The sequence below is a fragment of the Salvelinus alpinus genome, chromosome 27 (genome assembly GCF_045679555.1).
Source record: "Salvelinus alpinus chromosome 27, SLU_Salpinus.1, whole genome shotgun sequence".
NCBI lineage: Eukaryota > Metazoa > Chordata > Actinopteri > Salmoniformes > Salmonidae > Salvelinus > Salvelinus alpinus.
The window spans coordinates 30,795,339-30,909,819 of NC_092112.1; the positions used below are offsets into that span (position 1 = coordinate 30,795,339).

Below are 114,481 nucleotides of genomic sequence, written 5' to 3' on the forward strand. Positions count from 1 at the left end.
TATACACTGTATAATGATGATAGCTCTTGAGAAATACAATTTAAATTGACATTGACACTGAAATTGGCCGTGACTAGTCTTACACACTGATGATGCACAAGGAAGGGAAAGTGATTGAGTGAAGGTTAGGAGAATGGAGGAGTCAAGATGGGAGTCAAATCTCTTAGTAAATGGGGGCTGGGGAGGGGATGTAGACTTTTTCCCCTTATTTTCCTATAAAATCAGTAGGCCTATAAGCAACAATAGGACACATTAAAAACAAGACAATGCATTAAAACCAAACTCTTTTAATACTACCGTAGAATCATGTCAACTACTTTTACATGGCTACCATGAATATTTGTACAAAAATGCAGTAAAAATAGTATTGATTAATATATACAGATATGTATTCTTAGTGTAGGCAGGCAGGTTGTACATGTAGAATGACAAGTACATTGAAGGTGTTGCACAAGTTTTACAGAATACAGATATTGGTTCCCCCCATCACTGATACTACTTCCCAATCCAACAGACTCTCAGAAGAAAACAGAGAATAATATGATAAAAAAAAATAATGAAAAAAAGAAATCTGTAAAATACAAATATCTGGACATTTTGAGTCACATACAGGTACATATTGACAACATGCAGAATTCTTACTGTGTTTATGTTTAAGGATATGACTGCAGGACAAGCTTATAGGGCAGATTCAACAGACCAGGGGTCTAGGCGAAAAACACCAACATCTAGAAACAAAGTCATTGCATGTATACAAGTCACCTCATTTTGGGTTGTAATGGTGGCTGTAGTACATCATTCGGAGAGGGGCATGTTATTGTGTTGTTGGTAACCATCAGATAAATGCAGTGAGGGAAGAGTGTCTTAAAACCAGCATGTACGAAACAAAACAAGGACGAAGGACTACTGTTACCCAAACCATTTGAAAGAAATAAATATTACATGAATCAAACCTGGTGTTTTTAGAAATAGATAGGGACCACATTCAATTTCATTTGATGTCTGTGACTTTCAAAAAAGATAGTGGCTCATTATTACCAACAACATTTGATCTGCTTTAAATGTCAATTATAAGCAGATGGGAAAATATTGCAGGTAGAAGAAAAGGGCATTTAACGCAACCTACTGGAGCTTGGTGAAGTAAACCATATTATCAATCAGCACACTTTGAACTGGGTCATCAAATCAGACCATTGGATTTATCATCATCATCAGAGATCGGGATTGAAATGACAGACAGTGTGAGGTTACAGTCTGAGTGGCTAGAGTGTAGAAAAGCACCAGGGTGGAATCAGTGTGTCAAAAAAATGTAGAATCTCAGTGTTGGTGTAGTGTCTAAAACAGGAAGGACCAAAAGTGATCACAACGCCAGTTCTCCACAAACAGACAGGGCATTTTAAATGCATTTTGTACATAGCTTGTTCTAAGTCCTATAAGTTATTCAGGCATACCAAGACACTCATTGAACCAACACAGGAAAAACTCAACAAAACACACAAAGGGAAACAAAAATGATTGTGTGAGTGAGTGTCATTCCCCTTGACCATTTTCACAGAAACTGTGTAATAGCACTTGGAACATTTTGTGTAACATAATAAGTTGTTTTCTTTTCATCCTCACAAGATCGTTGTGATGCATTTTCTTATTCCTTATGAGTTTGAATAAATGTTTCTTTCTCGCTCTCTACAGAAGCACACAAACACTGCAAGGACTGCAAGGAAACCCCATGCCTGAACCACTGTTCTCAAACAACACAATATCTCTATAAAAATGTAACCATGCACTTTATAGACTGTCTTCACGTGATGACATCTGATTGGCTATCCATTTTTTCCCTATGAGGAAAAGGTGGCTATAAGGCCATTCTGTTTATTTTCTTAGTTCACTTTTTTCCCCTCTTTCTTTAAAACAGACTGTCAGGGACAAGACATAGACACAGAAAAATTCACATTGAGGAAAAATCAGAGAAATATCATTGTACATAATGTTTTCACTTGAAGGCGCATGGCTTGTAACAGGTTTAAACATTGTTTTCTGTGAAGAACACCGATAGCCAGAACAACCAGGGAGGAGAGAGAGAAGTTAGAGAAGAGAGAGAGGTCACATTGACAGTTACATACAGCAAACGGAGCAAAGTAAATACACAAACTGTATCAGACCAGTGCATGCATTGGCAAGATAAAAAAATCCCATGGTCGACAAACAGCACTGACAACATGAGGAACAACCTCTGACAACTTTAAGTATTAAGTATTTATAATATTCCTTAGGGTTACTTCAATTCATGCAGCGCCAGTCCCTCACCACCTCAGTGGCTAACATGCCCTGATGAGAGAAGTGCTATTCATCATTAGTGCTTGTGGTACATACGCAGTGGTGCGAGAGCAAAGCTAACACACGTCCAGCAAACAGTCCATAAAGGCGACCTATGGGCTTCTTTAAACTGGCATGCACCACAACCGCTAAGAGCTCAAAGCAAGGTGCTGCCCCATCACTGCTAACTGTGTGACATTACATCAACAGAATCATAAAGAGAGGAACCAATCACTGAGGGCATGGTGGCTGCAACTAGAAAAGTGAAAATGATAGTGGACGGAAACAAACTCTGTGATCATACATGTAGCACATCAACGGCTGTATGTCGGCGAGGACGAGGAACAGAGATCACTCCCCCTCTGGCCCAGGCGGACAGCCTTAAGGCGGGAAGGCTGAACATGGGGAATGTTCCTGTGAGAGATGGGGGGGGTCAAATTCTCCTTCCTCCACACGAGGATGTTACGGCAGGAAGTGGCAGGGGTACAGAGTTCAGTTGGACACAGGAAGGTCAGGGCGCCGGGTCTGGATGATTTTTGGTTTGGGGCAATTCTTTGGTTCCTCTTCCTCCTCCTCTGTGTCGCTATCGCACACGTGGACTACGACGCTGGGGGTGGACTCTGTTCCCGCATGCAGCTCAAACTTCTCTCCTGTATACAGAGTGAGTGAGTGAGAAGAGAGCGAGAGAAACAGAGACAGAAGGTAAGTACAAGGCAGACGTTTCAAAATTCAAAGCAGCAGATCTCAGAACATTTTTCTACAGTAGAATACATGACCTCAAGAGGGAGCCCTCGTTCAGTATGACGAGGCAAACTCTAGGATTTTCTACTCATGAATTGGGGGCATTTCAGTGAGCAGAAGCTGAATATACAGAGTCTTTGTAATTATCTGGTTATAAGGACCTGGCCAGTCACCGAAAGGTTGCTAGATCGAATCCCCGAGCTGACATGTTAAAAATCTGTCATTCTGCCCCTGAACAAAGCAGTTAACCCACTGTTCCTAGACTGTCATTGTAAATAAGAATTTGTCCTTAACTGACTTGCCTGGTTAAATTAATTTAAAAAATCTCCCTCTGGCTGCACTTTTTCCATCTAACAGCAGCAGTCACTGGTTTATCAATTCAACACAAATATCCATAAACCTTTTGCTTAATGTTGATGTCCAAATATCATGTCAATCATTAATGTTAGATGGAAAGATGGAGAAGTGGATATACCTCGAAGTTCTGTGACATATTAGGAATGTCTATGTATCTGAGGTATAGCAGCGGCATCCCTTGGGCCAAGAGGTCTGATTCTAGTACAGTAATGTTGGCCAAATCAATCAATACAAGTGTGCTTGTCTGTGTGTGTGCACCCAATAAAACTTGAAAAAGGGGGAGGCTTGCATGCCGAAGAACACCATCCCAACCGTGAAGCACGTGGGTGGCAGCATCATGTTGTGAGTGTGCTTTGCTGTAGGAGGGAATGGTGCACTTCACAAAACAGATGTCATCATGAGGCAGGAAAATTATGTGGATATATTGAAGCAACATCTCAAGACATCAGTCAGGAAGTTAAAGCTTGGTTGCAAATGGGTCTTCCAAATGGACAATGACCCCAAGCATACTTCCAAAGTTGTGGCAAAATGGCTTAAGGACAACAAAGTCAAGGTATTGTAGTGGCTATCACAAAGCCCTGATCTCAATCCTATAGAAAATTTGTTGGCAGAACTGAAAAAGTGTGTGCGAGCAAGGAGGCCTACAAACCTGACACCAGCTCTGTCAGGAGGAATGGGCCAAAATTCACCCAACTTATTGTGGGAAGCTTGTGGAAGGCTACCCGAAACGTTTGACCCAAGTTAAACAATTTAAAGGCAATGCTACCAAATACTAATTCAGTGTATGTAAACTTCTGACCCACGGTGAATGTGATGAAAGAAATAAAAGCTGAAAGAAATCATTCTCTCTACTATTATTCTGACATTTCACATTCTTAAAATAAAGTGGTGATCCTAACTGACCTAAGACAGGGAATGACAGCAATCTGTAAGTCATTGAGAGAGGACATCAGTTCTGTGTGAATCTATGATAACAATGATGGATGAATCAGACTCTCAAGGGACAATCAAGGTAGAACAACATGGTTGTGGACGGAATTGCAGAATCTCCACATGATGGAGACTGATGGACCACAGGAAGTTTGAGGTGGAGCGTGCCCACAGGACTGTAAAACCCACCACCGGCCCAGGTGATAGGCCCAGGTCGATAGTGGTCAAGTTCCTGATGTTCAAGGACAAGGTAACTGTTCTGGAAAGAGCCAAGAACTTGAGAGGAAGTATATCTATCTTACTCAATGAGGACTATCCTGAAGCTGTGCGCCAGAAGAGGAAAGAACTGATCCCAGCCATGAAAGCTGCCAGAGCGCGTGGGGTCATTGCTTACATCCGCTATGACAGGCTCATTGTCCACCCTCCTTCCCAGAAGCCCGGAGGGGATGAGAGAGCCAAGCCTATGGGTTCGTAGCTTCAACCCCGCAGCACACACACATACACACACACACCAATTGATTAATGGACAACTGAATGTATATTTTTTTCCTCTTGCTTTGTCTGCTCTTTTCAGTATTATGTCTCTCTGATAAGCTAACCAGGAAAGGGCTGAAAATAGCCCATATTTAATATACAGTGCCTTGCAAAAGTATTCACATTCACCCCCCTTGGCGTTTTTCCTATTTTGTTGCATTACAACATGCAATTTAAATTGATTTTTATTTGGATTTCATGTAATGGACCTACACAAACTAGTGAAATGAAAAAAATAACTTGTTTCCAAAAATGCAAAACTGAAAAGTGGTGCATGTATATGTATTCACCCCCTTTGCTATGAAGCCCCTAAATAAGATCTGGTGCAATCAATTACCTTCAGAAGTCACATAATTTGTTAAAGAAAGTCCACCTGTGTGCAATCTAAGTGTCACATGATCTGTCACATGATCTCAGTATATATATATACACATCTGTTCTGAAAGGCCCCAGAGTCTGCAACACTACTAAGCAAGGGGCACCACCAAGCAAGCGGCACTATGAAGACCAAGGAGCTCTCCAAACAGGCCAGGGACAAAGTTGTGGAGAAGTACAGATCAGGGTTTGGTTATAAAAAAATATCCGAAACTTTGAACATCCCACGGAGCACCATTAAATCCATTATTAAAACATTGAAAGAATATGGCACCACAACAAACCTGCCAAGAGAGGGCCGCCCACCAAAACTCACTGACCAGGAAAGGAGGGCATTAATCAGAGGCAACAAAGAGACTAAAAATAACCCTGAAGGAGCTGCAAAGCTCCACAGTGGAGATTGGAGTATCTGTCTATAGGACCACTTTAAGCCGTACACTCCACAGAGCTGGGCTTTACGGAAGAATGTCCAGAAAAAAATAAGCAAACACGTTTGGTGTTCGCCAAAAGGCATGTGGGAGACTTCCCAAACATATGGAAGAAGGTACTCTGGTCAGATGAGACTAAAATGTAGCTTTTTGGCCATCAAGGAAAATATATACCCCAAGAGACTTGCAGCTGTAATTGCTGCAAAAGGTGGCTCTACAAAGTATTGGCTTTGGGGGGGTGAATAGTTATGCACACTCAAGTTTTCAGTTTTTTGTTATTTCTTGTTTGTTTCACAAGAAAAAATATTTTGCATCTTCAAAGTGGTAGGCATGTTGTGTAAATCAAATGATACAAACCCCCCAAAAATCTATTTTAATTCCAGGTTGTAAGAAAATAGGAAAAATGCCAAGCGGGTGAATACTTTCGCAAGCCACTGTAGCCTTAGAAATAAGGTTCATGAAATCAATACCTTGCTAACATCAGATAACATTCATATATTAGCCATTTCTGAGACTCACTTAGATAAATAATTTGATGATACATCAGTAGCAATACAAGGATATAACATCTATAGAAGAGACATAAATTCTTATGGGGGAGGTGTTGCTGTATATATTCAGAGCCATATCCCTGTAATGCTTAGAGAAGATCTTATGTCAAGTGTTATTGAAGTGTTGTGGTTGCAGGTTCACTCGGCACATCTAAAGTAGGGATGCACCGATATGACATTTTTGCCCGATACCGATATCCGATATTTTCCTTGACAAAAAAACCCAGATACTGATAACCGATACTAACATTTTAGCGGCCTTTTAAGCATTCTAGTACAGTTAAATAGTTCACACACACACACACACACACACAGGGACACAGCAAACTAAGGCACTGCATCTCAGTGCAAGAGGCGTCACTACAGTCCCTGGTTCAAATCCAGGCTGTATCACATCTGGCCGTGATTGAGAGTCCCATAGGGCGGCGCACAATTGGCCCAGTGTTGTCCGGGTTTGGCCGGGGTAGGCCGTCATTGTAAATAAGAATTTGTTCTTAACTGACTTGCCGAGTTAAATAAAGGTTACACACACCGCACACACACACACACACACCACACTGACACAAAAGTCATTTTGTTGGCATTTACGTATGACCCCATTACTAGTAAAACATAATCAAAATCTATTTCCTTCATTTACTTGCTGTGCTGTTTTGTTGTTCATTTGTTCAGTCGTTTCATTCTCAACTAGGATTTCATCATACATGTCAAGCAGTGAAGTTTCAGCTCTGTCTGTCCGTGGCCTCTCTTCCTCGGTGCGCACTGTCATTGTGTCCGTTTCCATCTTGTCCAGCTGTGTATGTAACATTTCACATAAACCCTGTTTCTTGTCTGCATCAGAGTAGCAGTCCTTGTACCTAGCATCGAGCATGGTGGCGACACAGTAAAGAGGCTCAGAGAGAGAGAATGCCACCAAATCGCTTGTTCACAGCCTCGAGTACTTTTGTACGTTTTAACCCCACGGTCTGTGTCGACAGTTTTGTTGAACAGGCGTTTCAATGCCATGACAGAGGGTATCACGTCTGCTGCAGAAGCAGTTGATTAGCTTATTTCTCGAGTCAGTTGTTCGAATGGAGCCAGGAGTGTGTTCATGTTTCCAAGTTTCAAACATGTTCTCAAATGCCATTGAAATGGCAGCAGCGGTATGAGAACCAGCACATTCTTGAGCATGCAATACGGCTTTCGTCAGTATGAAATCCTCGTCGACCCACTGTCCTGTCAGACTCAGTATGCTCATGTGGCTGACATCGGCTGGTCCAAATGTCAGTCATGAAGCTAATAGCAGTGACGCCCATAGCTGCTTTGCCCAGCAGCTAGCCAGCTAGCAAACGTCCACCGTCTACCGAATAGCAGCACTTTGGTCCGCAGGTAGTATAACTTTTCATTACATTTCATTACATTTCATTATAGTACAACGGTTTAATTTGTCTAATCTTAGCAATTTCTTCTTAGCTAGCTACATAGCCGTCTTTGTATCAAAGATAATTGCGTAATTATCGTATTTCGTCGTCCTAACGCAGTCTACACTGCTATCTGCCATCTGCCCAGCAGCTAGCCAGCTAGCAAACGTCCACCGTCTACCGAATAGCAGCACTGTAGCAACTATTACACCCAACTGAACGACTTGATTAGTGTAGTGTTAGCTAGCTACATAGTTGTCTTTGCTGTCTTCGTATCCAAGATAATTGTGTAGTTTAGAGTGTGTAGTTTTAGAGTGATTATCTTAATTTACCGAGGCTAGCTAGCCAGCTATCTGTCGTCCTTAACGTAGGAGACACTGCTAGCTAGCCAACAGCTAGCCAACGTCTACCGAATAGAACTTCTGCACTCAACAACCCGGTCGCATTCCGCTTCGCTCCACAGGTAGTATCACATTTTCATTTCATTTCATTACAGTACAACGGTTTGATTTGTTTGATCGTAGCTAGCTACATAGCTAGCTACATAGCCGTCTTTGTATCAAAGATAATTGTGTAGTCTAGAGCGATTTTCTAGGTTAGCTAGCCAGCTATTGTCGTTCTTTTAACGCAACGTAACGTAATCAACACTGCTAGCTAGCCAGCTAGCCCCCGAATAGCAGCACTGTAGATACTATTACACTCAACGGAACGACTTGATTAGTGTAGTGTCAACAACGCAGCCACTGCCAGCTAGCCTACAAAGTCAACAACTGCCGCTAGCCTACAAAGTCAACAACGCAGCCACTGCCAGCTAGCCTACTTCAGCAGTACTGTATCATCTTAATCATTTTAGTCAATAAGATTCTTGCTACGTAAGCTTAACTTTCTGAACATTCGAGACACGTAGTCCACTTGCCACTCCAATCTCCTTTGCATTAGCGTAGTCTCTTCTGTAGCCTGTCAACTATGTGTCTGTCTATCCCTGTTCTCTCCTCTCTGCACAGACCATACAAACGCTCCACACCTCGTGGCATCGGCCAGCCTAATCTGGTGGTCCCAGCGCGCACGACCCACGTGGAGTTCCAGGTCTCCGGTAGCCTCTGGAACTGCCGATCTGCGGCCAACAAGGCAGAGTTCATCTCAGCCTATGCCTCCCTCCAGTCCCTCGACTTCCTGGCACTGACGGAAACATGGATCACCACAGATAACACTGCTACTCCTACTGCTCTCTCTTCGTCCGCCCACGTGTTCTCGCACACCCCGAGAGCTTCTGGTCAGCGGGGTGGTGGCACCGGGATCCTCATCTCTCCCAAGTGGTCATTCTCTCTTTCTCCCCTTACCCATCTGTCTATCGCCTCCTTTGAATTCCATGCTGTCACAGTTACCAGCCCTTTCAAGCTTAACATCCTTATCATTTATCGCCCTCCAGGTTCCCTCGGAGAGTTCATCAATGAGCTCGATGCCTTGATTAGCTCCTTTCCTGAGGACGGCTCACCTCTCACAGTTCTGGGCGACTTTAACCTCCCCACGTCTACCTTTGACTCATTCCTCTCTGCCTCCTTCTTTCCACTCCTCTCCTCTTTTGACCTCACCCTCTCACCTTCCCCCCCTACTCACAAGGCAGGCAATACGCTCGACCTCATCTTTACTAGATGCTGTTCTTCCACTAACCTCATTGCAACTCCCCTCCAAGTCTCCGACCACTACCTTGTATCCTTTTCCCTCTCGCTCTCATCCAACACTTCCCACACTGCCCCTACTCGGATGGTATCGCGCCGTCCCAACCTTCGCTCTCTCTCCCCCGCTACCCTCTCCTCTTCCATCCTATCATCTCTTCCCTCTGCTCAAACCTTCTCCAACCTATCTCCTGATTCTGCCTCCTCAACCCTCCTCTCCTCCCTTTCTGCATCCTTTGACTCTCTATGTCCCCTATCCTCCAGGCCGGCTCGGTCCTCCCCTCCCGCTCCGTGGCTCGACGACTCATTGCGAGCTCACAGAACAGGGCTCCGGGCAGCCGAGCGGAAATGGAGGAAAACTCGCCTCCCTGCGGACCTGGCATCCTTTCACTCCCTCCTCTCTACATTTTCCTCTTCTGTCTCTGCTGCTAAAGCCACTTTCTACCACTCTAAATTCCAAGCATCTGCCTCTAACCCCAGGAAGCTCTTTGCCACCTTCTCCTCCCTCCTGAATCCTCCTCCCCCTCCCCCCCTCCTCCCTCTCTGCAGATGACTTCGTCAACCATTTTGAAAAGAAGGTCGACGACATCCGATCCTCGTTTGCTAAGTCAAACGACACCGCTGGTTCTGCTCACACTGCCCCACCCTGTGCTCTGACCTCTTTCTCCCCTCTCTCTCCAGATGAAATCTCGCGTCTTGTGACGGCCGGCCGCCCAACAACCTGCCCGCTTGACCCTATCCCCTCCTCTCTTCTCCAGACCATTTCCGGAGACCTTCTCCCTTACCTCACCTCGCTCATCAACTCATCCCTGACCGCTGGCTACGTCCCTTCCGTCTTCAAGAGAGCGAGAGTTGCACCCCTTCTGAAAAAACCTACACTCGATCCCTCCGATGTCAACAACTACAGACCAGTATCCCTTCTTTCTTTTCTCTCCAAAACTCTTGAACGTGCCGTCCTTGGCCAGCTCTCCCGCTATCTCTCTCAGAATGACCTTCTTGATCCAAATCAGTCAGGTTTCAAGACTAGTCATTCAACTGAGACTGCTCTTCTCTGTATCACGGAGGCGCTCCGCACTGCTAAAGCTAACTCTCTCTCCTCTGCTCTCATCCTTCTAGACCTATCGGCTGCCTTCGATACTGTGAACCATCAGATCCTCCTCTCCACCCTCTCCGAGTTGGGCATCTCCGGCGCGGCCCACGCTTGGATTGCGTCCTACCTGACAGGTCGCTCCTACCAGGTGGCGTGGCGAGAATCTGTCTCCTCACCACGTGCTCTCACCACTGGTGTCCCCCAGGGCTCTGTTCTAGGCCCTCTCCTATTCTCGCTATACACCAAGTCACTTGGCTCTGTCATAACCTCACATGGTCTCTCCTATCATTGCTATGCAGACGACACACAACTAATCTTCTCCTTTCCCCCTTCTGATGACCAGGTGGCGAATCGCATCTCTGCATGTCTGGCAGACATATCAGTGTGGATGACGGATCACCACCTCAAGCTGAACCTCGGCAAGACGGAGCTGCTCTTCCTCCCGGGGAAGGACTGCCCGTTCCATGATCTCGCCATCACGGTTGACAACTCCATTGTGTCCTCCTCCCAGAGCGCTAAGAACCTTGGCGTGATCCTGGACAACACCCTGTCGTTCTCAACCAACATCAAGGCGGTGGCCCGTTCCTGTAGGTTCATGCTCTACAACATCCGCAGAGTACGACCCTGCCTCACACAGGAAGCGGCGCAGGTCCTAATCCAGGCACTTGTCATCTCCCGTCTGGATTACTGCAACTCGCTGTTGGCTGGGCTCCCTGCCTGTGCCATTAAACCCCTACAACTCATCCAGAACGCCGCAGCCCGTCTGGTGTTCAACCTTCCCAAGTTCTCTCACGTCACCCCGCTCCTCCGCTCTCTCCACTGGCTTCCAGTTGAAGCTCGCATCCGCTACAAGACCATGGTGCTTGCCTACGGAGCTGTGAGGGGAACGGCACCTCAGTACCTCCAGGCTCTGATCAGGCCCTACACCCAAACAAGGGCACTGCGTTCATCCACCTCTGGCCTGCTCGCCTCCCTACCACTGAGGAAGTACAGTTCCCGCTCAGCCCAGTCAAAACTGTTCGCTGCTCTGGCCCCCCAATGGTGGAACAAACTCCCTCACGACGCCAGGACAGCGGAGTCAATCACCACCTTCCGGAGACACCTGAAACCCCACCTCTTTAAGGAATACCTAGGATAGGATAAAGTAATCCTTCTCACTCCCCCCCCCTTAAAAGATTTAGATGCACTATTGTAAAGTGGCCGTTCCACTGGATGTCATAAGGTGAATGCACCAATTTGTAAGTCGCTCTGGATAAGAGCGTCTGCTAAATGACTTAAATGTTAAATGTAAGTAGCTCATGTACGTTTCAACAGTACTGTGTACCTCCGGTAGGGCAACATCTGAAAAATAGTGTGTACCGGGGCTCGACCAGTCGGCGAAAGCCAACATCATCCACGACAGAGGACGGTTGATTGTCAATGGCAATGAATTCCATTATCTTGGCGTTAATGGATTTAGCCTTTTTGTCTCGCTGAAATGTTCTTACTCTTTCAAATGACTGCTTGTCTTGAACTTGTTGAGTTGTTGGAAGTGTGCGCTTAGTACTTTCCATGGCGTCATTACGTCATCTACTTACGTCATAGGGGACCTGAATATTGACTGGTTTTCATCAAGCTGTCCGCTCAAGAGGAAGCTTCTTACTGTAACCAGTGCCTGTAATCTGTTTCAGGTTATTAATCAACCTACTAAGGTGTTTACAAACACTACAGGAACAAGATCATCCACATGTATCGATCACATTTTACTAATACTGTAGAACGTTGTTCTTAAGCTGTATCTGTACCCATTGGATGCAGTGATCACAATATAGTGGCGATATCCAGGAAAGCCAAAGTTCTAACAGCTGGGCCTGAAATAGTGTACAAGAGATCATACTAAATATTTTGCTGTGACTGTTATGTGGATGATGTTAACAATATTTGTTGGTCTGATGTGATTAATGAGGAGCACCAGATACTGCACTTAATGAATTTATGAAATTGCTTCTTCCAATTATTGATAAACATGCACCTGTTAAGAAACTGACAGATAAAACTGTTAAGGCTCCATTTTTTTAATTACATTTTTTATTTCACCTTTATTTAACCAGGTAGGCCAGTTGAGAACAAGTTCTCATTTACAACTGCGACCTGGCCAAGATAAAGCAAAGCAGTGCGACAAAAACAACAACACAGAGTTACACATAAACAAACGTACAGTCAATAACACAATAGAAAAATCTATGTACAGTGTGTGCAAATGTAAAATATTAGGGAGGTAAGGCAATAAATAGAAATAATTACAATTTAGCATTAACACTGGAGTGATAGATGTGCAGATGATGATGTGCAAGTAGAGATACTGGGGTGCAAAAGAGCAAAAAGATAAATAATAACATGGGGATGAGGTAGTTGGGTGTGCTATTTACAGATTGGCTGTGTACAGGTACAGTGATCGTAAGGTAAGCTGCTCTGACAGCTAGAGTTAGAGAGGGAGATTAGAGAGGGAGATATAAGTCTCCAAGCTTCAGTGATTTTTGCAATTCGTTCCAGTCATTGGCAGCAGAGAACTGGAAGGAACCCAAAGAGGTGTTGGCTTTGGGGATGACCAGTGAAATATACCTGCTGGAGCGTGTGCTACGGGTGGGTGTTGCTATGGTGACCAGTGAGCTGAGATAAGGTGGGGCTTTACCTAGCAAGGACTTATAGATGACCTGGAGCCAGTGGGTTTGGCAAAGATTATGTAGCGTTGGCCAGCCAACGAGCGCATACAGGTCGCAGTGGTGGGTAGTATATGGGGCTTTGGTGACAACATGGATGGCACTGTGATAGACTACATCCAGTTTGCTGAGTAGAGTGTTGGAGGCTATTTTGTAAATGACATTGCCGAAGTCAAGGATCGGTAGGATAGTCAGTTTTACGAGGGTATGTTTGGAGGCTTTGAGTGAAGGAGGCTTTGTTGCGAAATAGGAAGCCGATTCTAGATTTAATTTTGTACTAGAGATGCTTAATGTGAGTCTGTAAGGAGAGTTTAGTCTAACCAGACACCTAGGTATTTGTAGTTGTCCACATATTCTAAGTGGGGGGGGGCAAGTTGCTGCAGAGCTGTTGGCCGGGGTAGGGGTAGCCAGGTGGAAAGCATGGCCAGCTGTAGAAAAATGCTTATTGAAATTATCGTAGATTTATCGGTGGTGACAGTGTTTCCTAGCCTCAGTGCAGTGGGCAGCTGGGAGGAGGTGCTCTTATTCTCCATGGACTTTACAGTGTCCCAAAACTTTTGGGAATTAGTGCTACAGGATGCAAATTTCTGTTTGAAAAAGCTATCCTTAGCTTTTCAAACTGATTGTGTATATTGGTTCCTGACTTCCCTGAAAAGTTGCATCGCGGGGGCTATTCGATGCTAATACAGAACGCCACAGGATGTTTTTGTGCTGGTCAAGGGCAGTCAAGTCTGGCGTGAACCAAGGGCTATATCTGTTCTTAGTTCAACATTTTTTGAACAGGGCATGCTTATTTAAGATGGTGAGGAAATAACTTTTAAAGAGCAACCAGGCATCCTCTACTGACGGGATGAGGTCAATATCCTTCCAGGATACCTGGGCCAGGTCGATTAGAAAGGCCTGTTTGCTGAAGTGTTTTAGGGAGCGTTTGACAGTGAGGAGGGGTGGTCGTTTGACCATGGACCCATTACCGACGCAGGCAATGAGGCAGTGATCGCTGAGATCCTGGTTGAAGACAGCAGAGGTGTATTTAGAGAGCAGGTTAGTCAGGATGATATCTAAAAGGGTGCCCATGTTTACGGATTTAGGGTTGTACCTGGTAGGTTCCTTGATAATTGTGTGAGATTGAGGGCATCTAGCTTAGATTGTAGGACGACCGGGGTGTTAAGCATATCCCAGTTTAGGTCACCTAACAGTACGAACTCTGAAGATAGATGGGGAGCAATCAATTCACATATGGTGTCCAGGGCACAGCTGGGGGCTGAGTGCGGTCTATAACAAGCGCAACAGTGAGAGACTTCTTTCTGGAAAGGTGGATTTTTTAAAGTAGAAGCTCGAACTGTTTGGGCACAGACCTGGATAGTATGACTGAACTCTGCAGGCTATCTCTGCAGTAGATTGCAACACCACCCACTGTGGCAGTTCTATCTTGGCGGAAAATGTTGTAGTTGGGGATGGAAATGTCAGAATTTTTGGGGGCCATCCTTAGCCAGGATTCAGACACGGCTAGGACATCAGGGTTGGCAGAGTGTGCTAAAGCAGTGAATAAAACAAACTTAGGGAGGATGCTTCTGATGTTAACATGCATGAAACCAAGGCTTTTACGGTTACAGAAGTCAACAAATAAGAGTGCCTGGGGAAAAGGAGTGGTGCTGGGGGCTGCAGGACCTGGGTTAACCTCTACATCACCAGAGGAACAGAGGAGGAGTAGGATAAGGGTACGGCTAAAGGCTATAAGAACTGGTCGTCTAGTGCGTTTGGAACAGAGTAAAAGAAGCAGATTTCTGGGCGTGGAACAATAGATTCAAGGCATAATGTACAGATAAGGGTATGGTAGGATGTGAGTACAGCGGAGGTAAACCTAGGCATTGAGTGATGATGAGAGAGGTTTTGTCTCTAGAGGCACCAGTTAAGCCAGGTGAGGTCTCCGCATGTGTGGGGGGTGGGACAAAAGGCCTATCTAAGGCATGTTGGGCAGGGCTGGGGGCTCTACAGTGAAATAAGACAATAATAACTAACCAAAACAGCAATAGACAAGGCATGTTGACATTAGGAAGAGGCATGTGTAGCCGAGTGATCATAGGGTCCAATGAGCAGCAACAGGTTAGTCAGGGAGCCGTTCAGTAGTTGCTACTAGGCTAGGCGAGCTGGAGACACGGCGATTCAGACAGCTAGCGGGCCAGGGATAGCAGATGGGCCTTCGGTGATGTCGCAATGAAAAAGCCTGTTGAAACTAGCTCGGACGATTACGTCGGCAGACCAGTCGTGATGGATTGGCGGGGCTCCGTGTCAGCAATAAAGGGTCCAGGCCAATTGGCAAAAGAGGTATTGTAGCCCAAGAATTAGCTGGTAGACCTCTTGGCTAGCCGGGAGATGGGTCTAGCTCAAGGCTAGCTCAACGCTAACTGGTGCTTACAACGGGACATAGGCGTTAGCCAGTAGTAGCCACTCGAATGCAGCTAGGTAGCTGCGATGATCCGGTGTAATGGACCAGGGCTTGCGGCAGGAATCCAGTGATGAGGTAGAGAAAAAGCAGTCCGATATGCTCTGGGTTGATATCGCGCTGTGCAGACTGGCAGGTATTGACCAAGCTGAAGCTGGCTGGTGTCCGAGTTAATGGTGAAGACCGCTAGCAGTGGCTAACTGACTACTAGCTTGCAGCTAGTTAGCTGGCTAGCTTCTGATGGGGGTTCCGATTCTAAAGTATAAAAATATCAGATCCGTACCACATTGGGTGAGGCAGGTTGCAGGTAAGTATATTCAGTTTGTAGATGGAAAGTGAGATTAAAATATATACAAAATATATATGAAAAAAAAAACTGAGGAAAACGACTATGTACACGGGACATACACACGTCCGACTGCTAAGACAAACACACGTCCGACTGCTATGCCATCTTGGAAGAGCCAAGATCCATGGATTGATGAGGAATTGAAAAACAGTATGGTTTAAGAGATGGGGCAAAAGGAGTGGCTAATAAGTCTGGCTGCACATCTGACTGGCTGACTTACTGCAAATTGAGAAATTTTGTGACTAAACTCAACAAAAAGAAAAAGAAACTGTATTATGAAGCCAAGATCAATGATTTAAAGAATGATTGAAAAAAGTACTTTAAATGAAATTATGGGCAGAAAGACAAATTCAACTCCAGGAGTCGAATCAGATTGCCTATTCATCACATAACCATTTGATGTTGGCAATTATTTAATGATTACTTCATTGGCAAAGTGGGCAAACTTAGGCAGGAAATGCCAACAAGGAGCCATGATATTCATGCATTAAAACATTGAAACTTATATGGAAAGCTACTGAGGATGGTGGCTGACTCTATAGCCACTCCTATCTGTCAAATCTTTAATCTGAGCCTAGAGGAAAGTCTTTGTCCTCAGGCCTGGAGGGAAGCCAAAGGAATTCCGCTACCCAAGAGTGGTAAACCGGCCTTAACTGGTTCTAACAGCAGAAGCTTGCTGCCAGCTCTTAGCAACCTTTAAAAAAAAATTGTGTTTGACCAAATACAATGCTATTTCTCTGTAAACAAATTTACAACAGACTTTCAGCATGCTTATAGAGAAGGGTACTCAACATGTACCCTCAACACTGACACAAATGACTGATGATTGGTTGAAAGAAATTGATAATAAGAAGATTGTCAGAGCTGTACTGTTAGACTTCAGTGCAGCCTTTGATATTATTGACCTGTTGTTGAAAAAATGTATGTGTTATGGCTTTTCAACCTCTGCCATATCGTGGATTCAGAGCTATCTATCTAATATAACTCAAAAAGGTTTTCTTTAAATCGGAAGCTTCTCTAATATCCAACATGTAAAGTGTGGTTTACCACAGGGCAGCTCTCTAGGTCCTCTACTCTTTTCTATTTTTACCAATGACCTGCCACTGGCATTAAACAAAGCATGTGTGTCCATGTATGCTGATGATTCAACCATATACACATCAGCAACCACAGCTAATGAAGTCACTGAAACCCTTAACAAAGTGTTACAGTCTGTTTTGGAATGGGTGGCCAGTAATAAACTGGTCCTGAACATCTCTAAAACTAAGAGCATTTTATTTGGTACAAATCATTCCTTAAGTTTTAGGCCTTAGCTGAATCTGGTAATGAATGGTGTGGCTGTTGAACAAGTTGAGGAGACTAAATTATTTGGCGTTACCTTAGATTGTAAAATGGTCAAAAAATATAGATTCAATAGTTGTAAAGATGGGGAGAGATCTGTCCGTAATAAAGAGATGCTCTGCTTTTTTGACACCACACTCCAAAAAGGAAGTTCTGCAGGCTCTAGTTTTGTCTAATCTTGATTATTGTCCAGTTGTGTGGTCCAGTGCTGCAAGGAAAGACCTAGTTAAGCTGCAACTGGCCCAGAACAGAGCGGCACGTCTTGCTCTTCATTGTAATTAGAGGGCTGATATAAATACTATGCATACCAGTTTATCTTGACTAAGAGTTGATGAGAGACTTCTTTTTTATAAGAAACATTAATGTGTTGAAAATCCCAAATTGTTTGCATAGTCAACTTACACACAGCTCTGACACACACACTTACCTCACCAGACATGCCACGAGGGGTCTTTTCACAGTCCCCAAATCCAGAACAAATTCAAGAAAGCGTACAGTATTATATAGAGCCATTATTGCATAGAACTCCGTTCCATCTCAAATTGCTCAAATAAACAGATAAAGCAACACCTCACGGCACAATGCCTCTCCCCTATTTGACCTAGATAGTTTATGTGTATGCATTGATATGTAGGCTACGTGTGCCTTTAAAAAAAAAAATGATGTAGTTCTGCCCTTGAGCTGTTCTTGTCTGTTAATGTTCTGTATTATGAGATGTTTCATGTTTTGTGTGGACCGCAGGAAGACCCCTGCTTTTGCAACAGCTAATGGGGATCTGCCGGGGCGGCAGGTAGCCTAGTTGTTAGAGCGTTGGGCCAGTAACTGAAAGGTTCCTGGTTTCAAATCCCGGAGCTGACAAGGTAAAAATGTGTATTTCTGCCCCTGAACAAGGCAGTTAACTCACTGTTCCCCGGTAGGCCATCATTGTAAATAAGAATTTGTTCTTAACTGACTTGCCTAGTTAACTTCTCTAGGGTAGGGGGCAGCATTTTCACATTTGGATGAAAAGCATACTCAAATTCAACTGCCAACTACTCATCCCCAGAAGATAAGATATGCATATTGTTAGTAGATTTGGATAGAAAACACTCTGAAGTTTCTAAAACCGTTTGAATCATGTCTGTGAGTATAACATAACTTATTTAGCAGGCGAAACCCCGAGGACAAACCATTCAGATGTTTTTTTTTTTGAGGTCACTCTTGGGAAACCATATTTCTAAGTGACCTGCTTGCAGTTCCTACGGCTTCCACTGGATGTCAACAGTCCTGACAAATTGGTTGAGGTTATTCCTTTGTGTAATGAAGAAGTACGGCCATCTTGAACGAGAGTCACTCAACGTGTCCTGTTTGATAGAGGCGCGAGACCAGAAAGCATGCTACAGTTGGTTTTAATCCTGTATTGAACACAGATCATCCCGTCTTCAATTTTATCGATTATTAACGGTAAAAAATACCTAAAGTTGTATTACAAAAGTAGTTTGAATGTTTTGGGCAAAGTTTACAGGTAACCTTTGAGATATTTCGTCACGTTTGAGCAAGTTGGAACCTGTGTTTTTCTGGATCAAACGCGCCAAATAAATGGACATTTTGGATATATATCGACGGAATTAATCGAACAAAAGGACCATTTGTGATGTTTATGGGACATATTGGAGTGCCAACAACAGAAGCTCGTCAAAGGTAAGGCATGAATTATATTTTTATTTCTGCGTTTTGTGTCGCGCCTGCAGGGTTGAAATATGCGTATCTCTCTTTGTTTACAATGGTGCTATCCTCAGAAAATAGCATTGTATGCTTTCGCCGAAAGGTCTATTTGAATTCTGACATGTTGGCTGGATTCACAACCAGTGTAGCTTTAATTTGGTATCTTTCATGTGTGATTTAATGAAATAGTAATTTTATATTTACATTTTCATAGTCATTCATTTTAATTTGGCGCTCTGCATTTTCTCAGGCTTTTTGCCAAGTGAGACAGTAGCGTCCCGTCTAAACTCAGATTTCTTTATATAAATATGAACTTCACAGAACAAAACATACATGTATTGTGTAACATGTCATCTGATGAAGATCATCAAAGGTTAGTGATTCATTTTATCTCTATTTCTGCTTTTTGTTACTGCTCTCTTTGGCTGGAAAAATGGCTGTCTTTTTCTGTGACTTGGCTCATCCCTAACATAATTGTTTGGTGTGCTTTCGTCGTAAAACCTTTTTGAAATCGGACACTTTGGCTGGATTTACAACAAGTGTATCTTTAAAATGGTGTAAAATACTTGTATGTTAAAGGAATTTAAATTATGGGATTTCTGTTGTTTTGAATTTGGCGCCCTGCAGTGTCACTGGCTGTTGACGAGGTGGGACGCTACTGTCCCACATACCCTAGAGAAGTTAAATAAAGGTTAAATGTAAAAATAAAAATAAATTATTCAGAGTATTCACAAAGCATTGTGTTACAAAGTGAGTCTCTCTCTCCATTTCTCCTGAGGGCCTGGACTCCTCAGCCAACCACTGGGTGACGTCAATGCTGCTGCATTCTGACGCGCAGAGAGGGAGAGGAGGGGAGAGCGAGAGAGAAGGAATGCAGAAAATAAAACGAGTGAAAAGGAAATAGAGAACGAATGAGAGGTGCTGAGAGGAAGAGAATGACAGGGGGATAGTAGAGGAGGAGATGTGACACCACACTGCACAAGCCCAGTCCTCAGAACAAGATAAAGTACCTGACTACCATATCAGTATCAGTCAACTATTAGATACAGAGTTTCAAACATCTCCCCACCTAAAAGACCACTGGGAGCGCAACACTCTCCTAGCCATCATCTATCATACTGAGGGACTCAAATAACGACAGCAATACCGCTCTCTATCACATGACACACACACTACCCTATCATGAAGGATGCCTATCTGGCCTAGCATTATCCATGCTATTTCAGGCTCTGCTAATAAATGTCATCCGTGTGTGTGTGTGTGTGTGTGTGTGTGTGTGTGTGTGTGTGTGTGTGTGTGTGTGTGTGTGTGTGTGTGTGTGTGTGTGTGTGTGTGTGTGTGTGTGTGTGTGTGTGTGTGTGTGTGTGTGTGTGTGTGTGTGTGTGTACTGTATACGGTGAGCTCACCATCTCTAAGCCCTTGGTGGTGAATGTCTGTCCCCCACCAACCCACCCAGCCAGCCAGCTCCTATCAAAAGTCATGGCTCATACCATGCAGAGTGCGTGTGTGTGCGGTGGGTAGTGAGGGTGGGAGGACAGATGGACAGACATGATGGTCTCTCTCCTTTGGGTTAAGCGTGGCCTAAGCCCAGGACCACTAACAGACTGCAGCTATTATTACTGCATTCTTTCAAGCCAGGCCAAACACTCCAAATAATTTACTCCCTGAATCACCATTTCTTAAATATACAACATTCCTTAGCAATAGTCTCAAAATAAACAGGTGTGCCAAAGTACAGTACATGGAGCTGCAGTTGCAGACGGATTACCAGGACGTGTACTCAGAGCATGCGCGGACCAACTGGCAAGAGTCTTCACTGACATTTTCAACCTCTCCCTGTCCAACACTGTAATACCTACATGTTTCAAGCAGACCACCATAGTCCCTGTGCCCAAGAAAGCGAAGGTAACCTGCCTAAATGACTACGTTGGTAGCCATGAAGTGCTTTGTCATGGCTCACATCAGCACCATCATCCCGGGTAACCCTAGACCAACTCCAATTCGCATACCGCCCCAACAGATCCACAGAGGACGCAATCTCAATCGTACTACACACTGCCCTTTCCCACCTGAACAAAAGGAACACCTATGTGAGAATGCTGTTCACTGACTACAGCTCAGCGTTAAACACCATAGTGCCCACAAAGCTCCTGACTAAGCTAAGGACCCTGGGACTAAACACCTCCCTCTGCAACTGGATCCTGGACATCCTGACGTGCCGCTCCCAGCTGGTAAGGGTAGGTAACAACATGTCTGCCACGCTGATCCTCAACACTGGGGCCCCTCAGGGGTGCATGCTTAGTCCCCTCATGAATGTGTGGCCAAGCACGACTCCAACACCATCATTAAGTTTGCTGATGACACAACGGTGGTAGGCATGATTACTGACAATGATGAGACAGCCTATAGGGAGGAGGCCAGAGACCTGGCAGTGGTGCCAAGTCAACAACCTCTCCCTCAATGTGAGCAAGACAAAGGAGATGATCGTGGACTACAATGAAAAGGAGGGCCGAACACGCCCCCATTCACATCGACGGGGCTGTAGTGGAGCGGGTCGAGAGTTTCACGTTCCTTGGTGTGCACATCACCAACAAACTATCATGATCCAAACACACCAAGAAAGTCGTGAAGAGGGCACGACAATGCCTTTTCCCCCTTTAGGAGACTGAAATGATTTGGCATGGGTCCCCAGATCCTCAAAAAGTTATACAGTAAGGCGCTACAGAGGGTATACAACATTCCTTAGCAACAGTCTCAAAATAAACAGGTGTGCCACAGTGCCAAAAATGGTCAGAGACTCCAGCCACCCAAGTCATAGACTGTTCTCTCTGCTACCGCACGGCAAACGGTACCGGAGCACCAAGTCTTTGTGTAAAAGGTTCCTTAACAGCTTCTACCCCCAAGCATTGTTGGTTAGGGCTAAGGGCTTACAAGTAAGCATTTCACAGTAAAGTCTACACCTGTTGTGTTCGGCGCATGTAAAAATTACATTTGATTTGATGGAGTGTTTGATACTGGGAGGAATGTGTGCTGCATCCCATGCACTGATGTTCTCTGATCTAGTGTGGAAACATGGAAACGTTTCCTCACTAGTACTGACTTTGCTGATAGCTGCTTTATGGAGGAAAAATAATACTTACTATGACTGTGATATGTGGTTGTCTCACCTAGCCGTCTTTAAGGTGAATGCACTTATTGTAAGTCGCTTTGGATAAGAGCGTCTGCTAAATCACTGAAATGTCAAATTAAATGCTAAAGACCTTATCTATTCTACTGTGTGCTGTATAGTCCAATACGCCCAGCCATGTCTTCACTGTACTACCACAGTACTACAGTATTAGTATTGTACTGTACCACTGTTCCTTCTGCTCTCCAGACCCTGGTATGGTAACAGTACAGCACTACCTGCTGCCACACATGCTTGGCAACCCCCTCACCCATCTAACTGCCCACAGATGTGCCTCAAATATTTCATTAAGTGTTTTTATTTCTCAGGCTTAGTGAGAAAGCGAGTGAGAGGCTGGAAGGCCGGGAACAACAAAATAATTCTCTCCTTAACGAGGCCTTGTGTTGGAGGGAGGCAGCCTGGTGGAGCCGCAGCACTATACTACACTCAGGTAGCCCCTCTCTCTGAAGGCTGGTTTGCATATGGAAACACTGTAGTGGAAAAATACACACACACACCTTGTGTAACTGGCTATTATTGCCATGCTGGAAGAAGGCAATCTGACTGGATCAAGGTTTTTGTGCCCAAATGCCAAGCGCTGAAGTTATAGTCTGTCTCTTGTTGCTAGTTTTAATGGGGATGAGTTGAGACAGTTTAATGCAGCTAGGAAACAACAGAAACAATATAATTTTCACAGTTTAAAGAGTTCAATAAACAACTAATGACTATATGAATGTTCAAATTAAAATCCCCATTCTCTGTTAACTTCATCATTTGTTTGTTAAATGAGCATGAAACATCAGACTGACTGAGTCAACTCTCTCAGGAGTGCTAACCCCAAGGCTTCTCCACTAATACTCTGAAGAATAAAAGCCTGCAATGCTCACACACACACACACACACACACACACACACACACACACACACACACACACACACACACACACACACACACACACACTCACACTCACACACACACACAAATGATGTATGCCAGATAACTATAGTAAGCGCCTGTGATGTTTACAGTTTAAACATAAACAGAGTTTTTAAAATAAAATGTTTCTATACATACTGCACTCTACATTATTGCATTGCAAGTCTAAACAGTGTTTTAAAAGTTTACATTCATATACTGCACTCTATTCCATGACCTAGAATGCATATGCCCAGGCCTTATCATTTAAGAGCTACTTCAGTGTACCAGGAAACATTCACCACCAATGCATCTTTATTTTTAGCCCAATCACATTTATATTTTCTGCACTAGAAGTGTTCTAAACATGTCAGATAACCATTCCCATTAGGCTACAATACCATTTACCCTCTGTTCCAAATTTACTTGCTGCTATTTCTATGATCAGGATAACAGTTCTATCTCTACAGGTGTTGTCACTACTATTCCCTGACCTCATGTCAGTCTCTGACCCCTAAGCTCAGAATCTCTAACTACAGTCGCTGCTCCACTTCTGACTCCAAGTCAGTATATAAACTAATGTCCAGCGATGCAGGGGGAAAAGACCAGCTTGATGCCGCTCTCCTCTGTTCCCATGATTATGCAATATCCTTAAATCGGGGGTCTCCAACCTTTTCTAGCATGAGAGCTACTGTAAAAAAAAATCAACATATCGTAAGCCCCAAAAATTATTATAGCTTTCAAATAGGCCCATTCTTCTCTTCACCCCTACAACTGTTCCCCAGGTCCTTAGTGTACAAGAGAAAGTAGTGCCCCATGCTTCATTTGTTTATGTCTGGAAGAAAACTAACAAATGTAGATTTGTTGTGTAGTCTAGCGAGTGATGAATGTGCGGTCGAATGTGCCGCTCTAGCAATGGTTTGATACTGCTGCTGCTCATTCATTGGAAAGTTTGCAAATAACAAATAATCAGTGGCGACCCGTCATTCAGGGCTCTGCCCCACCTGTTCTGAGCCCCACATTTTTACCATGATTTGCATGTTATTTTGGCATGAATAAACTCAGCAAAAAACGAAACGTCTTTTTCAGGACTCTGCCTTTCAAAGATAATTCGTAAAAATCCTAATAAATTCACAGATCTTCATTGTAAAGGGTTTAAACACTGTTTCCCATGCTTGTTCAATGAACCATAAACAATTAATGAACATGCACCTGTGGAACGGTCATTAAGACACTAACAGCTTACAGACGGTAGGCAATTAAGGTCACAGTTATGAAGACTTAGGAAACTAAAGAGGCCTTTCTACTGACTCTGAAAAACATCAAAAGAAAGATGCCCAGGGTCCCTGCTCATCTGCGTGAACGTGCCTTAGGCATGCTGCAAGGAGGCATGAGGACTGCAGATGTGGCCAGGGCAATAAATTACAATGTCCGTACTGTGAGATGCCTAAGACAGCGCTACAGGGAAACAGGACGGACAGCTGGTTGTCCTCGCAGTGGCAGACCACTTGCAACAACACCTGCACAGGATCGGTACTTCCGAATATCACACCTGCAAGACAGGTACAGGATGGCAACAACTGCCTGAGTTACACCAGGAACGCACAATCCCTCCATCAGTGCTCAGACTGTCCGCACCACGCTGAGAGAGGCTGGACTGAGGGCTTGTAGGTCTGTTGTAAGGCAGGTCCTCACCAGACATCACCTGCAACAATGTCGCCTTTGGGCACAAACCCACCATCGCTGGACCAGACAGGACTGGCAAAAAGTGCTCTTCACTGAAGAGTCGCGGTTTTGTCTCACCAGGGGTGATGGTCGGATTCGCATTTATCGTCGAAGGAAGGAGTGTTACACCGAGGCCTGTACTCTGGAGCGGGATCGATTTGGAAGTGGAGGGTCCGTCATGGTCTGAGGCGGTGTGTCACAGCATCATCGGACTGAGCTTGTTGTCATTGCAGGCAATCTCAACGTTTGCTGAAAATAAACGCAGTTGACAGTGAGAGGACGTTTCTTTTTTTGCTATGTTTACGTGTCACATATCTTAGCTAGCAGTCATCATCATGAATCAAGTCGACAATCTATTGACAAATCCTTTTTAATCCTTGTCATATGAAGAGAAATAATTGAGAGAAATGATAGATAAAACGTATCGGTGCTCATCGGCCATTGGACATAAACATTAAACAACAAGTTGGAAATCGCAAATTCAACAATGAGTGGTTTGGAAGGAATCAGTGACAATGGCTAACTGCAAGCATTGCAAAGCAATCACCAGCCTGCTATTCAGTGGAGTGGCTGTTTGGTCCCAAATCTGGGATTAAGGGGCTCTTTTCCAAGTTTAAAATGATAAACATTCAACATTGGCCATGCTGTCAATAAAGCATGATTTGTGCCACGCTCAAAACAACTGTTAACTCGGAACTGCGAAAACTTAACTTAACTTCAGTGAGTTCAAGACAACTGGTAAGTCAGGAATAAATGAGCTCTGGCTGGGAAAATACGTTTTGAAGAGTCATCCAACTCAGAATTGTAAATTCTGCCTCTTTCTAGAGCTACGACCTGAAGATCAATGACGTCATCATGATTGGTTCTCAATCAGAGGCAGGTGTTAGTCGTTGTCTCTGATTGAGAATCATACTTAGGTAGCCTGGGTTTCACTTTTGGTTTGTGGGTGTTTGTTTCCGTGTTAGTGTTTGTCGCCACACGGTACTGTTTCGGTTTCGTTCGTTTCACGTTTATGGTTTTGTATTTTGTAGTGTTCAGTTTATGTCTGAAAATAAACATTATGGACACTTACCACGCTGCGCATTGGTCCTCCGATCCTTCTCGTTTCTCCTCATCAGAAGAGGAGGACGACAGCCGTTACAATTGTATGCTGCTGCATAAATTATGTAATATGCCAGGGAGATATGCATACTGTAGCTAAGAAAGTAATACTAAGTGTATGTTGTATAGTAAGATGTTAGTAGCCCATGTGCCTCACCCTGATAATTTGGTCTATTTACCCCTCTTAATTTCACCTACTGTTTTGACTTGGTGGTGCACATGTAGCATATAGCCTGGTTTAAAGAAATGTAATCATTGAATATTGTAAGAGCTTTCATTGTCTGCTTATATGCCCCCTTTATTTATTCTACAGTTCTGACTTGGTGTACAGGGAGAACACTGTAAGAACACCCCACGTTCTGAATTCTGTCGCTGTACATTTCAAAAGTGCTAAACAAATGGTTGTATTGACTACGTCCGTCCTAGCTCGCTCATTAATGTCTGAATCAAAATGACGGATTGCCTCTTATTCGCTTGTCGTCCCCTTATGTCATAGTGTGTACATCTCAATTGTCATTAGAAACCACATTTGCTTAAGCAAGTCAGCCATATCAGCTATGTTTTTTTTTTTTAATACAGTAAATGAGCTGAATGAACTGTTTCGCTGCCAGACAAGGCTGATAGCCAGGTGTAGCAGTGGTAAGATGTTGGGACTGCTTTATGTAGGCCCTAACAGTTTGTGGGCACCGTTTGTCACCGTTATAGTGCAATTAATGTATAGTTTAGTGTTGTGTAGTGGCTTTGCTGGCATGCATCCCATTTCTTTCTTTTTTTGCCACACCAAGATAAACATGCTAAAATTGCCACTGCAAATAATATATACAAATTATATACTTACTCATAATATACTAGGTAAGCCTACTTTGCAGCTACAATTTGAATGAGAAGGTTTTGGGGAAAGTATTTCTGTCAACCCACAAGACGGTTATCACAACAACTGGCTACACACGACGGAGTGACAGACAAACGCGCGATACCACACAGACAGACAGCGGCGATATTGCTGGAAATTAATTGGCATATTGTGTTAAGTTAGTCTTTTTAAGTCAATAGTGGCAAACCAGGGGTGGGATAATTCAAGTTGCATTGATTAAATAGTAGCTGGGAGCTTGCAGAGTCTGATACTTGTGAGATTTGTTTATGACAGTTTGCGGTGGAAACATAAAAAATGTGAACTACTCATATGTGGGCTGCGAGCTACTGGTAGAGCTACTGGTAGAGCTACTGGTAGAGCTACTGGTAGCTTGCGATCGACCTTTTGGAGACCCCTGCTTTAAATGAATCACTTATGCAACCCACTCTAGTCCCTGAACAGAGAAAGGATGCAGGCACTTAAGAGACAGTTCATGTGCTGTATACACTTACAGTGATGTAGTAGTGAAAGGGACTGGTAGGGTTTGTGGGTTGCATAAACATTCAGATAAGTGCATCATGCAGTGTTTTCCACCAGATGTATCACTGGGTGCTTGTGAGGGGACATAGTTGGTTGAAAAGAAAATGAAAGTTTCAAGTGGGATATTTTGTTGCTTGTAAAAGTTAGACGCTATACAGAGTGACAGAGGTCACAAAGTGGCTGATGTAGGGTGTTAACCTCCAGCTTTGGCTGTCCTGGGGGTTTAGACCCAGCTAGAGAGAGCCCTCTGCCCCAGAGAGAAGTACCCATTGCCCATGCTGACAGGGCCTGATCTCCACTAACAAGTACACCTACAGATTTGCTTACTCAACTCTAACTTCCTGTGTACACAATGAGCCTGGTTACAGTGATGGATAAGATCAGTTTCACTATCTGTAAAGAGCCTAGTAACAGATGCAGTTAATCTCAAACAGGGACTCAATAAGAATATGAAATGGTGTTCCAGTAAATATGAGAGGAAGTAAGTATATTGCATGTTTTGATAGATACAGGAAGATCATTCTATTAAAATACAACTGAGTCAGAGTCATATGAGTAACCAATCTTAGTTGTAGGCCTACAGTATATCCCGGTTAGTGGGCCTATGCAGTCATGCAGGCTATTCCCTAAGGTATAGGGGATAACCCCAATTTATCAGATCAGGGAGAGGAGGGATAGAGAGGGCGAGAGAGTGAGGATAGAGGGACCGAGAGAGGAAAGATATTGATGGGGGGGGGGGGGGAGAAATAGAGAATTCCCTAGGGGGTTGACAGCTGAGAGTTAGTAATGCCAAACACGGTTGCATAATTTAAATGTTCCTACATCCCACCACCTGGAGCCATTTTAACAGCCACTGCAGCTTAAAATAGAAGAAGAGAGAGATCCTTAAAATAGAAGAGAGAGATACTTAAAATAGAAGAGAGGTTAGCAAGGAACTGCAGGTGCTTACTCCCCCTCTCTCTTTATATCATTGTCTGGGACGAAGGGTGTTTACTATGGGAGTTAACCGTGCGATTGGCAGCTCAAGCTACGTCTAGTTAAAATAAGCAAAATGGCCAGATTCTGTGAAACAGCTGTTCTGATGAGAAATTGAGGCTCTTTCCAGGAAGGGCTTGAGGTGGGCTTGACTCTGGCGGTATGGAATACTGTATAATCCTTGCACATTTAGATACTCACTGAAATGGAGCATTCTCAGAGCGTAGTAGCCTAGCTTTCACAATACTAAGCTTAACTACTGGACACTATATAATCATCATACCAATCTTGGCTTTTTGAGTAGGGTTAGGCCTACTACTGGACAAAAAAAGCACTCTAGTATTAGGCATTTAGTGAGCTATAAAAAAAATGCCAGACAAAAAGATGAATGACATTCCATTTAGATGTAGTATAAACAAGAACAAGACATGATAGCTGACTGATTGACATTTGCATCCGCTGCTTGCTCTGACTAAACCTCTAACTCAAAGACGGCCATCATTACCACACCAGACACAATTGTGGTTGTCACTCTCTCCTGACTGACTGCCTGACACAGTGGCTGAGGTGATTCCAACCTAGAGGAGTGGGGGAGGGATTGATTGTGTTGTTTATCAGATGGTGCGATTTAAAGGGTGTGAGAAATATAAAAATGACTGTTTGTAGCCAGCACTTTCAGCCAGAGGATTTCGAAACGGAAGTCTGAAAAAAGTGATGCTATTCCATCGATTTCCCTCTTCTCTACAAAGAGGAAGGCATCCGATCAGCCAACATCAGTGCAACAGAAAAGAAGCTAAGCTGAGGTAATGTAGTTAACGTTACTTATCTAACTAGCTAGCTAGCGAACTACATTTGTTTATGTTCTATTTTGAGTCCGAACGCATCAACATCTGCAGCGGCATCAACATCAAGCTCAACACCAGGAACTAGTAAGTGTAAGTCACCTTCTAAAATCGTACTAAAATCTACTAAATCTTTCCATGACGAGTAAATAAATATACTGGAGCTAGGCATATACATAGTCCGTGTCTTGTTGTCATAGCTGGTGTGTTTACAAGTAGGCTACAACTTCTACTGTCGTTTTCTCTGTGTAGTGGAGGCTTAGTTGATTGTTCATACAAGGCTTGAAGTCTACATTGGAGAAAATAAGGTATTAGTAAGGAGGGGATGGTGTGTGTGAAGGTTAGCATGCATGATCTATTGATGAGCGTGGAGGGTGGATATTGTACCTTGTTTGAGTGTGTATTGATGGGGACAAAGTAGTAAAATGTTGTCTAATCACTGACTACTGTGTGTCCTTCAGACTAATCCTGCTACTGATGATGACCTTGACACCAGCGTTAGTAGTACAGAGCCTATAGACCCATTGGATGAAGGCTTTCAGCCTGGAATAAGCCTAAACTCAACATCATCTGACGTTGAAACAAGCCAGGACAGCCAAAGGTATTTATGAAAGCACAATACCCTCTTGAGAAAACAAAATCACCAATACACTAAACTATTCTCCTCAAACTTTTTACACCCTTGCAGTCAGTTCTTTGGCAGGGGTGAGGGCTGTTAGTGTACTCTTCCAACATATTTACTGTATTGTTGGCAGTGCTTGTCTACTCAACAGCACAACTGTAGGCACTCATATACAACAATACACAACTGGACTGTCTACAAGTCAAGCCCCCATCAAACTTTTCGCATCGTTACTAACAGTCCATCTCAATGCCCCATTATTAACTCTAACAGAACACATACTGTACCAGTCTACTGTATCTTTTTTGTTTACAGATGAACATGGTTTATTGTATGGTTACACATCCTCATGATCAGTATTGATGTTTTACACATCCTCTTCATGTCTTTCCAGGACACTTGCGGAACATACAAATCTTCTGCAAGAGGTCGAAGCAGTGTCTGGTGAAGAACATCGCCAAAGCCTGCTAAACCAGCTGCCATTACCCTTCACAAGCAGAGGTTCACCAGCTGAAGAACATTCAACTAACACCACATCCATATTCAGTTAGACTCATGTTCTAGTATAATATAGATTAAATGATGCCAGCTGATTCATGATTTCGACTGTCTGAGAAACGCTGCCTGCCTGTCTGTCTCGTCCCGACTCCCGACACGTTCATTACTATGGGACAGCTGGAGATAAAATTTGAATATTGAAACAAGGTTGCAAATGTCGGAGGGACAAACAGCAAGGTTTATACAAATCTCCGCTGTTGAAAACTAAATGTTAGTCTAAAAGATATGTGAGATAATGTCTAGATGCTTTTTACAGTGGAGATCAAGTTTATAAATTGCCTGGCTGGGCTGATGAGACAGTGGCTTGTGCAGTCAGATAGGCATTTTAACGTTATAGATTTAGCTGGTGGTAACTTGTGAAATAGACACCGGCTGGAATGCAGTTTTAACCAATCACCATTCAGAATTAGAACTACCCGTTGTATAATATAGATTATCAGAAACCAATAAAGTGCTGACTTCAACTTCTGGATCAATTCATTGTGATATTCATGAAATATATTTGGATAATCTAGGTTCAATCTTACTGCTAAAACAAATTATGCAGGGAGTTGGTGTATAATTTAAACTTTAATTTGTTGGCAAGTAAACATGTAGATTAGTCTATCAATATAACAAATAAGTAAACATGGCTTGTATTCAAGACAAAGTTTATTTGCTCTGGAGACCGAGGTGAGTTTACACAGCAGTATGCAGGGACTGTTATGTCAATGTATGACATACAGTTGAAGTCAGAAGTTTATATACACCGTAGCCAAATACAGTTAAACTCAGATTTTCACCATGCCTTCCACAAGCTTCCCACAATAAGTGGGTGAATTTTGGCCCATTCCTCCTGACAGAGCTGGTGCAACTGAGTCAGGTTTGTAGGCCTCCTTGCTCACACACGCCTTTTCAGTTCTGCCCACACATTTTCTATAGGCTTGAGGTCAGGGCTTTGTAATGGCCACTCCAATACCTTGACGTTGTTGTCCTTAAGCCATTTTGCCACAACTTTGGAAGTATGCTTGGGGTCATTGTCCATTTGGAAGACCCATTTGCGACCAAGCTTTAACTTCCTGACTGATGTCTTGAGATGTTGCTTCAATATATCCACATCATTTTCCTACCTCATGATTCCATCTATTTTGTCAAGTGCACCAGTCCCTCCTGCAGCAAAGCTCCCCCACAACATGATGCTGCCACCCCCGTGCTTCACAGTTGGGATGGTGTTCTGCGGCTTGCAAGCATCCCCTTTTTCCTCCAAACATAATGATGGTCATTATGGCCAAACAGTTGTATTTTTGTTTCATCAGACCAGAGGACATTTCTCCAAAAAGTACGATCTTTGTCCCCATGTGCAGTTGCAAACCATAGTCTGGCTTTTTTATGGCGGATTTGCAGCAGTGGCTTCTTCCTTGCTGAGCGGCCTTTCAGGTTATGTCGATATAGGACTTGTTTTACCGTGAATATAGATACTTTTGTACCTGTTTCCTCCAGCATCTTCACTAGGTCCTTTGCTGTTGTTCTGGGATTGATCTGCACTTTTCGCACCAAAGTACGTTCATCTCTAGGAGACAGAACGTGTCTCCTTCCTGAGCAGTATGACGGCTGCGTGATCCTATGGTGTTTATACTTACGTACTATTGTTTGTACAGATGAACGTGGTACCTTCAGGCGTTTGGAAATTGCTCCCAAGGATGAACCAGACTTGTGGAGGTCTACAATGGTTTTTCTGAGGTCTTGGCTGATTTCTTTTGATTTTCCAATGACGTCAAGCAAAGAGGCACCTAGTCTGAAGGTAATACATCCACAGGTACACCTCCAATTGACTCAAATTATGTCAATTAGCCTATCAGAAGCTTCTAAAGTCACGACATAATTTTCTGGAATTTTCAAAGCTGTTTAAAGGCACAGTTAACTTAGTGTATGTAAACTTCTGACCCACTGGAATTGTGATACAGTGAATTATAAGTGAAATAATCTGTCTGTAAAGAATTGTTGGAAAAAAATTACTTGTGTCATGCACAAAGTAGATGTCCTAACCGACTTGCCAAAACTATAGTTTGTTAACAAGAAATTTGTGGAGTGGTTGAAAAACCAATTTTAATGACTCCAACCTAAGTGTATGTAAACTTCCGACTTCAACTGTATATACAGTAGAAGATAAATATACTACGAATGCTTATAATACATACCACAGTTCTACAAAGGGAATACTTGCATAGGGTATGTTGGGGTGGTGCAGTGAGGTGTTCAGAGTCACTTTGATACAAGGGGCGATTGTTGTTATAGGACCTTTCGCATCTCCTCTTGAGAGTCATCAACTTCTTTGTATCCAAGCGGTATTGTCTGCGAGAGAAAGACGAAAACACTATTAGACATTCATGGGCAATCGCTGTGTACTGTCTGTTCCTACTGTAGCAGCATGGTGTAGAATATGAGACATCACACTGACACATGTTAGCTAGCTAGCTATTTACATTTACATTTAAGTCATTTAGCAGACGCTCTTATCCAGAGCGACTTACAAGCTATAACACACAGGTATAGTTACTCCAAGACGAATATGAGTAATAAAGCCAAAGTCATTCCTTTACTCTCCACCATAATCATCCAAACATTTATCCAGTTTTGCTCCTAATGAGAGGCACTGAGGCTAGCTAGGCTAGTTAGGTAAATAGCTATAACATTAGACTACAGTACATTTTAAGTATAGCAAAAGCAGCTAGCTGGCTAAACTTGTCTTGTAATGGTACTTACAAGTCCTGTTAAGGCCGACTTAATCACCAAATTGTACTGTACAACACTGCTTTGTGTAAAAAGAGAGGTTATATTTAAGCAATAAGGCCCTGGGAGGTGTGGTATATGGCCTATATACCACGGCTAAGGGCTGTTCCTAAGCAAGACACAACGAGGAGTGCCTGGATACAGCCCTTAGCCGTGGTATATTGGCCATATATCACAAACCCTTGAGGTGCCTTATTGCTATTATAAACTGTTTACCAACGTAATTATAGCAGTAAAAATAACTGTTTTGACATACCCGTGGTATACGGGTCGATCAGCCGATCAGCATTCAGGGCTCGAACCACCCAGTTTATAATACTAGCTAGCTACCGACAGCAAAACAACTTACTTCTTTGTCATTTGCCCTCCTGAGTCCTGGTCCAGCTGGTCTAGGCTACCGCCACTGCTTGCTTGTCTCGCAATTATTTTTCTCGGTCTCAACTCCTCTTCAGTGTATTCCGGCTCAAATAAATAGGGCTGTATGTTCCTATGTAAAAGAACATTTAAAAAAAATCAATGTCCAGTTCTTCTTGGAAAGAGGAATCATCAGAAACAGCCATTGTAGCTAATTCATTAGCAATCTCCGATAGATAGTGCACGGTAACATGTCTCTAGTGAAGCTGTAAACTTGTACCGCCCGTGTTTTGAAAAGCCTGATTTCGAAAGTGGAAACAAGAAAGTAGACCACCCGTCAGGCTGTAGTCTTTACAAAGCAAGGGAAAATGAGTCAATTTAGATATCCTGCAATGTCCTGGCAGTCCAAAGGCTCTATTGAGCAAGGACAACCATATCTAATCGCTGCTATCGTGATCATGCAATCGGCGAAACACAAAGGCCACAATTATTGCTACAAAACGTGACAGCATTTATTTTTTAGATTAGACGTCTCCTAGCACGAAAAAAATAAATAATCCAGCTATAGTGCATAATTATGTCTGAAACACCCTCTCATCAATCAGAATTATGTAGGGAGACTGGAAAAACACACCAAATAGTGTCTGGCGGTGAAGTTTTCCTTTAATGAGAGGACTGTTGATATTCCTCTCATAGCAGAGATGAATAAGCCCGTGGTGTATCGGGTTCAGTAGGCACAGGTCGTCGATGTCTCTCAGCCTCATGCATTATTTATGGTTGACATGGCGACGCGCAGCAGAACCTTTGTGGAGAGAGTGGCACTGCTTTGGCATGCAGCTCTTTCAAGTCGGTGGCATATTACATTTAGCACACTAGCACAGCCCCTCTGATGGCATGAAAAGCAGAGGCAGACTGGAGCAGAGGAGTGATGGCGGATAGGATACATTCTGACTGGAGTGCTGTTCTTTAAATCAAAAGTGATGCCTCGTGTCTTAAACTGGTGAGAGATACTGTATTACAGACAGACAAGTTGATCCATCTCAACCTCATATTTTACTGTGTGTGAAATGCTTTTTAAATCAATACATGTCATAGGAAGCCTCCTGGGCAATATTGCATAGTCTGACAGACAGAGCTAAACATGTCCATGGATCTAAATACATAGTTATTTTAGATGAACTCTCCCCTCTTTTACTATAATGTCACACACAACCTTGTGCGGAATGTCCTTCCTCAGTTTAAATACATATGTAAATAGCTTGTTGCCTGAAATAAATCTTGTGGAACACATTCCCCATGGGAACAGTACTTAATTAGACCAACAGCTGGGGTTGTAGAGAGGTTGACCTGACTGACTCTTGTGAAATGGACGGTTACATCCTGAGCGGTCATCTACTCGGTCGGTCAACATGTGTGGTCCACTACAAACACTAACTGGACATGACACGGTCATAAACGCCAGAACACAACCTTCCCTATACTCTGAAGTGGAAAGATACAGGAGTTAATACTCTTGTTATGATCATAAAGTATTTTTAAGGACTCAAAGGGCTTTACATTGCATGGCAGTAAAACGTATTGATGTCTCTATACGGCATCTGAAGGTCAACTGGGGTCCAGCTCATATAAATTCTCCTTCACTCTCAGTCTTTGTTGTTGTGTCTCTATGCCCTTGTTCTGTACACAGAGGGTTGAATTAGGGCTGATTATAGAACAGACAGTGATTGATGCCAGAAGACGTATTCTATGAATACTAAGACGTTTAAAAAGGTACATGTTCTGGCCGGTGTGACTTGAGACCATCAACCCTTTAAAGAGGCACCCTGTAGTTGCTACATCCATTTTAAGACTTTTAAATTAATGAAATATACCAATTGATTATTGAAGAAAATAACTTATAAATAAATGCCTCAAAACTTAGTTCAACTGTCATACCCCATCAGCTTGTTACTCATGTTACTCATGTTTGTAAACAATGTAAACATAAACAAACACTGTATTTCCTCAAAACATGTGTCCCTCTGCCCTCTAAATCGTGGCATTGAATGGTTCAGCAGACTTTTAGCCCTCCATTACTGGCTACGAGACTATTGTGTAACATTTATTGACAATTTTGATACCTTCTGGAAACAAAGCTCATGTTATAAGGAGGATGGGATCCACCCACATCATTTGGACTCTTGGATCCTTTCACAGCAATTTAAGGCTGCGTTGAAACAATAACTTATCAATGACCCAAGCCCAGCTCATTTAAGCCCTACAAATTGTGTCGCTGAGTTGTCATAATGCTTCAGCAAATGTACATTATTCTACAGGCCTTGGAAGACAATGTAAGTAACCTAATTTTTGTCCCTCTTACTGCCCTGAATGCCTCTGCTGATCCTACAGCTATTGTATGCAAAAATCATATGCCTATGAACCGGAGTTATACTGTTAGCACAGAGGTGGGGTGCCCTAGCAGGAAGTACACTGTGTGCAGCTCACCCAGCACTAACATAAATAACCCAAGCATGTCTACCTCTGCTAAGCTTCCCAGTAATGCAAGAAAAACAATTAAGAATCCCAGAAAAGTGTTAAAAGTAGCTCATGTATGTAGTTTAAGAAACAAGGTTCATGAAATCAATCATTTGCTAGTGTTACAACCTGGCTCAAGATTGTAACAAACAATGGGAAACCACACACTGAATGAAGTGAATTTATTCCATAAATAAAGTAAACACTTTTTTTCAGATGAGGCATGAAGCATAAATTAGGGTTCAACTGCACAAAGCCACAATGAAACAACCAACGGAAGGCATGGAGAGAGGAATCTCTTGCTGAATGGGGAAACAGTGGCTTTATGCCACAGCTGAGCCCCATCAGCACTGACGACCCTCCCAGCTCCACCCACCAATCTCCTGCAGGAAGTAAGCACAGCAAAACCCAGTGGACAGAGCAGGGAGGGGCCGTCACACTAGTAACAGATGACATTCATATTCTGACAATCTCTGAAACTCACTTAGATAATACCTTTGATGATACAGTGGTAGCAATACATGGTTAGAACATCTACAGAAGACAGAAATGCCAAAGGTGGAGGTGTGGCTGTTTATATTCAAAACCACATTCCTGTAAAGCTTAGAGAGGATCTCATGTTAAATACTGTTGAAGTAATATGGCTACAGGTTCATCTGCCTCACCTAAAGCCCATTCTGGTGGGAAGCTGCTATAGACCACCAAGTGTTAACAGTCAGTATCTGGATAACGTGTGAAATGCTTGTCAATGTATGTGATATCAATTGAGAGGTATATTTTATGGGTGATTTAAATATTGACCGGCTTTCATAAGTCTGCCCACTCAAAAGAAAGCTTTAAACTGTAACTAGTGCCTGCAAACAGGTTCAGGTTATCAATCAACCTACCAGGGTAGTTACAAACAACACAGGAATGAAATCATCAACATGTATTGATCACATCTTTACTAATACTGCAGAAATGTGTTTGAAAATAGTAACCAAATCCATCGTATGTAGTGATCACAACATAGTAGCCATATCTAGGAAAATCAAAGTTCCAAAGGCTGGGCCTAATATAGTGCATAAGAGGTCATACAAAGCTTTGTAGCGATTCCTATGTTGTTGATGTAAAGAATATTTGTTGGTCCGTGGTGTGTAATGAGGAGCAACCAGATGCTGCACTTGACACATTTATGAAATTGTTTATCCCAGTTACTAATAAACATGCACCCATTAAGAAAATGACTAAAAACTGTTAAATCCCTGTGGATTGATGAGGAATTTAAAAACTGCATGGTTGAAAGGATGAGGCAAAAGAAATTGCATGTTTCTACCTTTATTTAACAAGGCATGTCAGTTAAGAACAAATTCTTATTTACAATGACGGCCTACCCCGGCCAAACCCTCCCCTAACCCGGACGATGCTGAGCCAATTGTGCGCCGCCCTAATAGGTCTGACTGTACAACTGATTGACAAACGTACTGCAAATTGAGAAGTCATGTGACTAATCTAAATAAAAAGAAGAAACTACACTATGAAACAAAGATAAAGGACATTAAGAATGATAGTAAAAAGCTTTGGAGCACCTTAAATTACATTTTTTGGCAAAAACGCAAACTCTGCTCCATCATTAATTGAATCAGATGGCTCATTCATCACAAAACCCACTGATATTGCCAACTACTTTAATGTTTTTTAGCTCACATTTCTAATACATTTTTTTAAATCAGGAAGTATTCCAAAAGCATGGAAATCCACATATGTGCTGTGGGGATACAAATTATCTTGACAACTATCGCCATATTTCAACAATACCTTGTTTATAAAGGATTCTTGAATACTTAGTTAATGTACAACTTCGTTCCTTTTTATCTGATAATTGTATTCTTAATATAAACCAATCAGGGTTTAGGCCTGGGCATATTATTACCACAGCAACCACGGCTCCCGAGTGGCGAGTGGCGCAGCGGTCAAAGGCACTGTATCTCAGTGCAAGAGGCGTTACTACAGTCCCTGGTTCGATTCCAGGCTGTGTCACATCCGGCCGTGATTGGGAGTCCCATAGGGCGGTGCACATTTGGCCCAGCATCGTCCGGGTTTGGCCGGGGTAGGCTGTCATTGTAAATAAGAATTTGTTCTTAACTGACTTGCCTAGTTAAATAAAGGTTAAATAAATAAACTAAAAACCACGCTAGTTGTTAATGATCTTGTACATGCCTTGGATGCTAAAAAGAGCTGTGATGCCTTGTTTATTGACCTGTCAAAGGCGCTCAACACTGTTGATCATTCTGTTTTGCTGAAGAAATGATAAAGAGTAGGCCTGGGATATACAGCCTGTTTATGCTTTCAGAATTATCTTAGTGACAGAACTCAGGCCATCCTGAATTTCTTGAGATTCAAAAAGGTGTCCCTCCAGGTTCAATTTTGGGTCCATTATTGTTCACTTTGTATATTCATGACATACGAAACACTGTTAATACTTGTAACATTCATCTCTATGCAGATGACACAATTTTGTGCCACCTCAGTGCAGCAGGCCATTCGTGAACTTCAGCATGACTTTGATTCAATTCAGAAATCACTTACAGATCTTAAATGAGTGTTAAATACAAGTAAAACCTAGCCATTGCTGTTCTCTAGGTCATGAAATATTGACCCTGACGACCTGCATATTTGAGCTATAAATGGAGCACAAATTGAGCTTGTTTCTCAATAGAAGTACCTGGGTGTCTGGATTGATGACAAGTTATCCTTCATAACGCATATAGAAAATCTGATCCAAGATTGTTTTTTTTATATCGAAATATAGATCACAACTTAGTATTAAAAATAGGATAAATATTGTTCAAACAATGCTTCTCCCTGTTTTGAATTTTGGTGATATTGTTTACATGCATGCGGCAACCTCTATTTTAAAACCCTTGGACGCAGTCTACCATTCAGCAATACGTTTTATCACAGGGGACAATTTTAGAACTCATCATTATAGCCTGTATAAAAATGTGGGATGGACCTCTCTGTCTGTAAGAAGAGAGCTGCATTCTCTGTTATTTACAGATGAAGTCGGAAGTTTACATACACTTAGTCATTAAAACTTGTTTTTCAACCACTCCACAAATTTCTTGTTAACAAACTATAGTTTTGGCAAGTTGGTTAGGACATCTACTTTGTGCATGACACAAGTAATTTTTCATACACTAAGTGCCTTTAAACAGCTTGAAAAATTCCAGAAAATGAAGTCATGGCTTTTGAAGCTTCTGATAGGCTACTTGACATAATTTGAGTCAACTGGAGGTGTACCTGTGGATGTATTTCAAGGCCGACCTTCAAACTCCGTGCCTCTTTGCTTGACATCATGGGAAAATCAAAAGAAGTCAGCCAAGACCTCAGAAACAAATGTAGACCTCCACAAGTCTGTTTCATTCTTGGGAGCAATTTCCAAACGCCTGACGGTACCACATTCATCTGTACAAAACAATAGTACGCAAGTATAAACACCATGGGACCACGCAGCCGTCATACCACTCAGGAAGGAGACGCGTTCTGTCTCCTAGAGATTAACATAATTTGGTGTGAAATGTGCAAATCAATCCCAGAACAACAGAACCTTGTGAAGATGCTGGAGGAAACAGGTACAAAAGTATCTATATCCACAGTAAAACGAGTCCTATATCGACATAACCTGAAAGGCCACTCAGCAAGGAAGAAGCCACTGCTCCAAAACCGCCATAAAAAATCCAGACTACAGTTTGCAACTACACATGGGGACAAAGATTGTTATGTGTTATATGTAACATCATTAATTAAGATAAGAATCATAAGTTACCAAAGCCGTTCACAGGACTGGATAACACTAGAGTTACCTCCAGTCTCCACAGATTTGGGAAAATCTGCGTTTAGTCCCCCCCCCTAATTTGTGGAACAATCTCCAGAGTTCACTGCAGCTAGATGTGCTGGTGCACTCAGGCAGTTTACATTATTGATTGAGGACCTCTATGTAGTTGAATGTGATTGCTTTTATTAAATGTTTATTTTTGTTTATTGTGCTGAATTAAACTCAGCAAAAAAAGAAACGTCCTCTCGCTCTCAACTGCGTTTTATTTTCAGCAAACTTAACACGTGTAAATATTTGTATGAACATAACAAGATTCAACAACAGACAAACTGAACAAGTTCCACAGACATGTGACTAACAGAATTTGAATAATATGTCCCTGAACAAAGGGGGGGGGGGTCAAAATCAAAAGTAACAGTCAGTATATGGTGTGGCCACCAGCTGCATTAAGTACTGCAGTGCATCTCCTCCTCATGGACTGCACCATATTTGCCAGTTCTTGCTGTGAGATGTTACCCCACTCTTCCACCAAGGCACCTGCAAGTTCCCGGATATGTCTGGGGGGAATGGCCCTAGCCCTCACCCTCCGATCCAACAGGTCCCAGACGTGCTCAATGAGATTGAGATCCGGGCTCTTCGCTGGCCATGGCAGAACACTGACATTCCTGTTTTGCAGGAAATCACGCACAGAACGGGCAGTAAGGCTGGTGGCATTGTCATGCTGGAGGGTCATGTCAGGATGAGCCTGCAGGAAGGGTACCACATGAGGGAGGAGGATGTCTTCCCTGTAACACACAGCGTTGAGATTGCCTGCAATGACAAAAAGCTCAGTCCGATGATGCTGTGACACACCGCCCCAGACCATGACGGACCCTCCACCTCCAAATCGATCCCGCTCCAGAGTACAGGCCTCGGTGTAACGCTCATTCCTTCGACGATAAACGCGAATCTGACCATCACCCCTGGTGAGACAAAACTGCGACTCGCCAGTGAAGAGCACTTTTTGCCAGTCCTGTCTGGTCCAGCGACGGTGGGTTTGTGCCCATAGGCGACTTTGTTGCCGGTGATGTCTGGTGAGGACCTGCCTTACAACAGGTCTACAAGTCCTCAGTCCAGCCTCTCTCAGCCTATTGCGGCCAGTCTCAGCACTGATGGAGGGATTTTGCGTTCCTGGTGTAACTCGGGCAGTTGTTGTTGCCATCCTGTATCTGTCCCGCAGGTGTGATGTTCGGATGTACCGATCCTGTGCAGGTGTTGTTACATGTGGTCTGCCACTATGAGGATGATCAGCTGTCTGTCCTGTCTCCCTGTAGCGCTGTCTTAGGCATCTCACAGTACGGACATTGCAATTTATTGCCCTGGCCACATCTGCAGTCCTCATGCCTCCTTGCAGCATGCCTAAGGCACGCTCACGCAGATGAGCAGGGACCCTGGGAATCTTTCTTTTGGTGTTTCTCAGAGTCAGTAGAAAGGCCTCTTTAGTGTCCTAAGTTTTCATAACTGTGACCTTAATTGCCTACCGTCTGTAAGCTGTTAGTGTCTTAACGACCATTCCACAGGTGCATGTTCATTAATTGTTTATGGTTCATTGAACAAGCATGGGAAACAGTGTTTAAACCCTTTACAATGAAGATCTGTGAAGCTGTTGCGTTTATATTGTTTTATTCTGTTTTTATTGTAATGTGTAGAGGGCTCTCTTGTCAAAGAGATTTTTAATCTCAATGTGATTAAAATAAATAAATAAAAGTAACTCATGCAAGCATTAAAATTCGATAAAAAAAACAGATAAAAATACACCTTATGGACCAGCGGGGACTGTGAAGCAGCACAAACATAGGCACAAACACATGCATACAAATGCACGATAACATACGCAGTATACACACATCTACACATGGATTTTGTACTGTAGATATGTGGTAGTAGAGTAGGGCCTGAGGGCACACACTTAATATGTTGTGAAATCTGTTGTGAATGTATTGTAATGTTTTACAAAATGTCTAACTGCCTTCATTTTGCTGGACCCCACGAAGGGTAGCAGCTAATGGGGATCCATAATAAATGCAAATAAATACAAATGCATGGTTAAAACTATAATTTTGATATCCTGGATGGTCAGTCCTTGTATCCATAGCTCTGTGCATGAGTTTGAGAGTAGTTACATTTCTCCAGCCACATCCCTCAGCTGTTCACCATATCAGTGGTGGAGAGGCGATTTGTTATTGTTTGAACTTCAGATTGCCACTTTAAACAACAATGATTTGACCTGATCCCCTGCTTAACCGAGGGTAGGTGATCTAGGATGTCCAATTACCTGACGCACACGTAGAACTGGATATATTTAAAGAGTGGATACATTTACAGAGTGGATACATTTACAGACAGAGATATGAGAGAGGGAACGAGAGGGAGAATGACAAATAGCTATCAAGCAAGAGAATGGGACACTAGAAAGATCAGACAGAGAATGGGACACTAGAAAGATCAGACAGAGAATGGGACACTAGCAAGATCAGACAGAGAATGGGACACTAGAAAGATCAGACAGAGAATGGGACACTAGAAAGATCAGACAGAGAATGGGACACTAGAAAGATCAGACAGAGAATGGGACACTAGAAAGATCAGACAGAGAATGGGACACTAGAAAGATCAGACAGAGAATGGGACACTAGAAAGATCAGACAGAGAATGGGACATTAGAAAGACCAGACAGAGAATGGGACAATAGAAAGATCAGACAGAGAATGGGACAATAGAAAGATCAGACAGAGAATGGGACAATAGAAAGACCAGACAGAGAATGGGACAATAGAAAGACCAGACAGAGAATGGGACACTAGAAAGATCAGACAGAGAATGGGAGACAGAAATGATTGAGAAAAGGAAACATGGAGAGTAATTGAAAGTTGTGAGAGAAGGATTGAGACTGACAAATTAAAACTGACAGCGAGCGGTCGCTCTGTAAGAAACAGTATGCACTATATAGTGGTATGACTCACCGGGGCCCAGCTTGGCCACCGCATAGAGCAGGTCGTAGTTGATGACGGTCGTGGCCTCGTCTATCTGCTGCCAGCCAATGGGCGGTGAGCCGGGAGGGGAGATGAGGAACTGTTTAGAGGGCTGAGGAGGAGCCAGGTGCAGGTTATCACCGTCTGATACTGGGTTCTGGACCTGAGAGAGCGAGAGAGAGAGAGAGAGAGAGAGAGAGAGAGAGAGAGAGAGAATGCGTTTGAATCCGATGTCTCTTAGTAATAGGCTTGAACAAAAACTTAGTCTAGTGAGGTACAGACCCTCATCATCGCCACCAGGCCTGTCATCTTGACTAATAGCTAATAGGCCTAAATTAGTGCAGATCACACACAGATGAACCTAATGTAGCGCAGGTGTAGAAAGACGGCTGAGCGGAGTCCCCACTTCCGTTTTTCAGGGGAAATGGAGGATAGGTTGAAAATACTGTACCCCTGAAAACTGGCAACATCTGCGTTCTACCAACGGCGTTAAGGGTGCATGTAGATCACCAGAGTGCTGTGAAGTGTGCGCCAGCCTCCAGGCAACACAACGGAACATTTGGTCCTGCAGATAATAGGTCTTCTCTAACAGGAGAATAACTCATGGACTTAATCTCTCTTTCTCTCTGCCTCAGCGGAGTGTTTGTGACCCTCATATCCTTTGGGAAAGGAATTAGACAGGCCTATTGGCTAATGTGGAGCAATCACACGCTGCTGCAAGGAGGACAGCACATGCACACACACACACACAAACACACACACACAATGGAGAGGCTTTTAAAGTTAGTCACACTGCAACGGTCACAAAACCTTTTCCATAAACACAGTTTTTTCCCTGAACTATACACCATAACTAAAGCTAGTGTCTTAAGGTGTCCTTTCCTTCCAGCAATAGGCAACAAAACTATCATAAGGGTAAATCAAAGTCCGTCCTGCCTGTTGTACTGTATAAATACTGACCTGGGCGAAGTAGAGTTTGAGCTTCTTGCCCCTGAAGGGTGTTTCGTGCAGCTCTATCCTGGCGCTTGCGGCTGCTTTGGGGTTGCTGAAGTTGATACGGACACGCCGGAAGCTCTTGAACAGCTGGAACGTCACCCGCTCATCGTAGGACAGGAACATAGCCTCAAACATCTCCTGAACCAAGACAATATAGAGAGACAAAAACAAACCACATGAAATTGTGCATAATATGGTTTCAGGTGGTAAATGCCGAAGCTTGAATAATTCAGATAGACATACAGTAAGCCCTGAGGGAGAAAGAGACAGTCAGCAGTGTCTGGGGTGAGGCTCTATATTTATCACAGCCTCCACCAGTCCCCACAGAATCCAGGTAACAACCTGTTAATCATGCACAGGGGATGCTGCATGTCTCTGTGTTGTTTTATTGGGTGCAGTCTAGATTATGTTTTCTGTTGCCGATTCATTAAACCTGGCCAGAGGAGAGAAGGAGCGAGAGAGAAAAGCGAGAGGGAGCGAGAGAGCGAGGAAAAACATGTGTGTGTGTGTTTGGAATCTATCCACTCACTTAGCATTCATTTCCTGCTGCGGGGTAGAGCTAATGAAAGGTGTCTTATCTGAGCATCATCTCCCAGACCTGCCCTGGGCTCCATAGAGAAAGGAGAGAGAGTAGAAAGGGAGAGAGTAGAAAGAGAGAGGGGAGAAGTGTAGTGCTATGGATACAGCGGAAGGCAGAGTTGGGGGAGAGAGGGACGCAGGGTCGAGGAAAGAGGGGAAATAAAGAGGAAAGTCGTTTCCTCAGACCAGGGGGCCACAGTCAGTTCTGGGAAAATCTCCCACAACCTCTGGGCTCTACAGCCTGATCGCTAACACAACATATCTGTTACTGTAGCTATGTCTGTCCTCTATGACCATACCTCATAACCCCAGGATAGAATTCATAGGTTATAGCCAGACCAGGTTATACACAGAACAAGTGTGCAATAGGGATGATTGTGTCAAACACTAAATTCTGTGAATTAAGACACTCAACCGAAAAGCAAATCTCCCACCTCAGTTAACTCACACGACTGGTACTTTCCCCAAATGAGACGTTTGTTCACAATAACAAGCAGGTCTTAAACACAGCATTAAAGACAGAGCAGAGCATATGGCCTACAGTATTTCCCCTCCCTCCCACATGGTGGTGAGGGGAGATGCTGTTCTAGCAGACTCTAAACGAGCCACCTCATTTAGCCAGTAATGAGTGTGAAGATGAACACTTTTAAAGAGATCATCTGCTGCTTAACTGTCCATCTGAAGAAATATTTGCTGTGAATTGATTAGCAGTGCATGTGTAAAAAAAAAAAAAACTTGAACAGGGATTTCATTTATCTCTCTCTTGTTTAAAGACAGCCACTATATCCACATTAGAAGGATCAGCAATAGTGAGACTGCATGGGAAGTTACAGAGAGCGTGTCCATGTACAGTACAATCATTCAATGGATCTTTTGTTAGTCAGTTAATACATTCCGAGCCAAGGAAGATTTTTAGATTCGGCTGTGCTCCATCAAATAAACAATGTGACCACATAACATTGTTTAAAAGACATCTGTTAAAACTAGTCTGACAGAATAGTTCCAAGATGCCACATCTCACTCCCATCAAAACATCTATTCACAACACTTTGAGTCACTCAGATACAATAGTCGTCTATCAGCACGCCTGACAAAGAGAGCGCATTAGCAGCTCGTTATGTCAGAGCCGGTGACAGATGAAAATATGACTTCCTTGGTGGAGCTGGTCTGTAGAGACAGGCAGTCACTTTCCAAACTAGTAAATGTGTCTCAGAGTTTGTTTCCTGTCAGTGTGTGTGAGATCGGTGGCGTGTAGCAGGCTCCCGATGCCTACTAAGTGTCCTGGGAGCTGACAGCTGGGACTGGTATGTGTCTGTCCTGATTGGGGGGCTGGAAATGAGTGGTGACAGCTCAGTTCAGTTTTCTGTACTCCTCCCCTTCGACAGGTGAGGGGGTGTAAAATAGAGCGGTCTGGTGGAGGAGAACCTGGCTCACTGCAGGTGCCTTGGATCAGCACTTTAACAGTTTCCCTCTGCATTGTCGGAGTAGTGGGAATGAATACAGCAGCAAATGTTGCTGCTTCAACGTTTCACCTCGGTAGCATGTTCTTCTGCCTTTCAATAAGCCAGAGCAGTAGGATGACGTTGCCCCCTAGACACTGATAAGAGGTCACGTTTGCATTCCTCTCCCGAATGGTCTAAGCTCAAGATCGAGGCAAACTGCTCCTAGATCTGTACCTAGAAGCAACTTCTAGCCAGAGTTAAGGCTAAAGCAGACATAATGTCCCTCCCTGTGTTGCGTCCAACTCATGAACATTAGACTGGGTTCCCTCTCTGTACAACAATATTCCAACTCAGGTGATGTATCCATCTCCAAGATTCTAGAGCCTCAGACCCACACCACACAGAGGAGGAAAGTGTTTCAGCAGTTGGATGGAAAGCAGCACCAGCAGGGCAGTGTGTGGATCTGAGCTGGCTTAGCATGGAACCTGTCACACATGAAACCTGATCCACCAATCAGTAACATCACCCTCTGGGTCAGGTTTATGTTCCATCACTAGGGCTTTAGCTTACATAGGCCTAATGGCATTAAAATACCTGGCCTGTTCTACTTTAGTCTGTTCCGCAGAGAAGGCATTGTGAGTGTAATTCGAGAATAGATCACATTCTTTCACAAATATGGACAGCGAGGTGAGGAGTGGAAGAAAAGAGAGGGGGGGTTTCGTTGGAGCTGGAATGGAGGGAACATACTGTAGCGTTCTAAAAATACTCTTTCTCTCCCGCCTGCCGACCGATCAATGCATTACCAAAGAGCTGGTGGGCACATTCCTCCTAGTTAAGCAAATGGCTCAGGCACATTACTGGTGGAATAACGCACGTTGCTCAGGAGGAGAGATTGATAAAAATAGCTTCAGAATTATCATTTTTATCAGAATCTGAGAATCTGAGGTAGTTAGTTAGAGAGGCTGAGGCCCTGATGTCATCTGGACGGGTATGTTTGGGAGTGTTAGTGTGTGTGTGTGTGTGTGTGTGTGTGTGTGTGCGTGCGTGCGTGCGTGCGTGCGTGCGTGCGTGCGTGTGTACAAAGATAGTTGTGATAAGGAAAGTATAACCTCTCTGACATCACTCAGATGGGTCATGAGTGTGTGTGTGGGGTGTGTGTGGGGCTAGGTACTGAATGCTTTCAGGACACGTATCACCCTAATGGTTAGTGAGAGTGTGTCCATAACAAACGTATCAAACACTGCGGAGGCTCGAAGACAAATAATGTCAGAAAAGTGATTAGCAAAGAGGGTGTTAGACTGGAGGGGCAGGGAGGATGTGCAGGCATACAGCTGTTGTTAGAGAGGATGACCAGGAAGGACAGGATGGGAGTGAGTAAGTGATGGTACTTCTTGTTAGTGAGATCCATTACTTGTCTGGAGCTGCTTCCAGGGGCGTAGCTAGGTCCAAGGCAATACAAAATACATTGAGGAAATTACAAATGATCTTGCAGAAGCATTACTGTAGTTAAATTTCAATAATTTTTATATTTCAATAATTACTGTAGTTCAACATCACACATTTTGGTTCCTCTCTAGGTTTCTTCCTAGGTTCTTGCCTTTCTAGGGAGTTTTTCCCAGCCACTGTGCATTCCTTGCTCTTTGGGGTTTTAGGCTGGGTATTTAATATAAGCACTTTGTGACAACTGCTGATGTAAAAAGGGGTTTATAAAATAGATTTGATTGATTGATTTGATTTTCTCCTCCAGTGATAGTGAAGGCTGGCAGTAGCCTGGGGCATATTGAGTTTCACTTTGACTGACTGTTACCATATTTCAAAGCAACGTCCCTGCAATACTGAGACATCCAGGTAGAATGCATTAGATATTCTCTACCGTAGTGTGATGTAACATATTACTTTAAGAGCAGGGAAAAGGAATGAATACGACTGATACAACCTCTAGAAACGCCACAGAATCCAACACATTCTGACTGCAGAACGAGAAAGATATGCACACATACACAAGGTGCAGCAGATTATTCATAGCTATGTTTTCCCCATGCAAACTATATATCACTTTGAGAATGACACAGAGTTGACTCGTTAGCGAGACAGGGGATCCGACTACTTTTCCAAAGCAATGATCTGTCCGAAGGTATCAACTGTTATCTAATGTTCTGACGTAGAACCATTCAAGTGTAGTACGTGGATGACAGCAGGAGGAGAGGAGGAAATGTAATCATCTTGCACAATGCTTTGTGTTTCAGAGCTGATGAGTTGGAAAGTGGTGGTGCTCGTGTGGGGTTATATGTTTAAATCAGGTGATGTGAACGGGTGACAGAACAAGGTCAAACGAGACCTACTGCTACACACAGTGAAGTATGTTAAGAGCAAAGCATGAGGTGCCATTTTGCTAACTGTTGCCACGGGGTTATGCAACATCAGCATATTTCAATAAATCTAGCACAAGTAGCACAACGAACAATAACACTCAACATAAACAAAGATGACCTAGAAAATATTACGCTGGATGAAAAAGACCAGTCCATTGAAACTCATTACCCTTCGACAACATTGACACAAGCCAAAGGCAATAGGAGAATTTCTGGGCTAAAATAATGCACACAGCGGAGGTACGCTGGGAATGCAGAGCAGCTTCCAGTATTTCACCGTTCCGACTCGGAGCTGTCCTGTGTTGTGCTCTCTCTGCACTCAGAATGTTAACAAGAAACAGCTTGTGTTCTGTTCCTACATTGTTTTCACTGGAGATTCCAGACACAGCGTTCCAGAACACTCACACAGCATCCCCAACCAGGAGGGACTGACTGGGTGCAACATTCCACTACAGAGGACAGACAGGAATGACTAGGACATGGCTAATTCATCTTAACTGACCTTCCAAGTGACCTGAGGCTTTAGCTGGGTCAGACTGACTGTACATTGCAGATGAGGAATTGAGCACACTCAGTCTTGCTAGTGATTGAATAAATATGCATAAAGTATGCTACAGATGTAGGATCTTAATTTGACCAACCTGTTGCAGGAGAAGAGGGTGAGAAGATTAAGAACTTGAGTTTCTCTTTGGGGAGACAGTGAGGAGATCTGGCATGAGAAAGAGGGTAGCATTGTGTTCCCAAAGAATTGCCCCAGCTCCTTCTAGGCCCAGGACCGAGAGAAATACACAAAGAAAATGTATTCAGCATTTTCCCTGGAGGGGAAAGGCTTGTGCTTGGTCACCACTAGCATCTGTTTAAGGTACCATCTCAGTGTCTTACTCTTCAGATGAGTCTCAGAGGCCCAGGAGGCATGGAGTCTTCTGTTGTCTCTTCCATCTAACATCAACACAGAAGATATATTGCATAACTAGGACCATGAGTGTTTTTGAAAACCTGATTTGACCAGGAAATTGTCACATGGTCTTGACATAACATATGGGTGAATAGGAGTTGACGATGACTTAACAGAGTAATGTGTGCTATGATGCAGAACTGTCATCGTCGAGGCCTGCTGCTCACACCATGACGATGTGACCAACACAATCCTTCCAAGAACAAGGTGAGGCGACCGTACCATAGCAGTGGTTATGGCAACACGCTAAACACGGGGACACAACACTGGTTGTCAACATACTATAGTGTGTTTGAGAGAAATAATAATATTTCACCTTTATTTAACCAGGTAGGCCAGTTGAGAACAAGTTCTCATTTACAACTGCGACCTGGCCAAGATAAAGCAAAGCAGTGCGACACAAACACCACAGAGTTACACATGGGATAAACAAACGTACAGTCAATAACACAATAGAAAAATCTATATACAGTGTGTGCAAATGTAGTAACATTAGGGAGGTAAGGCAATAAATAGGCCATAGTGGCGAAATAATTACAATTTAGCAATTAAACACTGGAGTGATAGATGTGCAGAAGATGAATGTGCAAGTAGAGATACTGGGGTGCAAAGGAGCAAAAATAAATAAATAACAATATGGGGATGAGGTAGTTGGGTGGGCTATTTACAGATGGGCTGTGTACAGGTGCAATGATCAGTAAGCTGCTCTGACAGCTGATTCTTAAAGTTGGTGAGGGAGATATAAGACTCCAGCTTCAGTGAATCTTGCAATTCGTTCCAGTCATTAGCAGCAGAGAACTGGAAGGAAAGGCGGCCAAAAGAGGAGTTGGCTTTGGGGATGACCAGTGAAATATACCTGCTGTAGCGCGTGCTACGGGTGGGTGCTGCTACGGTGACTGGAGAGCTGAGATAAGGCGGGGCTTTACCTAGCAAAGACTTATAGATGACCTGGAGCCAGTGGGTTTGGCGACAAATATGAAGCGACGGCCAGCCAACGAGCGCATACAGGTCGCAGTGGTGGGTAGTATATGGGGCTTTGGTGACAACATGGATGGCACTGTGATAGACTACATCCAGTTTGCTGAGTAGAGTGTTGGAGGCTATTTTGTAAATGACATCGCCGAAGTCAAGGATCGGTAGGATAGTCAGTTTTACGAGGGTATGTTTGGCAGCATGAGTGAAGGAGGCTTTGTTGCGAAATAGGAAGCCGATTCTAGATTTAATTTTGGATTAGAGATGCTTAATGTGAGTCTGTAAGGAGAGTTTAGTCTAACCAGACACCTAGATATTTGTAGTTGTCCACATAATCTAAGTGGGGGGGGGCAAGATGCTGCAGGGGGTGCAGAGCTGTTGGCCGGGGTAGGGGTAGCCAGGTGGAAAGCATGGCCAGCTGTAGAAAAATGCTTATTGAAATTATCGTAGATTTATCGGTGGTGACAGTGTTTCCTAGCCTCAGTGCAGTGGGCAGCTGGGAGGAGGTGCTCTTATTCTCCATGGACTTTACAGTGTCCCAAAACTTTTGGGAATTAGTGCTACAGGATGCAAATTTCTGTTTGAAAAAGCTAGCCTTAGCTTTCCAAACTGATTGTGTATATTGGTTCCTGACTTCCCTGAAAAGTTGCATATCGCGGGGGCTATTCGATGCTAATGCAGAACGCCACAGGATGTTTTTGTGCTGGTCAAGGGCAGTCAAGTCTGGCGTGAACCAAGGGCTATATCTGTTCTTAGTTCAACATTTTTTGAACAGGGCATGCTTATTTAAGATGGTGAGGAAATAACTTTTAAAGAGCAACCAGGCATCCTCTACTGACGGGATGAGGTCAATATCCTTCCAGGATACCTGGGCCAGGTCGATTAGAAAGGCCTGTTTGCTGAAGTGTTTTAGTGAGGAGGGAGAAGTGTTGACAGTGAGGAGGGGTGGTTGTTTGACCATGGACCCATTACCGACGCAGGCAATGATGCAGTGATCGCTGAGATCCTGGTTGAAGACAGCAGAGGTGTATTTAGAGAGCAGGTTAGTCAGGATGATATCTAAAAGGGTGCCCATGTTTACAGATTTAGGGTTGTACCTGGTAGGTTCCTTGATCATTTGTCTGAGATTGAGGGCATCTAGCGGAGATTGTAGGACGGCCGGGGTGTTAAGCATATCCCAGTTTTAGGTCACCTAACAGTACAAACTCTGAAGATAAATGGGAGGCAGTTAATTCACATATGGTGTCCAGGGAACAGCTGTGGGCTGAGGAGGGTCTATAACAAGCGGCAACAGTGAGAGACTTCTTTCTGGAAAGGTGGATTTTTAAAAGTTCAAGCTCGAACTGTTTGGGCACAGACCTGGATAGGTAGACAGAACTCTGCAGGCTATCTCTGCAGTAGATTGCAACTCCACCCCCTTTGGCAGTTCTATCTTGGTGGAAAATGTTGTAGTTGTAGTTGAATTTTTGGTGGCCTTCCTAAGCCTGGATTCAGACACGGCTAGGACATCAGGGTTGGCGGAGTGTGCTAAAGCAGTGAATAAAACAAACTTAGGGAGGAGGCTTCTGATGTTAACATGCATGAAAGCAAGGCTTTTTCGGTTATATAAGTCAACAAATGATAGCGCCTGGGTAATAGGAGTGGAACTCGGGGCTACAGGGCCTGGGTTAACTTCTACATCACCAGAGGAACAGAGGAGGAGTAGGATAAGGGTACGGCTAAAGGCTATAAGAACTGGTCGTCTAGTGCGTTGGGGACAGAGAATAAAAGGGGCAGATTTCTGGGCGTGGTAGAATAGATTCAGGGCATAATGTACAGACAAGGGTATGGTAGGATGTGAGTACAATGGAGGTAAACCTAGGCGTTGAGTGACGATGAAAGAGGTTTAGTCTCTGGAGGCACCAGTTGAGCCAGGTGAGGTCTCCGCATGTGTGTGGGGTCTGACAAAAGAGCTATCTAAGGCATTTTGAGCGGGACTGAGGGCTCTACAGTAAAATGAAACAATAAGAACTAGCCAAGACAGCAGTAGACAAGGCATATTGACATTAGAGAGAGGCATAAAGCAATCACAGGTGTTGATCTGGAGAGCTAAGACAACAACGAGTAAATGGCGATAAATGGGCAGAGCGGGTCAGTTAGGTACATACAGGACCTGGCTCCGTGTCGACAATAAAGGGTTCAGGCCAATTGGCAAAGGAGGTATTGTAGCCCTAGAATTCGCTGGTATATGGGCCTAGCTCGAGGCTAGCTCAAGGCTAGCTGGTGCTTGCATCGGGACAGAGGCGTTAGCTAACAGTAGCCACTCGTTTACTGCTAGCTAGCTGCGATGAGCCGGTCTAATGATCCAGAGCGGCAGGAGTCCGGTGATGTGGTAGAGAGAAGCAGTCCGATATGCTCTAGGTTGATATTGCGCTGTGCAGACTGGCAGGTGTTGTCCGAGCTAAGGCTGGCTGGTGACCGAGAAAAAGGAGAAGACCGCTAGCCGTGGCTAACAAAGACTAGTAGCTAGTTAGCTGGAAAGCCCCTGATGGAAGTTCCAGTTATAAGGAATAAAAATAGCAGATCCGTACCACATTGGGTGAGGCGGGTTGCAGGAAAGTATATTTAGTTCGTGGATAGAAAGTGAGTTTAAGATATATTCGAAAAAGACCGGCTATTTACACGGGATAAGACACGGGACAAGACAATGACAAACACACACTTCCTACTGCTACGCCAATAGAACACATCCATCATGTAGAGGCTATCAAGATTACTATGCTTACTGGAAACAAGAGGTTTCTAACCTCAAGGGTATTTTCCAGGTCTTTTCCTGGTTAAATAAATAAAAGATCCAACATATACAGCCTGAGAAATGTCACTTCCCATGAAGTAGCAATCAGAGCTTTTAAACATCAACTAGCAACAGGGCCCTGACAATTCTCAGGCTCACAAACAAAGACCTATTTGTACATGAGCACGCACACACACACGCGAGCAGAGGTAGCACAGTCCAGCCTGTTCGTGCGGGCGTCTGATGGATCTAAGTGCCCTTAGATATTAGAGAGCTATAAAGGTGAACAGTGAACATCCTCATAACTGCCATCTGGTGTTTGTAGTAGTCATGCTGTTAAAACTAAATGTCAAGATGGAGGGGCCCATTCTCAAATCTATTAAACTGCGTTCCACAGTTTATGTGCTCCAATTATGGAAATAAATATCCTAATGAAGCAAAGGGCTCCGGATGAGCGTAAAAGCAAACGAGAGGGTGAAAGGAGAGGGGATGGTGGTTCGGTGGTGCTACAGCTATCACGGACAGTCAATGGGAGAGAGAAAAATAATGTGTTGTGTAGGAAGCCTGGGGATAGGCCAAGCAGCAGCCCTGGTTTCTAAACATCCAACTCTCTCTGACGTCTACGAGTAAAGCCCAGTAAAGCATGACATTACCACTGAGTGTTACGTTCAGAGGACACACCAACACCACTGCATTGCTATAGTGAAGCCCACCCCCACCAATGATAACAAGGCATCTATAAATAGGCTATAAATAGGCTAAGTCAGGGGTCTTCAACCTTTTCTTACCAAGACGAACCGGAGACCCAGGGACCCCATCATACATTAGCGAAAAAAATAAATGAACTTGTGATCAGGTGAATGATATCATCAGGTATATCATAAAATGAATAGATTTGGTAGATCGGTTTTCCTTATTTTGACCTCCCCACATTATAATTGGAAGAGGAAATGGAAACTAACAGCCTATTAGCTAGAATGGTAACTCCAAAAACATTTTCGCTAAGAGCATCGGTTTAGTTGGTTAAAACAAGGGTTAGCCATGTGTTGGCAAAAATGAATGTGCAAGTCAAGAAAGCTTACCAACAGTCAGCATCACTTACTGGACTGGTAGCCTATTCACGGCTGCTTTTTCAAAGCCTATGTCAGATACTCTAGTGAGTGTAATTGGCTCCAATGAGTGTAATTTGCTCAACATTAGGAGTTGAGAAGTTGACATCACTGGAAAGATACAGTATATTCTCCTCTTTTTTACTGCAGGTATGTAATAAAAAAATGTGTTTATTCTGTTGTTGCTAGTGATATTCATAAAAACAACGATTAAAAATAAAAGCTATTGTTTTTTATATATTTTGTATTTTTATTTGATTTTTTTTGCGGACGCCCTGCAGTACCCCCACGGAACTCCGGTTGAATATCCCTGGGCTAAGTGAGTGACAAAGGGAAGTGCCACTCAACTGAACATTTCTGTTGACACCTCTCCTTGAGCAACACACAGATATATCTACAGCAAACCAGGAGCACTAAGGACGACAGGACAGACCGCTCCTCATCAGTATGAGAAGCACTCTATCCAATAGGAAAACAACAGCTCTCCACTGGAATAACATTACAAATTAAATGGGGCTGTGTTAGAGGAAGGAACAAAAGTGATCCAAGGTGTTGTGTTTTTTCCACAGCCGCCTTTGAAGGCGATGCGGTATGCGTGTGGATATTTAAGTAATTACAGTGGTAAGCTACCAGAGCCAAACAAGCATGTTTACTGTTCACTTACTGGCATTAACCTCATCAATCCCTTCATAACAGGGGCAGCAGAGGAGAGGAGAACAACTCAACATGAAACCAGACTCACCTTTAGACTCATTCACAGATGAATGTCAACTTTAACAACACAGGCTTTGGCTTTAATCACATACAGACAGACTAGGAGATGAATCAGCCAGAGACTAAAGAAACAGAGGCCAGAATACAGGGTTTTTCTGTTCTCCCTTCCTTTTAGGGGAAGAAACTATAATTCATCTTAAACACATCCAGACTCTAGACTCTCAGATTGCTCTTTTTCATGTTGAACCTTGACCTACAGCCAAAAATAGCTCCTGCGTTGTGTAAGCTCGTGTAAGGAATGGCCATGTTTTAACCAGGGCAGGAAATTTCACATAGTAAGCTTGTGGGGGAGGAAGGATTGTTGATAACATCCCCTATCCATCCATCCAGTCATTTTACTGCAATGTGATTTTCCATCTTAGAGGAGAAATTGAACAAGTCGCCCATTAGAGCTGGCATGGATAGATTTCTCAAAGGTTAATGAATTCTCATTCATTAAATCACCACACGTTATTACAGAACATTGTGATTGGTCAGGCTTTATGGAAATGGAGGTTTTATCTAACCACTGCTCAGTACAACGAGATAGAATATCTAATGTGTAACGATAGTCTAGCTCTTCCTCGGACGAGGAGAGGCGAGAAGGATCGGAGGACCAATGTGCAGCGTGGTAAGTTTCCATGATTTAATAACACGAAAACAAGACACTATACAAAATAACAAACAAACTAACCGTCACAGTCCCGTGTGGCACAAACACTGACACAGGAAACAACCACCCACAAAATCCCAACACAAAACAAGCCACCTATATATGATTCTCAATCAGGGACAACGATTGACAGCTGCCTCTGATTGAGAACCATATTAGGCTGAACACAGAAACAGACAAACTAGACACACAACATAGAATGCCCACCCAGCTCACGTCCTGACCAACACTAAAACAAGCACAACACATAAGAACTCTGGTCAGGACGTTACATAATGTCTGTGCCAGGTTAAGACTGTCCATAGTAACATTCCTAACTTCTCTAATTGAGCCCCTCTTTCTCGGTTCTCTTTCTCCTTACCTTTTAAACACCCAACTAAACAGAGAATCCAGTTATAGAGTGTAGAATTCACACAATGGGACACTAAAGAGATGCAATATGAACAAATGCTGGCATCACAGTTCCTTTATCTATCATTGTGGAAGATCAGAAAGAACAAAACTACAGTATATTCAAAAAGAGCTAGACAGATGTGAATGCTTGAAATCAAAGTGATTCTTCATACACTGGCTGAATAGGAATGATGATGAATGGACTTCTTGGGATCATAGTAATAGTTGTATATAGAGACTCGTACAACGCTGTGTACTACTCCCTTCACAGAACAGCGCAAACTGGCTCTAACCAGAATAGAAGAGTGGGAGGCCCCGGTGCACAACTGAGCACAACTGAGTTTGAGAAACAGACGCCTCACAAGTCCTCAACTGGCAGCTTCATTAAATAGTACCTGGGACTCCAGGATGCTGGCCTTCTAGGCAGAGTTGCAAAGAAAAAGGCATATCTCAGACTGGCCAATAAAAATAAAAGATTAAGATGGGCAAAAGAACACAGACACTGGACAGAGGAAGGTGAGTCCCGGAGTCGTCTCTTCACTGTTGACGTTGAGACTGGTGTTTTGCGGGTACTATTTAATAAAGCTGCCAGTTGAGGACTTGTGAGGCGTCTGTTTCTCAAACTAGACACTCGAATGTACTTATCCTCTTGTTCAGTTGTGCACCGGGGCCTCCCACTCCTCTTTCTATTCTGGTTAGAGCCATTTTGCGCTGTTCTGTCAAGGGAGTAGTACACAGCGTTGTATGAGATCTTCAGTTTCTTGGCAATTTCTCGCATGGAATAGCCTTCATTTCTCAGAACAAGAATAGACCGATGAGTTTCAGAAGAAAGTTCTTTGTTTCTGGCCATTTGGAGCCTGTAAATCGAACCCACAAATGCTGATGCTCCAGATACTCAACTAGTCTAAAGAAAGCCAGTTGTATTGCTTCTTTAATGAGCACAACAGTTTCCAGCTGTGCTAACATAATTGCAAAAGGGTTTTCTAATGATCAATTAGCCTTTTAAAATGATAAACTTAGATTAGCTAACACAATGTGCCATTAGAACACAGGAGTGATGGTTGCTGATAATGGGCCTCTGTATGCCTATGTAGATATTCAATTTTAAATAATCTGCCATTTCCAGCTACAATAGTCATTTACAACATTAACAATGTCTACACTGTATTTCTGATCAATTTGATGCTATTTTAATGGACAAAAAATTAGCTTTCCTTTCAAAAACAAGGACATTTCTAAGTGACCCCAAACTTTTGAATGGTAGTGTATATCCACAACATCGGGAGCAGACTGTCTGTCGGTCTCTGTCCGTCTGTCCGACCAATCACCAAGTCTGAACATTAGCTACTCATTACCCCCTAGCGTCAACCACCTTCACATCACTCCAATCATAACCTCATCTCTTCAGTCTCTCTGCCTCATCTTCTATCAGAGGATAGTCTAGATTTCAGTATCTTCTATATTTTAGATGATTAACCCAGTTGAAGATGGTGGTTGGGAGAGCAGCCAGACCAGAGAAGCCGAGCAGCAGACAGTGATTCATTAAACAAAACATGTGGGTCCAATGTGATTGGAGGAGTAATGATCACTCAGACACTGCCTCCTTTCCTAATCACTGACTATTTTGGGATCAATGGATGCACAGTAGTGTGTGCATGAGTGTGTGTGGGTGTGTGTGTGTCTTACGCAAGTAAATGATGAACATTTGAGAGTGCCAAAAGTAGAAGAAAGCTGCAGCATCTTGCTGTGCAATTCAACACACTTCACCCTAAAAATGAAACTTGTTCCAACACAAATCAAAGTAATGGTAAAAAGGCTCTGACAAAAAATGAACACCAACTGCATACAGTGCATTCAAATAATACCTCAGTGTTAAAATCAATACATCAAAGGTTTGTTGTGCATGTACAGACAGTAATACAATCAGAAACAGACAGTACAGGTTAGCTGGGCAGCTAACCTGTACTAACCTGTACACCTTGTCAACTACACTAGGCATGTGCATTGGCAGCAGGTAGCCTAGTGGTTAGAGCGTTGGACTAGTAACTGAAAGGTTGCTAGATCAAATCCCCGAGCTGACAAGGTAAAAATCTGTCGTTCTGCCCCTGAACAAAGCAGTTCCTAGGCCATCATCGTAAATAAGAATTTGTTCTTAACTTCTTTGGGGTAGGGGGCAGTATTTTCACGTCCGGATGAGAAGCGTGCCCAGAGTAAATGGCCTGCTACTCAGCCATAAAAGCTAGAATGTGCATATTTGGATAGAAAACACTCTGAAGTTTCTAAAACTGTTTGAATGATGTCTGTGAGTATAACAGAACTCATATGGCAGGCAAAAACCTGAGAAAACATCCAACCAGGAAGTGGGAAATCTGAAGTTGGTCGATTTTCAACTCAGCTCCTATTGAAGATACAGTGGGATATTGGTAATGTTGCACTTCCTAAGGCTTCCACTAGATGTCAACAGTCTTTAGAACCTTGTCTGGTGCTTCTACTGTGAAGTGGGGCCGAATGAGAGGGGATTGAGTAAGGTCTACCATGCGCGTTCATGTGAGAGCGAGCTCTGTTCCATCACACTTCTGAAAACAAAGGTATTCTCCGGTTGGAACATTATTGAAGAATTATGTTAAAAACATCCTAAAGATTGATTCAATACATCGTTTGTCATGTTTTTACGGACTGTAATATAACTTTTTTTACTTTTCGTCCGTACTTTCCGCTGGACTTGCCCGCGCGTCGTGAGTTTGGAAAGTGTACTGAAGGCTATAACAACAAGGAGGAATTTGGACATAAATGATGAACATTATCGAACAAAACAAACATTTATTGTGGAACTGGGATTCCTGGGAGTGCATTCTGATGAAGATCATCAAAGGTAAGTGAATGTTTATAATGTTATTTCTGACTTCTGTTGACTGCACAATATGGCGGATATATTTTTGTCTTGATTGGGCTCTGAGTGCCGACCTCAGATTATTGAATGGTTTGCTTTTTCCGTAAAGCTTTTTAAAAATCTGACACAGCGGTTGCATTAAGGAGAAGTGTATCTAAAATTCCATGCATAACACTTGTATTTTCATCAACATTTATAATGAGTATTTCTGTAATATGATGTGGCTCTCTGCAAAATCACTGGATATTTTAGAACTTCTGAACGTAACGTGCCAATGTAAACTCTCAGATTTTTGGATATAAATATGAACTTTACCGAACAAAACATACATGTATTGTGTAACATGAAGTCATATGAGTGTCATCTGATGAAGATCATCAAAGGTTAGTGATTCATTTTATCTATATTTCTGCTTTTTGTGAATCCTCTCTTTGGCTGGAAAAATCTGTGTTATTCTGTGAATAGACACTCACCTAACATAATCGTTTGGTTTGCTTTCGTCGTAAAGCCTTTTTGAAATCGGACATTGTGGCTGGATTTACAACAAGTGTATCTTTAAAATGGTGTAAAATACATGTATGTTTGAGGAATTTTAATTATGGGATTTCTGTTGTTTTGAATTTGGCGCCCTGCAGTTTCACTGGCTGTTGAAGAGATGGGACGCTACCGTCCCACGTACCCTAGAGAAGTTTTAACTGACTTGCCTAGTTAAATAAAGGTTAAATAAATAAATAAAATGGACTGGAGTGACTGACAGGTGACGAGCTAACCTAATGTCTCTCTAATCCCACATCAAACAGAACACAGCCTTTTATCCATCAGCTCATCTGGTCCAGCTGGACTCACAGCCGAGACAGTGTTTACATTGACATGGTGTCGCTTCTAGTCGGCTGATGATGGGACAAAACAATGGTTCTGTACAACACTGTCAGACACAACCTCAGAATAGTCTTACAGTAATTGCAGACTGAAAGCACAAAATGCATGCAGTTGTGTAGAGTTGTTTGAGCAGCATAGACAGACCCACAGAACACATATTCTAGTCCTGTCTTCTAAAGTGTGTGTGAAATGTGTTCTGTGCTGCCTTCTAGGAGTGTGTATGTGTATCTTGTCCTACCTTGACCTCCTGACTGGTGAACACCTCAACGTCCACCACACAGGCGATGAGGACAAAGATATCACAGTCCAGGTTTCGGGAAGGCATTTCCACTTTGCTCCTCTCTGTACCGCTCAAACAGACAAATAACTGCTAGAATCTAGGTCTCGGTCCGGAGCACCTGGCTGTGTGTTTCTGTGTGTGTGTTCACGCCGGTGTGTGTGTGTGTAAGGGGGAGAATGTGTGTGTTGTATTGTGCTCTGAAGAGCACACTCTGTAGTAATCTCTAGCTGTGAGGCAGGCTGGTTGTTAGTCAGAGCTGGCTGACTGGAGAAGTCGAGACTCCGAGAGGAATCAGACCACTAGCCCCCCCGCCCCTCCCCTCGCTCCCTTTTCCAGTTATGACATCACTGCCCCCAGCACACACACACACAATATCAAACGTTGATTTGCATTCCACACCATGCTCGCTAAAATCAAGAGACACGCTCAGACACATTGGCTCTAGGGAAGGATTCAAATAATATTCTGCAGTATGAATATGGAATATTAGCTTCATAAATGCCAGACTGATTCCAGCTGCGCTACATGTGCAGCAGTGGAGGTTCCTCAGAGGAGGAAGTGGAGGACCATCCTCCTCAGTGAACTTCATAAAAATAGTAAACAATTAAAAAAAGTTGTCCTTTTTATAATAAATATATTCACGTCACCAAATAATTGATGAAAATAAACTGTTGCAATGAAGATCTACAGTAGTCTCAGCAGCACTCTGTAGGGTAGCACCATGGTGTAGCTGGAGGACAGCTAGCTTCCGTCCTCCTCTGGGTACATTGACTTCAATGCTCACGGTTCTTCACCTACATAGACTTACACAGTAATTATGACAACTTCCGGAGGACGTCCTCCAACCTGTCAGGGCTCTTGCAGCATGAACTGACATGTTGTCCACCCAATCAAATGATCAGAGAATTAATCTAGTACTGAAAGCATAAGCTACAGCTAGCTAGCACTGCAGTGCATACAATGTGGTGAGTAGTTGACTCAAAGAGAGAGAAAGACAATAGTTGATCTGTTTTTAACAAATTATTCTAAGAGTAAGGAGAAGAGAGAGAGAGAGAGAGCAAGTTTAGTCTACTCAAACACCCAGCTCAAACAGAGAGGGATGCTATGTTAGCTAGCTGGCTATGGCTATCCAACACTGGAACCCTTCCAAGTAAAGGTAAGCTTTTGGTTTTATTAATTTATTGCCACTGGGGCCTGCTAAACTGCTTTCTGACTGTACACTGTACTCCATGATTGTAGCAGATTTACTAATGTGTTAGTTCTAGTAGTTCTGGTTGACTATGACGTGACAACGTGTAGCGGTTAGCGGTCATGATATGAAGGTTTGGCTTGGAAAAGTGTTTCGCCTGGTCACAGACAGCTGATGTGTTGTGCACTGAAGTCCACAAGTGATGGAAAAGGTGAGATGAGGAGAGTATATAGATAGATGCTTGAAGGAACTATATATACACAACGAGTTGTTTTTAAGTGGCTGCTATGTAAGTGAACTGTGTTTGCGTATGACCATGGGTGTATTCATTGCGCCGATTCTGTTGAAAAATGTTTAATTAAATTGAAGCAAACGGAAAGAAATGGGGATAAACATACCTGATATTGTCCAATAGAAATGCTTGTTTGCAACTGTTGGACTAATGATTACACCCTAGTACAGCGAAATGCAGGCAAGAGTGGCAAGGCGGTATTGAATGTGTCACTGTCTGTCACCGGGATTATTCAAAATTCTCTCGACCTGTGCACCTACGTTGTAAACTTTCATTCACAGGCTAGGTTGTAGCAACCTCATGATGGGTATAGGGAAAATGTGAGTATCATGTATTAGCCTAAACCTATCGCTGTTACATTGAGCTGGGTGAATGGAATATGAATGACAGTCATCCAATATGCTGTAATAGAAATAAGGCCATGTTCATTAAAAAAATGATCATCCTCCCTCATCTTAAACAGCACCGACCGCCACTGACGTGCAGCAACAATCATGTAAGCTTGCGAGATCAGGCAGTGTTGGTGAGGCTAATGAAACATATACCAATTAATTTAATATTCTAAAAAGATTGTTAAAATACTAGTATAACCACTCATATTCATATAATAATCATATTAGAATTCATTTCCGCATCCTCATTGCTTATTCTACTGTAGTAAACACTACTTGTGATATATCAAAGGATAAAATGATGATGATTAACCAGTCTGCCTCCTCCTCCTCGTCTTAGAATTTGAGCTACCCGGTGGTGAAACACGGCTATTTGTCCATGGTAAACAACAGAGTTGCCATAGAATACAGCTAACACATTACCTCCATGGAATACAGCTAACACGTTACCTCCATGGAATACAGCTAACACGTTACCTCCATGGAATACAGCTAACACGTTACCTCCATGGAATACAGCTAACACGTTACCTCCATGGAATACAGCTAACACGTTACCTCCATGGAATACAGCTAACACGTTACCTCCATGGAATACAGCTAACACGTTACCTCCATGGAATACAGCTAACACATTACCTCCATGGAATACAGCTATCACGTTACCTCCATGGAATACAGCTAACACGTTACCTCCATGGAATACAGCTAACACATTACCTCCATGGAATACAGCTAACACATTATCTCCATGGAATACACATAGACCGGGATAGTACTCATCTGTATGTGAATACATGCGATGCACAGAACATCAGCCATGCTGAGGCAAGGGACAGGTTATTATATGGCGGTATTGCATGACTGTGTTAAGTCATACACTCACACTAATGCCAACCAGGTACACTGCATAGAGGGTAGCATGTGTTTGCCTCTCTCCACTCCATCTCTCCTCATTTCCTTTCTCTATCTCTTACTCTCTCTTTTGCCCTGTCTCTCCCTCTCTCCCCACTGTCCATTCGGGTGTATTGACGGAACGATCCTGCAGTGCCAATGTAATATTTTATCATGTTGTCCTTCCTTAATGGAAAATCAGCCTCTGTCACCCCGATCGCACGCACGCACGCACGCACACACGCACGCACACACACACACACACACACACACACACACACACACACACACACACACACACACACACACACACACACACACACACACACACACACACGGTTTTCCTTGGTGTCGATAAACAACCCATCTCAGCCTGTCACAAACCAGTGGGGGGGCGACCAGGGGGTAGCTTTAAACACCATTTCATAAACCCACCTGACTCACAACGACCCGTTTGTGTCGTTGAGCTGAAAATAAAAGAGTGTAAGGGCTTCAACACAGCCAGACCACGTCGACAGAGGCTGGGGCTGATTTCACACACCACTACAAGGTCCTTGATAAAACACACACAAAGACAGACTGTCTGCATAAGCGAAGCAGTTTAACAGCCACTTGTCCACATGGCAATAGAGTAGAAATGTGACCAGAGTTAGATGAGAGAGACAGTAACAGCAGAGTCAATCGAATACAGTCCACTCCTGATATCTGAAGCAAGTGAAATGGGATTGATCAACAGAACTGCACTTAAACTGATGTATGTTCACTTATCCGATGTGTACTTATCAGGACTCAACTGTATATAAGGTAAGTTGAAACCAAACAATCAGTTTAAACCAATAAAGCCTCCCACTCGCCACGGTTTTCTATTGTAAACAAAGCCCAGTCAATCCATTTAGCTGCTTATCTTTGGCCACATAAAGCCATCATCACTCCGGCCACAACGGCCTGCCTGCCTGTGGGAAACCCTTGATTAGATAAAGAAGAGTCACAATAGAAGGCCCACCCAGTCTTCTAACCAGTTATTGACAGACATAACCTTAATGGGGAAATGGAAAATCTAGTGTTCAGTGGAACAGCAGCCCAGAGAGAGACCTTTGTACCCAGACTCTGCTGGGAACTGCCTGTTGTCAAAGGAGTCTCTGGACAACACAGACAGACAGAGCTGTTTCTAAGCTCAAGATGAGTGTTTCAACTTTGACATTATAAACAGTGTACAGATGTATATTACATGTGCATGCACTGCACGCAACCACACAGACAAATTACATTTTCAAGTACACAAGTGCATACAGAACAGCTTAGAACTCATTGAAACACACAACCAATGTAAATAGTCTGGGTGGCCATTTGATTAATTGTTATGTCTTATGGCTTATGGCTTGTGGGTAGAAGCTGTTCAGGAGCCTTTTGAACCTAGACTTGGGCTCCAGTACCGCTTGCCGTGCAGTAGCAGAGACAACAGTCTATGACTAGGGGTGACTGGAGTCTTTGACATTTTTTGGGAGTCTTCCTCTGACACCGCCTAGTATATAGGTCCTGGATGGCAGGAAGCTTGGCCCCGGTGATGTACTCGGCCGTACGCACTACCCTCTGTAGCACCTTATGGTCCGATGCCGAGCAGTTGCCATACCAGGCGATGATGCAACCAGTCAGGATGCTCTTCATGGTGCAGCTGTATAACTTTGAGGATGTGGGGACCCATGCCAAATTCAGTCTCCTTAGGGGGAAAAGGTGTTGTTGTGCCTTCATCATGACTGTCTTGGTGTGTTTGGCCCATGATAGTTTGTTGGTGATGTGAACACCATGGAAAGTGAAACTCTCGACCTGCTCCACTACAGCCCTGTCGATGTGGCGGGCCTGTTCGGCCAGCCTTTTCCTGTAGTCCACGATCATCTCCTTTGTCTTGCTCACGTTGAGGGAAAGGTTGTTGTCCTGGCACCACACTGCCAGGTCTCTGACATCTTCCCTATAGGCTGTCTCATCGTTGTCGGTGATCAGGCCTACCACTGTTGTGTCGTCAGCAAACTTAATGATGGTGTTGGAGTCGTGCTTGGCCATGCAGTCATGGGTGAATGAACAGGGAGTACAGTAGGGTACTAAGCACGCACCCCTGAGGGGCCCCAGTGTTGAGGATCAGCGTGGCTGTCACGAACGTCGTCAGGGAAATGACCGGACCAAGGTGCAGCGTGGTGAGCGTACATTTCTTTTTATTATGAATGTCGCCAACAAAAACAAGAAACAACCAAAAAACGAACGTGAAGCTGACTAGGGCTATACAGGCCACTAACACAGACAACTACCCACAACTAAGGTGGCAAAATAGGCTACCTAAGTATGATTCCCAATCAGAGACAACGATAGACAGCTGTACCTGATTGAGAACCATACCCGGCCAAAACATAGAAACAGAAAACATAGAAATAAAGAAACTAGAATGCCCACCCTAGTCACATGGCCAGGGCGTGACAGTGGCAGACATGTTGTTACCTACCTTTACCACCTGAGGGTGGTCTGTCAGGAAGTCCAGGATCCAGTTGCAGAAGGAGGTGTTTAGACCCAGGGTCCGTCGCTTAGTGATGAGCTTTGTAGGCACTATGGTGTTGAATGCGGAGCTGTAGTCAATGAACAGCATTCTCACACACAGTTGAAGTCGGGAGTTTACATACACCTTAACCAAATACATTTAAACTCAGTTTTTCACAATTCCTGACATTTAATCCTAGTGAAAATTCCCTGTCTTAAGTCAGTTAGGATCGCCACTTTATTTTAAGAATGTGAAATGTCAGAATAATAGTAGAGAGAATGATTTCTTTCTGCTTTTATTTCTTTCATCACATTCCCAGTTGGTCAGAAGTCTACATACACTCAATTAGTATTTGGTAGCATTGCCTTTAAATTGTTTAACTTGGGTCCAACTTTTCGGGTAGCCTTCCACAAGCTCCCCACAATAAGTTGGGTGAATTTTGGCCCATTCTTTCTGACAGAGCTGGTGTAACCGAGTCAGGTTTGTAGGCCTCCTTGCTCGCAAACGCTTTTTCAGTTCTGCCCACAAATTTTCTATAGGCTTGAGATCAGGGCTTTGTTATGGCCACTCCAATACCTTGACTTTGTTGTCCTTAAGCCATTTTGCCACAACTTTGGAAGTATGGTTGGAGTCATTGTCCATTTGGAAGACCCATTTACGACCAAGCTTTAACTTCCTGACTGATGTCGTGAGATGTTGCTTCAATATACATACATATTTTCCTACCTCATAATGCCATCTATTTTGTGAAGAGCACCAGTCCCTCCTGCAGCAAAACACCCCCACCACATGATGCTACCACCCCTGTGCTTCACGGTTGGGATGGTGTTCTTCGGCTTGCAAGCCTCCCCCTTTTTCCTCTAAAACAATGAGGAGGTGTTGTGGTGAATGACAGAGAGAGCCGTCCTATCTTCTCACAGACAGTCAACAATAAACACAGGGACGTATTCTTCATTCTTCATGATACACCAGTGTCACGCCCTGATCTGTTTCACCTGTCCTCGTTATTGTCTCCATCCCCTCCAGGTGTCACTTATTTTCCACAGTGTATTTATCCCTGTGTTTCCTGTCTCTCTGGGCCAGTTCATCTTGTCTGTTTCAAGTCAACCAGCGTGTTTTTCCCGTGCTCCTGCTTTGCTATTCTCTCTTTTGCTAGTCCTCCCGGTTTTGACTCTTGCCTGTTTTCTTGACTCCGTACCCACCTGCCTGACCAGTCTTCCTGCCCTGACCTCGAGCCTGCCTGCCACTCTGTACCTCCTGGACTCTGATCTGGTTTTGACCTTCTGCCTGTCCACGACCATTCTCTTGCCTACCCTTTTTGGAACTAATAAATATCAAATACTCAAACCATCTGCCTCCCGTGTCTGCATCTGGGTCTGGCCCTCAGCCCTTATGCCCCGGGGCCTCTGGTACTGACTGATGCTGGCCTGGCTATGCCTGAAGAGAATGCAGGTTGGCATTTATTGGGTTGACTCATGACCTGGAGGTAGCTCTGCAGGGTATTCACTAGTTGGCATAGTCACTCACACAAGTCATAACATTTTAAACCAAACCCTAACCTCACTGCTAACCTTATGTCTAACCCTAAACTTAAATTAAGTTACAAAAAGCTAATTTTTGTTTTCATGAATTTTGACAATATAATCAAATTGCCACTGGCCCATCTAGATGAAATCGCTCAGCTCTGCCTCCAGGACAATATTCATCCCAGTAAACGTAAATCTGCTCCAAAAATACTGTAGTGCTGCCAGGACCCGATGTGAGGAGGCCCAGAACCAATCTGTGAGGGGTTTGTTATGGAAATGTCCCTAATCTCAGACTGCTGCCTCCACTGCAGCACTACCTCACTGAGAATTCAGACCCAGTCACACCGCTATGCTGCCATCACAGTCAGCAGTCAGCACAGAGAGGAAAGAGGGGGAGAAGAGAGGAGATGAAGGGAGGGAGAGAAAGAAAATAGAGAGAGCGGGATGAGAGAGAAAGAGAGTAGAGGGAGCTAGAGATTGATAGAGAGAAAAAGAAAAGGGGGAGAGAGGGAGAGAAGGGAGCTAGATATGGAGAGAGAGCAGAAAGAGAGAGAGAGCTGTGGTTGAGATGACAACATGATGAGGTGAGGTTCATATAAGGTGAACAAATGAAGGTGTGACTAAATCTACACTACAGTTGCTGGGGGAAGAGAGCCTGAGAGAAAAATGGGGGTAAAACAAAAGGTGAGATATTGATGGAAAAGGAAAGAGAAGGAGTCAAATGGAAAATTATTGGATCCTAGCAAATAGAAGAGGGGGAAATCGGAAGAAAGAAAGAATCAATGTTGTCCAACACGAATGCAAAGGAGTATAAAGCTTTATTCCATAAGAGGCATTGGTGCACTTACTGTACTGCCAGTCTGCCCATGTAAAGTGGAGACACTGAAAACACTGGGACTAATTGCCTTTATTTTATTTATTTATTTTTTGAAATTTTAATTTTATCCCATTTTCTCCCCAATTTTCGTGGTATTCAATCGCTAGTAATTACTATCTTGTCTCATCGCTACAACTCCCGTACGGGCTCGGGTGAGACGAAGGTCGAAAGCCATGCGTCCTCCGAAGCACAACCCAACCAAGCCGCGCTGCTTCTTAACACAGCGCGCCTCCAACCCGGAAGCCAGCCGCACCAATGTGTCGGAGGAAACACCGTGTACCTGGCCCCCTTGGTTAGCGCGCACTGCGCCCGGCCCGCCACAGGAGTCGCTGGAGCGCGATGAGACAAGGATATCCCTACCGGCCGAACCCTCCCTAACCCGGACGACGCTATGCCAATTGTGCGTCGCCCCACGGACCTCCCGGTCGCGGCCGGCTGCGACAGAGCCTGGGCGCGAACCCAGAGACTCTGGTGGCGCAGCTAGCACTGCGATGCAGTGCCCTAGACCACTGCGCCACCCGGGAGGCCCTAATTGCCTTTATTAAGGCGTCCGCATGCTTCCCAGCTGAAACAGTTCGGAAGAGTTTGTTCGTTTTGGACTTCGTTAAGGTTTTTTTCCCCCAGCTGTTCGGGCACACAAAATGTTTTCTATATACGCCCCTTCATCCGTGATTGGTCAACTGTAGGGATTCTTCAATAAAGTCTGTTGTCATTCAATGAGAGACGACTCGTTTTCAAGCCAATTTTTTCATTGAGAAATACTGCACCAAACATCTTAGTTAGAAGGAAAATTGTAAAAAATGATCTCCTCTGCAAAAACGGCAAAATTGATCTTAGATTAATTCGGACTATTTTGAGGAAGTATATACTGGCTACAGTACAGGGACAAACAGTACCATTGGCGCTTTTTTTCTAGTTTTTCAAGCGAAGGTCTTTTAAGGGAGGGATAAGGGAGTATGCGAGCACACTCGTTCGGTTCGCCTAGCCGACTTCGGCTAGCCGCCAGCCGAACTGAAGCATGCTAACGCCTTTAGGGTCTTGCCTCATGTCCACTCCAAGCGTGACAGCCATAGACGTATGTCTATCTACTGTAACTCTACATTACTGCTTCCATCCCTGGACACAAGAACAAAGCTGCAGCTGTCAGGACCTAGTCGTATCGTCGTATCAGCGTCTCCATCTAAAGGAAAAGCAGGTGGCCAGATGGAGCCAATTTCCTCCCAGTCAGTCAATCTCAAATTAGATCAGCCAGTGGTGCCTATATGCTACAATAGACAGGGGCTACATCTGCAGTTAGGGCCATCACAGGAGGAAATAGCTAGGCTACATCTCTCAGAGGGGGAGAGGAGCGGCTGGAGGAAATAGCTAGGCTACATCTCTCAGAGGGGGAGAGGAGCGGCTGGAGGAAATAGCTAGGCTACATCTCTCAGAGGGGGAGAGGAGCGGCTGGAGGAAATAGCTAGGCTACATCTCTCAGAGGGGGAGAGGAGCGGCTGGAGGAAATAGCTAGGCTACATCTCTCAGAGGGGGAGAGGAGCGGCTGGAGGAAATAGCTAGGCTACATCTCTCAGAGGGGGAGAGGAGTGGCTGAAGAACTTATTTTGATGATGCTAATACTAGGACATGGTGAGGCATCTCACACCAGCTCTCACTCTCTCCTCACAGACAACTGAGCAATCTCTGCAATGACGTCCAAGAGGCAGTGCACTCACAGGTAAAGCTAATACTAGCTAAAAAGTGTGTGTGTGTGTGTGTGTGTGTGTGTGTGTGTGTGTGTGTGTGTGTGTGTGTGTGTGTGTGTGTGTGTGTGTGTGTGTGTGTGTGTGTGTGTGTGTGTGTGTGTGTGTGTCAACTGTGTTTGTGTGTTTTCAGGGGCATATCACAGTTTAAAATGTAGCTCCTAAGTTGAATACCGCAGGAGAGAGAGAGAGAAGGGGAGTTGGAGGAAAGAGAGAAAGGGAATGAAACAGTGAGTCAAAGGGAGAGAGGGATAGAAGAGGAGCAAGCGAGCATAAGAAAAGCAAGCGAGCATAAGAGAGAGTGAAAAGAGAGAGATGAGGAAGTGAAAAAGAGAGAGACAGAAGACTGCAGAGTGATGACTTGATTAATGAGAGGCCTGATGAAAGACTCATGTTGACGCCAACGGAATCAGCTCAGCAGCACACAATGCAGGGAGGAGAGGGAGAGGGAGGAGGGGATGAAGAGAAGGAGAAAAGAAATAGAACAGATTAAAAGGAGAAAAGAGAGACATTGGAGCATGCATCAACCTGGTCAGGTCAACCAAACTGACTTTGACCATTCACAGGTCAAAGACACTTTTCACATTGGCAGGATTAAAGAACAGCTCCTCATTAGACAGAGGGGACCGTTTGAGCTGCAGAGCAAGATGGTCTGTGTGACAGGAAAAGAGGGGTAAAATACAACTTTATTGTCCATAGTTACAGCGAACAACGGAAATGAATCTTCTCTCTTCAGACACACAGTTGAGAGGAGCACAGGGTCAAGCTGGATGGAGAGCATGGTGTGGGGTTACGGGCCTTGCTCAAGAGCCAAACGGTAGGTTTTTGGTGGGTTAGAATATGAACCGAGCAGCCCTCCAGTTGCCAGATCAATTTCCCCCCTTTTACAACGCCCGGACTGGGATTTGAACTGGCAACCTTTCGGCTACATGTCCAACTCTTTAGCAGCTGGGCTACATACCGCTCCCTGGGTGACTCTCAGAATGACATTGAAACTAAAGCCACACTAGTAAATGTGTGAATTATTTCTGATTGTGGTGGTTGATTGTATTTCGTGATGCGCTTCATCAGCAGTTTATTTACTCATAGGATGAATTGCAGATACAGTGCATTCGGAAAGTATTCAGAACCCTTTACTTTTTCCACATTTTGTTACGTTACAGTTATTTTCAGGTCTCTCCAGAGATGTTCGATTGGGTTCAAATCCAGGCTCTGGCTGGGCCACTCAAGGACATACAGAGACTTGTCCCGAAGCCACCTGCGCTGTCTTGGGTGTGTGTTTAGGGTCGTTGTCCTGTTGGAAGGTAAAACTTCACCCCAGTCTGAGGTCCTGAGCGCTCTGGAGCAGGTTTTCGTCAAGGATTTCTCTGTACTTTGCTCTGTTCATCTTTCCCTCGATCCTGACTAGTCTCCCAGTCCCTGCCACTGAACAACATCCCCACAGCATGTTGCTGCCACCACCATGCTTCACCATAGGGATGGTGCCAGGTTTCCTCCAGACTTGACGCTTGGCATTCAGACCAGAGTTCAATCTTGGTTTCATCAGACCAGAGAATATCGTTTCTCATGGTCTGAGTCCTTTAGGTGCCTTTTGGTAAACTCCAAGCGGGCTGTCATGTGCCTTTTACTGAGGAGTGGCTTCCGTCTGGCCACTCTACCATAAAGGCCTGATTGGTGGAGTGGTGCAGAGATGGTTGTCCTTCTGGAAAGTTCTCCCATCTCCACAGAGGAGCTCTGGGTTCTTGATCACCTCCCTGAAACAAGGCCCTTCTCCCCCGTTTTCTCAGTTTGGCCGGGCGGCCAGCTCTAGGAAGAGTCTTGGTGGTTCCAAACTTCTTCCATTTAAGAATGATGGAGGCCACTGTGTTCTTGGGGAACTTCAATGATGCAGACATTTTTTGGTACCCTTCCCCAGATCTGTGCCTCGACACAATCCTGTCTCAGAGCTCTACGGACAATTCCTTCGACCTTATGGCTTGGATTTACCTCTGATATGCACTGTCAACTGTGGGACCTTATATAGACAGGTCTGTGCCTTTCCAAATCATGTCCAATCAATTGAATTTACCACAGGTGGACTACTGTAACGGCTCTCGTCCTCTTCTTCCTCTGAAGAGGTGTAACAAGGATCGGACCAATTTGCAGCGTGGTAAGTGCTCATGATGATTTATTAAAACCGAACTGAACACTGAAATACCAAAACAATAAACGATGTGCAGAAAACCGAAACAGTACCGTGTGGTGAAAAACACTAACACGGAAACAAACACCCACAAACCAAAAGTGAAACCCAGGCTGCCTAAGTATGATTCTCAATCAGGGACAACGATAGACAGCTGCCTCTGATTGAGAATCATACCAGGCAGAACACAAAACCCCAACTTAGAAAAACACACATAGACTGCCCACCCCAACTCACGCCCTGACCATACTAAATAAAGACAAAAACAAAGGAAATAAAGGTCAGAACGTGACAACTACAATCAAGTTGTAGAAACATCTCAAGGATGATCAATGGAAACAGGATGCACCTGAGCTCAATTTCGAGTCTCATAGCAAAGGGTCTGAATTCTTATGTAAATAAATGCATTTCTGTTTTTATTTTTAATACGTTTGCAAAAATGTCTAAAAACCTGTTTTCGCTATGTCATTATGGGGTATTGTGTGTAGATTGATGAGGAAAAAACATAATTTAATCCATTTTAGAATAAGGCTGTAATGTAACAAAATGTGGAAAAAGTCAAGGGGTCTAAATACTTTCTGAATGCACTGTACATTGTTCTGTTTTCTATGGGAGTATATCTTCAATCAGTTTATACCTGTTATGAAACAGAGAGTGCATTCTCTCACTCACTCACTCACTCACTCACTCACTCACTCACTCACTCACTCATTCACTCACCTCACTCACCTCACTCACCTCACTCACCTCACTCACCTCACTCTCACTCACTCACCTCACCTCACTCACTCACAGTCCTTTTCTAAATGAAGGAGGGGAGCACTATGCATATCTAAATTCAACAGACAACATCAGAAACAAACGCAGCATGTTCTCAAGGTCAGTGTGACCTGACAGTCTGTGTCACATGGGGGAGACTGTAGCCTGGTGCACTCTGGGAAGTCAAGAGCGTTTCCTTAGTTACTGGAAAGCGCCAGCAGAGGGGAAGTGTCTCAATGTGCCAGGGCATCCTCTCTGAAATGTCATTGAAGACAGAGAGCAGAGCATAGCAGATTGGCCGAATAGTGCAGGATTACGGCCAATTTCTCCTGGATTAGGGACTATTTCTGTGGGATTAGGTCCATTCCTCCGCAATGGATTTTGAGACTGACCCACAGAACAGTTTTCTGGTAGGGATTATTACACATCTCCAGCTGAAACAGGTCAGGTGATGGAGGAAGTGCCTAGAATAGCATTGATAGGTAGTGGACGCAATGACATAGATACAGTAGAACAGCAAATTGGGTTGTTAGAGCTCTCAATGCAACATTTTTAAAACAGTCCGGCATGGAATTTGTAACACCAGTCAGAAAAGTATGGCAGATTTCATTAAATTTCACTCATGGACTCCAGGCATCTTAGTATTTTATAGCATCTGTCCATCCTCAACTATCCCTGCATAGTCCTGCCCAGTCAGGACTTAACACCAGGAACTATAAATAGCAGCAAAACCAGCCTGTCAGAATGTTTACTGAGGGGTTTCTTCTCTCCTCTCCTGAGCAGCACAGAGACAGACAGATAGACAGCAGGGGAAGAAGAGTGAACACAACACACAGCACAGCTGGGGTTTTTATGTCATGAATCAAAGCAAATGACAAGGTTGGGATATATTTGGATTAAGCCTTTTCCTAAAATAAATGTAATTCAGCCGGCTAGGATTTGGTAGTTTTTTCTGCGAGGCGAGGGATTATGGCTATTGTATAAACCCCTGGCTTTATGATCAATGTTTGACAGCTCTGGACCTCCCTGTGTTTGATCCTGTCGGAAGAGGTGAGGGATGAGTGTGTGTGTGTGTGTGTGTGTGTGTGTGTGTGTGTGTGTGTGTGTGTGTGTGTGTGTGTGTGTGTGTGTGTGTGTGTGTGTGTGTGTGTGTGTGTGTGTGTGTGTGTGTGTGCCTGCATACAGCTCTGTATTTTCACGTTACATCTTTGTTAGCAGGAGTGGTTTAGTAAACAGACAATTATTCCATCCAATATCCTGAGATTTTTTCATCTTAAGACTTTATTTAGCTCGGTTTAAATGAAAATATGAACATACAATAGGCTATCTGATGACCACAGCCACAAAAACTGATGACCACAGCCCAGTCGACAGACCTGGAGTCAAGCCACCTCTCCCTGAGGCCAGCCAGCTGCAGCTTGGAGCCTGGAGGAGAGGAGACAGCAGGGAAAAGGAGGAGGGCTTCTGATTGGGGCAGGTTGGGTCTGGTCCAGGGCCAGACACGGAGGGGTGAAGGGAGCCAATACATACAGCTGTACGCTACACGCCCCGATAATACATTACCTACGCCCCTCTCTCCCCCCATACAGTAAACAACAAACGGAACGCATTCAACTGAAATGTGACTTCTGCATCATCATTGGCACCCGGGGACCAGTTGTTGGGGGTTAACTGCCTTGCTCAAGGGCAGAATGGCAGATTTGTCCACCTTGCCGGCTCTGGGATTCGAACCAGCGACATTTCGGTTACTGACCCAACGCTCTTAACCGCTAGGCTACCTGCCGCCGTGACGGTGGACAACGGTGTACAGATATGACTGTGTGGTCCTATCTGTAACTCAGAGGGTGAGGGTCTGACCTCTCATTGTGTGACAACCAGGGCCCATTGACCTGCTATTACAGGACAATCTCCATTCTGAATCATAGAGCAACGAATGTCACGACCTGCTACAAACCACCAACACTTACATAGAAACAATATGTAGCAAGTGTCCAAAACATCTGCCGACCTCTACTGCATTAACGACAGCGGTTACAACAGCTATGGTTGTGCTACCATCATCAGCCAATCCATACCTGAGGAAAAGCATGTTATTCCCTGTCCCGATGACAGCTCCATCGGTCCTGCTACCCCTGGCTCTGCACGTACACCCTGGACCACACACCTCTCCTCCCCTGTGTCTGTCAGCCTGGCAGCAAGGTTACTGTGGTCTCTGTTTACGCAACTTTATCAGACTTGATCTTCGCTCAACACTACACACACCTAACAGCTCCACCAGACATGACCCAGTCAGGGCTGTGTGTGTGTGTGTGTGTGTGTGTGTGTGTGTGTGTGTGTGTGTGTGTGTGTGTGTGTGTGTGTGTGTGTGTGTGTGTGTGTGTGTGTGTGTGTGTGTGTCTCAATGCTAGCAGTGCAGACAGGGAGCCAGGCATGCAGGAACTGTAAAAGTCCCGTGAACCAGGCTCCTGTTTTGGTACTGCCATTCAAGACATTCTGCCTCTCTCTCTCTCTCTCTCGCCCTCTCTCTCCCCATCTGTCTGTCTGTCTCTCTCTCTATGTCTGTCTGTCTGTCTGTCTGTCGGTCTGTCTCTCTGTGTCTGTGTCTCTCTGTCTGTGTTTCTGTGTGTCTGTGTCTCTGTGTGTCTGTGTCTCTCTGTGTCTCTCTGTCTGTGTCTCTCTGTCTGTGTCTCTCTGTCTGTGTCTCTCTGTCTGTGTCTCTCTGTCTGTGTCTCTCTGTCTCTGTGTCTCTCTGTCTCTGTGTCTCGCTGCTCGTGCTAGTGCCATCTATTTCAGTAAGTTATTTTATTGTGTTACTATAAAAAAAAATTGGTGTGCAAATATTCTTACCTTTTAACTCTGCATTGTTGGTTAAGGGCTTGTAAGTAAGCATTTCACGGTAAAGTCTACACCTGTTGTATTCAGCGCATGGGACAAATAAAGTTTTGAATAGTGTCAGTGCAGTGTTTGTTTGTGCGTGGGTGCGTGTGTTTGTGCGTGGGTGCGTGTGTTTGTGCGTGGGTGCGTGCGTGTGTTAGTGCGTGCGTGGGTGCGTGTGTTGGTGCGTGTGTTTGTGCGTGGGTGCGTGTGTTTGTGCGTGGGTGCGTGTGTTTGTGCGTGGGTGCGTGCATTCATAGATGTGTGTTGGATGGGGGTAATGTCTGTCTCTCTATGGTCACTCTCTCTGTCCCCTGCAATGCTGTGCCTCATCCCATTGGCTGAGCAGCTGTAGCTGTGTGGTCTGCCAGTCAGTCAGCGAGACAGTGTGTGTATGACTCATCCATTGCACACCACCGAGCCGAGGGAATTACACACTGACTACTGTTAGAACACACCGGCAGACAGACAGTATGGATGGGCACCGTTATTTGAACTTTCGAACGGACGTTAGTATTCGATACTTGCGAGGTTCTTATTTTGTTTTTTTTAAAGCTTATTTTAATTAAAAAGCTTTATCTAAAATGTAATTATCTATGTGGCATTGCTACATACAAGGTTAGACCATGATATTATACATTCATATAAAACAAGAGTTTTATGACAGTTTTACAGGCAGCCGACACGTCTCAGGCGTGTAACTTGTAACCGTGGGTCCATCAAACAGCACTCCAGTCAGATGCTCCATGTGTAGCAAGTGAAGTGGGAGAATTCAAAATCAATGCAAAATGGAATTACAATTATAGAATGAAGTTGGCTAAATGAGAAGGAGAAGGCTACAATGATCAACCAACAGGTTGTTCAATACAAGGACACAGGGAGTGCAGTAAAATAGTCTCAATTAGCCTAGTGTAGCTAGCTAGATTCTTTACATACATTTGATGCAGTCAAGACAGACACTACCAGATGAGATGAAAGATAACCTATTGCAGAAACAAGTTTAACTTGCGCAAGTCGGTTTGTCTACTTTGTCTCTCTCCCTCTGTGTCAGACAAACCGACCCCTGCTCCTCTCGCGTCCCTACCCCAACATCTGTGCAGAAACACACAGAAACACACTCCTCTACTGAGTCACACAATCAATTCCCCATTGAAGTTGAACAAAATATATATATATATAAAATAAATCATGATATTATTTGAATAGTGAAATAATTCAAAATCTGCAGACAGCCACCAGAGACAAACAAGACTTGATCACTCGCCTGACTCGACCCCAGGGGCTTGACTTAGGGCTGGGCAGTATACCGTATTTTACTATATACCGGTATTTATGCAGGGACCGGTTTGGGTTTTGACTTCACCTTCTATACTGGTATTTGAATGTTTGGTTTGTTAAATGTGATATGCCGTGTGTAACGTCCATCTTTATAGTTTACTCCGCTACTTGAGTCATCCCTCCACTCTCTCTCTCTCTCCATGCTGCTTTCCACACAGACCTAGTCCCACCCCGTCACTCAAGGAGCGCATTTGTTGTTGCTTGACCACGAGACACTTCCGTTCAGTCTGCATGGCCAATACAGCACATGCAACAATGTTGATGACAACGATGTTGTTTCCACTTTGATCTCAATATAAATCCACAAGCGTTCTATAATTACAATATTAGTTTGTGTTTCTTACATCTGCAAACAGCTAGTTTGTATTTTATTAGCAAGTTAAGCTAACTCATGTTAGCCACTAATGCTAAATCGTGTTAGCCACTAATGCTAATCGCTAGTTAGCTGCCTAGCTAATAAAAGTACTGAGTCAGAGCAAACGTAGCTAGCTAATACAGCATGATACCAGTACTGGTGGAGGCTTAAATCAGCATGTTGTTTGTGCAACAGTATCTTCTAAATCAAAGAGGAATAGGCAAAGCATGAATATGCTGGCTATATGAATAAAGATTTAATGTAGCCAAAGATTATAGGGTCCCCTAGGAAACACTTTGGTTCCTTCACTGTCACAATAACTCGTCCATGGCATTTTCATTCGTTGTCATGTCAAACAACACTGTATTCAAAGTGCCCGCTATTATTTATATTCTAACTATAGAATTATAATAAACATTAAATTACATGATTCCAAAAGTTCACCCAAATGTTTTGATCTAAATTGTTGCAACATTTGGTACAAAATAAGGCCTAGTATTTTTGCTCATATTGTGGCAGTGTGGAAATTATTTCAAATCAGTGCAGGAAATGCAGAAATTGATGGAAATGCAGGAAATTATTTTAGGTTGAAGTTGAATTGAACAGAATAAAACAATCAGAATGGAGAAAGACCCATTGAAATCACTTAGAATGTGTTGCCACCCTAAGTTCACACACAACTCATAAAGCAAATGTAGAACTTTTATTATTCAAAAACATAAAATACCGTCAAAATGTTTTAAAATACCACGATATGATATTTTGGCCATATCGCCCAGCCCTATCTTGACTGTTAAGTGTGCTATAGGAGTGAAGGGGGTGATGTCTGGGTTACAAACCTCACACACAGACACACACAGACACACACACACACACACACACACACACACACACACACACACACACACACACACACACACACACACACACACACACACACACACACACACACACACACACACACACACACACACATGTACACAGACACACACACATTAACACACACTGAACCTTCTCTGGCATGTTCCCCAGTCAGGGAATGAATAAATTATTAGACGTTAGTGAATGGCATCATCCTGCAGAGTGTTAATTTGTCTACTCCCACTGACAGGGAATTTAATCTGGTCAGACTAACTGCAGCCAGAAAACAAGTCATCACTTATGTTTATTTGTAGAGGGGGGACGTATATATATATAAATATATATATATATATACAGTTGAAGTCAGAAGTCAGAAGTTTACATACACCTTAGCCAAATACATTTAAATTCAGTTTTCACAATTCCTGACATTTAATTCTAGTAAAAATTCCCTGTTTTATGTCAGTTAGGATCACCACTTTATTTTAAGAATGTGAAATGTCAGAATAATAGTAGAGAATGATTTCTTTCAGCTTTTATTTCTTTCATCACATTCCCAGTGGGTCAGAAGTTTACATACACTCAATTAGTATTTGGTAGCATTGCCTTTCTAATGTTTAACTTCGGTCAAACGTTTCGGGTAGCCTTCCACAAGCTTCCCACAATAAGTTCGGTGAATTTTGGCCCATTCCTCCTGACAGAGCTGGTGTAACTGAGTCAGGTTTGTAGGCCTCCTTGCTCACACACACTTTTTCAGTCCTGCCCACACATTTTCTATAGGATTAAGGTCAGGGCTTTGTGATGGCCAATCCAATACCTTGACTTTGTTGTCCTTAAGCCATTTTGCCACAACTTCGGAATTATGCTTGGGGTCATTGTCCATTTGGAAGACCCATTTGCGACCAAGCTTTAACTTCCTGACTGATGTCTTGAGATGTTGCTTCAACATATCCACAAGTACGATCTTTGTCCCCATGTGCAGTTGCAAACCATAGTCTGGCTTTTTTTATGGCAATTTTGGAGCAGTGGCTTTTCCTTGCTGAGTGGCCTTTCAGGTTATGTCGACATAGGACTCGTTTTACTGTGGATATAGATACTTTGTACCTGTTTCCTCCAGCATCTTCACAAGGTCCTCTGCTTTTGTTCGAGAATTGATTTGCACTTTCCGCACCAAGTACGTTCATGTCTAGAAGACAGAACACGTCTCCTTCTTGAGCGGTATGACGGTTGCGTGGTCCCATGGTGTTTGTACTTGCGTATTATTGTTTGTACAGAAGAACGTGGTACCTTCAGTCGTTTGGAAATTGCTCCCAAGGATGAACCAGACCTGTGGAGGTCTACAATTGTTTTTCTGAGATCTTGGCTGATTTCAAAACACTGAGTTTGAAGGTAGGCCTTGAAATACATCCACAGGTACACCTCCAATTGACTCAAATGATTAGCCTATTAGTCAATTAGCCTATCAGAAGCTTCTAAAGCAATGACTTCATTTTATGGAATTTTCCAAGCTGTTTAAAGGCACAGTCAACTTAGTGTATGTAAACTTCTGACCCACTGGAATTGCGAAACAGTGAATTATAAGTGAAATAATCTGTCTGTAAACAATTGTTTGAGAAATTACTTGTGTCATGCACAAAGTAGATGTCCTAACAGACTTGCCAAAATTATAGTTTGTTAACAAGAAATTTGTGGAGTGGTTGAAAAACGAGTTTTAATGACTCCAACCTAAGTGTATGGAAACTTCTGACTTCAACTGTATATAGAGAGAGACGGGGGAGAGAGAGAGAGGAGAGAGAGTATATAGCAAGAGACGGGGGAGAGAGAAAGAGAGAGAGAGAGAGACAGAGAGAGAGAAGATAGGGAGACAGAGCGAGAGAAGAGAGGGAGAGACAGAGAAGCTAGAGAGACACAGAGAGAGAGAGACAGAGAGACACACAGAGAGAGTAGACAGATAGAGAGAGACACATAGATACACAGAGAGAGAGAAGATAAACAGAGAAACAGAGAGAGAGACAGAGAGAGGAGAGTGCGAGGAGAGGTCATGAGCAGGTGAGCTCCTGCATTTTTCAGCATGTTCTTGGAAAAATATAGATTTGGAGTTAGATAAACTTAGATTTTTTGGCAGGGACATGTACAGGATTCTACCCTCCACAGCATAACCTTCACTCCAGATCAAAACTCAAAAACCTACAACCTGATTTTGGACAGAATTACGGAATTACCTGGAAGGCCCAAGCTATACAGCAAATGCTCTGGCAAACAAACAGAAAACACCATCCAACCTGGAACTGAGTGAGTAATGTTTAGTCTGAAGCCATATTTTATATTCAAAAGCCAAGAAGAGAAATACATTACAATGATATATTTTACTTTATGAGGACTGAATGCTGAGTTGGACTAGCAAGCCTGCTAGGACAAGGAGATACAACTTCAATTAGCACTGACGGGTTAAGTGAGAGGTGTCAGAGCCTTTAGCCCAACAATGGCAGGAGAATCAAACAGGCTACCCCAACCCAATGCAGAGGGCTTTGAATCTGTCTCCCGCAGTTCAGAGGTAATTCAAATACAGTATCCTCTGTATGTAAAAAATGATAAGGCAAGCAAAGAGTGCAAAAAGGAGCTCCTTACGGCCGTGAGAGCGAGCTGCGTTCCCTTTCATTTCTAAAGACAAAGGAATTGTCCGGTTGGAATATTATTGAAGATTTATGATAAAAACATCCTAAAGATTGATTCTATACATCGTTTGACATGTTTCTACGAACTGTAATTGAACTGTTTTGACTTTTCGTCTGGACTAAGTGCCTGCGCCTTGTGAATTTGGATTTGTGAACTAAACGCGCAAACAAAAAGGAGGTATTTGGACATAAATTATGGACTTTATCGAACAAAACAAACATTTATTGTGGAACTGGGATCCCTGGGAGTGCATTCCGATGAAGATCATCAAAGGTAAGTGAATATTTATAATGCTATTTCTGACTTCTGTTGACTCCACAACATGGCGGGTATCTGTATGGCTTGTTTTGGTGGCTGAGCGCTGTACTCAGATTATTCCATGGTGTGCTTTCGCTGTAATGCTTTTTTGAAATCTGACACAGCGGTCCATTAAGGAGAAGTATATCTTTAATTCCATGCATAACACTTGTATTTTCATCAACATTTATGATGAGTATTTCTGTAAATTGATGTGGCTCTCTGCAACCCCCCCCAACCAACCAACCAACATCCCCCCAAGTCAACCATGCCCACACCCCATTTAGGCCCTCTCTGATCAGACCTATGCCCCTCTTGCCCACCCCATGCCCCCCACTCCCGCAAAGAGGGCCTCAACATGGAAATCACATACACCCAGGCCGTGAGCGGGCAAACCCCCACTCTTACACTAGCCCAAGCAAATGGCATGTACCAGATGCTCAGCAGGCTCTGCTCACACTTACTGGCCTGAGCCCAAACCACACGACCAACAACATGGGCACTTTATGGAACACAAAGCCTTCACTATCTCATCCTGAAATATCCAAGGCCTGAGGTCATCTGCCATTGGCCTAAAGAGCAGGAACCTGGACTTCATCAAAGAAATCAGAAATACAGACATTGTCATCCTACAAGAAACCTGGTATAGAGGAGATGGACCCACTGGTTGCCCTCTAGGTTACAGAGAGCTGGTAGTCCCATCCACCAAACTACCAGGTGTGAAACATGGAAGGGACTCAGCGGGTATGCTAATTTGATATAGAGCAGACCTAGCTCACTCCATTAAATTAATCAAAAAAGGAACATTTTACATTTGGCTAGAAATTCAAAAGGAAATGATCTTAACAGAGAAAAATATCCTCCTGTGTGCTACCTATATCCCCCCACTAGAATCCCCATACTTTAATGAAGACAGCTCCATTCTGGAGGGGGAAATCAATCATTTCCAGGCCCAGGGACATGTACTAGTCTGTGGCAACCTAACTGCCAGAACCGGACAAGAACCTGATACCGTCAGCACACAGGGGGACAAACACCTAACTGGAGGTGACATACCCTCCCCCATATGCTCTCCTAGACACAACTATGACAACATAACCAACAAAAACGGGTCACAACTCCTGCAGTTCTGTCGCACGCTGGGTATGTACATAGTCAATGGTAGGCTTCGAGAGGACTCCTATGGTAGGTACACCTATAACTCATCTCTTGGCAGTAGTACTGTAGACTACTTTATCACTGACCTCAACCCAGTCGCTCAGAGCGTTCACAGTCAGCCCACTGACTGTGAACCTATCAGACCACAGCAAAATCACAGTCTACTTGAACAGAGCAATACTCAATCATGAGGCATCAAAGCCAAAGGAACTGAGTAATATTAAGAAATGCTATAGATGGAAGGAATTCAATCCCTTTTAGACATCTTCCTGGACAGTAGAAAATCTTAACATTATATTTCAGCTTCCCTATCAAATCTAAAAATCTCAAATAGAAAACCGAAGAAAATGAACAACAATGACAAATGATTTGATGAAGAATGCAAAAATCTAAGAAAGAAATTGAGAAACCTGTCCAACCAAAAACATAGAGACCCGGAAAACCTGAGTCTAGGCCTTCACTATTGTGAATCACTAAAACAATACAGAAATACACTACAGAAAAAGAAGGAACAACACTTCAGAAATCAGCTCAATGTAATTGAAGAATACATAGATTCTAAACACTTCTGTGAAAATTGGAAAACACTAAACAAACAACAACACGAAGAATGGAGATGTATGGGTAAACCACTTCTCCAATCTTTTTGGCTCTATAACAAAGAAAAGCAAAAACATATTCTTGATCAAAAACAAATCTTAGAATCAACTATTAAAGACTACCAGAACCCACTGGATTCTCCAATTACATTGAATGAACTACAGGACAAAATAAAAACCCTCCAACCCAAAAAGGTTTGTGGTGTTGATGGTATCCTCAATGAAATGATCAAATATACAGACAACAAATTCCTATTGGCTATACTAAAACTCTTTAACATCATCCTTAGCTCTGGCATATTCCCCAATATTTGGAACCAAGGACTTATCACCCCAATCCACAATAGTGGAGACAAATTTAACCCCAATAACTATGGGATATGTGTCAACAGCAACCTTGGGAAAATCCTCTGCATTATCATTAACAGCAGACTCGTACATTTCCTCAGTGAAAACAATGTACTGAGCAAATGTCAAATTGGCTTTTGCCAAATTCTCGTATGACAGACCACGCATTCACCCTGCACACCCTAATTGACAAACAAACAAACAAACCAAAACAAAGCAAAGTCTTCTCATGCTTGTTGATTTCAAAAAAGCCTTCGACTCAATTTGGCATGAGGGTCTGCTATACAAATTGATGGAAAGTGATGTTGGGGGAAAAACATACGACATTATAAAATCCATGTACACAAACAACAAGTGTGCGGTATAAATAGGCAAAAAACACACGCATTTCTTCCCACAGGGCCGTGGGGTGAGACAGGGATGCAGCTTAAGCCCCACCCTCTTCAGCATATAAATCAACAAATTGGCGATGGCACTAGAAAAGTCTGCAGCACCTGGCCTCACCTTACTAGAATCTGAAGTCAAGTGTCTACTGATGATCTGGTGCTTCTGTCACCAACCAAGGAAGGCCTACAGCAGCACCTAGATCTTCTGTACAGATTCTGCCAGACCTGGGCCCTGACAGTAAATCTCAGTAAGACAAAAATAATGGTGTTCCAAAAAAGGTCCAGTTGCCAGGACCACAAATACAAATTCCATCTTGACACCGTTGCCCGAGAGCACACACAAAACGATACATACCTCGGCCTAAACATCAGCGCCACAGGTAACTTCCACTAAGCTGTGAACGATCTGAGAGACAAGGCAAGAAGGGCATTCTATGCCATCAAAAGGAACATAAAATTCGACATACCAATTAGGATCTGGCAAAAAGCACTTGAATCAGTAGAACCCATTGCCCTTTATGGTTGTGAGGTATGTGGTCCGCTCACAAACCAAGAATTCACAAAATGGGACAAACACCAAATTGAGACTCAGCATGCATAATTCTGCAAAAAATATCCTCTGGGTACAACATAAAACACCAAATAATGCATGCAGAGCAGAATTAGGCCGATACCCGCTAATGATCGAAAAAGAGAAAAGAGCCGTTAAATTCTACAACCACCTAAAAGGAAGCGATTCCCAAACCTTCCATAACAAAGCCATCAGTAATGTACTTATTAAGTAATGTACTTATTAAGTTAAGGTGGACTGTCTGTATTTCCAGACGGAAAAGAGGTAGATAAATTAGCTCGGACAAACTGACAAGAAAATAAAACGAAACAACCTCACAAAACATTTGATTTATCGAGCCGGCAGAAAGCTTTTGGATAAACACAAAAGGAATTGCACTGGGTTGTCAAGACTCGTAAAGCATTTGTGCGACGTGGAAAAATAAACTGGAATAAAATCAAGCGGAGGCTGCTGAGCTTTCAAGGATTTACAGATGAGGCAGGGCTGAAGACAAAGTAAATGCTAAATGGATGTTTATTCATGTCCCAGCGCTCACGTAACTCTGAAAACATCCCTGTGTTTGTGTGTGTGTGTGTGTGTGTGTGTGTGTGTGTGTGTGTGTGTGTGTGTGTGTGTCTGACGTACTATATTAAACTGCCCCCAGTTCCCACAGCTAAATACAGTGAACATCATCAACCTAACTGATGCAGCAAACTATGGTATCACTCAATATTTTTCTCCAGGCTTTAGGCCTACATCAAGACTTATAGATAAGAAACAGAACACCAACTTTTGCCCAAATCCTCCATTGACACCAATACGTGAGTTTTAAACTTTCTTAAGTCACTGTAAATGCAAATCAAAACATCAGCCTTGCATAAAGAACTTTTCCTTTCAAGCAGAATGGTGACGTTATTCTCTCTCTCTCTCTCTCTCTCTCTCTCTCTCTCTCTCTCTCTCTCTCTCTCTCTCTCTCTCTCTCTCTCTCTCTCTCTCTCTCTCTCTCTCTCTCTCTCTCTCTCTCTCTCTCTCTCTCTCTCTCTCTCTCTCTCTCTCTCTCTCTCTCTCTCTCTCTCTCTCTCTCTCTCTCTCTCTCTCTCTCTCTCTGCAGAACAGGCAGAGAACCCATCCAACATAAAGAAGTGGGGAGGAAAAGCTAAATGTAATTATGCCAGCCTGGCCAGATAACACAAAGCTAAATGTAAGTCTGCCAACCTGGCCAGATAACACAAAGCTAAATGTAAGTCTGCCAGCCTGGCCAGATAACACAAAGCTAAATGTAAGTCTGCCAACCTGGCCAGATAACACAAAGCTAAATGTAAGTCTGCCAGCCTGGCCAGATAACACAAAGCTAAATGTAAGTCTGCCAGCCTGGCCAGATAACACAATGCTAAATGTAAGTCTGCGAGGCTGGCCAGATAACACAAGCTAAATGTGAATAAGCACAGAAACATATTTTACTGCACTCAATGGCTAAGCTGTTGCGTAGTCACCATGTTTATGCAAGCCTTTGACGCATTCCCTACTAGGAAGTCTGCAGAACCCCTCCATTCTGAGGCTATTTCTGTCTTCAGGTCTCAGTTCAGTAGCTAAATATACCCTGGTGCCTGCCTATTACCTGTACCCTTGTCTTACACTGGGCTAACCCACAGAGACTCTTATGAGTCATACTGTTGCATCCCCCCAGGGCCTGTCTGCCTGGCAACACAGGACCGGATGTAATGCTACATGAATGAATGGTGTGAGGAACTAGTTTATAACATGCCACTGAGAATGATGTTCCTAACCCAACCTGAGCATGTAAGATGATGTTGCAGGAGATTTCCATAACACTACCAGGCTCATCATCACTGTAGTCCAGCTCAATAGGCCTGATTAACCTTGGCTGGCTGGATCCGGTCTCTCTCTCTCAGCAGTGACAACAGTGGCCAGTTAAAGGCCATTGTAGGGTATAGTTAAAACAAACTATTCCTCTGCTACTTTACAGCTAATAAAGGTCTACACTCCACCACAAAGCACAGAGGGCAGGTCAGACCATTGCACTGTACAGTACGTCTTGGTCTCACACACACACACACACACACACACACACACACACACACACACACACACACACACACACACACACACACACACACACACACACACACACACACACACACACACACACACACACACACACACACACACACACACACACCCTCCTCCTCCTCCTCCTCCTACTCAAGCACAGCTGCATCCAGCTGGTCCCATCAGCCTCCCTCTCTCTCCTTCCCAACATTCATCAATTTATAGATTTTCCACTTGTATCCATGTCGGGGGCCTGGAGCCGGATGTTGCAATGTTCCTCCTCATTGTGATAAGTGACTGACTGAGCAACAACACAGCCCTTCGAGTTACACAGAGCAGGAACACACTGGACTTAAACAACAAACACTAGTGGAATTAAATCCAATCTGGATCCTAGCCTGGACTTCAAATCAAATCTTTTCCCATGGACAAATAAACCACAGAATGGTTTGGGATACTGTAAAACCACAGAGCTATGAGCTAGGTAGACTCCCCCCACAGGTAGAACTACGTGAGCATGGGCTGTCATTTCTAAAGGAATCTAATTGCCTGAACATATAGCTACGGAGAGTCCAGCAGAACTACAACCCTAGTCTAGTTCCCAGCCGTGTCATACTCTGAAACACAGCGCATCTCCATGTGCACCACAGCGTCTATGTTTTCCCCATGTCTCCCTTTCTATGCAGGCGGTCTCAGGGAGTTTCCACTAGACTCTGCGGAACATATATTATCAACATGACTAAATGGCATGGCATTAGGACTGAACCACACCTATTTGTCATTCCTTACAAATTGTTATCAGACGGTTCTATAAAACCTAGTGCTAAACAGTCTTTCAGGAGGAAGCCATCTTGATCTAGTCTACATGAGCTATCATGATGACAGCATCAGAGCTGTGTTGATCTCTGTGTTTGAGGTGATCAGCTATCTACTGCGAGAGCTACTCAGGTGACCAGTAAAGCATGCCAACTCTGTTCCAGACAAGCCTGCCACCTGGTGCTCCGGCCCAGAATGCATTCCACAGAGCTCTGAAACAGAATGGTATGGCTCCAGAAAGATATGGCATTATAATGTTACAACAACAAGAACATAGCAGGGTTGGGTTGGATAGGCTCACCCCTACCCCCACAGCCTCCCTCCCTCCCCCCATTATCATCCTCCTCTCTTCCCAGCCTGACTGACAGCCCCACAGTGTTTTCCCTGCTCCCCAGCTGGTAGCCTAAGGGGTTGGAAACTAGGAAGGGGTGTGTGTGTGTGTGCGCGAGTGCGTGCGTGCGTGCATTCTTGGGTTCGTGTCTGCATGCGTGTGTGTGCATTTATGTGTCTGTGTATGCCTGTTTGTGCTTCATGCCTGTCAGGGCTGTGGCCCAGCATCTGTGACTGTGCCCCCCCAGGGCCCAGAGGCAGCGCCAGTCACCCTGCAGGGCCGGAGTCTGACGACGTGATGACACATAGCGACGCCCTGCCATGTGCGTCAGCAGCCAAGAACACACACACATATCTCCTCCTCCCTCCCTGTCTCCTCCCTCTCTTACTCTTCCCACCTTGCCTTGTCTCCCTATTTCTCTCATTGTATTTCTCTCATTCTCAGCCTCTAAATATTAAAAAGCTTTGGACAAAAACCAATAGTTCAACTGAAAACAACATTTTACTAAATTGGAGAGTTTTACTGCACAAATCCAATCACAAGAGGTAAGACAATCAATACATATCCTTATCAAAAAGAAAATCAATACGTATCCTTATCAAAAAGACAATCAATACATATCCTTATCAAAAAGAAAATCAATACATATCCTTATCAAAAAGAAAATCCATACATATCCTTATCAAAAAGAAAATCAATCTCCAGGCCTGAACACCATTTCCCTCTCAAGTGGCTGGGTGGGCTTGTTCAACATATAAACTCAGAATTATGGAAACTGGTTAGGTGCTGTGAATGGCAGCTCCCCACAGTCAGTATGTGTGTGTGTATAGTGTGCAGTCGTGCATCAGTGTGCGTGTTAATATGATATAATGTATGTCTGTCTCAGGAAGCTGTTATTCAGGACCTAGGAGAGCTCACACACACACACACACACGCACACGCACACGCACACACACACACACACACACACACACACACACACACACACACACACACACACACACACACACACACACACACACACACACACAGCTCCCAGAGGTGAAGGTTGTGAGTGCGAGCCACTTCCTGTAGTCAGCTCTGTGGAGGTGATTATGGCCTGGCTATCAGCCCTGGGCCAGAGGGACGCTCACTCACTGGATATTTCCATCTACTTTCCTTCGCACAGGAGCAGGGCAGGAAGCTGCCAGCACACATACACGCACGCACGCACACACACACACACACACACACACACACACACACACACACACACACACACACACACACACACACACACACACACACACACACACACACACACACACACACACACACACACACACACACACACACACGTGTGCGTAGACAAGTCTTGGGCGGGCCACCTAGGTCCAAACTGTAGAAAAATGAAAATAATTTTTGGGACAAAAATATATAAACTGATAGAAAGTATGTGGAAGAGATAATGGACAAAGATAATGCAGGAAATTAGGATTAAAACAGCATTGTTCTCTCTCAGCTCAGCAAAATGGATAGAATTGCAGGACATTTACTTTAAAACAGCACCCCTGCCAAGACAGGGACCTCTAAAATGTTATTGCCCAGGGCCCGGACCAAATTCAGCCTGCCGAAAGACCACCACACCCATTACCACCCCCCCCCCCATCCACACCTACCACCTAAGCCATGTTTTGATCCAGAAGAAACCCTGCTCTTACCCAACAAATACTTCAGAAAACTCTGCCATTTCCTCCACTACCAGCACAATACCATGACTCCCTTGCAGCTGAAAACATCTGCTATCTCCAGTCAATACGTTCTAATAGTACAATCATTTGGTGGGTGCTTATATTTGTCTACTGGATAGATTCGATATCATTCCATACTACATCAGGACGCACCACATGAAAAGCCTAAAGCCATGAGTCTATAACTGGATAGTATTGATGAGTATGTGTGGTATGTTTGAGAGCTGTCCCATATTTGCTTCCCCCGGAAGCATTTGCTGTGGAATCAGCAGTGCTGTGTGACCTTCGCGTCACAGACATTGCAGGGTATGACAATAACAAGGCGTGCACACACATACAGCCTGTACATACATGATACAGACTTTATACCACAGTAACCGACGATGGAAAAACCTAGCATTATAATTATTCTACAACAAGGTAACCTGGTTGTTTTCCCCACACTAAAACAGTTTCTTTTTTAAACATATGAAAAATATTTTTAGAATTATATATATATATATATATTTCAGCAGCTTAGGGAAAGAAAAAAAATGCATGAGCCTAAAAATCTATAGTTGATGAGAGTACAGTATGTGCATGATTTTTATGGAGAATTTACCAGTTTTGTATTTTTGAAGAGGGCACCAAGCCAACAGGCAGAGTTGATATTAGTTTCGCTGTGATTTACTGTACAAGGGAACATAAGATTGTTGTGTTCTGTTTGTGGCAGACCGCAGTGACATCTATAACAGGACAGTCTCAACAGATAGAGCCTTGTCACCATCATAGGATTCTAGAGGGCTGAGAAGCATACACATAGCACCTGAGAGGATTCTGATTCATTCACTAGCTGTCTGGTGTTCTTGAGCTTTTATGATAGAGTGAACCAAACAGAATTGTAAAGGTATCTCTCTCTCTCTCCACAGAATTGGTGTTTGCAGTTACTGAGTTTGTGTACAAACTATAGACATGGTACAGCAACAGGACTCCTGAGGCTAATAATTAACCAGTCAGTGTGTGTGTGTGTGTGTGTGTGTGTGTGTGTGTGTGTGTGTGTGTGTGTGTGTGTGTGTGTGTGTGTGTGTGTGTGTGTGTGTGTGTGTGTGTGTGTGTGTGTGTGTGTGTGTGTGTGTGTGTGTGTGTGTGTGTGTGTGTGTGTGTGCGCGTGTAGCTGCACATCATCCATTGCAACAACATTAGCACAAACTAGATAATCTTTTCAACCCAGAAGACAGACTGCAAGTTGTTTTCAGATATCACCAGCAATAAAAAAACAGATTTTTAATTCAGTTTATTAATGACTTGTTCCCAGGTGGTTGAGAGCGCTAAGCAAATACAGCAATGTGTTTTTAATTAGAATGATTTGTCAGATCTCTAAACGCCAACTCCAACACACATCCACTCAAACAGACAGCGTTCTTAATCTACTGTTATTCATTTGTTCAGCTTGACGACATTTCAGCTCTGTTTTATTTGTTATTAATCTGATTGAAAGTTTGCAGAGAAAGTGTCAGAGACTGTCTGCACGAGATGAATGGGACCCGTACAGATATTTTATTTTTGCTGCCTCAGATAATGGCCCATATCAAACAATTGTCTTCTCAGAGCGTGGTGGGGTGCACTGTGCCCATTGGCAGCCAGCGATGAACCCAGAACAGGTTCATTAGAGAGCTCTAATGAGTGATCACTCAAATCAAGCGGTAATATACTAGAATCCTTTTGACCAGGTTTACCTAGAATCGCCCTGGAATGCCAGATACCTATACTGTCACCTGAAGGGTAGAGCAGGGTGTTATGTAACTAATCACGACTGGAGGTTGGATGTTAATGGCTGTCTCTCCTCCCATTACCTGAGGTTAAAGCTTCATGAGTTGGTAAAGTGTAGGCCTACCGTGTGTGTGTGCCTGGGGGATGTGTGAGTGACTTCAGTATAATGTGAGTGAATAAGACTATGAGAGAGAGCACAATATGACTGTGCATTCAGCATGAGTGGCAGCATGAGTGTTAGCTTTAGTGTGTGTGTGTGTGTGTGTGTGTGTGTGTGTGTGTGTGTGTGTGTGTGTGTGTGTGTGTGTGCGTGTGCGTGCGTGCGTGCGTGCGTGCGTGCGTGCGTGCGTGCGTGCGTGCGTGCGTGCGTGCGTGCGAGAGAGAGAGAGAGAGAGAGAGAGAGAGAGAGAGAGAGAGAGAGAGAGAGATGGTGCACAGTGGACCAAGTCCACGCCGTACCGATCAGTCTCGTTAGCTCAGCTCACCACGATGGTCACTCCTATTGTCATACACACGCACACACCCCTTCCCTCTCTAAATCCCTTCAGCCCCAACACGAAGGTCACTTCTATTACCGTTCAACCGTGTCTCCAGGCAAGAGTGAGCAGCACAGGCTCCCAGAGGAATAAATTACAGCGTCAACAAGGAAGTAAAAAACAAAACAAACGGCACCAGGAAGATCTGCTGTTCACAACAAACATAGTACGATAAGTGGTTGTGAAAGTATTTCTACTGAACAAAAATATAAATACAACAATTTACTGAGTTACAGTTCATATAAGGAAATCAGTCAAATTAAATAAATTCATTAGGCCCTAGCTGTGGGTTAGCCTGGGAGACAGTTTTTCCCCACAAGAAATCTTTATTACAGACAGAAATACTCCTCAGTTTCATCAGCTGTCCGGGTGGCTGGTCTCAGACGATCCCACAGGTGAAGAAGCAGGATGTGGAGGTCCTGGACTGGCGTGGTTACACATGGTCTGCAGTTGTGAGGCCGGTTGGACGTATTGCCAGATTCTCTAAAACGATGTTGGAGGCGGCTTATGGAAGAGAAATTAACATTTAATTATCTGGCAACAGCTCTGGTGGACATTCCTGCATTCAACATGCCAATTGCACGCTCCCTCAAAACTTGAGACATCTGTGGCATTGTGTTGTCTGACAAAACGGCACATTTCAGTATGGCCTTTTATTGTCCCCAGAACAAGGTGCACCTGTGTAATAATCACGCTGTTTAAGCAGCTTCTTGATATGCCAGACCTGTCAGGTAGATGGATTAACTTGGCAAAGGAGAAATGTTCACTAATAGGGATGTAAACAAATTTAGAGAAATAAGCTTTTTGTGTGTAGGGAAAAATTATGGGATCTTTTATTTCAGCTCATGAAACATGGGACCAACACTTTACATGTTGCGTTTATATTTTTGTCCAGTGTAATTAGATGCAATACTTTTGTGAATTGTGAAGAAATAAAATAACAAACCGTTTTCAGTTAGAAAGCCTGAAGGGAAAGAAAATAAATTACCTTTCCTATCTAACTCTCTCTCATCCTGGCGAGATGCTATTACCATAACATATTATAGAGAGAGAAAGCAATGAAAAAGGCCCAGCAAACCCTTACAAGCTGGCATCTTTGAAAACCAATTACGCTATGTGTTTGCAAAGGTCTTCTAAAGGACATTCTGACTACAACTTTGTTGTCAAAGCAAAGGCTCCTCGTTTTCTTTAAGGAGATAGGGAGAGAGAAGTAGAGCGAGTCAGAGAGAGCGAGAATTAGAGAGAGAGAGCGGTGTGAGAGAGTCAATAAGAGTCTGATGCATTCTCTGAAACTCTGGTGGAGAGATGTCTGGAGTAGGGGATTTACTTACAGCCTTGGGTAACAGCACAAACACATCTCACTGCTGCGTCCGCCTAACTGATTGACTCACAGAACATACTGAGAACTGCCATCAATATTCCACAGCCTATTATACACAGCAGCATAATGTAAAGGATGCTTGAATCATCTCTGTGCAGAGGAGTGCAGCATGAAGGAGAAAATTAAAACCACACAAGAAGATACCTATAGATATAGAAACATATGTATACAGATGTAGGATCTTAATTTGAGCCAGTCTCCCACAGCAGGACAATCTTGCAGCAACAGGAAATATGAATTATTATGTGGATTGTAATTAATGGTCATTTTTGTAGCGATTTAAACATTTTTCGTAAGGGATTTCAAAGTGGAAATTACAAACTTTAGAAGCCTTTTTAAACCTCAAATACATTACAAGTTTAAAATGTCCTGTGTTGGAAAGTTATCCTGCAACAGGGTGATCAAATTAAGATCCTACATCTGTAGGACCAGAGGGGATCATCAGCAGCTCTTTCCTTCTCCACTTCAGAGAAAATTATGTGAGGAAAGAACTCTGATTCTGCTGCCCAGACAAACACAGATTTCTCATCAATGTCCCAAATCTGTCCCCATTGGTAAAGTAAACACAATGCAGTCTCCTTGCTCTGTCCAAACCCAGCCTTCTATAGTACCTGGTGTAGAAGAGACAGCAATGAGACAGTGATGGCACCATCGTCCTCTAACAGGGACACTTAGAGTAAATATCAACACTGGATTTAATCCAGCAGGCATCTGCAGCCTAGAGGATGAGAAAGCATTGTTCAAATCAAATCAAATTTTATTTTTTGTTGGAGATGAAGTGAGAAAGCTGAGGCTTGGTACGGGTGTTGAGAATTCAGCAAGGGCAGAGCGGGGACACAGACACAGAGAAAGACAGTGAGAGACAGAGAAAGAGAGTGAGAGAGAGACAGGAGTGACATAAGCAGTGAATGGGAGGCCCTAAACCCTTGGCACAAGGCAGGACAAACCATTTTCGGACCTCAGTCAGAGTCAGAGATGAAACAGGGATTATAGATTTTATAGATCTCATTAATTCACAATGCGCTTGAGCTTGCTAAAATGGTCTCAACAACTCCCCTAAAGAGTAAGAAACTTTCCCAGTCACTGAAGATGGCCACACAGGAAGTATATTACAGTGTAGCCATCTTCACATATACAGTATATCGTAACCTTTGAGGTGCTAACTCGGATGGAACTTTGTTGTGTTTGGTCAAACCAGTCTTTAAAACTGCATATTGATAGTGACTCCTGTACATGGATATTTTTTTATTGTAACCACAAGGCTTCAAAACAAAAAGTTCAAGCTCTGTGTGTATCCTCGCTGGCTAACTCAATAAAGTGGAGACGGAGGAATGTTAATGCTTTTCTGCTGCAAACCATCAGCACTTTTTCTGTTCCCGCCACCCCATAAATGTTGTTCAGAGAGCAACCGTCTGATACAGCACTCTTAACACAGTGTCTTGTTACTCAGATACTGTTTCAGCTAATCTCCTTAAACTTTGGCCAACCTTGCAACAGACAGGATCATAGGGTAGGGGGTCGACACACACAGAGTACTTAGTCTAAGTAAACTATCCATGCGGCGCAAAAGGCCATACTTGTAGCTGGGCACAGAAAAGTGATATGCCCATATAAAGTAGAAACGACGGGTTACATAACCGCTCCCTCAAATTTAGATTCCTTACAATGTTGTCAGGAAACTTGGGATCTTCAGAGAGGAACTGACCGGTCAGGGTGTCACCCCCAACTCCAGTTTTTCCCCATTAATCAGCTATTTTCTTCCGCTACTTCCTTGTTTCGGACATTCCATTAATAGCCAACTTCGTCCTTCCATTAAGGAGGAAACTTTCCATTGGTGTTGCATTTCTGAGCCCTCTCCCTTTCAGCACCCTGGCTGTAATTGTGTATGGGGCAGAGGACACGCTAGGCTAGGGTCTAGCCAACACATTGCCTTTCAGAGACAGACTCCCCTGCTGATCCAAGGTGTTCTCCCACCCCAGCTAAAGCTGCTATCAGACACTAAAACCTACACAATTGGGTCGTTCGACCAATTAGGTTCCTTTTGAGTAGTGTAACTACTTTTTTATTTTACCTTATTGTAACATTGGCATAAAGAGCACATGGTCACGTGAATAAAAAACACTTTTTCTCCATCTCAAGAAAAAAGAAAAAGACTAGAGTAAGTGCCAAATAAAGTAACAGGGTTGATAACTTCATCTTAAATCAGCCATACATCTCCTTGTGACAGGGGGAATGGAAGCTTGTTGTGTGCAACAGGGAGAGGCAATTGAATGCAAGCTTCACAATTTTTTAAAAATTGTAACAAAATGATAGCCTGTCTATCTATGGGTAGACCTGTTCTGCTCGATCCGCTCAGTTTTCCACCAGTAAACTGATAGAAAGAGTAGAACCGACTCACCTGATTTTACACTGTGATTTGACTATTACATGTTCAATGTTCCTTTAGAAATAAATCTTTTTAAAAAGGTATAGTTTCACCATATTAAGAGGAGAGTTCAGTTCACGTAACAGGGTTGACCTTAAAATGAGGAACAGTTTGTTGTTTTTGGACCTTAAAATGAATCACTAATAACATGAAATAAATAACGTTTAGAAATGACTTTGTCAAAGCAACAAAATAACGACTAGGGCTTTACCATGATGGTGAAAACATTTTGGGGTGAAGTGGGTTAAAATCTTCCTAGAAGTCACAGAGGGTAGGTACACTGAGGGACATGTCAAAATGCTGAATTTTGGCACTTTGTCTTTATTCATATAACAAATCTGATTTATTCGAATTTCCATGTGGTCTATAGCACTTTGTTTAATATAACAGGCTTTTAAGATGCAACATTTGTGCACAAATATTTACTGAAAATATCAAAAGGGATGCAATTTTGTGAAACGACCCACTTACATTCTCAACAGGAACGTGTTGCAGCATTAAAAGGACAAAGATAATAACCTTGTAAAAGAAAACAGAGAAGACGGAACACGTCAGTCTCCTGAACTCTCTCTGTCAACTGCAATGCCATGTCAGTCAGTCCCCATCGCCCTGGTTATGAATCATACTCAGACTCCTCCACTGTACCTTGACATTTCCAAGCTGACGATCAATACTATCGATTGTGAAAAGACCCTGAGCAGTGAAGGACTAGAGGAAAAGGTCTGTGGCATACAGATGGAAGGGATTCCATCCTTACAGCCATTTAGTATTAGTCTTGGAGGTGCTCTGGTTCAAACAGCCTTCAGCTCTACAAGTGGCTGTGTCTAACCCCTAGTCCTGGAAACAGTCTGGAGCCTCAACGGCGAGGACATTCAGAGATAAATCACGTAGTTAGAACTTGGAACTGAGAGGGCCAACAATGACACTCCAAATTCCATTGCAGTCCACTGGGGCTTTAGGACTGACTGATTTTCCATCCCCACTCCCCAGACAGACTTAACTATTAATAGAAACAAGCTAATAACACTACGTAGCTATAAATAGTCATGATTCATTACGGAGGGCTTTCCATCAAGGTAATCTTATCACAGAAACTTTAATTGATTCTGGCCCGGGTCCACAAACAGAAACTACGCTTCACTCGTCGTGCCAACAAGGGTCAAGCAATTTGACGGCGAGGCAAATCAGGAAGAAAAACAGACAGGGAAACATCCAGGTGCTGTTGCACTGATTTCATCCTGGTAGATCAGTCAGCAGAAGCAGAGGTACTGGATGGTGCCTCCCTGTCAGGCTGGTGTTAAGGTTCAGCATGGCTCATTATATAGAGGGAAATGGAATGGTGCTTATGCTAGTTGTCATGGCAGCACATGTATGTTTTATGCATATTGACGTCCCTCAAGTCATGTGATCACACTCTCCGTAGCGGATGTGAGTAAGACCTTTAAACAAGTTAACATTCTCAAGGCTGCAGGCCCAGACGGATTACCAGGACACGTACTGAGAGCATGCGCTGACCAGCTGGCAAGTGTCTTCACTGACATTTTCAACCTCTCCCTGACCCAGTTGGTAATACCTACAGGTTTCAAGCAGACCACCATGTGCCCAAGAATGCCAAGGTAACCTGTGTAAATGACTATCGTCCCATAGCAATCACATCTGTAGCCATGAAATGCTTTGAATGGCTCACATCAACACCATCATCCCAGACACCCTGGACCCACTCTAATTCCCATACCCCCGCCAACAGATCCACAGATGACACAATCTCTATTGCACTCCAGACTTCCCTTTCCCACCTGGACAAAAGGAACACATACGTGAGAATGCTGTTCATTGACCCCAGCTCAGCGTTCAACACCATAAACTAAGGACCCTGGGATTAAACACCTCCCTGTGCAACTGGATCCTGGACTTCCTGACTGGCCGCCCCCAGGTGGTAAGGGTAGGCAACAACACATCCGCCACGCTGACCCTCAACACGGGGGGCCCCTCATGGGTGCGTGCTTAGTTTGCCGACAACATGAAAGTGGTAGGCCTGATCCCCGATGAGACAGCCTACAGGGAGGAGGTCAGAGACCTGGCAGTGCGGTGCAAGTACAACAACCTCTCCCTCAATGTCAGAAAGACAAAGGAGTTTATCGTGGATTAGAGGAAACGGAGGGCCCGAGCACGCCTCCATTCACATCGACCGGGCTGTAGAAAAGCGGGTCGAGAACTGCAAGTTCCTCGGTGTCCACATCACTAAGGACCTGTCATGGTCCAAAACACACCAACACAGTCATGAAGAGGGCACGACGACGCCTCTTTCCCATCAGGAGGATGAAAAGATTTGGCATGAGCTCTCAGATCCTCAAAACGTTCTACAGCTGCACCATTGAGAGCATATTGACTGACTGCATCACCACCTGGTATGTCAACTGCTTGGCATCTGACCACAAGGCGCTACAGAGGGTAGTGCATTTGGCCCAGTACATCGCCCTTCTTTTTGTTGCACTTACTCTCTTGCACTGGCTCTATGCACAAATCACTGTACTCTACTGACACAATCACACATACTAAAGTGACACTCCCACACACACACTACATACGCTCACACGCTCACACGCTCACACACACACCACACACACACACACACCACACACACACACGGTGCTCCAACTCTGTTTATTAGCTATCCTGATTACCTAGTCACTTTTACCCCTACCTGTACAAAATACCTCCTATCACATCAACTACCTCATACCACAGCACATTGACTGGGTACTCCTTGTATATAGCCTTATTACTTTGTGTTCATATTTTGTGTTACTATATCCTTTTCTATGTGCTAATTTTCTTACTTTTTCACTCTTAATTGTTGGGAAAGTGCTAGCAAGTGAGCATTTCACGGTAAAGTCCACACCTGTTGTTTCCGACGCATGTGACAAATAACATTTGATTTGATATGTGACTGGGATGGGTGATAGATCACCTTTAGCCTGCCGCTGTCCTGGAGGAATGGCTTCTGTATGCATCTGTCACACAGCATAAGGCTCAAAGCAGCGGGGTGGCCAACCAGCTAATGTCTCTCCTCTGACTGATGCAGGCTGGGGTATGGGGCTGGGGCAGAGAATGGAGGTTGGGGCTGGGTTATAGGGCTGGGTTGGAGCAAGGATGGAGCTGGGGTTAGGGCAGGGTAAGAGGATGGAGTGGGGGTTGGGACAGGGGCAGGGACTGGGACTGTTGACTGGGGCTGGGGCTGGGACTGTTGACTGGGGCAGGGGCTGGGGCTGGGGCAGGGGCAGGGGCAGGGGCTGGGACTGTTGACTGGGGCAGGGGCTGGGACTGTTGACTGGGGCAGGGGCTGGGACAGGGGCAGAAAGACCGGCGTAGTGCAGTTCCTCTGGTTTGTTCACATGACCTCAGCTCCAGACACAAAAGCACTGCGGGGCCCACACACACCACAACAGGAACAAGAGTTCTGGATGAGAAAGCCTGAGGAAGTATGTCCATATTCAGCGGTAAAGCAGAGGGAGTGGACTGGACTCACTCTCTTAGTCTTCATTATTTTCATCTCACAAACAACAAGAAGTATGTCAGTTCATGTACAAGGGGGAGCAGAGGTCAAGGTCTTTAATTGGTGTTGTCACTCAGATGACCATTGTCCTCAAATGCTGAGATTCAGAGAACCCTTCCCTAATGAACAGCAGATAGAACATCAGACAAGTCATATGGCTCTGTGGACATCCCTTAGGACACCTCAGCCACATATCAAAACCACTGCCTGCCAAGATGGTGATCAGAAGAATGTATAGCAAGAGCTACAGAACAGTGGACGACCAGCCCCCGTCAGAATGGCTGCCCTTGATCTGACCTTTAGCTGGGAACTGGATGACATAACAGGCCTGACAGGCCGAGCCCGGTTAATGGTGGTTTATGAGGACAGTGTGGGGTTCGAGGACAGCCCGGGAGACATGATGCCCATCAGCAGAACAGATAAATGGAGAAAATGGCTGCCAGGCATCCACAGAGTGGAGTGCAGTAGGTCAGAGAGATATTTGTTGTGTTTGTTTGCCAAGAACAAATTGCCCTCAATAAGACATTTATTTAATTTATTCAGAAGATAAACCCCCACTGATATTTTTCATTTACATTTTAGTCATTTAGCAGACGCTCTGCAATCGCCATGCGCTACCAACTGAGCCACACGGGACCGCGTGATGAATCAATATGTTCTGAATTCATTATTTCGTTACGATGGGGACCAAAGGGCAACAACACACAAATACAGCACCAAGAACACAATCATACAGTAGATAACAAGATCTGTGGCGGAAACATGGACCCGGAGGACAAACAAGGTCAATGTGACTTTTACAATTTCATCACCTTGAATCACACTTTTCCTCAGATGGGTTGCCAAATGAGAACAAAATAGGCCTGAGTGAAAATAGTAGGGGGACATTGTGCAACTCTCTCCCCCGTAGATAAGAAGAGAGTGGTTTGACCTTACTTTGCCATCCTGCTCCTCAAACACGGACTGGTCCACGTTGCAGGCAAATAGGGAGGTGGGTAGGTCGTTGAAGTCGGTGATCTGATGGAAGCTATCACCCAGCGTGGAAACTCCCACAGTGCTTTGCAGCACCAGCAGCTCCTCTCCTCCCAGTAGGTAGACCCGCTGGTAGAACGTGGCTTTTCTCAGGTTGGAAAATAAATTATCCCCCTTCATGGCTAGAGACAGAGAGAGAAAGAGAGAGAGAGAGCGCAAGATGAGGGTGAGCTCAGTCCAAATGCTGTGATGAATCCTTGCAGAGAGTAATGGTGGCTTCAAGGGTGGAGGAAGTGGACAGTCAAACTGTCCTTCGTACCAGTTCAATGGGAAGGCTAACTGATCACTGATGTTACTGAATAATGGAGCTCACACTCACTCAGTTAAATACACACAGCTAGTCCTGCACTGTTGGTTTGCATCTCTAGCTCATGTCCTAGAATAACAAATGTGTTCTGAGCTTAACCTTCCAGGCTGTTTTACTATGACGTCATCTTGGTTATGAACCCCTGTACCCCCACCTCTCCCTCCCTCCCTCTCTTACCCATCTATATTTTCCCATATATCTAAAGTGCACCTGGCATGATTCAGATAAAATGGTGATCTGATTAATCAGACTGGTTTAGAGTCTTTTTACACTCTCTCTGCTCTCACAACTACTGATGCCTTCTAAAACACTCTACAGGAAACCTAAACAACAACACTGAGAGACAGACAGGCAGACAGAGAGAGTCAGAAAAGAGAGAGAGAAGGAGAGAGAGAGTCAGAGTGAAGAGAGAAAGAGAGGGTTTACCTCTAAACAACAGCCAACAGATGTTAATCTCTGGCCCAGGTCAGTAATATTCTGGCAAAAGATTAGGTGATGGGTTTAGGATGGGTGCTCCCACAGAGGTGTAATGGGGGAAGGAATGGGGATGGAAGGAGGAGAGATGGAGAGGAGTGGAGGAGAGGGATGTGGTAGAAAAGAGGAGATGATGATTGGAGGGTGAGAGGGTAGAGTAGAGGATGGAGAGAGGTGGAGTAGGGGAGTAGAACAGAGATACAAGTGGAGAGAGGAAGGGAGGGAGGTGGAGGTGAGAAGGAGATAGGGAGAAGTGGAGGAACAAGGGGCTTGTCACACCTTCCCGGCATTAATACACCACGACATGTCCAGTCCACCGGCAAGCCAGCACTGTCACCACATGGTTATTTTAGGATCAATAGCCCATCACCTGTCACACACACACACACAAAGGGCTATAGATAGTGGCTGTCTGGATAATTCCTGGCCTGTGTAAACGCTGCTATAAATAGCTGCAGAACTAATGAAATGCACAGATCGCTGGGGCACTTGATTAAATTGGAGTGTTCCAGACCGGTAGGGCCTCATTTCATTTCAATATCAGAAGCGTGCCCTGTGGTCTGAGACAAGGCTGTTAGTGAGCCCAAAACAAGAGCACGTGCACACACACACATACAGATGCTCTTGCACACACACACACACACACACACACACACACACACACACACACACACACACACACACACACACACACACACACACACACACACACACACACACACACACACACACACACACACACACACACACTCACACACACACTCACACACACACACACTCACGGATGCTAGCTCTCGCTCGCACGCAAACACACGGATGCTCTCTCTCTCTCGGACACACATGGATGCGCTCTCTTTCGCTCACACACACAGCCATTTGTCTCTGCTGTCTGTGTCCGCTGAAGGGATATGGGTCTGTGTTTGACAGTACGAGTGGAACAGACCTAGAGAATAGAATGAATCAGACACAGTATTCCATTCATGCATTCAGAACTGTGAGTCAGCCTTTGATGTGCTGTCTGTCAGTCTGTCTGTCACCTGTATGCTTGTTTACTCATCATTTCAGATCAAATATGACAGATTCAGATTCAATACATTAAGCACTGTAGTTTTCAAATAATCTGAATGATAAACAAGGCTTAATGTAAATTATATCTCATTATCAATGCAATAAATGGACCACAATCAATTGACCATGGAATTACTGTTCTGTAAACTAACTAATGCTAACTAAGTGGCAAGGAACATTCGACAAACCACAAGGTAAATGATTAAAATCATTAGGTATTATTGATTGGCCCATTGTAGAATATTTAAATTGTCAATAGTTCCATTTCGCTGACCTCATGGCTGGATGGTAAACACATGCTTATCTAAGCACAGACAGAGATATGGATGATAGTGGTGGTGATGTAGCCAGCATCACATGGCTTGATAATGATAACCTTTTGCTCAGAAAACCACCTGATGAATGAAGTCACTAACATACCATCATATCAATGTGCAACAAAAAAACAAACATGGAGGCTACAATAGTTCATATTATCTATAATAAGGGCCGTGCAATATTGATTACTGAATGTTATGACCGTATGTAACACAAACATTGAAACGGCATGCTTTATATTACAGTAATTACAAAATCCAACCAGTTACTGACTGTCTATGCAACAGTTAGATCAGGAATGTCTAATCCACACCGCACAGGAAAGCAACAATATGAGGCAAACATACTCGTTCAGACTTTCAATGAGTCATATCTGCAGAGGTTTAACCAATAGCAACCTGTTGATGTCAGAGGGAAAATGTCTGGAGGGCCCGCTCTTTCGCTGTCAGAATACCACAACTTTCTCATGGGAAAGAGAGAAACACCCGAACACTGCGCTTGACATGAGTAGCCTACCAGCACCTCACATTTTCTATGGCTTGAGCTCCTGTTCCTCGTATAGAATATTAGTTAAAAAGTATCGTGGAGCTCCTGCACCTTAATATAAACAGTCCCGCACCCAAAACGAGTACCGGCATCTATTTCGGTCCAAGTCAAGCATTGCCGAATCATACCTGACAGCCCACCTCAGGTCGGATACAAACTACTAATAGGCTACATCTATTGGCTACATGTACTTTTCATTTAGGCGCTACATGTACTTTTCATGGAGGCTGTTGAACATTGAATAATAATAATAATTCAAGATTAATAGACAAGTAGTCTAATTTGAGTTTTTTAAACTTTACTTTCAATTGCAGCAGTATTCGCCAATAAATCCATTCTGCCTGCAATGTTACAAAAGACTCAATGGTGGCTGTCTATCATGTTTAAAGAAGGTGAGTGCATTGACAGCTGGTATTTCGATCTCATAACGGTCAATGTCCCTAAAGCATCCTAGGGGTTACATTGGGGGAATGGAGTAACATCACCTCTAAATTGCCAAGCAACATAAATTGAAGGTAAACTAAACAGATTTATATTTATGAAAAATAATATAGCATACGTTATCCTAAAAGCAGCCAATTGTGCAGGTCAGCGCAGTTGCATCGCTAACAAAATCCCAAATGTAGGCTAACCTCAATTCAAAGTCGTTCTCTCGCAAGTTAGAGCACTTTCTCACCCGCTAACTTTACCATATCCACACCCCATAGCTTCAATGCAACGCAAGCGACACTTTGCATCACTGTCAATTTTCCACAGAAACGCGATCTGCGAAACCGGAGTCGCCATCGCTTCTCTCTACCTGTATGTGCAGTGCGTATCGGTCCGACTGGCGTGTCTTCAGCGTTGCCTCTACCTCCTAACTCTTCTTCGTGAATCAACCTTGCATTCCAGCTGCGAGCCGATATTATCCTGACGTTTTTGCAGACAGTTTGACTCACCAATGACTGGCCTGCTGCATCCAAATTATATTTGTGTTACCCAGTAATGAAATACAGCTATCACCACAGGGGGCATTCTTTGACCAATAGTCTAGGCTACTCCGGAGCGGAGGGTCTAAAAAAAAACTACAAATGAACGTCAGCGCTTTCTTTCGCGCGCACTTGCAGGCTGCTGTGGTGTTTGCTGGCTTCATGTAGAGTCAAATCAAACATGTCTGATGACATTTACTGCGGGAAAATAATGTGCAGTCGATATTTGACAATCAGATGCCAGTGCACGAAACGTATTTGTAAAGGTAAGCTAATGATTGGTGTCATTCATAAGTGGCAGTTGTCTGGGATATTTTAGCCCTTTGAACTCTGAGCATGTTTGTTCATTGAACACTGACATTTGAAACAGCTGCCAAGCATGTATTATAGGCCTATAGGTAATGATTCATCACCATTTTGAAATGCATAACCAGACTGTCACTGCGTTTGATGACAGGCTATCAATCATTTATTTAAAAAATCTAATTATTTAACATGGTTGGTCACATTTTGAAAAATGTATTTCACCAGGAAAAGACCCTTGAGGTTAGAAATCTCTTTTGCGAGAGACACACTCAAGTGTGTGTCCAGTAGCCTAACTTTCTAATCTAATCAACCTCTATCTTCACTCAGTGTTTTCAATAGGACCATTTCATTAGGCAGGCATCTTTCCTCTTGGAAACAAGTCTAAACCTGTGACCTGGCAGATACATAACTATTACAATAGACCACTGTCCACTAATGGACATTACTGGTGATCTCATGGGCTGATCGATGGAAGCCCTTTTTAGGCCTACTATAATTACATCAATAAACACACGCACATTTCAGAATAGCTTCAGCATTTAAGAGTAGGCTGGGCCTGAAATGGTCTATAATACTAAAAAGAACAGGTCAACTTTAGCCTACATCAAATGGTGTAAAAAATATCAGTGTCTTTATTAAGACAACCCAGTTATAGGATTGTCTTAATATTATAGGCAAAGCAATATTGAACAAAGCAACCTTAGACTTTATTCATAAACTGATGTATGATGCCATATGATGGTAAGTAGGGTACATGGCAATAACGCAGTGCATTTAGCCAATACCTAAGTTTCATACTCATGCCCTGTGCAGTTAATATTCTGTGTGGATCAGAATAATACAGATACTCTTATATTTTATTACATCACAAAATACTGATCAATGTCTGTACCAGTGGACACTCCTCGGAGGAGGAAGGGAGGACCATCCTCCTCAGTGATTTTTATTTTATTTTTAAGTTAAACATTGAAAAAGTTATCCTTTTTAGATAAAAACTATGCTAAATAATTTAATGTCACCAAATAATTGATTTAAAACACATTGTTCTGCAATGAAGGTCTACAGTAGCCTCAACAGCACTCTGTAGGGTAGCACCATGGTGTAGCTGGAGGACAGCTGGCTTCTCTCCTCCTCTGGGTACATTGACTTCAATACAAAACATAGGAGGCTCTTGGTTCTCACCCGCTTCCATAGACTTACACAATAATTATGACAACTTCTGGAGAACATCCGCCAACCTATCAGAGCTCTTGCAGCCTGAACTGACATGTTATCCTCTCAATCAAAGGATCAGAGAATGAATCTCGTACTGAAAGCATAAGCTACAGTTGGCTAGCACTGTAGTGCATAAAATGTGGTGAGTAGTTGACTCAAAGAAAGAGAGAGAGAGAGAGAGAGACAGTTGAACAGTTTTCAACAAATTAATTTCTTCAAAAAATGGGGAGAGGGAGAGTGTCTTTTTTTTGCTCATGAAAATAATTATTGTTCTCCCTCATCATAAACGGCACTGACCGCCACTGGTCTGTACAAATACATAATCAGGGGTTGAACCGGGCAGGAAGGTACATGGGGTTAAAACCACTCTTGGACGCATGAAAAGGATAAATAAAGGGAGGAGATATTAGTTAATCATCTTAAGGACAATTCATTTGAAGACCGTTCCACAATCTCCTGCATTTTCAGAAATATAATCAATATATAGGATGCTACGTAAGTGCTTTAAAATATCATAACTTTTTTACTGAGCTCTTCTTTAAAGTAACTTCCTGAAAGTAGCTCCATTAATAAAACCATCCCCTTGTCTTTTTTTTCTTTTGTCAGGTGTTTGGGCAGGATTGTAGAGCACAGCACCCTCATGTGGCAGGCTGCTGAGTCCCTACCAAAGGGAGATTGCTGTTTGAGAGGAGACAAGGATAGGTATGAGGTATTGGCACGCTACAGTATTTCACTTCAGAGACTTCAATATTGGTATTCAAACTCATTTATGCTTTCAAAGTCCCATAAAATTAGAAACTGGTCTGCAAACGTACAGGTTTAGGCAACGGGTCCATGAGCGTGAAATCATACCTGAATAAAATCAAGTCAACAAACATGTGGAGTTCATTATGGCATACCACCTGTAGATACAATTAAGAAAATACGTTATTAACATGTTCATTTCTCCAAACAACACAGTGATGCCAAACTAACCTAACAGACACAGAGAGAGTAACAGACACTCGAGGTAATGTGATAGGATCCAGTCATCCTTTTGTTCTGTCTCTCTTACTGAGAGATACTCCTTTGAGATGCTCTCTTTGTTAGCATGTCAGCAGGTTATTAGACACAATGGAGGTTCCATTCCCTGCTACTCCATAACAGTCACAACAAAAAGAGAGGAAATGAAAGGTGTATATGACTGGTGCTCGTTTGACCTCCCCTTGCATTTACATACACAGATAAAACGGCACACTACTCCGACTACAAAGTGAGATTGAGAGAGAAAAACAAACAGGGGTCAAGGGAAAGAGACATAAAGAGAACAGAAGAAAAAGGTTGGGAAAAGAGAAGGAATGCAAAAAGGAAACAGCATGAGAACCAGGGAAAGAGAAGGGGCAGAAGCATCAGCAGTGGGGTGTCTGCTGTGTTCAGTAGCACCCTGTGACTGCTGTGAGTCATACCGGGGCATTGTGTCAGTGACGCAGGCTCAAGGCCAATCTCCTAAAATCATCAGAATCAAATTAGACTGGCGGAGGGGGAAAATGAAATATGGGAGTGTCATGCACGGCATGCTCCCCAAAGTTATTTCTGTGCCTCTCCCTCCCCTCTCTCTCCTCCCCTCCCGCCGCCATACCCTGGCTAAGTGAACATTTCAGCAGCATCCTGTGTGAATTAACCACTGAGATGTAGGATGCTCCAGCATGACAATGACTCAGTGGAGAGTCAGTGCTATTAGGCTACAGCTAAGGCTAACTTTGTAGCCTGCCTGTTTAATGCAACTGACAAATCATACTTTTTTGTTTGACTTAATACAGAGGCACATACTCAAGGACAGAAGATAGTTCATTACAGTAGTAGTGAAAACAAATGGTCTTTGCGTTTCACACCACATCAGTAAGCCAGTATTCACAATGTCTTTTTTCAGTGTTGCTGTAAACATTTGTAATTCAACGCCCTTGTGCCTGTATGTATGTATGTATGTATGTATGTATGTATGTATGTATGTATGTATGTATGTATGTAGTTTTGTTCTTTTTTACACTTCACACTTTTTTGCACTGGAAATTTCCTTTCTTTTCAGTGAGTCTTAATATGCATTGTGTATGACTGTCTGTGTCTAGTTGTGTCCTAAGGAAGGGGGTCAAAGGTCAGTCCAACTGCTGTGCAGCTGGGAACGTCTCCCCATGTCCTGATCTTTTCCCAGCTAACGTCACGCCGCCCCTGGCCGGTCTGTCCTCTGGGTTTACCACCAATGACCTAGCCAGGCCCCCGGAGGGTTGACATTTAGACGCAACAACGCAGCACAGCCAAATGAACAATACAAACCCAGAGCCAGCCACCTCCCCAGAATCACACAGACACAGCAGGAGGCTGGAGGACAGACTAAGACACACCAGGCTAAGCAATATGCCTGTGCTCTGTGTGATATTGGCAATGCCCCTCATTCAGAAAGCTGAAGGGCACTCAAGTGTTGAGATGTCAATTTGAAGCACTGGCTAGGAGGATTTGTGACATTGACTTAATTTCCTCCTGAAGAAGTTTCAAGCATGTTGGACTAACATGATTGAAACCATTGAACAGTTTCACTGAGAAAAATAACATTTTCAATTGGAAGAAGTTATTGAACTTTCCCATAAGTTATTGTCTTGTGAAAGTGACTCTTATGTTGTGTGTGATAAACTGTGTTCAGTCTAGCCAGTTCCTGTTCCAACTGTTGCTTTTAATGGCCTGGAGGGATGACATTTTAAAAGCAGACAGCCAGAGGGGAGACAGAAGATTGCATGCCCTTTAGAAGGCATCACCAGACCAGACTATTCTATACCATGCTCATCGATCAGCCACTAACTGTAAACAACTTGATCTTCACAAATAGCTTTCACTGCTTATTTTACTGGTGTACAACAAAACAACCCCCAAAATAAAACATTGAAGCCATATTTAATCTGATGCCTAAATACCCATTTCATGCTAATTTTAAGCCAGCCTTATTCAGTGTCTGACAGATTGAGTACTACTTCTCTGGAGGTGAACAGACAAGTGATTCATAGAAGAAATACTAGCAGTATTGTAGTAGCTACTCTAGTGTGTGTTCTGAAGACAAAACATCATGTCTGTTTTTCTAACCTTCTTGGGCACTGGTTTGGGCCTCGTCTAAATGCCACGAGCACTTCCAAGACATTCTATACTAAATCCGGTTTTCCCATCGTTCCTGTGGGAAGTGTGAAGAGATTTTATTTTAGAAAAAACATCAGCTTATATATATATATATATATATATATATATATATACAGTGGGGAGAACAAGTATTTGATACACTGCCGATTTTGCAGGTTTTCCTACTTACAAAGCATGTAGAGGTCTGTAATTATTATCATAGGTACACTTCAACTATGAGAGACGGAATCTAAAACAAAAATCCAGAAAATCACATTGTATGATTTTTAAGTAATTAATTTGCATTTTATTGCATGACATAAGTATTTGATACATCAGAAAAGCAGAACTTAATATTTGGTACAGAAACCTTTGTTTGCAATTACAGAGATCATACGTTTCCTGTAGTTCTTGACTAGGTTTGCACACACTGCAGCAGGGATTTTGGCCCACTCCTCCCTACAGATCTTCTCCAGATCCTTCAGGTTTCGGGGCTGTCGCTGGGCAATACGGACTTTCAGCTCCCTCCAAAGATTTTCTATTGGGTTCAGGTCTGGAGACTGGCTAGGCCACTCCAGGACCTTGAGATGCTTCTTACGGAGCCACTCCTTAGTTGCCATGGCTGTGTGCTTCGTGTCGTTGTCATGCTGGAAGACCCAGCCACGACCCATCTTCAATGCTCTTACTGAGGGAAGGCCAAGATCTCGCGATACATGGCCCCATCCATCCTCCCCTCAATACGGTGCAGTCGTCCTGTCCCCTTTGCAGAAAAGCATCCCCAAAGAATGATGTTTCCACCTCCATGCTTCATGGTTGGGATGGTGTTCTTGGGGTTGTACTCATACTTCTTCTTCCTCCAAACACGGCGAGTGGAGTTAGACCAAAAAGCTCTATTTTTGTCTCATCAGACCACATGACCTTCTCCCATTCCTCCTCTGGATCATCCAGATGGTCATTGGCAAACTTCAGACAGGCCTGGACATGCACTGGCTTAAGCAGGGGGACCTTGCGTGCGCTGCAGGATTTTAATCCATGACGGCGTAGTGTGTTACTAATGGTTTTCTTTGAGACTGTGGTCCCAGCTCTCTTCAGGTCATTGACCAGGTCCTGCCGTGTAGTTCTGGGCTGATCCCTCACCTTCCTCATGATCATTGATGCCCCACGAGGTGAAATCTTGCATGGAGCCCCAGACCGAGGGTGATTGACCGTCATCTTGAACTTCTTCCATTTTCTAATAATTGCGCCAACAGTTGTTTCCTTCTCACCAAGCTGCTTGCCTATTGTCCTGTAGCCCATCCCAGCCTTGTGCAGGTCTACAATTTTATCCCTGATGTCCTTACACAGCTCTCTGGTCTTGGCCATTGTGGAGAGGTTGGAATCTGTTTGATTGTGTGTGGACAGGTGTCTTTTATACAGGTAACGAGTTCAAACAGGTGCAGTTAATACAGGTAATGAGTGGAGAACAGGAGGGCTTCTTAAAGAAAAACTAACAGGTCTGTGAGAGCCGGAATTCTTACTGGTTGGTAGGTGATCAAATACTTATGTCATGCAAAAAAATGCAAATTAATTATTTAAAAATCATACAATGTGATTTTCTGGATTTTTGTTTTAGATTCCGTCTCTCACAGTTGAAGTGTACCTATGATAAAAATTACAGACCTCTACATGCTTTGTAAGTAGGAAAACCTGCAAAATCGGCAGTGTATCAAATACTTGTTCTCCCCACTGTATATATACACTGCTCAAAAAAATAAAGGGAACACTTAAACAACACAATGTAACTCCAAGTCAATCACACTTCTGTGAAATCAAACTGTCCACTTAGGAAGCAACACTGATTGACAATAAATTTCACATGCTGTTGTGCAAATGGAATAGACAAAAGGTGGAAATTATAGGCAATTAGCAAGACACCCCCAATAAAGGAGTGGTTCTGCAGGTGGTGACCACAGACCACTTCTCAGTTCCTATGCTTCCTGGCTGATGTTTTGGTCACTTTTGAATGCTGGCGGTGCTTTCACTCTAGTGGTAGCATGAGACGGAGTCTACAACCCACACAAGTGGCTCAGGTAGTGCAGCTCATCCAGGATGGCACATCAATGCGAGCTGTGGCAAGAAGGTTTGCTGTGTCTGTCAGCGTAGTGTCCAGAGCATGGAGGCGCTACCAGGAGACAGGCCAGTACATCAGGAGACGTGGAGGAGGCCGTAGGAGGGCAACAACCCAGCAGCAGGACCGCTACCTCCGCCTTTGTGCAAGGAGGAGCACTGCCAGAGCCCTGCAAAATGACCTCCAGCACGCCACAAATGTGCATGTGTCTGCCAAAATGGTCAGAAACAGACTCCATGAGGGTGGTATGAGGGCCCGACATCCACAGGTGGGGGTTGTGCTTACAGCCCAACACCGTGCAGGACGTTTGGCATTTGCCAGAGAACACCAAGATTGGCAAATTCGCCACTGACGCCCTGTGCTCTTCACAGATGAAAGCAGGTTCACACGCACATGTGACAGACGTGACAGAGTCTGGAGACGCCGTGGAGAACGTTCTGCTGCCTGCAACATCCTCCAGCATGACCGGTTTGGCGGTGGGTCAGTCATGGTGTGGGGTGGCATTTCTTTGGGGGGGCCGCACAGCCCTCCATGTGCTCGCCAGAGGTAGCCTGACTGCCATTAGGTACCGAGATGAGATCCTCAGACCCCTTGTGAGACCATATGCTGGTGCGGTTGGCCCTGGGTTCTTTCTAATGCAAGACAATGCTAGACCTCATGTGGCTGGAGTGTGTCAGCAGTTCCTGCAAGAGGAAGGCATTGATGCTATGGACTGGCCCGCCCGTTCCCCAGACCTGAATCCAATTGAGCACATCTGGGACAACATGTCTCGCTCCATCCACCAACGCCACGTTGCACCACAGACTGTCCAGGAGTTGGCGGATGCTTTAGTCCAGTCCTGGGAGGAGATCCCTCAGAAGACCATCCGCCACCTCATCAGGAGCATGCCCAGGCGTTGTAGGGAGGTCATACAGGCACGTGGAGGCCACACACACTACTGAGCCTCATTTTGACTTGTTTTAAGGACATTACATAAAAGTTGGATCAGCCTGTATTGTGGTTTTCCACTTTAATTTTGAGTGTGACTCCAAATCCAGACCTCCATGGGTTGATAAATTTGATTTCCATTGATAATTTTTGTGTGATTTTGTAGTCAGCACATTCAACTATGTAAAGAAAAAAGTATCTAATAAGAATGTTTCATTCATTCAGATCTAGGATGTGTTATTTTAGTGTTCCCTTTATTTTTTTGAGCAGTGTATATATATACAGTATATCGTAGCAAAGGGCTTAAGACAGACCTATACTATGTTAAAGTCACATGAACAGGGAAGCTTGGATTGCTTTGAATGTTTTCATTTTACGTTGAGAGCAGTGAATGGATTTCAACCTGTCATTTCAAACCATTCCGTACTTAAAGATTGAATGTCGTGCTCTAAAGTGCCACCGACTTCAAAGAGCATGGTGTGCAAAGAGCATGATTTTCAAGCTCCCTCACTAGTGCAGCATGAGAAATAGCATAATTGACCAATGCTCTCAAACGTATCCATGTATACTGCAACAGCGTACTGTGTGCATGTGGTGCGTGAAATATTTAGTCTGTTTTTAAGGGAGAAGAGCGAGGGAGAAAGTGATATTTTTCATTTTAGTCATTTAGCAGATGCTCTTATCCAGAGTGACTTACAGTTAGTACATTCATCTTAAGATAGCTAGGTGGGACAAACACATATCACAGGCATAGTAAGTACAATTTTCCTCAATAAAGTACAGCGCATTCGGAAATTATTCAGAGCCCTTCCCTTTTTCCACATTTTGTTACGTTATAGCCTTATTCTAAAATTTATTAAATACACTTTTGTCCTCATCAATCTACACACAAAACCCCATAAAGACAAAGCAGAAACAGGTTATAATTAGCACATTTATAAAAAATAAAATAAAAACAGGAATACATTATTTACATAAGTATTCAGAACATTTGCAATGAGACTCAATTGAGCTCATATGCATCCTGTTTCCATTGATCATCCTTGAGATGTTTCTACAACTTGATTGGAGTCCACCTGTGGTAAATTCTATTGATTGGACATGAGATAAGAAAAACAAATAATTAAGGAGCAGCAGTAAATAACAATAGCTGGGCTATGTACAGGGGTTACCGGTTCAGAGTCAATGTGTGGGGGGCACCGGAGTCGAGGTAATTGAGGTAATTATGTATATGCAGGTAGGGTTATTAAAGTGACTATGCATAGATAATAACAGAGTAGCAGCAGCGTAGGGGGGTGCAAATAATCTGGGTAGCCATTTGATTAGCTGTTCAAGAGTCTTATGGCTTGGTGGTAGAAGCTGTTTAGAAGCTTCTTGGATCTAGCCATGGCGCTCCGCTATTGCTTGCCGTGCCTTAGCAGAGAGAACAGTCAATGACTAGGGTGGCTGGAGTCTTTTGCAATTTTTAGGGCCTTCGTCTGACACTGCCTGGTATAGAGGTCCTGGATGGCAGGAAGCTTGGCCCCAGTGATGTACTGGGCCGTACGCACTACACTCTGTAGTGCCTTGTGGTTGGAGGCCTAGCAGTTGCCATACCAGGAAGTGATGCAACCGGTCAGGATGCTCTCGATGTTGCAGCTGTAGAACCTTTTGAGGATCTCAGGACCCATGCCAAATCTTTTTAGTTTCCTGAGGGGGAATAGGCTTTGTCGTGCCCTCTTCACGACTGTCTTGGTGTGTTTGGACCAATCTAGTTTGTTGTTGATGTGGACACCAAGGAATTTGAAGCTCTCAACCTGCTCCACTACAGCCCCATCGATGAGAATGGGGACGTGCTCGGTGCTACTTTTCCTGTAGTCCACAATCATCTCCTTAGTCTTGGTTACATTGAGGGATAGGTTGTTATTCTGGCACCACCCGGCCAGGTCTCTGACCTCCTCCCTATAGGCTGTCTCGTCGTTGTCGGTGATCATGCCTACCACTGTTGTGTCGTCAGCAAACTTAATGATGGTGTTGGAGTCGTGCCTGGCCATGCAGTCGTGGGTGAACAGGGAGTACAGGAGGGGACTGAGCACGCACCCCTGGGGAGCTCCAGTGTTGAGGATCAGCGTGGCAGATGTGTTGCTACCTACCCTCACCACCTGTGGGCGGCCTGTCAGGAAGTCCAGGATCCAGTTGCAGAGGGAGGTGTTTAGTCCCAGGTTCCTTAGCTTGGTGATGAGCTTTGAGGGTACTATGGTGTTGAACGCTGAGCTGTAGTCAATGAACAGCCATCTCACATAGGTGTTCCTTTTGTCCAGGTGGGAAAGGGCAGTGTGGAGTGCAATAGAGATTGCATCATCTGTGGATCTGTTTGGGCGGTATGCAAATTGGAGTGGGTCGAGGGTTTCTGGGATAATGGTGTTGATGTGAGCCATTACCAGCCTTTCAAAGCACTTCATGGCTACGGACGTGAGTGCTACGGGTCTGGAGCCATTTAGGCAGGTTGACTTTGTGTTCTTGGGCACAGGGACTATGGTGGTCTGCTTGAAGCAGTTGATGTCAGATGAGTCAACTGTTGATTTCTTGAGGAAAGGAGTGGTTGAGTGGGCAGGTTGTTGGGCAGCCAGACCTCACTAGTCGCAGGATTTCATCTGGATAGAGAGAGAAAGATGTTAAGGCGTCGGGGTAGTTCTGTGCGTGTGGGACCAGTGAACCCAATAGGCTGAGAAAGTAGCTTTAGCAGCGGACACAGAGGAAGAGAAGGTAATGAGGGAGTGAAAGGATGATAGGTCCTCAGGAAGTTTACTTTTCCTCAGTTTTGCTCAGCTGGCCCCATCCATGTTCTGTAAGCTCGCAATGAGTCTCTCAGCCACGGAGCAGGAGGGGAGGGCCGAGCCGGCCGGGAGGAAAGCGGACAGTGCGAATCAGGAGGGAGAACGATTTAGCAGAAGGGAGAAATGAAAGGATAGAAGAGGAGAGAGAGAGTGAAGATTGTGACGGCGCATTACCATCTGGGTAGGGTTTAAGTGGCTAAGGTTGGAGGAAAGGGAGACAGAAAATAAAAAGTAGTGATCAGAGACCTGGAGGGGGGTTGCAGTGAGATTAATAGGATAACAGCCTCTAGTAAGATTAGGCCCAGCATATTACCTGTATGGTGAGTTGGAGGGGATTGGGAAAGGATAAGGAGGGGAAAGAGAGAGTTGGAAAGAAAGAAATCCAAGGCAAACTTCGGAAGGTTGAAGTCGCCAAGAATGAAGAGCAGTGAGCCATCGTCAGGAAATTAGCTTTCAAGAGGTTTCAGGCTCATTGAGGAACTCTCCAAGGGCACCTGGTGGGCAATAGAAGACAACAATGTTAAGCTTGAGTGGAAAATTGACAGCATGGAATTCTGCCGCTCAGAAACCAGGGGAGACTGAAGTACTAACACTAATTGCTTATTGCCTATCAGATGTGAAGAACACACCTTTTTAGTTCACCTTTATTTAACCAGGTAGGCTAGTTGAGAACAAGTTCTCATTTGCAACTGCGACCTGGCCAAGATAAAGCAAAGCAGTTCGACATATACAACAACACAGAGTTACACATGGGATAAACAAACATGCAATCAATAATACAGAAATATATATACAGCATGTGCAAATGAGGTAGGATAAGAGATGTAAGGCAATAAATAGGCCATGGTGGCGAAGTAATTACAATATAGCAATTAAACACTGGAATGGTAGAATGTGCAGAAGATGACTGTGCAAGTAGAGATACTGGGGTGCAAAGAAGCAAGATAAATAAATAAATACAGTATGGGGATGAGGTAGATTGGATGGGCTATTTACAGATGAGCTGTGTACAGGTGCAGTGATCTGTGAGCTGCTCTGGCAGCTGGTGCTTAAAGCTAGTGAGGGAGGTAAGAGTCTCCAGCTTTAGTG

General features: G+C 43.8%; 1 protein-coding gene across 2 annotated transcripts; it reads right to left on the reverse strand.

Annotated features, from left to right (window-relative positions):
* Nucleotides 1–271: 271 nt before the first annotated feature.
* Nucleotides 272–102,921, reverse strand: LOC139556355 (calcipressin-2-like). Of its 2 annotated transcripts, XM_071370232.1 has the most exons (5): nucleotides 102,715–102,921; nucleotides 99,107–99,324; nucleotides 43,655–43,828; nucleotides 42,686–42,857; nucleotides 272–2,963 (listed from the first exon to the last, which is right to left on the reverse strand). In XM_071370232.1, the coding sequence occupies exons 2-5, from the start codon at nucleotides 99,320–99,322 to the stop codon at nucleotides 2,806–2,808; spliced, it is 720 nt and encodes a 239-aa protein (XP_071226333.1). In that variant the 5' UTR covers nucleotides 99,323–99,324; nucleotides 102,715–102,921; the 3' UTR covers nucleotides 272–2,805. The 2 variants fall into 2 exon arrangements, with proteins under 2 accessions (XP_071226333.1, XP_071226334.1); XM_071370233.1 differs by lacking the exons at nucleotides 99,107–99,324; nucleotides 102,715–102,921 and adding an exon at nucleotides 59,719–60,032.
* Nucleotides 102,922–114,481: the final 11,560 nt, after the last annotated feature.

Bases quoted from the DNA above. Each gene is read 5' to 3' on its own strand.
- LOC139556355 (XM_071370232.1), bottom strand. From the start codon at position 99,322: ATGAAGGGGGATAATTTATTTTCCAACCTGAGAAAAGCCACGTTCTAC. The intron at 42,858-43,654 runs GTCAGTATTTAT...TCGCTCTCTCAG, and splicing joins TCAAACTCTACTTCGCCCAG to GTCCAGAACCCAGTATCAGA. The intron at 2,964-42,685 runs GTGAGTCATACC...CTCTGTATACAG, and splicing joins GGTGGCCAAGCTGGGCCCCG to GAGAGAAGTTTGAGCTGCAT.